The sequence below is a fragment of the Drosophila hydei genome, unplaced genomic scaffold, assembly GCF_003285905.1.
Source record: "Drosophila hydei strain 15085-1641.00,03,60 unplaced genomic scaffold, DhydRS2 tig00000361-arrow-arrow-pilon, whole genome shotgun sequence".
Classification (NCBI taxonomy): domain Eukaryota; kingdom Metazoa; phylum Arthropoda; class Insecta; order Diptera; family Drosophilidae; genus Drosophila; species Drosophila hydei.
In genome coordinates, this window is record NW_022045717.1 from 143,158 (window position 1) to 265,423 (window position 122,266).

General features: G+C 39.3%; 8 protein-coding genes across 12 annotated transcripts in view; 4 read left to right on the plus strand and 4 right to left on the minus strand.

The window, feature by feature from the left end:
- Positions 1–335, minus strand: part of LOC111593041 (transcription factor IIIA) — a 1,584-nt gene extending 1,249 nt beyond the window's left edge. Inside the window, exon 1 of the mRNA XM_023305608.2 lies at positions 1–335. This exon is cut by the window's left edge and continues 40 nt beyond it. Within this exon, the coding sequence (XP_023161376.1) occupies positions 1–143 (143 nt within the window). The 5' untranslated portion in view covers positions 144–335.
- Positions 336–967: 632 nt separating this feature from the next.
- Positions 968–2,932, plus strand: LOC111593048 (NECAP-like protein CG9132). Its single transcript, XM_023305620.2, has 4 exons — positions 968–1,163; positions 1,916–2,312; positions 2,441–2,652; positions 2,719–2,932. The coding sequence occupies exons 1-4, from the start codon at positions 1,081–1,083 to the stop codon at positions 2,768–2,770; spliced, it is 744 nt and encodes a 247-aa protein (XP_023161388.1). The 5' UTR covers positions 968–1,080; the 3' UTR covers positions 2,771–2,932.
- A 2,883-nt stretch (positions 2,933–5,815) lies between these two features.
- LOC111593072 lies at positions 5,816–9,824 on the minus strand. The gene is made up of 5 exons (XM_023305651.2): positions 9,376–9,824; positions 7,640–7,729; positions 7,317–7,503; positions 6,919–7,182; positions 5,816–6,029 (listed from the first exon to the last, which is right to left on the minus strand). The coding sequence occupies exons 1-5, from the start codon at positions 9,551–9,553 to the stop codon at positions 5,906–5,908; spliced, it is 843 nt and encodes a 280-aa protein (XP_023161419.1). The 5' UTR covers positions 9,554–9,824; the 3' UTR covers positions 5,816–5,905.
- A 1,304-nt stretch (positions 9,825–11,128) lies between these two features.
- LOC111593006 (histone deacetylase complex subunit SAP30 homolog) lies at positions 11,129–12,918 on the minus strand. 2 transcript variants are annotated; one of them, XM_023305534.2, is made up of 3 exons: positions 12,803–12,918; positions 12,166–12,707; positions 11,129–12,076 (listed from the first exon to the last, which is right to left on the minus strand). In XM_023305534.2, the coding sequence occupies exons 2-3, from the start codon at positions 12,559–12,561 to the stop codon at positions 11,945–11,947; spliced, it is 528 nt and encodes a 175-aa protein (XP_023161302.1). In that variant the 5' UTR covers positions 12,562–12,707; positions 12,803–12,918; the 3' UTR covers positions 11,129–11,944. The 2 variants fall into 2 exon arrangements, with proteins under 2 accessions (XP_023161302.1, XP_023161303.1); XM_023305535.2 differs by having other exon boundaries at positions 12,166–12,733.
- A 374-nt stretch (positions 12,919–13,292) lies between these two features.
- Positions 13,293–37,680, plus strand: LOC111593005 (serine/threonine-protein phosphatase 2B catalytic subunit 3). Its single transcript, XM_023305533.2, has 2 exons — positions 13,293–13,432; positions 35,150–37,680. The coding sequence occupies exon 2, from the start codon at positions 35,363–35,365 to the stop codon at positions 37,190–37,192; it is 1,830 nt and encodes a 609-aa protein (XP_023161301.1). The 5' UTR covers positions 13,293–13,432; positions 35,150–35,362; the 3' UTR covers positions 37,193–37,680.
- A 6,315-nt stretch (positions 37,681–43,995) lies between these two features.
- On the plus strand, positions 43,996–46,460 carry LOC111593079 (serine/threonine-protein phosphatase 2B catalytic subunit 2). The gene has a single exon (XM_023305666.2). It carries the CDS (start codon positions 44,219–44,221, stop codon positions 45,980–45,982), a length of 1,764 nt encoding a protein of 587 aa, XP_023161434.2. The 5' UTR covers positions 43,996–44,218; the 3' UTR covers positions 45,983–46,460.
- Positions 46,461–50,450: 3,990 nt separating this feature from the next.
- On the plus strand, positions 50,451–56,144 carry LOC111593080 (actin-related protein 2). 2 transcript variants are annotated; one of them, XM_023305667.2, is made up of 8 exons: positions 50,451–51,123; positions 52,375–52,485; positions 53,700–53,714; positions 54,726–54,941; positions 55,001–55,210; positions 55,282–55,431; positions 55,502–55,780; positions 55,849–56,144. In XM_023305667.2, the coding sequence occupies exons 1-8, from the start codon at positions 51,076–51,078 to the stop codon at positions 56,017–56,019; spliced, it is 1,200 nt and encodes a 399-aa protein (XP_023161435.1). In that variant the 5' UTR covers positions 50,451–51,075; the 3' UTR covers positions 56,020–56,144. The 2 variants fall into 2 exon arrangements, with proteins under 2 accessions (XP_023161435.1, XP_023161436.1); XM_023305668.2 differs by lacking the exon at positions 53,700–53,714.
- Positions 56,145–58,912: 2,768 nt separating this feature from the next.
- On the minus strand, positions 58,913–116,636 carry LOC111593022 (adenylate cyclase type 9). 3 transcript variants are annotated; one of them, XM_023305563.2, is made up of 6 exons: positions 116,110–116,636; positions 100,075–100,428; positions 67,689–67,966; positions 63,633–64,805; positions 63,426–63,526; positions 58,913–63,354 (listed from the first exon to the last, which is right to left on the minus strand). In XM_023305563.2, the coding sequence occupies exons 2-6, from the start codon at positions 100,081–100,083 to the stop codon at positions 59,795–59,797; spliced, it is 5,121 nt and encodes a 1,706-aa protein (XP_023161331.2). In that variant the 5' UTR covers positions 100,084–100,428; positions 116,110–116,636; the 3' UTR covers positions 58,913–59,794. The 3 variants fall into 3 exon arrangements, with proteins under 3 accessions (XP_023161331.2, XP_030079984.1, XP_023161332.2); XM_030224124.1 differs by lacking the exon at positions 116,110–116,636 and adding an exon at positions 115,492–115,503; XM_023305564.2 differs by lacking the exons at positions 100,075–100,428; positions 116,110–116,636 and adding an exon at positions 69,292–69,381.
- Positions 116,637–122,266: the final 5,630 nt, after the last annotated feature.

Here is a 122,266-nt window from a genome sequence, read left to right on the forward strand (position 1 = left end):
AGACGTTTGAAGCTTGCATCGCATCCGCTTATGCTGCAACTGTATTTTGGACCAGTGCTGTCGCGGCGCGCCTGTTTGATCCTAAAATCCTCCAATACCACATCCAAGTCGCTGTCGCTTGTGATTTGCAAACCCGGTGGCATTTCGCTTTATCATAAAACAAGATTTCAGTTAAGCAACGTGCTGTCTAGTGATGTCGATATTACTTATCGATAAAGTAAAACATTTGATTGTAACACTGATATTTGCAGAAAATTTAATTTACTTTCGATACTTGTGTGTAGTATTTTTGATAATTGTTTGTTTTCACTATTTTATTATATTTCAAAGTTTACTTGTGGCTAAATATAGATAAATGAGAACAGTTGAATTGAAATAAAATGCAAATGAATTTTCGTGATGAACTGTCTTAAAAAAATTTAAAAATACTGTAATTGAACTAATTTGTATCGACTCTGCACAGCTGTTATTATTATCTCAAAGGGTTGACGATGGGTTACACCATTTAAAGATTCATCGGTAGTTGACATCGATTCTGCACTGTTTCTTTTAATCGTACTGAGAGTGCATTATCGATATCTTTCAATAGCGTACATTTTATAAACGGTGCAATAATATTAGACTCAACTGAAAGAAAACTACATCAAAAGCATTAATTTGACTCATTATTTCTATCGTACCATATGATATTTAAATTCCCAAACATTCATTGTGAAGGGTAATCGATGTTCCACAAACCATCGATATCGTGCCGCGCGTGCGTTTTAGCATCATTAAATTGCGTGTATTTAAAAAAATGCTTCATGAGCTAATCTCTGCTGCCGGAAATGAAATACGCATACGAAAAGTAAACAAAAGAAGTCATCTTCGACATATTTGCACGTTTTTTACTTACGATAGCTAAGTAAAAATCGATTTCTTATCTCACAACACATTATTGTGGAGGTCCTCCGACTAACTACATTATCGATATTTGGCATCGATTGTCTTATTGCTCCGAAGTATATGTAGTTGTAAGCTTAAAGTTATAAACGGAACTCGTAGGCAGGATAATAAACAATAGTATTAATTCAAATAAACATGGAATATGAAAGTGTGTTAATTGTAAAGCCCGAGGTATTTATATACAAAATACCGCCTCGCGCCAGCAACAGAGGATACAGGTGAGATACCATCAACTATACAAGAAATTCTGCTGCACAAAAAAACACAAAAATTTTGCCTAGTTGTTGTTGCTATTTTGTGGTGCAATTGAAAGTTTCGTGATTTCATGCAGAGACGCCCCCACATACCACACACGCACAACACTGTGTATACATATTGTGTGTGTCTGTGTAGACTCGTAAGAAATGCATAAATTATGTTAAAAATGCGCAAGGCACGGAAATCAGATTGAAATATGTGGCAAAGAGCCACAGCAAAAGCAATAGCCAAGGTTAAGAAAAAACCATGAATGTTGTTGTTGACTGTTGCCTCCTTTGAAGTTCAATTCCAATTGATTTTTTTTTTTAGTTTTTATGGTTTTTATATGCAGTTTCATTATGTTTTTTTGCGCTCGCCTTGCAGTTTCTCCTAATAGCTGTACATTTCACTTGCAAGTGAAATGTTTGTATGTATATGCATTTGCGTGCGCGCTCGTCTATCTATATATATATATATATATGTACTTGTATATGTATGTGTGTGTGTTGGTGTATGTGGCCAAAGCTTTTGTACATGTGTAATTGTTTTTGTTGTTACTTTTGTTGACTTTCTTTGTTTTCGCTTAAAGCGTTCACACAGCAGAACATACAAAATACACACACACAGCGAGAGTTAAAGAGCTCGCACACATACGTACATATAGATGCACATGCCATCTAGTAAACAATGTTTATTAACTGAATGAAAAAAAAAACCGTTTTAAAACACGCAGAGCAGCGGACTGGAACCTCAAAGAGCCCACCTGGACTGGACGAATGCGCTTGGTGGCCAAGGGCACCGCCTGCATACTAAAGCTGGAGGATAAGACGAGCGGTGCTCTGTTTGCCAATTGCCCCATCGATACATATCCCGGCGTGGCCATCGAAGCGGTTTCCGACAGCTCACGCTACTTTGTCATACGCGTCCAGGACGATAATGGACGATCGGCGTTCTTAGGTCTGGGCTTTGGCGATCGCTCCGATTCGTTCGATTTGAATGTGGCGTTACAGGATCACTTCAAATGGGTTAAAAATCAGGAGCAAATCGAAAAGGAGAAAACCGAACCCAAACAGGAGCTCGATCTGGGCTTCAAGGAGGGCGAAACCATTAAGATCAACATGCGCATTACGGTAAGTTTCTGAAAGAACAATAACGATAACGGCCGACTAGAAGATACCACGTAGCTCCTTAGTTTTGTTCTAATCTCTGCGTCGTTAGAGAATCTTGAAGCATAGCTCATCTTGTGCTTTGCTTACAGAAAAAGGATGGCTCGGAGGGCACCTCGCGCACTGGAAAGGGCAAAAGTACTGGTGGCGTGCTACCACCGCCACCCGGTGGCTTAGCCAAGATCGCACCACCACCGGCCGCGCCGGCCGCAGCGACACTGCGCCAAAGTCCGGCCGCATCGCCAGCACATAGGACAAGCGGTGGCGGCGCTGGCACGGAATGGACCGATTACGCATCCGCAGGGTAAGCTGGAATCACAATGCATTCTAATTCGTTCAACTAATTTTCTTCTATTGCGTTCGTTTTTAGGGGCAATCAAGGTCAACAGAACTCAGCGAATGCCAATTGGGTTCAGTTTTAGGCTGGGACCAGCGCAATGCGTCACGCACCGGTTTTGTGTAAAGGCTATTAAATGCTTCTTCTTTTTTTTTGTACACCCATACACACGCACACCCACACACACACACACAAACACACAACTTAAACTCGCTATTGAAATGGACGTCACATACACACAAGCATTGATATATATATATATATATATGTATATATATATTTATATATATAATACATTTACATACAGTCCGTTAACGTTAAATTTATATATATATTTTCTTCCTTTTACATATTGAGCATTATATACATATATGTATATTTGCATATGTAAAACGAACTGTTCTCACGTACAATTTTCAAAGAGTTTAACTTAAGCGTTTCTTTTGAGAAATGTACCGCAAGAGCAGTGAACGGAAGGTGAGAGAGAGGGAAAAAAGAAAGAGAGTGAACAGTTTCTGTTCGAGTTGGAAATGTAGCACTAAAACATTCCGTTTAGGGCAAGGCATTGTAATTAGTTCAAAAAGTATCGTTATCGTTATCGTTAAACCGTCGATTATCAATTTCTTAACAAATTATATTTTTCACTTCACATTGTTTTACATACACACAAACACACACATTTACTACCACACAAACAAACAAACACACGTCTAAAATGAAATGAAAAATAGAATTAAAATGAAGAAAGAAAAAGAAAAATAACAACTATAACTACATTTATTTAATTGTGCTAGAAATTGCAACAAACAAAAAATGCAGAAAATCGTTTTAACAATTTTGTTGATATTTCTAGTTAAAAAAAAAACAAACAAACAAAAATAAAAATAAAATAAAATTGTGTTTTGCTGCGCAGCATTTCAAACTGTTGCTGCATTCATTTTGTTGCTGTTGATAAAATACTAGTTGCGATCTAACGAATTCTGTTCAAATAATATTTATACATAGCTGTAACTGGCACAGTTGTACTAATTCCGAAATGCATAGCTTTTATTCTGTTAACCGTAAACAAACAAAGCAAAAGCAAAAGCAAAACAAAAACAAATTTTATGCTTGCAGTTCTGTTACAGTTGGACAGTCACTGCTCATGGGGCCCAGCACAGTTTAACAGCCTCGCCACATTGCAATCGTCTTGTTTTGTATTAGTTAATTAATTCCCCCGCCCCGCCCCGAATTAATGTATATGTAATTAATTGCCAGCTGTGCAGTTATACAAAATAATAAAATATATGTACACATCTATTAATATAACTATACAAAATAAAAAAAAAAAAACAAAAACAAAAAAAAATATATATATAATATAAATGAATATGAAAATAAAAAATAGCAATGAATTTCAATGTACAACTCCTGAGTTTCCCTTTTAAGCTGAGTTGATTGGTTTCATAATTTCCCAGGGAAATGCAGAAAAGAACTTTCCAATTGGAAAATATGAGTCTATTCCAATTGGGTAATCTAGTGCTGCCTCTTTCTGTCCTATGCTACAGGGTTTGTGTTTCAAAATCAATTAAAATAAACTTAGCTATCGACTTAAATTTACAATGTCTTGCTTTGCAGCGCTGTTAATTATTAAAAAATACATATACGAAATTTCAGTAAGTTGTATTTGTTTTTTAAGTTTTAATCTTTTTATTTAACTTATAGTGTTCTTCTTCTTATTCATGTATAATAATTTTTTTCTTCTTTTAATTGCTTTTTTATTATTTTTTCTTTTCTTTTCATTTGCTTTGTTTTAAAGGTATATTTGTTAAGCATATTTGTTAAATTTATTACAACTCAAATATTTCATAGGACTTTGCTTTAATACATGTAATTTAGTACGTGTTTTTGTTGCTGTTTTTTGTTGTTTTTGTTTTTTTTTTTACATTCTCAAGTTGGATCATCGTTTACTATTCATATACATAGAGATGGGGGGCGGGTTCTATACGAATAAATAGATGTATTTTATCTGGCTAACTACAAAATGCGGAGAATTTACCGCCAAGATCAAATATCTTTTAGAATCGTATCATCATTTCTATATGTTAATAATTTTACTTGCAATTTTGTTAGTTCGATTTTAATTTAGCATATTTTCCAGTTTGCCTTTGAGTGGGTGTGTGAGAGTGTTAAGAATTTAGGAAGCGTTTCGATGATGTTGTGAACTCTATTATTTAGATGAACAAGTTATATATATGCATATATATATATTGTTTATATATAAATAGCGAAGGTTTTAGTACGTACATACATTAGGTTTGCTTTCAAAACGGTTTGCGTCTTCTACACTTTGCTCTTTGTTTATGTTTCTCTTCTTCTTATACACTTATATATTACAACTTTTGGCTTATAACAGTATCTGTAGATTTGTTAAATATACATATATATATATTTATTTATTTCATTATATATGTATATATATATCATATATATATATATATATATATTACAACATTTGCTACGTAACCGTTTCAAAATGTGCATACATAGTTCGATTGGTAACACGAGTGGACCTGGCTAGGGCCTGTTTTTTTCTTATGCGTTTCTCGTTTAAGTCTACGTATAACAGTTTTGAAAGTGTCTGTATGTGTGTATGTGTTATACTACGCTACATATAACTTGTGTGTGTGTTAACACAATATTTTCGCTATATTTATATTTTTTTAGACCACCTCTTGACTTGAAAACTTACAACAAAAGCTTTTTACGCTTAATAACTAACTAAAGTTAACTTATGCTGCTCGGTGTATGTGTATGTTTCTGTGTGTGTGTGCGTGTGTCTATGTGTGTGTGTGTGTCTGTCCGTGCTTGTGGCAGCAAACCGCAGTAACAAGAACTTTACGGCATAAATATAAACAAAATTTAACATTATTATAGTACTGAAACTATTTATCCTATCTCGAGGCTAACTGCCAGTCATGCACACACGTACACACACAGACACCCATACACACGCACACACACAGACACACACACACGCACGCACACACTGTGTGTAATGGTAACTGCTAGGCTTAGCAGTTATTTGTTCTCCCCTGCTCCCCTGAATTGTGTTCTTGCATTTTGTTTTGCCGCATTCTTCTGTCTATGTGTACGAGTGTATGTGTGTGAGTATGTGTGTGTGTGTGTGGTGTATGTGTGTGTGCATGTACACCCTCTACTGATTGCCGCTGGATGCTGATTACATAAAGCGCTGACGTTTACTGCTGTAATGGCAAATGTCCATTTTGTCGTCGATGGGACTGCCGGGACGCTTGCAATGGCGCGCGATTTCGTTGGCAACAAATGCAAATAGCTCCGGTCCGCTGTAGTGAACGAGAAGACAATCACCATTAGTATGTATATATATACATATATATATATTTGGATATGAGTTTTGAGTTAGATACACATCAATCAAGCTGAATCGAGCCGGCAAGCGCAATTGCAATTTACTGTTCACTCTAAGCCAGGTTCAAGCTGCTCAAAAGCCAACTAAAGCGGCGTGTGTGGCCTTATCTCCTTAAAGCCTTATCCTTCCATCTGTATGAAACGCTGATTAAGCACAACTATATGGCATCCTATATGTAGTCGCTGCATGTAACTGCCTAAGTCTCAAGAGGGAGTTTGCAGTGAATTTAACTGTTCAATTTGAAAGCTCTCCAAATATTTAAAAGCTATAGCTATACGAATTTTCTATGGGCGAGGATATATTAAGAGTTGCCTCGTCTCTAGTGGGCGTGCGCATTTCCTTTCGATCTATAGTTTTAGATAAAGCTCTTAAACTGTAGAAGATACAGTTTAAATCTGTTTACCTCGCCCCCCATATTTCAAATATATACTATATATTGTTGGCCTTGGATTCCAAATTTGAAAGATCTAGCATCTAAAGCAATGGAGTTTCTGCTATACCCGGTATAGTATACGAGACCAAACATTTATAATATCGGATATCATGGAAACTGAGCGATTTATCGATCATTTAAATCAATCGATCGATTAACAAGATCCCAGGATTCGGAATGGTTTATATATGATGAGCTTCAACTGAATCATGGATCTTAAGCCAATGCACGCCTGGCTTAGCGACTCGCCTGTCGATACTCACTTAGAATATCTAGAAGTATCCTTATGGAGTTTGGAGATCTATTCTAATACCAATTCTTTATTCGATTCAATACTCTAGGCAGGATCTGTATGTTCGAATATAATTACCGTGGACGCAGAACTAAGGCCTCCTTGAAAGTGTGCAGATCGTCACCGATGATGCCGCCCGTGCCGCCTGTGGCACCCACTGTCGCCGCCTGACCACCGGCGGCGTTAAGCAAATGCGTTGGCTGACCGCCGGCCGTTGTGGGTGGCATCATGTTCAGTCCGTTGCTGGCAAAGCCTATCGCCGAGCCAGTGACGCTATTGGGGCTACCGTTCACTTGATGATGATGCACTCCGCCGCATTGGTGATGCTCCGGCTTAGGCGACCTGTACAGTGGTACACACGCATACACGAAGCGAGCGAGAGAGAGAGAGAGAGAGAGAGAGCGCGATAAAGAGAGATGGAAAAAGTAGGCATTAGTTCAAAGGATATGCTCGACAGCCCAAGAAGGCGGACTCACCGACGATTGGCATGTGGATTCGTTGGTTGAGTTGGCAGCGGCTTTCCGGCTAAATACGCCAGCAAATCCTCGCGCCGTATCATGCGTCGTTTTTTGCTGCGTGCCCAATCGGCCAATTCGCGTGTGCGTCTTTGGTAGCCGCATTGTATGGCAGCGTCGCTGGTGCGTTTGAGACCATCACATGATTCTAAAATACATCAAATAACAATATAGTTACATATTCTGGCAAATAAATGAGATATCAAAGGTGATTTGCCAACTGCAACCAGACCGCGAGGGCAGCAACAGCCAAATCAGTTGCCAGTTGACAAGGTTTATCTCACCTTTGTAGAGTGTTGTCACAGTGCCAGCTGCGGTCTGAAAGGGCAGCCAGAGCGCCCCAGTCTCTGAAGAAAATGTGTTGGAAGAGCGCTCTGCAAATGAAAAGCCAAGAAACTGCATTATTAATGGGAATTATGTTAAGTGAAGTACGTAATATTCGTATCACTATTAAATTTATTTTTTTTTATTTATGTTTTAAATACTCTAAATAGTTTAATTGATTTCTACAGCAATTTCTTCGATGTAACTTAAAATAATATTTTAGTTTCAGTTATTACTAGGGGCTATTTAATTTTTAAGTATTTTTTTAAGGTATTCTTCTCGCAGAGTCGAACAAAAATACCAACAACAAAATGTCAGTATTAATTTCGTTGGAATCCATGATTAATTATCTCATTTATATACATGTATAATATATATAAATATTTATATATTCACAACTTAAAAATGTGCAAGTTATTACAATTTTCAATTGTTTGTTTTTAGATCATCATATTTCGTTTACTGCATATCGAATGACAAAGAAAATAACCAAATAGTCGAACTCAAAGATCGCCTTGGGAAATTGTTCTCTTCTTTTTGTTTTCGCTCTTTCTCTTTTTGCAATGGGCAGCACCTGCTGCTGCAGCACTAAAGACATGAGTGAAAAGGACCAAAAAGCAACTTGCCATTATTGATCCGCAGTGCATATGGGAAAAGCAAATGACGACAATGCGGACGACAAGTGAGCGAGTGCAAGCGGGATAGCAGCAGAAGCCAGAAAATAAATTGCAATCAAAAGAAACGGAAATAAGGAGCATTAGAAACGTTTGGGTTTAGCTAGCTTGCTTTTGTTTGCCAGCAGCAACAGCAACAACATTAGAAGTGAGAAAGAAGAGAAGAGACAGAATAGAAATACATATGCCGCTAGGGCGGCGACAGCGACTGCGACGTCAGCAGCAGCAGCTTCCACTCTCAGCACCGACTGTCGAAACAGCTGTTTGTCAAATGCTGTTTTTTTTTTTTCGTAAATGACGCACTATATTAAAACAAACACACCGACATACATAGAGACATTTTACACATTACATTTACATTAAACAAAAATAATAATAAGTCGAAAATCTGCAGAGCAGCATATTAATTCTAAGGACCATCAAATGCTGCTTTTGCTGCGTTGCGTTGCGCAGCGCAAATGTTATTGCGTTTTGCTTTCCCCTCGTTCGGTTTTTCCTCCATTCAAAGAGGAACACCAAAAACCGAACACACGACAGAGACACATCAACATGCATGGGCTCTATTCCATTACAGGCCCTTTTGCTGTGCTGCAGTTTGATAATGCGTAGATTGCAAACGAATATGTGGAGAATAGAAAATGTGGAGAATTTTAAGGCGTGTGAATGATGCCTGCGAGAGCAGCTAACTTTCACACATACACAAACAAACACAAGCATGGGGATAGAGCTTAAAAGCCGGGCCTGTTGTATACATGCACTTGTTGTTGTTGTCGCTGCTGCTGCTGCCGCTGCCTGGCAGGCAGCAGGCAAGCAGGCTGCATGGTCGCTATTAATATACTCATCCAAACTATTTTTATGCACATACACACACACACTAACGTTATGTTCATGCTTGTATAAATGTTTGCGATATAAAAAGTCAAATACAAATGTAGCACAGTACTATAAACAAAATTGGTTTGGATCAGCGTAAAGGGAAGAGTACGTTTCAACAAGAATGAACTGGATTTAGGGGCACTTACCGCGATAGAGCTGTGCAACTGCAGTGGCCGAGTCCTGGAATGCGCCCCAGACGGTGCTTAAATAGTTGTCGCGCTGACGCACAAACTCGCGCTCGTATTCATCGTTCTGGCCGTTGATTTCGCGATGGCATTGCTCCTCCAGCCAGCTCTCCTCGCCCCCGGATTCTTGTTGCTGCATTGTCTGTGTGTGTGGGATGGAGGGAACGGGATCACTGGCAACACCTTAGTTGTGTGCTTCTTATTATTGTTGTTGTTGCTGTTATTATTATTATTATTGAGCTGTATGTATTTGATGCTTTGCTGTTGCAGCGTTCCGGTAACGCTTTTGCCGTTCCCTACAACTTCTTGAGCTCTTGGACTCCTTTTTCGCGTCCGTCGTTCGCCTTTGGCTGCTGTTGCTGCTTCCTCTTTGCAACGACAACGACGACGACAGCAGCACGCACTGACACACACACACATACACACACACGTACGCACACACACCAGCACGCACGCTTCTTCGTGTGTGTGTGTGGGTCTTTGTATGTAGCGTTGGTTAATGTGTGCGCCGAGTCCGTCTTTCTTGGCGTTTCAACGCTCCGGCGAGACAATTAAGATACGATCCAGATGCTTTATAGCCTCAACTGTGTCGGAGCGATTTAGATGTTAAATGTAAATATGCTTGAAACTAGTTAAAAAGCAGCACGCAGCACATTTGTATGTTAACCACCACAAAAAATGAACTAAGCTAGAGATGTGGAAGCTTACCGATATATATAACAATATCGATAATCACTAAATTTACAAAATACCAATAGTGCCAAAGAAACGAGTGACTGCATTCCGTGAGGTTCCTTAATAACACGATATATATATCGATTACTCACATCTAGCAAAACTAAAGACAATATTAAAAAAAAGGTATTACTTAAAAAGCCCGCGCATTCAAATTCAAGTCATAGCTCAGAAACCCCCCCATTTGCCGTTTTTTGAGACTTGATTTTCTGTACATATCTATTCCAATAATAATAAAATACTTGTTTAATTTTTGAAAACAAAATTCTCATGTATATTTTCTACTAAGATGCATTATTATTAATTGCTACCCGATTAAAACGCGAAGTGCTTTCAATTTGTAAATGAAATGAAAAACATTTTTCTTTTATTGCCGCGCACATGTGTTCGACCCTTGCAGATGACAATTAACGTATAACCAATCTCGTTTATAATTATGTACCAAATAGTCAGGCAGTTTTAAGGCTCTTAGGGAACAACAGCCGAAGAGATCGAACTACTTCTATATCATCTATAACTATAGCTGCTTTTGGTAGAATATATGTATATAACAATTCTGCAAGGGCTTTGCGAACGAACGAGCATATTTGATCTGCCGAAGACGGCAGATTTTGATCAAATTTCAAAAATGTTTCTTTTTCTGTTTCCTTTTTTGTTTAGTTTTTACATTAGAAATAAGTTCTTAAAATTCAATATGTTAAAATTACATTTACAATTTAATTATAATTAATTTAATAATTGTATATTATTAAACAGGTTTTTCCTTCTTTTTTCTCGTTTTCTTTTCTTTTCATTTTTGTTGTTTTTTTTACGATTTGTAATTTTTACGTAGAATGTTATGAAGTTCTTGATTGTGGTTCTTATTATTCATTTTCATTTCCATTTGACGTTGGCAGATTTAGAATTTTATTTGATTGCTTTTGGCTAAATTGTTGACAAACAGCATTTAATGAAAGGCTTAGGTAAATGTGTTAGTTGCTTTTTTTTTTTTTTTTTTTTTTTTTTTTTTTTTTTTTTTTTTGGCCCCAAAACTGGGTCATCCTTGGTATACATAGCATTAATAACTATGTAAAATTTGTTTGTGTTTCTTTTTTTTGTTTGTTTTTTTCTTTTTTTTTTTTTTTTGTATAAAGAGCTATTAACAACGAACGCTACTATTACTATTCAAACTTTTTCTTATGTTTCTTTCATTGCAACATTTTTCCTTTTATACTATTTTGGGAGCACCAGTAGTGTTTTGTTGTTCCTGTGTGTGTGTCAGAGTCTAGGTAAGTGTGTGTGTGTATAGGGATATTTGGGGCATTCGGTTAATAGACAGCGCAACGAAGTACAGTGAAGCTAAATAGCCGCAGTTGAAGAACATTTTCGTATTTCTAATTTCATTTAAGTCTCAAAAATTGTAAAGTTGTAAAATTGTAAAATTCTTTATAAAAAATCCTAATTATTGCTTTACTCTAAAGCGCCATAAATGACGAACATTTTTACCACTCAATGAACAGGGCCGAACCTGCGGCACGAGCCTCATGCAACATTTGTGTGTATGGCAAATATACAATTTTGAAAATGAATCGACCGAAATGGTAAAAATAATAATCAGCGAAACGAAAGCAGAAAATATAGTTTTGTTTCAATTGCGGCTGATTCGATTTCACTGTACGCATAGTTTGTGTGACTGTGACTGAGTGTGAGTGTGAGAGGGACAGCTAGCGCTGTTATTCAGCAGCCGGCGTTAATAACGATAGCGATAACGATAACGAGCGCGATAGCGATACCGCGGCAGCTGACAGAGTTGCGTTCAAGTGGTATCATTGCCAATGCCGTTCTTCTGGTCCAATTTATTGGAGCCCATTTTGACCATATACACGAAGTACGTTATGATCTCGGATTCCTCCTTTATGGGTATTGTCTTAAAGTGCTTCATAATAGTCTGAAAGGCAATAAGCATTATTTCTCTATATATCTACAGTTTTGTTTTTTTTTTTTTTTATATTATTATTATTTGGATCGATCACTCACATCCGCTAACTGGGCACGCTTCATGCCCTGCCGTGTCTGCACCTTGAAATGGCGTTTGTAGCGACGCAGCGTGGACACATGCAGCTGGTACAGATCGGGGAAGTTTGGCAAATCGGTGTCCGTTTCGTTGCTGTCATCTTCACTGTCCTTGCGTCGCCGCTTCGTTCGCACCGACTGGATGCGCTCCTTGTGATAGTCGCAGATATAAATGTGCTGCGCACTTGGATCGCTGCTCAGCTTGAGTCGCTTCTGTGCGACCGTCTTCTGTATCCGCTTGCTGTAGCTGGCGTAGCCGGCCTGATTGCGGCATCTCTCCATATCGTCGATCAGGCAGCATGTTTGGTCCGTGTGGCCGCCTCGCGAGTCCTCCTCGCCGGTGCTGAATCCGTTGTTCATGGTCAATTTTTAGCTGTTGTTGTTGCCGTTGTTGCTATTACTGTTGTTGTTGTTGTTGTTGCTATTGCTGGTGTTGCTTTGTGTGAATTTGGGGAGGGGAATGCAGCGGGCGCATATACGATTTATAATATTTTCACTAATTTGAACTGTGCGTTGCGAAAGCGATAAAAGACTAAATTTTAACACAAATACGAAATATATTCCGTTTTATATATGAATTTCAACTTTTTAATTTTGTTACCTTCTCCCACTCTGCTTTCTGCTCTGACTTTGTACGTTTTTCTCACCCCCCATTCACCGCAAACATCGTCACTTTGCCACTGTGTCGCTCTGTTGTGAACGAGTTCGACTTAACATTTTCTATGCCGATAGCGCTTAACATTTGGTTTACATTGCGTTAGCTCGCAAGTACTCACTTTTGCACACATGATGCTCCCATTTGCGTTTACGTAGCAACTATACGCAGTTACGTTGACTATTTCGTTACCACTTAACCCCTTACCGTAACATTTCGACGTACTCCATATCAACGGTTCTTAATGTTAACATAAAATACTATTTTACCATTGCGCCGATAAATTCTTTTGTGCAGCTAAGTAATGGAATAATGAATTAGCTGACGCAGAATTTTAACTTGCATTAGAGTTGAGATTTTAGAAATCGATGAGCTATCGGTGCTATTTCTTATCGAATTAAAATCGACCACATCAACAATATCGATAGTGGCTTCGTCTGTTTCTGCAGCACTACTTTTGCGTTGAAACTTCAGCCGGACGTGTATGCGGGAGCGCGTTAGAAATTTGCTTCGAATCAATTTATCGTGCGTCTGCGTCGTTGTGTGAACAAAAAGTGTAGCAATAATATTGAAAAGGTAAATTGCAAGCAAAATGTTTTTTTGTTGTTTTTTTTTCTTCTGAAACTGTGCGTTATTAATAAAGTCCACACACAAAACATATATGTACATAGAGGGGGCGACGCCAAGCGCTGCTGCGACGGCTCAGCAAGCACCAAATTCTCAGCAGCCTCAAAGCTGAGCAACGGACTAGCAACAAACGCCAATTGGAAACACACACACACACATACACACACATATGCATACATACTGCGAAGTACATATGTATAATTCCAATATGACTGAACTAAGACGTGCTCTGCTGTGCGTGTGTGTATGAAAACGTATTTTTTTTTGTTTTTTTTTTGCTCCCACATAAGTACATGTATGTAAATGATGAACATACTCGTCGTATTTATTATATATCTAAAAGAAAAGCATAATAACAAAAATCAAAAAAGAAATCGGCTCAATGACCGCGGTGTTAGTTTTTTACATTCCTTTTTCATTTCGATTTTCCAATTGGCCAAATGGCAGAACATAAAAACGGAAAGATACACGCGCCCCCGCCCCAAACCACATACGCCAAAAAGTGCAACGAGTGAGAAATAACAGTGTGCCCATTTCATACATACATATATATTTATATATATAAGTATATATATAAATCTATATGCATATATGTATGCGTGCATATACACATAAATATGTATGCATGTATGTATGCATTTGAAGTTAGCATACCGTTACATATAAATATGTATGTATTTAATTATTCAACGTTTCTACAAATAAATCATGCGAAATTTTTTAAATTCTTACCTCTCTTTCGAGTGTGTGTGTGTGTGTTTTGAAATAAAAATAAATAACAAATGTAACCAAAAAAAAATTAACTGTAGATGCTGTATACATCAAAGGCGATAGGCAAGAGAGATTCCAGAATAACAGTAAAATTCATAAAGACGAAAAGCTTATGTATTTGTGCACGAGTATATGCTCGTTCATATGTGTGTGTGTGCAAACAAGCAAGAGATTTTCAGTGAAAGAGAGCAGAGCCGCACGTAAATTACGGTGCTTGCGACTGCGACGTTTTGTATGCGAGTGTGTGTATGTTTATGTGGTCGTGTGCGTGTGTGTGTGTGCGGGACAGGACACCAAGCAAAGCAACAACGAAAATTTTCATGCTATAGAAGTTGGGGAGGATAGCTGACTGGGTGGCCTGCTGGCAGGAGGCTGATGGAGCATAACTTTTTTTAGCTGACGTTGTTATCGCTGTTGCTGCGCAGTCGCTAACGCTGCCAGCGTCGCAGCGTGTGCACTAGTTTTGTTTTTTCGTTTTCTTTTTCTATTCGCTTTTTTTTTGTTGTTGTTGTCAAGCGCAACTCAAAACATTCAAAAAAAAAAAAAAATGGAAAAAATGAAAACAAAAAGAAAATTGATGCATGCTGCAAGGAGTTATCTCACTGGCTGTCCTTGAGCGGTACAGCCTCGACTTCAAACTCCACTCAGGGTCGCGCGCGCTCTTCTGTATGTGTGTGTGTGTTTTTGCATGGACATCTCTTCAAGGTTTTCTTCTTTTTTTTTTCTGTTTTTCTCGAGGAAATGGCATTCGATGTGTTGCATTTTTATAATTCCCGCTAGCTTTAATCGCTAATGCGACACACAATCGCTGGCCCCCATCAACGCAAGCTGATGACCCGGTTAGCTAAATGAATTTTTTTGTTTTTAATTGCGCGTAATTCAAACATGCAAACACACACATGTACACACACACATATATATATATATATATATATATAAATATATATATATATATATATATATAGACATGCATACACTTATGTATGTGCATAAATATGTACGTGGAATTAGTGGCTTGGAATCAACTTTCAAAAACTCAAAACTAACTCAAAAATCTAAAATTCGATTTGATGAAAGCTCTACAAAAAAAGAAAATTAAATTAGAATTGTCGTTAGCATTGAGTGCGTTCGTAGTATAAAATGTCTATGAAAAATCAATGCGAATTACATGGTATCTGAAAGCTAAATATAATGCCAATAGAGCCGGGTTAACTTTATTTCGAATACTTGACTTTTTACTGAAGTTGGTTTAGTCTGTGCCAAATTTTGAGCGTAAATCGATAATTATTGGTTGACAATGTTTCGATATTTCCGACATTTTTTTCGTAAGATTCGATTATTGAAATTCAAAATTTATATAATAATATGCTATATAATTGATAAATATCGATTGTCTGCATTTCGCGATTTTCGAGCTTCTTATTTGCTTCATATAATAAGTTAAAGTCTAATAAACAATTTAATATATAAAACGATAAATATCGATTGTCAACATTTTGCCATATTCAAGGTTATGAACCTAATAATCGAAAGTTAAACTTGGGTTTCTTAATTATACTATGGGCATATTCCCGCTCCCTCTCTCTCTCCATCTCCCTCTTCTAGCTATACCAATAGCATAGTACTATATAATTACGTTAACAAGCTTAAAATTTCTATAAATATAACTTTTAATTGTTCCCTGATTTCTGCTTAATATATCTCAATTTTATTAAAACTTGATTTCTAAAGGTTTGGTTAATTATAGAGTATTATCTGGAACTAAGTAATAAAAATTCGAATATTTTGAGAAAATTCTTAATGGTTTTCCATTAATTTACAATCAGTTCTACTAGATGTTTGCGCTGATTATCTGATAATTGACAAACTATTCAAATATAAATATAATATATATGCTATATAGAATGAATCTGCTGATATTGATTGTAATGTCATTAAACTGACTAGAGAATTGCTATATTATTTCTGTATCGAGTCTCTAGTTAAATAGGTTAATGTTAATAGTTTAAATAAATATTCATAAATAATGATGAAAAGGTCATTAAAGGACAAATCAAACATTATCCATCAAATGAATTAATTATTAGTCTTATTTCATTATGAGTTTGTCTTTCATAAACTGATTGACATTTTAGAAATTGCACATTTTAAAAAGTTCAAAGTGTAAAGTTCCAGCTTTCATTCTTCTTCTTTCAATTGTTCTTTGTTCTCTTAGTTTACGCACGCAAAGAATGGAGGTTAGTCAAGCTTATTTTACTGTACAGGTCATAACAGTTATACATTGCATTTCATACAAATCGCATTTAAAATAAAAAAAATGTGTTCTTTGCCAGCTTGTAGGTGAAAATTGCACATAAGTTAATTACATGTATATTACAACAATTAGCAATTTGCGCTCTTATGACAATTGGTGACACTAACGGCAAATGTAGAGTGCATGGTGCAGTAGCCGCTGCCGCTTAATGAATTCATGCGTGGGAGCTTAACAGAGAGCGAGAGAGAGCGAAATATTGTGAGAGTAAAATAATTGAAAGAAAAATGAAAATGAAAATAAAGCATAAATAGATTGAAAAGTAAAGCATGACACAGCGCACCACCACCACCACCACCACCAACAACAACAGCAGCAGCAGCATGAATAACGGCAGCGGCAACAATTGCGGAATATCAAATACAACAGAGAACAAAAAAATACGAAACGGCGACTGCTGTTGTTGTTGCTGTCTTTTGTTTTTGTACTCACATTGCGCTAATAATAGCGGGAGCAACTACTACAACAACAACGACCACCAACTAAAAGTACTGAATTCATTTAAGAAATACATTCCGTACACATACACACACATTTTTACACTTGTATGTTTAGGCAAAACAAAAAAGAAATACATTAGTAAAGGCAACACAGATTTTTATGTGTGATTTGTACGAATCTAAGGAATAAGCAAAAAAAGTACATATTCTATGATCGTACATACATAAATACATACAAATGTAAATATGTACTTGTCTATGTCCCTGTAAGTGAATTTAAAATACAAAAAAAAAAAGAAAATCTGCCAGCACTGGTGCATTCGTTGTTTACATATACATAGTGTATGTATGTATATGTGTACATATTTACATATACAACAGTTTCGGGTCAATTGACTTTTAGTGTTGCGTGCACCCATACAAAGGCAGATCAAGGAAAAAAAGCTCACAAAAAGCAGCAGTGGCAACAGCAGCAGCGACAGCAGGACTCTGTTCGCGTCGGCGTCGCACGCAACAATTCGCCTTAGCCAAGGCAAGCCTAAGCTCACCACAGGCGCACACAAATACAGGCATGTGCACGCAAACATACATACATACATTTATAGATACGGACACGAAAGGCAGCCGAGAGAATGCGGGCGATTGTGCTTTCGCGTCTTGCTTAACTCACCAAACCCACATCTCCCTCCATCACCACACATACATACACTCAGTGGTCGGTGCTTCGTCACCGCACAGTGGTTTTAAAGCTACTTTTCTTTTCTATTTTCTTTTCCTTTTTTTAACATATAAATTACGTGTGCCAAGCATTTAACGGCAAATGTTTAGGTGTGTTGCATTTGCATTTGTATTGCTGCTTGCATGCTTATGTACATATGTAGGTGCGTGGGCATGTGACTTCAGCAGCTGCTTTATAAGTGATTAGAAAGCTCTTTCTAAAGCAATCGAGAAGGATCCAAAGGCGGCATCAAGTAAATGCTTTAAATTATATGTATAGAAATCGGAGTATTTATTTGCTAAAATATTATACATATAATTTTTGTATAATAGCAGAAACCTTGCAATCCTTATAATTTAATAAATGTATATCGATACATATATTCATTATACATTTACATATTCCTGTTATGATGATTTATTAGTTTTCAACTTATGTATTCATTTATTTAAATTTCATTTACGTTAATTTTGATTTTTAATGGCTTGCTCTACTTATAGATATTTACATATACATACAGATGTTTGTATGTGTGTATTTAAACATGTACATAAATCATTTAATTTCTGTATGACATCAGCATCCTGTGTTCTATTGTTGCTGTTGCAGATGCAACCGGCCATTTCGTATGCACGCTACACACGCACACATACACACATACGCAGACATCCAAGCATACAAATCTACATTGTTACATACATACGCACTGTGTACACACCTACATACAAAACTAGAGCAATATTTTTTGCTCTTAGAAAAGGCCAAAAACGCGACGGGATCCAAAGAAGACGTCGCCGTGTTTTCATTTCCGTCATTTGCAAGAGTTGTTATTGTTGCTTTTGCGCCAGCAACAGGACACTCGGAACGCACTAACAGCACCATGAAAAGCAACAGCAACATCAGCTCCGTTATAATGACCGACTAACTGACTAAGTTTGTATGTACGCCAGCCTATATATGAATGTGTGTGTGCATGTATGTGTGTACGTATATATATAATATTTATTATATATATATATATATATATATATATATATATAATATATGTATATACGTACATATATATGTATATTTATATATACATTTATATGTATGTGTATGCGTGTTCGTGCATGCGCCTCACCAGGCTGCCAATCCAGCGGTCAGGGTTGACTTTCGCAGGAGCCCAAACCAGGAATATACTCGAAGCCCCTCTTTGTCTGCCTGCCTGGCAACTCTCTTCTTCTCCTTGCCTCTCATTTCTGCTTGTTCATGCTAAAAGCAACAACAAAATTAAGTGCGCCGAGGCAAGCTCAGTTGAGGCTTGGGCTTGAGCGGACCGCGTGCCGTTACTTCGTTTTTATCCTCCTTATTGAGTTTCTTTCTGTGAGAAGAAGTCTGTCATATGAATATGTATGTGTGTGTGTGCGTGTGCATGAACGTGTATATGGATATATGAATTTGTATGAATATTTATATGAATATGCTTAAGTATAAGTATGGACAGGCATATATGTATGTATGTATATGTATGCATGCGTTTATGTATGTACATGTATATTTTAAGTATATTTCTGTGTATGCGTGCGTGTGCTTGAAATCGATAAAGCATACTTATTTGCACTTTTGGTGCAACATGCTTTAAAATGTGTACTTATGAATGTATTTTGGTTTTCATAAAATGTATATACATACATATGTATATACATAAATACACGTATATAAACATCGCTGCCAGAACCCGCACACAGTCAAATCGCTTTTCTCTTTGTAAGTGTATTTGTATGTACAAAAGCTCTGGGTCTTCAGCTTTGTTGTGTGCCTGTGTGCGTGGGTTGGTGAGTGTGCCAGTTAGTTCAACTCGAGATTAGCTTCCGGTGGGGATACAAATCATCTCTCGGTTCGTTGCTCAAGTTATAAATATTAAAAATTCAAAAGCGAGTCCTTTGTACCATTCCTTTATATTCAAGCATAACCCCTTCCGATGGCCCGCAACAGGCATCCATCACCTATCCAACATTTGCTTTTGCTGCGCCCTTTCGCTTTCAGCTTGCGCTTCAAACAGCTGCTCAGCGGCTGCTACTCTTACCCTTCCCATCTACATATTGTCATTCGACCTCCCAGCTCGTTACACTTACGCATATACTACAGTGGTGGCCAAGCAAAAACGTAACAGTGGAATAGTTTTGGAAAATCCGATTTTTTTCGACTTTTTTAGATAAGAAGACTATGAATATCCTTGATGTTGTAGTGTTTAAAGTTTATTATATATATTATATTATGTACCATTTGATGCTCTAAACTTTTCGATCAAGGACCAATGATTTTTTGTGCTGTGGTTATCGACTGAAGTTTATTTTATTACCTCTTGCTCTTTCCTTGCTGTTGCTGTGAGTGCACTTATAAGAAACAAAAGTGGTTTAGCAAAATTTTTTGACAACAGCACAAAAATGTTTCCTGTTGCGTTTTTTTTTTCTGGTCGCCACTGTAACGAGTGCAAAGTTGCGCCACAAGCGATTTGCGTGCGTGCATGTGTGTGTATGTGTGTATGTGTTTGTGTGTGTGTGCTTGTATTTGCTGTTGGATGAGCGGCGAGTTTTATGCTTGTTACATTTTGTGCTCTCCAACGTTATTTGCCTTGGCACGGACAGCCTCGCTGCGTCTCCCTCACTCTGTCTCCCTTTCTCGCTCTATATATCTTTTCAGTCTCCCCATCTCTTTGTTACAGAGTTTTGTGAATATGTGCTGCGGTGTGTGTGTGGGAGATGCTGCAGTTTTGTTACGCACAACTGAGTAACAGCTTTGCATGTAACACGGTTGTGTGCGGGTGTCTGGCTGAATGCATGCATGCATGCACAAACGTAGAAATATGTTACAGTTAATCTGTTTAAATATGCCGTTGTTATAGTATATGCAGCAGTTTAAAGGATTTACTCTATATAAATATCTCAATACATACTTACTTATGTATGTGTGAGAGTGGATGATTGTGGTCGACTGTGTGGGCGCATTTGACTCACAAATCAGCTGTTTTTTTGCCCTTGTATTGGTGTTTGTATGTATGAACAAATATATGAATATATATATCGTTTTTGTTTTAAAGCTATTTCGCATATGCTTTGGCCTAAAGCTAAAGCAGCCCACGCCATTCCAACATACACAAAAATATACTTGTTTGTGTGTGTGTACTTGTGGCTTTGCCAGTACACAATCTGTATGCTAATTGCTGAAGCTGCAACAACAAAAAAAATAATGAAGCATACAAAACTGTGAAATAGAAACCGAAATTAGGTCGCAATCGCCTGCTACACACACTCATACAAGTACCGCCCAGCACCTGCGGCGGCAAGTAAAATACAATTGCCAAAAATAATTTCACTGCGCGACACAAAAAAAAAATAAAAGAAAAGAATAAATAAATAAAATGCCGCATACACATGATGCGAAATCGCGTAAAGTGAAAAACTATTTGACTTATTGGAGCAGACAGCAGCGCAGTAGCCAGCATCCAAACTGTCACTCACAACGACACCAAAGCACAAAAAAATCCAAGTGAAAAAAAAATTACGAAAGTAAAATGCGGGACAATACGCTGCAGCTAAATAAAATTTAAAAAAAAAAAAAAAAAAAAAAAATGCGGGAATTATATTTTGTCGCCTCTTCTGCGCGCATAAAATTTTTTTGAAAATTTAATTTAAATTTTCAAATGTATATTAAATGTAAAAAAATACATATTTATATATGGCTGGCACTCGCTGTAACTGTATACCAACTTCTGCGACTAACGGTAAAAGTTGTTCCTACGGCAAACGACTAATTTACGCTATAGCCAGTCGATGGGCTGTCTCGGCGGCAAGGCATGGCAGCTAGGGAGGGAGAGAGAGAGAGAGCAAAAGAGGGCGAACAGATAAGAAGTTGAATTCGCTTCAAATTTCGACTACATTTTGTGTGCGTGTACGTGTGGGTGTGTCCGTGGGCTTGTATGTGTGCGTGAGTGTGAGGGAGGGAGCCGCTTCCATGTTGCTTTTGTTGTTTAGGTTTGACATGTGGAGCAATTTTATTATTATTGGCAACGAAGATTTCATCACCATCCTCAACAAACACAGCATTAAATTTAATCATTACGAATGTAGGACACATACGTCGCCATTTTGTATTTTTTGTATATTTTTATTATTATTTTGCCATATTTAATGAATGTGCAAATGGTTACATTTTAATTATAGAAATGTTATTTTTTTATAGAGTGTGGTTAACAACACAAAAAATAATGCATCACACATGTGTATACAATTTTACCGTTACTGACTTAAAAAAAAAGAGATTAAAATTTATTTATTATATTTTTGTTATTTTCATTGTGTGCTCTGTAAATAATACAGTCAGCCGTTTTATTTAATTATATGGCACATATTGGATATTTTAATGAATACTAAAAGTTGTTCATATTCATGAATAAATTTGTGTATAATACGCAGTTACTATATAAAAAACCCGATTGGTTGACTTAATTTGAGATATAAAAAAAAAACATAATAAATGGATGACCGAAAGGCTACCGAAGTATCTATATTAGTTTTTGTTATTATATTATATTATTATAGTTATTTGTTTTCGCTCTCAGGTAATCGATATTAAAGTTATGCTGGTACTTTATGCAGCATAGATATATATATCTATATATATATATATATATATATATATATATATATATATATATATATACATATATATATTTATAAAGAGATATATATAATCTGTAACTCAGTTTCTGATATAATTGAGTTGTAACAGTTCATTGTTCATAAAAATAGTAGTGCCGCAAATATGTTTTTGATGATTTTAGAGAGATGCTTAAAAGTCCTCACTTCTGTTTATATAATAACGTGAAAATTTATGTAATAAAGTTAATAATAGAGTTCTGACTCGAAGGATGCAAACTAGAGTGAAAGTAGAAAATATAGGAAATTGCCTTGCTTGACTCAAGAGATTAGACAGGAGGCATATGTACATGTATGTATAATATATAGATATATATATATATATAGATATATGTTATCCTGTTGCGCAGTTACGTCATCAAATGATATTACAGAGAATTTTGGCCCTTGTGCTGATTACCAATCCGTTAGCGAGTACACTGTATATATATACATATTATATTATATATATTATATGTATAACTGTTTATACATACAAACGTGTTGTTCATATGTTGTTGCTTAAGGGTCTCCTTGTTAGACAGCGCAAAAAGGGTTGCCCAAAAAATGTGTTGCGTGTTGTTGTTTGTTTACTCATTGTTGTTGTTGTTGATGTCCGTGTTGCCCATGTTGTTGTTGTTGTTGCTTAGTCGCAGCGCATTTCAAACTCAATTATTATAATTGGCAAGAAGCGAAGCTGATGACAACAACAGCAACAAAAAGCTGCCAAAACTGAAACCAAAGCAAAAAAAATTAATATATATATATACTTTACACACATATATACTATATTATATATTCTATATATGTATATATATATGTATATACAACGAGCAAAAGGCAACGAATAAGCTTTGACACGCAACACGCGGCATGTTGCACAGTGGGTCCAAATCACAAGGCAATTCAACAGGCTGCGCACTTCATACAGAAAACCAAAAAGAAACAACAAAAAAAAAAACAGTTTTAATTAGTTTTGGCTTTTTCCTTTTTTTTTCAACAAGTTGCTAGCCAAGTTAGAGCCAACTTTTGCCCTGATTGACAACCGGATCTTAGCGCGAAAAGTAACATTTCTGATAACTAAGTGGAAAACAGCTGAAAACAAATATTGCTAATTGGATGAATGTAATCATATAATTTTGACCCTAAAATTTCAATGGGCAAACGAAATTTTGATTGGATTTGCTTTGCAAATAAGGGCGAAAAATGTGTTTGACCCAAAAAGAGATTTGCCAAGAAGTGAGTCGGAAGTGTCCGACTAGCAAGCACCCTGACCCCCTGACCCCCTGACCTCCGCACAGCTGCCATTTCACACACACACACACAGGCACACTCATACTAAAGCACGCTTTGGGCTTTACTATGGGAAATTAATTGTTGAATAACTTTTGTTCTAAATGAACTTTCCCACTAGCGTTTTCAGGGCGACATAATGACATCCGGATGTGTTTTTGACAAAGCCAAAGTGTCTAGTATTTGAAATACGTTTTCTTTTTCAAATTTCCGAAAATTGGGTAGTGCGATTGGGAACGGGGGAGTTAAGCAAAATCAGAAATATACAAAAAATATATTCGCTATACGAACTCGATCAATTTAAACTCCCTCGCTTTTACGTTTTTCAAGCTACTCTTAAGAAAAACCAAATAATCGATATTTATCGATATTGTAAACTCATGCTGCTTGTGTTATAGAGGTATATACATATGCCTAGATTAATTCAGTTCGATCTGCCACGTTCTCTTCAGCCTGTTAAATATATTCACTCTGAATTTCCCGTTTGTAAGGTCTGCTCACAGCTTTTTCAATGATGTGGCAATGCCTGCAATGTTGCCACTAGTTGCACGGAAAAAAATTCATTTTTTTGTTTTTGCTAAAGGTGTAGGTAAATACACCTGTTTAGACTGTGACGCAAAATGAAGACTTGACTATTTACACTATGCAACAGGGTAAAGCTGTGTGAGAATCAACTTCTTCTTGAAGTTAGTCAAGCGAACTAAAACTCAATTTGAATTTCAGCTGGCAGCTTACACTTTATTTAACCTTTTATACCTGTTTGATGGGGCTTTCACTTGATTTTCCTGACTGTCGTTTATCGATAATCGTAATCTAAACACAAAATAAAGTAGAACAAAGAGACGTGCCTGACTAGAAGATACCGTGAACTTCGTGCCATGTTGCTGCAATGCGGCAATATATATATATAATAATACAGAGTATATATAGAATATATTTGTATTCATATATATATATGTACACTTGCCTTGCACAAAAGCCTTCTGCCATAGTCACGTCATTTAGCATAATCGCACTTCACTCTTGTGACAGAACCGAAGCTGAGTTTTGTTAAGCAGTGTTGTTTGCACAATTGCGTGAGCATTAGACAAGTCGCTTACGTCGGCTGTGTCACAGACAGTGCCACATGCTGCGCTTTCTTTCCTGCCATCGATGCTGATGACGCAAACCTTGGACCAGAGCCTCTCGCTCACTGGAGCCGAAAAGGCCACTCGCTTGGCGTTAGCTGAGAATAATTTGCAATTTAAAACGCTTTTTCTTGTCGTTGTTGTTGTTGTTGTAGTTGTGTCTCAACTGCTGTTGCTGCTGCTCTTTTTTCTATCCTCATGTAATGCGGCCTCATGTAAGCCATAGCCAACAACAGGCAAGCAACAGTTACAACAACTATGAAACAAAGGCTAAAGCAGCATGGTGCTAAGCGAACAGACTAGAAGATATCCTGTATATATCCCTATATATGTATAAAGATATATATTTGTACATCACTTACGTTCCAGCCATAACTATCTGCAACTAATCTAGCAAATTTACAAAATTTTACTATATATATCTATCTAGTGAAATTTGATAAGATATACATTGGATGCCAATAGCTTTCTAGTATCGATAAATCGTTTCAATGCACAAATATCGATCAATATTGCTCAAAATAATATGCTACAGCTACGAATTTCGATATATATATATGCACTCTATTAGAACATATAACTCAAGACTTCTTAAGCCTCAAGTTTCTAGAATCTAGAGCTGCAGCTATTAAAACTTGTCAAACGCTTAACGTTAAAGTCGCACAAAGTATTCCTATGTATATAACTAAATATATATGCACACATATATTCGAGATATCTTTATAGGTCTTCTCTACATGTGTAGAACAGAAATATTTCATATATTTAGCTGCGAGTGGGAATGTTTAAGCGTGCATAAATAAGTTGGGAATACACAAGACGGAACACAATACAATACAATGCAATATATTGTCATGTCTCGCATTGTTCCGTATCAGAGAAAACACATGTATTACATATACACAGACATCTGTGTGTGTGCATATATCTCTTTTGCATTGTTTTATAATATCTTTGTAGAGGGCATAAAAATTTATATTCAAAATTTGTAACGTTCGCTCGAGCTAATGAACTGCTGAAATCGCTTTCGAGCAATGTTTTCTTTACGGTTAAGTCATGACTGAAACGGTTCATGAACTATAGGTTCCATTGAACTGCATAGAGAGGCTGTTGTAGGCTCATTCTTCTTGAATGATCACTGAACTAGTTCATTAAATATATATATCAGCTGAACTGGTTGAACGAAATTGAGCAACTTAATGAATCTTTCGGTACAAGCTGAATACTTTTCTATATAGTTAATGAACTAGTTCATAAATGAATCATTGCTATTGCAGTTATAGAAAATCTTTGATGATGCATGATCGAGCGCAGGCGAGGGTATTTAGAGTGCGGTGCTGCAAGCTCTTGTTGAATGCCAACAAGTGTGACTGCAGCTGCTTGTTGCCATTGCTGTTGTTGCCGTTGTTGCTTGCGTTTTTGTTAACCGACTTTACACACACCCACACACACACACACACTTAAACACACAGACAGCTAGACAGACTGAGCTGTTGTTGTTGGCGGCCGTCTTTTGTTCTTGCCATTGGCATTCGACTTCGACACTGTTTTAATTAGTTTGCCACATTTCGCAAATAGTTGAACAGCAGATAAATTTGTGCACTTTAATTAAGCGCGACTGCGGCGGCGGCGGCAACTGCTGCTCCATTTGCTCTATGATTAACTGTAAATATTTGCATTTTGCTTCTTTTTTTTATGCCTCAAACACAACTTTCAATGGGCTATACTGTCCCAGTAACAGGCAAGCGCAGCTGTGCTCGATTCCATTTAAGTTATATCAACAAATACGTATATCTTATAATGTTTATCGATAAATATCGATATTTGTTAATTATTGAATAACTTTTGTTGTGCCTTTTAAGTGAGTTCTTGATGGCATTTGCAGCGCCTGATATGATATCTATATGTGTCTTTTTGCCTAAGCACAAATCTCTGCTATTTGAAATATTTTGTCTTTTTTACTAATTTTGGGGAGAATGTATCCAAAATACGAAATATCCCAAAACTGTGTCTTCATCACAGCAATCTATGAAGTAAATTCAGCTTTATTGGCATACGTCTAAGATACGTAATCAAATTATCGATTATAATCGATATAAAAATGCAGTCATATCGACGATCAGGCTGACATGAACTAGAGCTGCACATGGGTTCTGCCACGCCGCTACATGCCTGTTGACTGACTTCCCATGCTCTATGGGTGCAAGGTATAAAAGGTTGAAGAAAGGTCTTGGGCTTTGCTACACGCATTTGGTTTTTAAGGCTCTCCAAGAGCTTTAATAATATCTGATGTGTAGAAGCTGAAGTTGTTCTCTTTGATGTGTCTTCAAGTCGAGCATGCCCGAGTGGAGCACTTTGAGTTGTTTTTCTTTTTGATGTGTCTTCATGTCCGAGTTGTTCCTTTTGGTGTATTTTTAAGTGGAGCATACCTGAGTAGAGCACTTTCAATTCAATTTTGGTGTATTTTAAGTCGAGCATGCCCGACTATAGCATCTCTCAGGGATTTACTCAAGTCGAGCAAACGAATTACACTTGAACAGGGTGGCAACGCCGCTGGCTAAATAGTTAACCTTTCTCTCCCCAAGCTATTAAATTTGTATAAATATATTTTTACAGTTAAATATATATTGTTATTTTTAATTTGTTGCTTAGCTGCGGCTATCGGTCGAACTTTAATGACTTAGAAATTTAACAAACGCCGTGAAATATTTGCAATATTTTTGTACTTGTCGGTTTCGGCATTCATCTAATTGAAACACACCAAATCTAGCACACACACACACACACACACACGCACTCGTTTGCTTTTATTGTTCACAAATTTAGGAATTCTTTGTCTTCGTCTGCCTCTGGCCTGTCGAAATTTCTGTGTAATGCCTCATTAATTGAATTTGTACTTATTTCATTGCCTATTTGCCTCGAGTTGACATTGCGAGAACAAGAATTACAATTACAATTTCGTCTGTGCGTTAAGTTGGCTGCGTCTGAGTATTTGCCGTTCATTAAAGCGTTGCCAGCTAGTTGTATTAGTGCCATTCAGGCCATTGTGATAGGTGCTGGGCAGTCTAATAGTTGATCAAAATGAATTCTTGAACATGAGTAGGATTGAAAAGAGTCCAAAATAAGGAAATTATCTCTGGCAATGCGAAAAGTCTTTGAAGTGCTATCTAATAATTAGTCATAAATAGGTGCCAGATCCCTTTGAAAAATATGTTTTGTATAGCCAAAAATTTGAAACTTGAGTCAGCACTCTTCTTCTCTTTAATTGCTTTCTCTGTACATTATTCTCTTATCCTTTCTTACTTTATCTCTTTCTCTATATCGCTCTTTCTATGCATTGCTCTTTCAGTCTTTCTCTCTCACTCTCTCGCTCTCTCTTTCTCTATCATTATCTCTCCATTATTTTTCTTTCTTTTTTTCTGTCTTTCTCTCTCTCTCTCTCCTTCTACTTTCTCTCTCTCTGTGTTGTTGTGCGTCACTAATAGTTTAGTTCAGCCTAGCGCTGATTACAGAACACTCTAACTAGTAGCTCAGTATTAGGTACTACACACACACACACACTAGCACACGTAGAGGTAAATTGAAGCACATATAAGTTGCCGTTTGGCCTTTACATTAATGTTCAAATTGCATTTAATTAGCTTCGACCGGTTGACGTTGAAGGTGGCGCCTCGCGGGTAGCGGTTCGTGGACCCATTTGGTGTTTCACACACGACCCACAGTCCAATCGCCCGGCTGCAAAGCTAATGTTTAATTTATACATACAATCTAACACATATATGTATATATATAATTATATATAGCTTTTCAATTTCATTCGTCGTTCCATTTGTGTAACGCTAAAATGCATTGAAATTGATCAATGTGGCACGAATTTATTGGTTTCGTATACCCTGTAAGCGACAGTAGATGTTCCACTTTAAATAAAGATTTATGTGAATTACTTATCATAACGAATAGCCCAAAATTGCCAAAGTATAGAGTCTAGATCAGAAAGAGAAAGACAGGAACAGAGAGAGAAGAACAGAAAGAGAGCGAGTAACAAAAAGAGAGAGAGGGTAACAGAGAAGGACAGAGAGAGATAGAAACAGAGAGTAGGGCAGAGACATAGAGAGGAACAGAGAATGAAGAACAGAGAAAGATAGTAGCAAAGAGAGAGAAAGAGAAAGAAAAACAAAGATTGATAGAGAGAGAGAGAGAGAGAGCTCTCAAGAAAGGGACAGAGAGAGAGAGATTAAGAGACAGAAAAAGAAAGAAATTGAAAGAGAAAAAGACACTGAGAGAGAGAGAGAGACAGAGACAGACAGACAGACAAAAAGAAAGGTAGAGAAATGCGCAGTGCGAAAGAGATTTGAGACGGCTTACGTCGATTGGCATCAGTTAATTTTAGACGTGTTGGCCGTGTCTAGGCCACGTTCGTGCTCTAGTTGGGCTTACGACACGTCGACCATTATACCGCATGAGATTTAATAACAAGTGCTGATGGAATTGCGTCGACATGAAAGCTCTACACAGGTGTGTTGATGTGTGTGTATGTGAGTGTGTGTGTGTGTGTGTGTGTAGTCGTCTGTGTGTTAACTGCCTTGTAAAAATTGCACGCTGGGGACAAAGCTAACATAAGCAAGCCTATCGTCGCCTCGCCTCGGCCCTACCGACCCGTCCACAGCCCCCCTCCCTTCCACCCCTCACACGCTGTCAGTCAAGTTCACTGCTTTATGGCATGGCAAAAAATAATGAAAAAGTAAAATAGAAAAGTGCACCACGCTTACGTATCGTATGCATAATTGCTTTTAAATTACCAAACGAACCTTAGCTAATGTTCAGGCACACACACACACACACGCATGGTCAGACACAATCACCCACACATCAGCACGCACACGCACACCTTTGCCACATACACATCGTTGCGAAAATAAACAAAACAAAATAACAAAAAAAAACGAACTACACGTTTTTCATTCTATGGACGCAACGCAACACCACAAAAGCAAACTCTGCCCCACCAACCACCAGACACCACCCACCAATCCACAGGCCAAAGGCGTAGTTGTTTTCTTGTTGCAAAATGTCTGTCTTTAATAGAAAGTACTTGATGACTACAATTAATTAAATAAATATATAAAAGCATATAAAATGATAAATAATAATTAAAATAATAATATATAATATATATAAAATAATGCAAATAATATTTAATAAACTAATATTATTACAATTATTATTATTATTTTTATTAATATTATTATAATTATAATATATAAACTAAAAAATATATTATATATATTATATATATATTATCTACTATATTAAATAAAAATAATTTGACAAATGACAAACATTCAAAAATACAAATTTTTTAACTAGATCTATAAATAAATATATATATTTCTTATTTAATTTTTTTTTTAATTTTTTTATGAAAAATATTTGTATTTATTTTTTTGAGTTTTTCAGTTTCTAGAGAATTTGTTGCAATGTCTAAAATTTAAATGTCGTATTAAAAATAAATATCATTAAAAAAATTAAAAAAAATTAATAGTAATAAATTTAAATTTTTTTAAAGCAAATTTAGCTTAATAAATGAGCTAATAATTATATAAAATATATAAGAAAATATATTTAATTTAGCTGCTGTAACTAGCGCGACGTTTGCTTGTAACTTGTGAAACATTTTGACAGTTCTTTTGTTTGTTTTTTTTTTTTGGAACTAGTTCAATTTGCAAGGGCAAAGCTAATACGCGCACAAGCGCAATTTGTGAACAGGGTATATAAATAATCAGAGTGAGTGCAGGTTACACACACATATATATATATATGTGTGTGTATATATATATGTGTATATATATGTATATAGCCTGCGCGATCGTGTAAACGCAAAAATATGCGCACGGCAATAAAAAAAAGTTAACAATGAACAAACAAATGGAATATATGCATGGAAATTAGCCCCGTGTAGGCCCTGATAAAATGTTGTTGTTGTTGTTTTCACTTTGGCGCTGAAACTTGTTTAATAATTCAAATATCAGCACACACACACGCTCGCACACCTGGTCAAAGTGTTGTTGCGAGGCATATTAATTTGCATGCGCCAATTTAATGTCTTGTCAAATTTATGTAGCAACTTAACCTATGCCGGCGATGGCACCTGTTCGAGTGCGTGTGTCTGGGTCACAGCAGAGCCAAAGCCTTAAAGTTGGCCAGAATATTGCAGAGAGCTATTGGCATATTGGTTCATCTAGCGTTGAGGAAATCGATATCTATATACACACACACACACATATATATATATATATATATATATATATATATATATATATATATATATATATATATATATATATATATATATATATATATATATATATATATATATATATGTATATTTGTGTATTTCATCGAAATTCCTTTGATATTTATCAACTGTAATGAAAGACAGAAAATTGAAATTATAGAAAATAATAGCATATGGAAAACATTCAAATATATATATTCCATATCTCTATAATTGCATATGTGTGTGTGTGTGTGTGCATTTAAATCGATATTTCGCTCAGTAATTGCGAGCACAAGCAACAAGATGAGAAGAAGCCGGTTCGAGCCTTGCGCTCGCTTTTAATAAATAATTCTTGTCAACTGTTTTTGGGCAGCAGCTGACACAAATCATTAACCAGTTTGGCTATGCGTTCTGCAGCCGGCTTGAACCAGTTTGCACCATTACAACTGGGCTTAATGTATACAAAAATATAGATATAGATATAATTATCTTGCATCGAAGCACAGAGAGAGCGAGAGACAGAGACAAAGAGAGAAAAGACATTAAAAGCAAACACTTTTGTGATTCATTTCATTTGGAAAAGGACAGAATGAGAGAGAATGAGAGACAGAGAAAAAAGAGAGGTTGCCAGAAAGAGAAAGAGAGAGAGAGCCGGAGATACAATAAAACGAAAAGCAGGTAAACTGAAAGAGATGAGGAGACAGAGACATAGAGAAAGAGGCAGAGAGAGAGAGAGAGGAACATAGGGAAAGAGGCAGAGAAGGAAGGAGGGCAAAAGCGAATTAACGAGATAGGGAATGATGTAAATAGACAGACAGCTAAAGAAAGAGAAAGTGAGAGACTAAGTGAAAAGACAAAGAGAAGTAGTTAAAGGGAACGAGATGAAGATAAAGACAGCAAAACTAAGATAAAGAGAGAAGCGAACAGACACCAAGATTAAGAGAGATAGAGAGAAAGAGAGAATGAGAGAAAGAGAGAAAGAGGGAGAGAGAGAGAGAGAAAGACGGCGACAGTGCGATGAAGAAAGAAGCAGATAGACGCTAAGATAGAGGGAGAAAGAAAGAGTCAGAGAGAGAGAGAGAGAGATATGACAGAGAGTTACAGAAAAAGAGATAAACTCGTACAATGAGACACAGATAAAGGCATAAAGAGAAAGACACAAGAGAGTAAGATAGAGAGAGAAGCAAAGAGATGAACACACAGAAAGTGCGAGAGGTAAAGAGCTGCTATGATTCTACACAGTTTTCTGTGCATATATGTATCTATATAAATATCTAGTAAAGTTGACAGTATCAGCTTCTTTTTTAAAGAAGTTCATTGTAAAGCTCGTGATGAATCACTAAGCTTCGCTGTAAGTGAACTCCTTTCAATTTGTCTAGGTGGCAAAAGTTTACTGTTTAGTGTCAGTTAATGACTCTAGTCTAGAGTTGCTCTGAGTGGCAGCAATATCGACCCGGCTAACTTTGAAGCTATCCACTTATAGCCGTGCGGATAAAGTGCCTGGCAGAGGCAACACTAATTGAATAATTACTCGCATGCAACTATCTAGTGCAGTATGCTCTAATCTATGTTTCGTTAGCCTGGCAACTATTTTGATGACTATCGCTGGGCAGAGCTGGCAAAGTTTGCAGCTGCAAGTTTTGTTAATTCTATCCATGTGGATAAAGTGCCTGGCAACTTTTTCAATTATACAGCTGAGTGCAAACTTTAATTAAGTTTCGCAACTTGCATAGCTCCCAGCCCCTAAAGGATTTACCTATTTGCATATTAACACTTGCGACCCGCTCGCTCGGCCCGTCGGCTTTGTCGCCGACTGGAAACAGTTTGTAAACAGTTTTAATAATTTTTACAGTCAAACAATTCTGCTCGCCCATCAATTTGGCATGGAGCGCATAACAGCTCCAACTGTAAACACATGCGGCTCCATATCCAACTAGACATTTTGCAATTGTTACGCGGCGCGACCGCAAAAACCCAAAGCGATTTATTTGTTTACATACCAATACACACGCACACGCACACACACACACAGAGACTTGATTATTTACAATGAGGTAGGCGAACTTTGTTTGCACCTAATTAATGTATGTAAATATACATGCATTTATTTAAATAAATACTCACATACGTTAACGCAAATACACTGCAAGAAATGGCAATTGAAATTAAACAAAAATTAAGAAAAAAAAGAATAAAATGCTTTAAGTGTTTATATTTGTAAAAGCGCTTGTTCATAGAAATAGTAGTGCTGAAGTGCAGTCAACAAAGCACAGTTTTTATTGTTTACCTGTAGAATAGATCAAGAGTAATGCCAGCTGTAAAACTTGGTAATCGTAGCTCTAAAACTGTGCAGTTACACATATTTTCCTTTTATTCCTAAACTCTTTTCTAAGACTTGCGCTTATGCAATATAATAATTATGGAATATAAATGCAAATGGCCTCAATGGCGTCGAAATGTGCATTAAAAATTTTACAGTTCTTGTGAATGAAAAACGCATACAAATGTTTTTTTTTTTTCAGTGTACTGCATATGTAAGCAAGCAGTAACGTTTACAGTTTTATAGAACGTTCATCTGTTGCCTGTTCGCCGTCAAGTGACTTGGCCTTTTCCAATCAGAATTGCTGTTGCACTGCTTGCCCATTCAGCGACAAAGAGAAAGAGAGAGAGAGAGACGGAGTGTGTGTGGGACGTATGTACGTCAGCTTCTAGCTTATCTTGTTACACTCGCGTTGTGTGTTGCCCTGTGTGACAGACTGCGCTGATTGCTGTTTGATGGCATATTAAGTATTTACCTCCACATTTCTTGCATATCTGCACCGTTACTACACACACACACGCACACGCATACGCACATTACTGTTTGTCTGGTAATTGTTTAAATATTTATTGCAAAATTGCTCCATAAATCAATTTTAAACGATTACAATGCTAAATTAGAGGTCTCAACTAATCGAATATCGGCAAACGGTAATTTGTATACTCTTAACACCATAGACAGTGTATAATGACTTTGAGACCCCATTAACTAGATATATTATTGATCACGATGTCGAGCTGAGTCATTGTCTGTAGGTCGGCCCTCTGCATGAATGAAATATTATATCTCTATTCCTGCATACCCTATGCAGAACGGGTTTATCATACATCCATAGCCCATTTCCCATGTATGTATCATCAAATAAGGGAATAGCAGCTCAATGCAAGGTTCAGAGTATCTTCTAGTCAGGCACTCCACAAGGCGCTGCTATTAGGAATGTATTTATTTTAATCAAATAAAAAAAAAAACTATAACCGATTATATATATATATATATATATATCATATATTGATTTTATCCAGAAATATAACTTTGTGCCATAACTACTCTAGCTCTAAGCTTTAACCCTTTGAGAATTATAAGCTTGCAGCTCTGGATAGCCAAAGCAGAGCCTGCAAATTTAAAAAACATTTGATATATAGAAAATTGTAATTTTTTTAGTAGCCACTACTATTTTTATGAACAATTAAATTTTTGTGAATCCTTTCTTCGCAAACCCTGAACAATATCAAAATTAATAATAATATATATGCTAATTTGAATATTCGTTTCAAGTTGCTTTCTTGTGCTTGTCACCAAATTTTGTAGTCCATTACTACTTATACATATATATATATTTGTATAAGCCATATATAATATTAAAAAAAAAATGATAGAAAATAGCAAAATAAAATTTTAGATTTCTGTTGGGTAAATTTAACAATTTCAATGAATGAATTCAAATCGAAATTGTTATTTGGGGGCTTAAAACTTATAGATACAAATTGGTATGTCAAAGGAAGCTAACATAATTGTTATTGGCCTATAAAATCGAATGTTTTTGCATCGAAAAATATTTTAATTGCATTTTGATGCGAGGCATTGCAAATGCAATTGCAAATTGATAAAGGGGATTTTGTGGGATATATTTAGCTATATGTATATATACGTTTATATATAAATATATGTGTGCACCTGTGTCAGCTATACACCTATAAATAATGAAACCTATTGCACAATTGTTATTGCAGGCCATTTGGTTAAGAACGAGGACAAGGACTTGGACGCAAACGATTGCCATTAGCTGTTAGCCGTCTCCCGTTAACTGTTTGCCGATAGCCGCTTAGCAATTTGACAGGCCGGACATTCCGCAGCTGAGGAGCGTCGTTAGAGCGTGACGCGTGGGGGGCGGAGCAGCGACGGCCTGGTCCAAGTTGTAGTCGTCGACGTCGGAGTCAAGGAAAATGTCTTCGCCATTAGCGCAGAGCAACAACAGCAACAGCAGCCAGTCGCAGTCGCAATCGCAGTCATCAGCAGCAGCAGCAGCAGCGGCGGCAGCGGCGGCGGCAGCGTCTGCTGCACAGCAGCAAAATCAAAAATCAAATTCGTCTGCTGCCAGCAGCGTCAACAATACACATGAAAAGAATGCGACCGGCGCGACGGGGACGACAGCGGGCGGTGCAGCTAGCGCTGGAGCTGGAGCAGGCGCTGGTGCTGGAGCTGGAGCTGGATCCGGATCGGGCGCATCGTCAGGCGGCACGCCACAGAGCCCCACAAAACGCAGCACAATATCCACAAAGGAGCGTGTGATCGATAGCGTACCGTTTCCACCCAGCCGTAAGCTAACCTGCGCCGATGTATTCGATGCGCGCACCGGCAAGCCGCACCACGACGTACTTAAGCAGCATTTCATACTGGAGGGCCGGATCGAGGAGAGCGCCGCGCTGCGCATCATCCAGGAGGGCGCCACGCTGCTGCGCCAGGAGAAGACAATGATCGACATTGAGGCGCCGGTCACTGTTTGCGGTGATATACATGGCCAGTTCTATGATCTTATGAAGCTATTCGAAATTGGCGGCTCGCCGGCAACAACAAAGTATCTGTTCCTGGGCGACTATGTGGACCGAGGCTACTTTAGCATTGAGTGCGTTCTCTATTTGTGGTCGCTGAAGATCACGTATCCGCAGACGCTGTTCCTGCTGCGCGGCAACCACGAGTGCCGGCATCTGACCGAGTACTTCACCTTCAAACAGGAGTGCAAGATCAAATACTCGGAGCGCGTGTACGACGCGTGCATGGATGCGTTCGACTGCCTGCCGTTGGCTGCGCTGATGAACCAGCAGTTCCTCTGCGTGCACGGCGGACTGTCGCCCGAAATACACGAACTGGAGGACATTAGGCGGCTCGATAGATTCAAGGAGCCGCCCGCCTTTGGCCCCATGTGCGACCTGCTGTGGTCCGATCCGCTCGAGGACTTTGGCAACGAGAAGAACTCGGACTTCTACACGCACAACTCGGTGCGCGGCTGTTCGTATTTCTACAGCTACGCCGCCTGCTGCGACTTCCTGCAGAACAACAATCTGCTGTCGATCATACGGGCGCACGAGGCGCAGGACGCCGGCTACCGCATGTACCGCAAGAGCCAGACCACCGGTTTCCCCTCGCTGATCACCATCTTCTCGGCGCCCAACTATCTCGACGTGTACAACAACAAGGCGGCGGTACTCAAGTACGAGAACAACGTGATGAACATCCGGCAGTTCAATTGCTCGCCGCATCCCTACTGGCTTCCCAACTTCATGGACGTGTTCACCTGGTCGCTGCCCTTTGTCGGCGAGAAGGTCACCGAGATGCTGGTGAATGTGCTGAACATCTGCTCCGACGATGAGCTCATGACCGAGGAGAGCGAGGAGCCGCTCTCGGACGACGAGGCGGCGCTGCGCAAGGAGGTCATACGCAACAAGATACGCGCCATTGGCAAAATGGCGCGCGTCTTCTCTGTGCTGCGCGAGGAGTCCGAGTCAGTGCTGCAGTTGAAGGGGCTGACGCCTACGGGCGCCCTGCCCCTCGGCGCTCTCTCTGGCGGCAAGCAGTCCCTCAAGAATGCCATGCAGGGCTTCTCGCCCAACCACAAGATTACCTCATTTGCGGAGGCCAAGGGACTCGATGCGGTCAACGAGCGGATGCCGCCGCGTCGCGACGCCACGCCCTCGCCGGCGGAGGAGGGCCAGAAGTCACTGTCAGCGGCGGCAGCAGCAGCGGCCAATGCGAATGCGAATTCAATCAATGGATAATTCTAAGTCAGCAACAGAGCAGCAAAGTAGAAGAGTAGAGGAGCGCTGTACAGCAGCGCTGCAGCAATGCAGTGCAGCAGCAGCGCAGCTGCAGCGCTGCCAAGTCAGTTTTAGAAGTCAAAAGTTAAGTGAAAAGTAAACCAAACGGTGGGAGTTCGTGCGAGTGGGAGGGAGTAAGCAAATCAAATAGATATATGTAGTTTCAAGCTGCGGCAGTGCAAACACACACACACACACTCATACATACAAGCAGGCGCCGCTGCGCAGCCGCAGTTGAAATGCATTTGAAAACAGAATTAAAAAGAAATACAAAAGCAAAATGCAAAACACATAAAAATAAAAAACACGCAACAGAACGAGTGGAAAGCATGAAAGCAAATGAAATGCAAGCGTTTAACTTATTGGTATTACAAAAACAAACACAAAAGCAAAAGCAAATACAATTTTAAATCTCAGAAAACGCAGAAGCTAATCATAAAATACAGTAAAACAATATAGAATTGTATAAATAGTTATATATATATATATATATATATATATATATATATATATATATATATATATATATATATATATATATCCATACATATATATATGTAATTCGATGCATATATCATCAAAATTTTGTGCAACATTATATCAAAAGAGTAAAACAATATGCAAAGTGAAGCGAAGTTAACGGGCGTCACGCTGCTGACGTTGACGTCGCAGCGGCAGCAGCTGTAAAGCAAATTAGGAAAATTTAATTATTTGCAATGCTACAAAATGCAAAAGCAAAACATAAAAATCAACTTTATATAAAAACTAACTCGTTTCTGAATAAAAACCAAAACAAAACATATAAATCAATATATAACCTTTCCAAAAAAATGCAAAGAAAGCAAATTGAAAGAATCAACCTTTTAACAAAAAGAAGAATACGAATAATTAAACAAAAAAAAAAAAAAAAACAAAACAAAAACGCTAAACGCTAAGAAATTATACTACTTTCGTTGTGTGGCGCCAAGGGCGACTTTAAAGCTAAACACCAAGAAGAAGCTTACGCTTAAATACTTCCTACAACAAAAACAAATACAAATACAAATACAAAAACAAACAACAGCAATATTTTACTACAATCTTTTATTACAGAAACATTAAGAAACGACAGGAACAACACAAAACGACTGAATCTCTCTAAACCTAACACTTTCTCTCTCTCTCTCTCACACTCTTTACTGTTGAAACACTTAAAACAAACACACACGCACACGAACACTTAAAACACACACAAACACATAAAACACACACACACACACACACACACACATACACATACATGCACACTCAATAAATAAACTCAAAGTTTATGAGTGCATTTGTTGTCGCCATTGTCGCCTCACACTCTCTCATCTGGTGATTGTGTATGTGGTCTTTATATACGTGCCATCTTTATCGTAGTCATTAGCTGAATATATATACATATATATGTGTACATATATATATATAAATATATATATATTTAACGCATATATATATATATATGCATATACAAAAATATGATTGTAACGAATGGGATGCAGTGCAGCAGATGTCAAATGTGCAGCAGCAGCAGCAGTCTCCAAAAAGCAACGCAAAAGCAAATTGCCGATATTTAACGGTATTAAACACACACACACATATACATATACACATACACATATGCGTATAAACTAAGCTTGACTAACTTATGCTCTGTTTGCTGTCTTTACTCTCACGCTCCTCTAACTCACTCTTACTCTCTCTCTCTCTATCTCTCTGTCTCTTTACATATATATATGTGTATGCATATATTTTTTCTGTTATTTACACTTTAACAATCATGCGGCAAAGCAGTCAGCAAAAGAAGCACGAAAAGCAGACGAAACTCAATGCTAGCGCCTTGCGCCTGTTAACTATGCAATACTAAAACAAATGCGCAGAAAACAAAAACAAAAACAACTCAATGCGTTTGCAATGGCGCGTCTCCTTGCGCGGCAGCATTACATTTGCGTCTGCGTCGACGCCGCGGCGTATGTCGATTCTTTTTTATACTTAATCGAATTTTAGTTATTTGTTAATTACATTACAAGCAAAACAAAATATAAAAAATATAAAAAATAAAATTAATTAAAATGAATACAAAAATCAAGAATGAAACTAAGCAAACTGAATAATGTGAAGAAGATGAAGTAAAATAAGTGGGCATAGTTTAATTGGGTTTTGTTATTAGCTGTTACTAGGATTTTTTTTATCGTTTATCTATTGCCTATTTATATATATATATTTATTATAATCAAATGTAATATTTATGCATACGAATTATAAATTAAATTGTTGTTTATACCTTTTGTTTTTACCTATTGTATATTTACATACATTTATTGTTTACTACACCTTAAGTAATTAAGTGAAATGAATTTATAAAAATAAAATGCAAAAAAAATAAATAAACAAATAAAATATATATAAACGAGTGCAACTTCTCTTTAACAAATACATTATTATTATGAATATTAACAAAACATTATAACAAATCGAAAAACCAAAATAAGAAAACAAACATTTATTAAAAAAGAAACCAGAAGAAGAAGAAAAGTACCTATGTACATTAATTTTTAAGTTATATAATGTTAAACGATAAAAGATGAAACAAAAACAAACGAAACAAAACAAATCTAAAATAATATTACAAATTTATTGTTGAGAGCAGAGCAAAGAGAAGACAAAGAAGAAGAGAAGGAGAAGATCGATGTGCAGTTAGTAAAAGAATAGAAATTTGATGAAAATGAGGAAACATTTGATAGTCGACAAGAATCTAATACAAAATGCAAACTTATAGCAATTTGAAGTACTTTATAAACAATTATACATACATACATACATACATACATACATATATAATGCATAAGAAAATTATATACAAACAAATGTTAATTGATGAAAACCAAAAAACAAAAAAAAAACAGTTGTAGTTGAGAGGCAGAGATAGAAAGGGGAAGAGAGAGATGAAGAGAGAGCAACAACAAATATATATATATATATATGAATAACAAAATCGTTGCTTCAAGGCATACAAATTTTAATTAAATTTATAGGCAACAACAACAAAATATCCAATAATTATATGAAAAAGCGAAAGAGCAAACGAAACACAAATTACAAATTCAGTAGCCTGGGAACATTAGTTAGAGAGAAATAGCGCTATGTACGGCAGCGCCTAAAAGTGGGCAACAGTTTCAAGTGCAGCCAAGCAGCAGCAGCAGTATAACAGTATAACAACTTGAGTACATGCATGTGTGTGTATGTATGCACCACATATGCAATGACACACACAAACACACACATTTCCCAAATAGTTAAAGATATATTAATAAATTAAATAATATTTATAAAGCTAAGCAGAACCACAGAATCTATATATATATTTATATATATATATATATTTATATATATATATATATATATATATATATATATATATATATATATATATATATATAAACAATTTACAAAAGTTTATTGCATTTCAATTCCCAGAAGAAAACAAAAACTAAATTATATATATATAAATTTAAAATAAATACAAAAAGAGAAGAGAGAAGAAAACAATTACAAATGCAGTACGATTAATAAATATTATTGGTTTTAAAGAAACTTATATATATATATATATGTGCATATGCATACATATGTGTATATATGTGCGCGTGTGTATATGTATGTGTATGCAACACAAAAGTAAATTTATTAAGCTCCCAAAGCCCTTGCATGCAGGCCCATGTATGTCACCCGCATACACACACGCACACATGCATACTTTCTTCCGCCCCTACGCCTCCCACACACACACGCACGCACGAACTCACACATGCAACTTAGCGCGCTCTTCTAAAACAAATATTTAAATTCTTAAAACAAAAAAAAAAACAAATTTTAATAAGAAGCTAACATAAGCTAAGCTAACAAAATATCCATATATATATATATATATATATATATATATATATATATATATATATATATATATATATATATATATATATATATATGCAACTAATACTTTTATACTATATACACAAAGAAACAAATAAGAAAAAAAAAAGAAAACTTTTCGTATCTTTTTTCTAAGGCTTTCACACTCAAACGCTCTTCTCGTATCTTCCTCTTCCTATTCCTCTACCTCCATCTCCCACTTCACTTCTGCCTTTTCCTTCAAGCGCAGCAGTTAGAACACTTTTTAACGGTACATTTTCTACTACAGCCACAATAAATATTCAATTTATCCCACACAAAAAGCAAACATTTTAAATAAATGCAAATTGTTAAATATTAAAAAGTTATGAAAAACTAAAACAGTTATAATAAATATAGACTTTAAATATATTATTTGGATTTTTGCTTTTTTATCTAGAGACAGAGAGAGAGAGAAATGTGTTGTAACTTGTTTTATTTTGAATTTTTTAGGTTGATTTTCTTTCATTGCAATAGATATGCTTAAAAAAAAAGAAGAAGAAGCAGGTGTTAAGCAATTTGTTGTAAATTAGCGTAACATATACAAACATATATATGTACAATCACATTGTTTCAAAAACAAATTTAGTTTAATTTTTTTTTTGTTTTTTTTTTTTTTAAGCTGAAAATAAAATTTTCATTTTCGTTTTTGTTTACGCGAAACAAATGAAAATAAACAAATGATTTTAACTTAGGGAGAGATAGTTTGTCTGTGTGTGTGTGTGAGTCTGTGTGTGAGTGTGTGTGTGTCTCTGTAGTTTACTGTACCTATTTATTTATTTCTTAGCCACTTTTGTTTATCTAGTGAAAGTTGATTTCCAATTAACAAAAGTCTTCAGTGCAAAAAGAACAACAAGAATAAGCAACAACAACAACAACTAAGAAAGGATAAATTCCCTTTTATATATTTAATATTTTTACTGTTTATATATTTTAACTCTAATTTTTTGATACATGTATTTTTCAACATCTACTTCCTGCCCTCGAATGCTTTAAATAAAAAACAAAAAAAAAACCAAAAAAACTTAAATACATATATATAAATATAAATATACATATATATATATATATATATATATATATATATATATATATATATATATAAATTATGAAAGAATTAAAACTTTACCTTTTGGATAAATCAATTTAAATGCATATTTTATATATATTTAAACATTTATTTATATGCATATATATATATATATATATATATATATATATATATATATATATATATATATATATATATATAAATATATATTAAATACGTATATATATATATATAGATATATATATATATGCATATATATACATAACAAATAATATTAATAATAAGTTGAAGCAACTTTGTCAGAGTCAAAGCAAAAAGTTTATATACTTATATTTAAACAATTACAAAAAAAAAACAACAACAACAAATAATATTAACGCAAGATTAAAACAAATTAATATTTAAAACAATTATATAAAAGAAAATAAGAAAAACAAAACAAAAAAAAAACAAACATCACATCTAGATAATTCTCTTAAAAATTTTCAATTTTATTATAAAACCGAAAATAAGTAAATTAACAAATTTAACAGTGAAAGCATTATTATATTATAAATTTATAAATGTATTTCAAACAAACAAAACCAAAAACAAAAAATGGGGGCAGCTGGCTGGCAAATGCAAATAAATTGCCAAATTGCCAAAATGCGAATTGCGCCGTTGTGAAAAATGAAAAATTGTATGCAATCCAGAGAAGACGAAGAAATTAATTTACAAATGGCATAATGAACAAATGCAGACAACAAGTTTTAACCTTAAGTGAATGCAAAATAAAAAAAAACAAAGATTATCAATGTTATTAACAAAATTAATATTAACAAAACAAACAAAAAAACAAAATAAAACAATACAAAACCATTTAAAAAAAATATACAAGTACCTATCCTGAGAATAAAATGCGCGCACGTTTATTATTTCCTCTAAATGTTCGTTTTAAATACATATATCTGATCATCTTGTCTTTCAGTCTGACTTTTCGAATTTGACGCCAAAATGCAGAGAAGTTACCGTTAACTTTGCGTTAATCGTGCTCAAAAGTGTATATCGATAGTAGACAAGGTGAAACTGCTATTGCTTATTGGAATTCTATTTGATTATACCTATCGATAACATGGAATACAAGTTGCGTAGTATATGGAGATTTCAAATAATGTAATAAGCACACAGACTTTTTAATTTTTTTCTGAGCAAATAAAGATGATGTGCACAATAACGGTTGCTTACACAATTGTTAACATTGTATGTAATGACACTTCAACGCATACAACATAATCAACTTTTAAAAATACTGCGGTTTGTTTCAAAAAAATACTGCATTACATCCGCTTACGTCATCTTGCTGCTGCTTTACGTCAGCGCTTATCGACCTAACGTAAAACATGGTATTTTTGGTATTCTTGTCAGTTGAAAAATGGAGCATTTGGCATCTGCCGTTTGTGGTCACACTGGAAGAATATCAATAAAAATAAAGGAGAGGGAGGGGGAGCTGAAAATTCCATTGAGAAGCGAAAAAAAAACGTAGCGAGAGAAATTACGACGTCTGCAGGGCACAGCAGCAGCCAAGACGAAACGAAAATATAAATACAAATTGTGAATACATTGCTGTTGTGTTATAGAAGCAACAGTAACAGAGATATAGCAAATTAACTACCAAAAATAGAAAAATCCTGCAACGCGACAAAGCGGCTAACTAGCTTCAAAAAAAAAAAAAAAAAAAAAAAAAACAGCAGCAGCAGGAGTAGAAATAAAAGTAGAAAAGTGCGTTTGTTGTTGGCCAACGTGCCTGTGCGTGCGTGTGCGTGTGTGCAGCTAGTGCAATCAAGTGCAGTAGACGGCGCACACAATAGATTACGCTCACTCAGTGTGGGCGCCATCTGTAGCAACAGAGACAGCAACAGCAACAGGAACAGGAAAAGCCACAACAGCAATTGCAATTGCAATCCAATTCACAGCGTTCTGCAAATATGTCTTCGAATAATCAATCGAGCGGCGTCGCTGCCCAAGTGGCAACAAGTGCCAACCAGCGAGGTGGCAACGCCACCAACTCCACGGATGCCACAGACACGCAGCATGGCAGCAGCAATAGCAGCAGCAGCAACAATAATGCCAGTGCCAATGCCAACGCCTCCGCCACGGGCAATGCCACAGCGAGCAGTAACAGCAACTCGAATGCCGCCAGCGTTGGCCACGATAGTCCCACGCATAAGGCGCATGGCGGCCATGCAGCGGTCAACACCAAAGAACGAGTTGTCGACAGCGTTCCATTTCCACCAAGTCACAAGCTGACGCTAGCTGAGGTATTCGATACGCGCACCGGCAAACCGAATCACGAGCTGCTGAAACAGCATTTCATCTTGGAGGGGCGTATCGAGGAGGCGCCAGCATTGCGCATCATTCAGGAGGGCGCCGCTCTGTTGCGGCACGAAAAGACAATGATCGATATTGAGGCGCCGGTCACTGTTTGCGGCGATATACATGGCCAGTTCTATGATCTCATGAAGCTCTTCGAGGTGGGCGGATCGCCGGCAACAACAAAGTATCTGTTCCTGGGCGACTATGTGGACCGAGGCTACTTTAGCATTGAGTGCGTTCTCTATTTGTGGTCGCTGAAGATCACGTATCCGCAGACGCTGTTCCTGCTGCGCGGCAACCACGAGTGCCGGCATCTGACCGAGTACTTCACCTTCAAACAGGAGTGCAAGATCAAATACTCGGAGCGCGTGTACGACGCGTGCATGGATGCGTTCGACTGCCTGCCGTTGGCTGCGCTGATGAACCAGCAGTTCCTCTGCGTGCACGGCGGACTGTCGCCCGAAATACACGAACTGGAGGACATTAGGCGGCTCGATAGATTCAAGGAGCCGCCCGCCTTTGGCCCCATGTGCGACCTGCTGTGGTCCGATCCGCTCGAGGACTTTGGCAACGAGAAGAACTCGGACTTCTACACGCACAACTCGGTGCGCGGCTGTTCGTATTTCTACAGCTACGCCGCCTGCTGCGACTTCCTGCAGAACAACAATCTGCTGTCGATCATACGGGCGCACGAGGCGCAGGACGCCGGCTACCGCATGTACCGCAAGAGCCAGACCACCGGTTTCCCCTCGCTGATCACCATCTTCTCGGCGCCCAACTATCTCGACGTGTACAACAACAAGGCGGCGGTACTCAAGTACGAGAACAACGTGATGAACATCCGGCAGTTCAATTGCTCGCCGCATCCCTACTGGCTTCCCAACTTCATGGACGTGTTCACCTGGTCGCTGCCCTTTGTCGGCGAGAAGGTCACCGAGATGCTGGTGAATGTGCTGAACATCTGCTCCGACGATGAGCTCATGACCGAGGAGAGCGAGGAGCCGCTCTCGGACGACGAGGCGGCGCTGCGCAAGGAGGTCATACGCAACAAGATACGCGCCATTGGCAAAATGGCGCGCGTCTTCTCTGTGCTGCGCGAGGAGTCCGAGTCAGTGCTGCAGTTGAAGGGGCTGACGCCTACGGGCGCCCTGCCCCTCGGCGCTCTCTCTGGCGGCAAGCAGTCCCTCAAGAATGCCATGCAGGGCTTCTCGCCCAACCACAAGATTACCTCATTTGCGGAGGCCAAGGGACTCGATGCGGTCAACGAGCGGATGCCGCCGCGCCGAGATCAGCCGCCCACGCCCAGCGACGATCATCAGCATCCGCATCCGCATCAGCATCATAGTCAGGGCAACAATGGAGCGGCGCATGGGTAAATAAACAGCGCGAATGGCAACGGCAACGGCGCGGGAGGGACAACAGGAGTCGGTGGCTTCAGTGCGGGCGCCGATTACGGTCGGTAGTACTAATACCTGTTGTCGGATCAGATGTGTTGTGGTGTGTATGTGTGACTGGGTGTGTTGGCTGTGCGCACAGAGCATGTTCTGAGCACGTGCACGTGGGCGGACACAGTATGTTCCCTCACCCACACACAGACTCGCCCACCCACACACACGTACACACCCTGAAACACACACACATGCGAGAGCATGCATATAATATTTACATACAATATCTACATATAAACATAATAATGTTACAAAGATTTGTCGTTTTAGCTAAAACATCATTCGTAATAATTGTAATACACAAATACATACTTACTTTAATGATAAGCAAAAAGGTCAAAGGCGAGGTAACAAAGGAATAGTTGAACAATTGGAGCAGAGCTGATCAGAATACATATATATATATATATATATAAATTTATATATATATATAAATAAATTCTATATAAATATTTCGAGCAACAACAATACAACAACAGCAAAAAGGAGCAAAGGACTTATGCCCCCTGAGGTATGCAGGATATTACAATTGATGCATTGATTGATTACTTTTACGCTCTAGCCACAGATTCCTTTTCCGTAAAACAAACAAAAACAAAAACTTAAAAAAAAGCAGAATCCGAAACTAATCTTAAGCCTGTATATGTATAAAGAAGAAGAATGGGAAAAGAAAACAAAAAATGTTAAGCAAAAAAAAAAAAATGAAAGAAAAATGAAAAAACAACCAAAAACCTAGCGCTAATTTGTTGAAAACAATTAGCAGCGCCAAAAAGAAGCGTACATATTATATTTAATTGAGCAGAGGTCAGAGATCAGAGGTCAGAGGTCAGAGGATAGCGAAGAGGAAGAAAACATTAACATTAATGCAAATACAAACTTATGTAAAAGCAGAGAACTGTGCAATCTTGATGAGAAACCAACAAACAAACAACAAAATGTTAATTATAAAACTGCAGAGTGGAAAACAAAAAGAGTTTTTGAAACCATTTGCAACATGTGCCGCAATAGTCCATTAATTAATGTTCCTTGTACATTTTTACAGAATGCATATATATGAAATGTGTATATGTATTTGTTTGTTGTTTATATTGTTGCCTAATGTAACTTAACTTAACTTAACTTACATATGTTTCTATGTGTGAATTCGTGTATAATTTATTGTGTTTATTGTTTGCTTAGCCCAAAAACATGTTGAATTCTTTTTACGTTGGGAAGGAAACAAATACGATTTGGACAACAACTTAAATGATTATTTAGCAATCTAAATATTTCAATGAGAAGAACAAAACAAAACAAAGCAAAACAAAAAATGGCATTACATTTAAGAACCACACAAAATTAAACAAATCGAAAAAGAAAATGAAAATGAATATGAAAAAAAAAACAAAAAGAAAATCAATTTAACATTTAAATAGCTAATCAAATATATTTAACTAATTAAATAAAATACTTAAAAATATCTAAACACACACATGTGTGCGTGTGCGTGCGTGTGTGTGCGTATCTGCAAATGAATTTCACATGTTTTCATATTTTGTTTTATTTTTTTTTTTTGTTAATCACATTATGAAATATATAAAAATCAATTTATATATATTTATAATAACAAATCCAATAAACACCAACTAAAACATTTGCACCATATTTCGCATAGTTTTTTTTTATTTCACTTTAATTTAATTTTTATTCGTTTTTTTGTTTGTTATTAAATTTTGAAAATAGAAAATAATGGAAAAAATAAAGAAAGAGTTTCACTTGGTAGAAAATAAGAAAAACGCACGCACAGCATTTCCCTTTTGCCCACAAATTATGCACAAGACATCAAAGCAAATCAATATATAAAATATTATAAAACAAACTATATATATATACATGCATATAAATTAATATAAATATGAATGTTTTTTGGCAAATAGTATCTATATATATATATATACATATAGCGAACTCGTACTGTATAAAGTCTAAATGAAACAATAAGCTTTTTACTTAACTCTGTCACACACGTCAGGCAGGCAGCACTTGGAACACTTTCCCACTACTTCTAGAACTGAAATCAAAAGATTTACTTGTGCCATGCTAGAAACAACAGATACAAAAACCAAAAAGAAAAGAGAACAACTCTCTAAATTATAATATAACTCAAGTTAGCTAATGTTTCAATTAACAACAACTCGCATCGGGGACATTGAAGAATTTCAATTTCAATTTCAATTTCAATTTTTGGTTTCGATTTCACTGTGAAAAGGGTTAGTAATCAAAATATTTGAAATTATGATTTATCTTTAATTTCTAAGTAGAAAATCAAATCGTTTTTGATATATGGAAATATATCAAAGCCGACTTTCATAAGATAAAACCAAAACAAAGTCAACAACTTCTATGATTCACGACAAGATGAATTGTAAAGAAATCCATAAATAAATGTGGTCTAAGTGGTAACAAGTCTCCGATAAACTGTCCCTGATCGTAACTAAGTCATATATTTATATATATTTATATAAAAATATATTTATATAGATACGGAAATGCCTTCATAATCAATGTTTCGTTAAGGACTCCAGTCGAGTTGAATTAACCTTTGCTGTTTTTCCACCAATTTTTCTAAAACGCTGTACTTTGCTTATCAAATTTGCGAACTCTATTTGAAATTCTAAAATACACTTATATACATAATTATACGTCAACTGATCCTTAATATGTAAAGTCATAAAAATTAGTAATTAACTTAAAATTAATGGATTATGCACGTGTCGAAATAATACTAACGCAATTATCTATTAATATATATATAAATACATATATATATATATGTGTACATATATATATATATATATATATATATGTATAAATATATATATAAATATATATTTTCAAACTGAAAACTAAGATAAAGTGAAAACCAAATTTAGCTTTTATAAAAATCCACAGAATTATTCAACTTAAAAAAATTGCAGTTAGCAGTTAATATTACACTTTGGCACTACTACTACGGTCAGTCTAAAATATAGTGAATAAGTTTTTAAGCCCTAACTGCATAGATTCCGTTACAGTGATTTATGTTAATGCCGCTTATAAACGAGAATGTTGAAACCAATTTAGTTAGTAACAATTATTAAAAACGATGAAAACACCCAAGGAAAGGAAGGCAATTAGTTGCTAAATGAGCAGCGGGTGAATGAAATTCTAAAATCAATTTAATGAAAAGAAAATTATTTAAAATTATAAATGAAAAATGAAAAAAAATAATGGAAAAATCAAAGGAAAATCCAACACCAAACTGCGAGATGTAATTAAAGATTTACACACAAGACACACACACACACACGGATGTGTTATACTTTGTTGAGAGCGTGTTCAAGTGTTATATTAAATGGCGCCAACTGTCATATGTATACCTGCGAGCGTATGTATAACAGTTATGGATAGCCTGGTTAATCAATGCTAACTAGAAATGAAACCAAACAGCGTGCTTCTCAATTAACTGTTCCATTTACAACAACAATTTATAAATTGTATAACAAAATGTCATTTGTTGTCCACCGCTTAGAACCAACATACAAACAAACAAACAAACATACAGGCATACATAAGTATGCTATTTATGTATGTAGCCTGACCTCACACTCACACACAGGATACGCATATATATAGATTTTGATAAATATCAAGAACATAGGAATAAATACGATACACACACAGAGACAGACATAAAGATATATCTCGACCACAATGAACTCTAAGCAGAATCAAAAAGAAATTTACTCAATAACTAACAAAAATTAATTCAAAAATAAAAAAATTATGAAAGAAGCATACAAATGTATATGAGAACAGCATTATGTATATCTAAGACATTTAACATTTCGCCTCTTAAAGCAATTCTAAAGATAACAAATTACATATATATATATATATATATATATATATATATATATATATATATATATATATATATACATACAGTATACATACATATTATATAAACCAATAAAATAAAAATTGTCGCGACTCTCCGCCTGCTTCTTCTGTTAATAATATCTCTTCTGTTGCATATAGCCCCGATATTGTCCTTCAAGTAGATCAAATTCAATGTAGTTTCATTTGTTAATTATTTATTTGCTAACAAGAGATATGTTTCTGGATTCTGGATAATCTTTCTGAAGTTCGATGCAATTACTATACCCTATCTGAAGTATAACTATCCATTTTTATAAATATTTTCCATATTTTTCTGTGTATATATTACTTTTTATCCGATTCGCGCTCAACTTGGATTACAAATTTCGTGACGATCTCTAAATGCCGATAATTGTTACGCAGCCCTCAAATCTGGTCAATAGTTGGTTTCGATAGTTGATGAGATAAGCGAATCGGTATATCGATACTTACAACGCAACTCTAGTTTTGTATGTGTGTGTTATTTCTTGTGTTTTGTGCCGCCTAGAAATTGAAATTTGCAACCGTTTGCAAGTCTTTTGCAATCAATAAATAGAAAAGATATTATTTGTGACACACTTTGATTGCATAAAGCGTGTGCACAAATTTAAAAATTGAAGCAAAACAATCGAAAATACGGCAAGAGAGTGAGAGAGCGACGCATTCAGAGCAGAGTCCGCCCGCGTGCCAGTACATATGTGTGTGTGTTGTGTGTGAGTTTCGCCTGTGTGTATGAATGAAGCTGGCATGTGTATGCGTGTCTGTGAATGTGTGTGTGTTTTTGTACGGTTGGAAATTGTGTGATTAACTGCAGTCAGCTTCGTCTGGTCATTCAACAGTAGTATTAAAACGGCTGTGGCAGCAACAATTCGAGTCATCCAACTGCTACGGCGACGCGCCCAAACATTAAGCCGTTATAGCAGTTGTTTCAGCTCCAGCAGCAGCAGCAGCAAAGAGGCAATAAACACCCACGACGACATCAACAACCGCCGACAACAACAACAACAGCAGGAGCAGCAGCACCCCCAGCACCAGCCGTGGACAGTTTCAGTTGAAGTTCAATTTTCTAGTTGGTGCACAAAATGGATAGCAAAGGACGCAAAGTTATTGTTTGTGATAACGGCACTGGGGTATGTATGCGTAGTGGCCACATGCAAAAGCTGCCCAAATCAAACCCAAATTCCATCTAGCCCTGGTTGGATGACACACATACTTACAGCTCTTTGCTTGCTTTGCGATCTAGGTTAAACAGCGATTTGCTTCGCATATCGGGGCGTTGACGTTGCGGGGGGCGCTCCCCCTAATGTTGCCGGTCCAAACTATGCTTAAGTCGGAATGTATGTATGTTTATATAAATATGTATGTGTGTATATGGCCATATATTTATTTATTTATATGCACATACATGTATGTATAAACGGCGCTTTAGTCATGGCAACACAAGCGTTGTACAAGCTGCGTCGGCATAGTATTACTCACCGCAGCAAATCAAAAGTTACGCATACTCTGCCTCTCTCTGTTTCTCTCCCTCTCTTTGTATATCTTTCTCCCACACACACACACACTCACGCCTAGTGCCAACAACAAAAAGAGCGCCAGAATGAAGACAAACAAGAATCGGAGCACCCATTTCCAATCTTATTTCTTATCAGGACTAAAAAGAATTTGTTTGTGATTACGTTTCGTGGGGCGCATGAGCTATCGATTATTGCAAGTCTTTCGATACCAAAATTTATTGTCAAATCCAGAAACTCTAAATGCTAAATTTACGTATATTCAATTTCCAAATAGAATAATACGACTTTGACTTTTTCAATCTCCAAATAAGGTTTATCTTAACTTTGCTGATAACTTTATACAAACATTAAGTTTATAAACTCAAATCTAAACTGTTAAGGGCGTTTTCCAGCATGACTTGCTCGTTCCCCATAGAGCTTCATCTATAACATAACTCTAGAATTTCTTTTATATAACTTTCCTTACAGAAATTGTTCTTTAATATTCTGTTCTGTATTTGGAGTGGTTTCTTTATAGATCTTAAACTACAATCGAACTCTAGAACTTCCTTTACTTTTAAACAACTCTAGTAGTTGATTTAGAAAACTTCCTTAATAGAGCTAGGAAGTTCCTTTAGATAATTTCTATAATAGCAATCATGAATTTCAGAATACTTAGATTAGATCACTGCCTACATAGAGTTTGCTCCATATAATCAAAATCAAATGCTGTTTCTCAAAACCCCTAAACGTCAACTGTCTTGCAAGCTGTCCAGGTGTGAATCAATCGGAGTTGTGACTATGTGTATGGGCAATGGGGGTCTTGCGTGGTATATACGCATATGTATATATATATTCATATAATTTCCATTTTCTTATTTACAGTTCGTAAAATGCGGATATGCCGGCAGCAATTTTCCCGCGTACATTTTCCCATCGATGGTTGGTCGACCAATAATACGAGCGGTCAACAAAATTGGCGACATCGAAGTCAAGGTATGAGAAGCGTATTTACCAGTCGGCACACCTATTAATTGTCTAATAGTTCATACTACACACACACACACGCATTCACATGCATACTTAATATATATATACATATAAACATACATATATTTGCACAGGTCGATTATCTACTCATAATAACTAAGTACTTTATATAATAGATACATATATAAATATATATATTACATACATATATATACTTACATGTATATATATGTGTGTATGTGTATATATATATATATATGTATATATGATTAGCATTGGTCAAGAACTTAGCGCATAGCCTCACCATACTTATCATAGTGTATGTCCATTATTATTAGAATACTTTCACTTTCACTTCCACATTTCCATATCCATTTCCATTGGCATTTTCATTCTTATGTTTCTTGAATACCAAACACAAAAAGTGCTTAACTTACGATATTTCTGCCATTTCGTATTGTTTCTTATCACAAATCCTATAATTTCATTTATTTTCTCTAACTCTCTCCCATTCTCTCTCTTTGTTCTTGCAACGTTTTCTACATTCATTGCATTTTGTATTGAGTTGCTGAAACACCAATAATGATCATCATCATCATCATCATCATCGTCATCATCATCGTTCTTATTATTATAATTATTATATAATGGGTGTCTGTTTTGGTCTTGGTACGCAATTGTCACGACTGTCGCGTGGTGTAGGTGCATTTAAAATCTTGTCATGCCAACTATAACGGTACTTCTATAAATAAGGCGTCTCGCCAACAAGCTGCTCATATGATATGATGTAGATGATGGATGGATGGATGACTACTACCAGATCTTTAATTCAATTTTAGCAGTGTAGCTGCCAGTAGGTGGGCTGGGTCCTAGTCTCGTCCCCATTGCAGATCAAAGTTATTAAAGAGCATGACTTTTTGCTTTCAGGCTTCTTTTATACATACATACAAATATCTCTTTCTGTTTCCTTTACCTTTCTTTTTTCCCTTCTTTTTTTTTGGAGCGCTTCTCATACCAGATACACACATACAAAGTAGATCTATTTATTGGGCAAGTTTGATACAGTTGCTCATATTATATATAAGTTTAGCTTATTTACAAAAACATTCAACATTCCAATACAATCTATAAGGAGAAAATCTTTCTGTTTTTAATATTCTTCTTATACATTTTTTTCTGTTCTTTTTTTTACATATTTTTTTGAAACAAATATTTTACAGGATTTACATGTCGATGTAAGTCAAGTTTTATAGCTTAAAAAAAAAACACAAACACAAAAAAAGAGAAAAAACAACAAATATTTAATTCCAGCTGTTGTATTGCATAATTAAATTAATTAATTAATTCAACTCAATTTCTCAAACTTAGCAAATTGCAATTTCTATTCACACACACTAAACGCACAAGCTAAAAGCAAAAACCAACGAGTAAAACCATAAATACTATAGTTTTATAGTAAATTTTATATTGTTGTTGCACTTGCTAAATAATTATACAATGATTATTATTATATCATATATATATATATATATATATATATATATATATATATATATATATATATATATATATATATATATATATATATATATATATATATATATATATATATATATATATATATATTGTATTTGCATTGCAAGTGAAAGAAATTTGTTTTCAGTCTTAAGGGAGCAGAAGAAAACATTGCGAATAAAAGTTTACATTTTATCATAAAAAATATATTTGTTGTTCTTTTTTTTTTTTAAATAAATGCAGTTAATTTAATTTGTTATGTTTTGTATTTACCTATTTTGTATACATGCAATGTTTGGACCCTATGCTAGATGTAGTCGAGTTAATTTTTATATAAATATATATTTTACCCCTCTGTTCTTATGCATGACGAAAGCTCTATAGAAATATATTTTTATTTTTTATATATATGTAATATATTAACCAAATTGCATTGCACGATAAATAATCGCAAGCTAATGGAGATATGTCTCTAATGCGTATAAAGCTTTCTGTGTTGATTCGTTATTCGTTATTGGTTACTCGTTACTTGTGATTCGTTATTCGTTATTCGTTATCCGCCAAGTATTTGTACTCGTTGTCCTTTGTGCCTGTCCTATAAATAAGTGAATTGAACCATAGTAATCCCTAATCGAACAATGTACTAAACAAATGCAAAGTTAATTATAATAATAATAACGAAATGCTCTCGCTGCATTGATATTAAACAATCTGTGATGGCCATTTTACAGGATCTTATGGTTGGCGATGAAGCCTCAAAGCTGCGCTCGTTGCTGGAGGTCTCCTATCCCATGGAGAACGGCGTTGTCCGCAACTGGGACGATATGTGTCATGTGTGGGACTATACGTTCGGTCCCAAGAAAATGGACATTGATCCGACAAACACAAAGATCTTGCTGACTGAACCCCCCATGAACCCCACAAAGAATCGCGAAAAGATGATCGAGGTGCGTCAATCCACAGTCAATGAACTGTTCTTATTAATTGCTTTTGTTCCCTGCCGCAGGTGATGTTTGAGAAATACGGTTTCGATTCCACGTATATTGCCATACAGGCAGTATTAACGCTGTACGCCCAGGGACTGATCTCCGGTGTGGTGATCGACTCTGGCGATGGCGTCACACATATATGTCCAGTCTATGAGGAGTTTTCGCTGCCACATTTAACGAGGCGTCTGGATATTGCCGGTCGTGATATAACGCGCTATTTGATTAAGGTACTTTCCATAGACAGACTGCAAGTATTACTGACTAACTTATTGTAATTGGTCGACGGTCTATCTTTCAGTTACTTTTACTACGTGGCTATGCTTTTAATCATTCCGCTGACTTTGAAACGGTGCGCATTATGAAGGAGAAACTGTGCTACATTGGCTACGATATTGAAATGGAGCAACGTTTGGCACTCGAGACCACGGTGCTGGTGGAGTCCTATACGGTACGATCTGCTTGCTTATCGTGTACGGTGGGGACTCATGTGTTATATATTTGCTTGGATTTGATTTTAGTTACCCGATGGCCGTGTGATTAAAGTGGGTGGTGAGCGATTTGAAGCGCCTGAGGCGCTATTCCAACCGCATTTAATAAACGTTGAGGGTCCCGGCATTGCGGAGCTGGCCTTCAACACGATACAGGCTGCAGACATTGATATACGACCCGAGCTCTATAAGCACATAGTGCTGTCTGGTGGCTCAACCATGTATCCGGGTCTGCCTAGTCGCCTGGAGCGTGAAATAAAGCAGTTGTATTTGGAGCGAGTACTCAAAAACGATACGGAAAAATTGGCGGTAGGTCGATTGATCTTTTATTGTATTTCATTATCATCATAATCAATTTCTCTTGCTAATTTATTAAGAAATTCAAAATACGCATTGAGGATCCGCCGCGTCGCAAAGATATGGTTTTCATTGGTGGCGCTGTATTGGCTGAGGTGACGAAAGATCGCGATGGCTTCTGGATGTCCAAACAGGAGTACCAAGAACAGGGACTGAAAGTATTGCAGAAGCTGCAGAAGATCAGCAAATAAAAACAAGAACAACAATATCAATAACAACAACAAAAACAACAGCAACAACAATAGCAAGAGCTAACGACGATCAATAAAGAGCAGCATTTGCATGTGCATTTGCTTAGCTTAAGAGTAAAAAAAAACAAAAACAAATAATTGTAGTGCACATTGCTAGCTAAACATTGTGTCCGGCTATAGTTTGCAATGGGGTGTGCACTATCTGTTCATTCAGTTCTTACTATTCGTAAATGCCCCTCCTTGTTTCATACATACTACATTCGTATATGCACAAAAGTAAGAGCGTACTTTTCACACACACCAAACACCTTTAACTGCTATGTTATAAACTATTGCCAAATTTTGTATAATTTGTCTGTTCGGCTCTAAATAATTTAAGCAATGTCATAGTTTTGTAATAGTTTACTTTATTATCATTAAGCCCTTGTTTCTTTTGTTTTCCATTCTATATTATTATCTTTTTTCTTACTAAATATATATGTGCATAGATTGTATGGATATTTTTGTAAACACAAGTATCTTTTCATTTGCGCCTTAGCCTAAAATCTAAAACAAAGTATTTTCGCGTCTCCTTGTCAACTAAAGCCACAAAAGATAAAGAACGAAAGAATGAAAGAGTATTAACCAAGTCTGGGCATGTTGCTTATAGTTATAGCAGCGATTATAAATCGCCTGGGCATTTGTCTGTGTGTGAATGTGTGTGTGTGCGTGTGTGTGCGAAAGAGACAATGAGTGAGCTGCATAGTTAAAAGTGAAATAAATACATACATACTTATATAGAAAATGATTTGTGCTAACTAAGTTAGTTGTCTGCAGCTGCGTTTGCTAGTTCATATTGCAATTCATGACTGCCCATAATCTTAAGCCTACTCCATTAAAACATAAATCAATACAACAAACACAACAACAACAACAATGAAAACTCTTGTTACGTTGTGCAAACTGATGAATTCAATAAACATATATTGTATGTATCTATGAGAAATGTCCATTATTATTCATTGTTTTTAATGATGCTGCGAACTGATTCTTTGACAATGCTGCGGAAGAGCCTGGAACGTTAATTGATCTATAGATACTATTTGGGAGCTAATAACTTGAGATCTCAATGGTATTCTAGTCATTTCTATATGTGGGATGAGGTAGAATAAGTTAAAGTTTACTTATGTGTATATATATTTATTTTTATATAATTTACATTTGATTTTGAAAAGATTTTTGAACTTTTGCAAGTCTATAGAAAATGTTTTAGTATATAGAGGTACACATTGCTGCCAATTTCACATCAATCCCAATTTGTCATATAGAAATTCGAATTAAGCGAGGACAATTTTATAGAAGGCGCCGCTGTGCCATGGTTAGACCTTATCTGACCAAAACTCGGCTAAAACAGACTTTATTTCGTTACATCAAGTGCCACATAAAATATATACTTACATACTTACTTTTGGCTTTGTCCCTTGAGAGACTTGAGTGAAGGTGAAAGAAAAAGTCAATGGAGATGTTTGATTTAGAGTACACACTCATACATAGACACTGCAGCGGTTTATTAAGAGTTTTCGAAACGCATTTTATACATTCATTGTTACAACGATTCTATAAATACTTTTAGTACAATAATATATGCTGTATAACAGATTTGCTGGGGGCGACATCGATAGATGGATCAACACTTAAACAATTAGATAAACTCAACGATTCAACGTTTATTTCGTTCTGCGGTCGGCCCCAAATATCTATTTGTTTAAAGAAATTTCGTTGGTTGTGTATCTTAAGTAGAAAATATCAGTTTATATTATATACACTCAGATGTTTCAAAACGAAGACAAAAAACGAAGTTAAACTCGTTAACTAGGTTAATACATGCATAAGTAGGTGTGTGTCTTTGTGTGTGTGATTGTTATGTAAACAAGTAATGGCAAGCATGTGTGTCTGTGTGTATATTAAGTTTAGTCAGTATATAGTAGTTAATAAATTAGTAGAAAATACTTTTGTTTCACTTGATACACAATACATATAAAAATACAAGAGGGTCCATGGGTTACAGCGTTTTGTCTGCTTCTTGATTTGTTTCTTTTATAATTTTCTATATTTTTATTGTTATTTTTTTTTGGTTTTCTTTTTGTAAATATCTTAGTTTAGAGAAAAGTAGACAAAATCGAGGAGTTGTTTCAGTTTCACTTTGGCTTGGTTTCGCTTCCATTGCACAAGAATAAAACCAATGCAATAATAGTTCATGTATGTGGGTGTGTGTGAGAGAGTAACGGTAAGTGCTTGGCGTTTTATGGATGTGTTAGTGTGCATGCGTTTAGCCGTTTTCAGCAAGCAGTTGACAAGGAATTGACAAGCAGTTGGCAAGCAGTTTTAATTTTTCAAATGTTCGTAGCATACTTTTGTGCTGCTGCCTTTTTAAATAGAATATTTAATTATGTAGACTTAGTTTTTGTACTTCGTATGTTGTATGTATATATATGCTTGCTGCTGAGCTTGCCCTACTAAAAGTTAACTATACACCGAAACAGAACAACATCTACAATAACATGAACAACACCAACACATGCAATATATTCAAACATCAATTTGTTGTTACCAGCTCGCTTCAATAAGAACGAAAACAAATATAACAAGAAAGAATAAATAAATATATATATATATATATATATATATATATATGTATATATATATAAATAGAAGTTTCAACTGTTTATAACATTTATTAGCTAGTCTGCTTTATCGGTTAGTTCTATGCACTTTCTTAGTTTAAATATTACTGCAATAAAATTATTACATATATAAAAAAAAATATATATATTAATAATAAAACTATGCGCGCACACGCAGATACACACACGCACACACACACATGCGCATGCACATTAACAAACATATGCATATTTCCTATTGCTTAAGTCTAGGGAAACACATCAAATACATCTAAAGCCACAAAATTATATTAGTTTAAAGTTATGTGTGTATGTGTGTGTGTGGGAGGTGTGGGTGTGGGAGTGGGTGTGGGTCTGAGTGTGAGTGTGCGTGTGTGTAATTTGCTTACTTATTGGCATTACGTTTATACAGTTATAAATTAAGCTAACACTAAAATACATACTTAGGTTACCAAAAAAAAAAAATACAAACAAACAATTTGCTACACCACTTACATACATACACATATGCATACAAACATACATACATATACACTGGCACACATATATAATATGTCTGTCGGTGTACATCTCTGTCTGTTGTTAGTCAACGTTTCGATATATGAGTGGCTAATACAAGTGAAACACGTACACATTGCCACGCCCCCTGTTGTGGCATATACGACGAGTTAGTTTTAGCTTCAGATCTGCGTATCCATAGCTTCAACAAGGCCAGAAGCATTCTGCTTCTGCTTCTTATTCTTCCTCTTCTTCACATAACAATATCGCGTAACACCCATGCCCAAGTGCCCAACAGTTTTATCGTACATATTCAACATTAGTTACATATCACAAATTGTGCGGTTTGATCCGCTCCCCCACGCCCCCTTCCCACCTCACTCGCAGCCTTCCCAGACGTTCCATTTCCATTTCCATTTCCATTTCCAGCTGTGGCAACTGCAACACATAATAAATGCAATTTTGAAACCATTTCTCAAAAAGCTTCAAGCCAGCAGTTGAGTTGGGCCGAGTTGATCAAAAGTCGAGTGCATTTACATAGAGTTGAGTCTGAGTCTGAGTCTGAGTCTGAGTTTGAGTTTGATTTGAGTTGAATTCAGATGAGTTTTCTTTGCTCAAGTTTCGGTTGTGTTAGCTGGATTGAAGTGGCTGCCACCTCCGTTCGGATGCGTGGCATGCAATGATTCCTGTGACTTGAACAGCGTTGTTGTTTCGCTCGAATGCATGTCGCCATCGTCGTCGTCGTCATCCTCCTCCTCCTCCTCCGCTTGCTCCTTGTCAGGCAACTCCTGTTTCTCCGCATCAGTCGGCTCTTGCAGCTCGTCATTTATAACAATCTGAACATCGTTAGTTTGCAGCTGCTGCTTCTCATTGGCTTCGGTTGCCAACTCGTCGGGCTCATTGAGCTCGTTCAGCTGCACGTTTGGAGGCTGCTCGCTCAGGTGAGGCCGGCGATTGGTATAAAGAAACACCTCCATGTGATCCTTGCCCTTGACGTAAACGCTGCCACGCGGCTCAAACTCGTAGCCGGCGGTCAGAAACGGTAGACAGTCCTTGCCCACTTGTATGCGATTGGGCAGACCGGTCGAGTCCATGCGAGACGCCACATTGACCGCATCGCCCCAAATGTCATAGTACAACTTGCTGGTGCCAATGACACCGGCGGTCACATCGCCAATATTCATGCCAATGCGCAGGATCAGATTGAACTCCAGCAGATCCTTGTTGAACTCATTGACCACGCGCTGCATCTCGATGGCGAACTCCATTAGGGTATGGATGTGCTCGTCGCCGGTGCCACGATGCGATGGATCCAAGCCGCTGGCCGCCATAAATGTGGAGCCAATCGTCTTAATCTTCTCCACGGCACGAAATTTCGGATGCGAAAGCAGCTCATCGAAGTCGCCAATCAGCTCGTTGAGCACGCGCAGGAACTCCTTGCCGCCCAGATAGCTCTCGTCGTACATCTCATTGAAGTTGACGATGGAGGCAAAGATGATGGCGATGTTGTGATGGTTCTCCGAGTACTTGGCCGTGTTCTTCAGATGCTCCGCCACGTGCTTGGGTATTATGTTGTGAAGCAGCATGTCCGCCTGGTTCTTCATGTTCTGGACACGCACCTTGTCCTGGTTGGCCACCGCATTGCCGTAGAAGGTCAGCCGATAGCCGACCTCGAATTCGCGATTGAGAAACCAGACCAATATCAATATCAAAAGCAAATCCAAGTAGATCTCGACGTGATAGTCGTGGAACCATTTGATCTCCTCGAAGATAAACGATGCGGCCGCACTGCTATTCAGCTCCGACTCCAGCTCGGGATCCGATTCATTCTCAGACCTGTTGTTGTAGACGGTCAGTTGGGAGACAGCGATGCCGATGAAGCAGAGCGCGGCCAGAAATGCCAGCACGTTGCGCATCCAGCAATTGAGCTGGGTGAAATTGCAGAAGTGCACAATGCAGACGAAGATCAGGAAGCCATAATGATACTCGAATGCCTCCAGCTGTGTGAGATCGAGCAGCAGGAAGTTGGCGATGATCAGGACGACGGGCATGGCCATGAGGATGGCCAAGCAGATGTGCCAAGGATACCAGCTGGATATGGCCTCAAAGATGCGATCCGCACACGACTCAAATTGTTCAACCTGCGGCTGCGGTGCAGCGGCCTCGCTGTTCGCCTCGCTGGCGCTGGACTTGGAGCGCATGCGAGTGCCGTGTCGTCGGCACATTTGGCGCGTGAACAAGAACAGCGCAAACACCTGGATCGCCGTGAAGCAGGAGAAGAGCGTGACCCACAGCCGGAAGCTGGGCGTCACCGTGTTCTGGGTCATCAGGAAGAGCGAGATGGATATGCACAGATAGACGGCGATGCCCACGAAGATGTCGATGTATGTGTTGTAGCGGGGCGTGGCCAGCGTGGGCGGCCCCTCTGTTTCGTTCTCGGTGCCAAAGCGATGCGCCTTCGATCGGAAATCGCGCTCCAACTGGCGCGACTTAAAGTACAAGCTGATGCGACGCAGCGGCGCCTTCACCAAGTAGCTGCGCTGCGAGCGCGCATTGTCCCGCACGCAGCGGATGAGTTGCAAATCGGATTGCTTGCGCAGCTGCTGCAGGCAAGCGGCCAGCGGATCGATCAGCTGGGCGGACTGCTGTGCCGCTAGAGCCGCCGCCGGCGGCGGCGGTGGCAACGGGAACGGCAATGCGCCACCTTCGCCCAAATTCGAGATGCTCGACGTCGAGCTGGTGAAGTAGCCAGAGACACGATGCTGACTAATGGCCGACTGGTTGAGCGCATAGATCTGCTGCTGAATGGAGCTGCGCCGCGAGTTGCTCTTGATGCCCGAGTCCTTGCGTGATGTGGCCGACGGACAAATGCTCAGTCCATCTGGCCAAATGCTTGAGTTGCGCGAATGCGAATAGGCGGTGGGTCCAGGCGCTGGCAGGCAGCAGCCGCTGGAGCTAGCATTTGGATTAGCATTTGGATTAGCATTGGTATTAGCATTGCCATTGGCATTGGCATTGGCATTGGCACTGGTGCTGGGCTCCGTGGCTAAGGCTCGCCCGCCCGCTGTCAAGGTGGAGGCGCGTGGCCGGGGCAACGGCGATTGCTCCAACGTTTGCCCCGCGGATTGCCCAGCTGACTGACGGCCGCACTGGGAACGATAGCTGCCGGTGCGGCCAAATGGCGAGATATCGCTGCGCGATTGGCTTATGTAGGAGCGCACATCGATGATGTCGTCGTACATCGAATACTGACCCGGTGAGCAGCAGCTGCCGCCGCTGGCTGCCATCGCAGTGCCATCCGGCGAGCGCATCACACTGCTGGAGAGAGCCGTCGAGGTGGCAGCATGATGCAGCACTGGCCGAGCCATCGGTATGTCCAGCATTTGATTGCTATTGAGTCGTGTGCTGCAGGCCGTCTCCACGAGCACCGGCAGCTGTTGATAGCCGCAGCCGTTGCTCAGCTGATTTTGGCCATTCGCTGCGCCCGCTGGCTCGATGAAGGCCACCGTCTCGTCGCCAGGAGCTGGCAAGGAATTGGAATGCGGACGTGTTGGCTCCTTGTCTGTGCCATTGCCTTTCTCCTTGCCTTTCTCTTTGTCCTTATCCTTATCCTTGCGACTGGTCAGCTTCAGTAGCCGCGTCATTTTCCATACCTTGAGCTTCAGCTTGGAGCGCGTGTCCGGCTGGTTGGTCGTCGCCTGCTGCGGCTGCTGCTCCTCCGATGGCGGCTGCTCATCGGAGTCCAGGCTGCCCGGCAGCGACTTGGTTGTGATAATAATTTTCGGCCTCTCGCGCACCACTATCACCGGCGGTATGCCGGCGGCAGCTGGATGTATAATGCCCCGCTCCAGATCCCGTTCGCGGCTATGGGCATGCCCCTGCGACTGCGACTTCTTGCGCAGCTTCATGCTCAGCGAGGTGAGGCGTGGCCGCATGGACAACACGGGCGACGACTTCAGCGAATTGGATAGCTGACCCACTGGCGAGGCCGGCGGCACATGTGGCTGCACCGCCGATATATTTGTGGCGCTCTGCGACAGCGATGCGAGCGCGCCCTGCGACCCAGGCATCAACAGCGAGCTGCTGCCCGCAGCTGTTGCCGCCATGCTCGGGCTCAGGCTATTGGCACGCGACACATCACGGCGACGGCCCACCACGAAATAGGTGCGATGACCTGACATTTGAGCAGAGACAGAAAGATAAGCAATGCAAGGAATTGAATGGAATCTGATGTGGGCTACGTACCGAACACCTCCTCGCCCTCTTCCAGGTAGTAGGCGTCGCCCAAGAAGCTCGATGTCTCCTGCGAGATGTGCACCTGTTCCGGCTTGCCCGAGGACTCCATTCTGGCGAAAGGTCAATGAAAGAGGAATGAGTTTCAAGCTGATGCAGAGAGTAAAGCTCTTTCCACTGGCATTGGTGGATGAGCTGATTCATATGGTTATTACTCACTTGTTGGCCAGGCTAACATCGTTGCTCCACACGTCGAACTTGACGCGTCGCGTGCCGACAATGCCGCAGAGCACGGTGCCAGTGTGAACGCCGACGCGCATCTTGACGCCTTCGTGGCGCTGGGCATCGAAGCAGCGCATCGCATCGATCATGCCGAGGCCCATTTCGACGCAGCAGATGGCGTGATCGGCGCGAGGCTCCGGGCAGCCGGAGACGCAATAGTAGCAGTCGCCCAGCGTCGAGATCTTCTCACAGCCGCTGAGCGTGCACAGATCGTCGAAGCGCTCGAAGAGATCGTTCAGTATCTCGACAAGCTGCTCGGCCGTCTTGGTGGAGGACATGCGTGTGAAGCCAACAATGTCGGCAAACAGAATGCTGACGTTCTCCATGCTGTGCATGTGAAAGGGCCGGAACAGCGACTTCACGTCGTGCGATGCCCGCGGCCGCATATAATGCGATTCGGGCGGCTGATTTGGGTCGAGACCGCCGCTGCCGCCCTCGTTGAGCAGCATGTCGGCCACCTTGGGCGGCATCACCGAGTGAATCATCTTCTCCTTGAGCTGTTTTTCCATCTCCAGCTGGCGTCGCACCAGCAAGTTCTGCCCCACCTTCATGAAGGTGCCGCGCATGCGCACCAGATTCATGATCAGCACATGCACGCCGACTAGATGGACACTCAGATGCGCCATGATTCTGAGCATGAGTATTTTGTGGCTGGGATCGCTGCTGCTGGCCGCCTCCGTTGGCGTTGCACCAACGGTGGCGCCATGGACGGCACTCACCACAATGACCACGTGGGAGACCAGCTCAAAGGCTATCGAATAGCAGATGGCAATGCTGGCGCCCAGCCACAGTGGCATGGGCAGTGCCGTATAGATGAGCAGCACGATCTCCAAGCAAATGGCAAAGTGGCCCAGCGGACTGAACGCCCTGCCCGTGTACGTGAGAAATGCCAGCGAGGCGCTGCACAGGATCAGCGCAGTGACTGCCGATGTCAGGATTCGGTGCTCCTTGTAAAGGGTCCAGTGTGTAAAGCACATGGCCATTATCGTGACCAGCGACATCATCGAGAACGAGGTGGAGATGGGTCGCCAAAAGTCCTCCGAGCCACCATCGATCACGAAGTACAAACACCAAACGACAGAGCAAAGTAAAATGTACGACAATGTGAATCTGCAAGACAGAGAGAGAGGGAGGGAGGGAGAGAAAGAGAGAGAGAGAGAGAGTTAGCAGGAACTTGAAGAATATATAGCAAGTCCGGGAAAGCATTCATCTTAGAGCTTAGTGTAAAGCTAGCTAGAGTTACGTGGGAAAATTCTAACCCAGGATTATTCAAGGCTCCTACACTGAAGTGAGTCTTGAGTCTCAACAAAAATGCGCCTTTCGCAGGCATAACCGACTGAATAATACTTGTCAGCTACAATATGTTCTACTGAATTGCTACTTCTTTGATCTTGTTTTGTGATCCGAACCAATCCGAACTCGTTTCTCAATCTCAATCTCAATTATTTGAGATGCAAATTTTACTATGCAAAATGCAGGTGGCTAGTCAGCTGGAATGAAATGGAATGGAACACACGCACAACTGATTCGTAGAACTTTTTAAAACTTCTTCAGCACTCAAACTTCTTGTATTTTCTCTCTAGCTTGCCTTGGGCTTTTTTCATTTTGTTTGGGTTTGTAATAAACACAATAACTGAAGCTGGCGTTAAGAGTGATTGGAGAGTGTTAACTGAGAGAAGCACTGTCACCAGGTAACAAACTTGTCACCTGGCTAAGGCCAGCCAAAGAGTGTTGTAATTACAAAGCTCGTTAATTTGATGGCCACAAACTGCAGCAGCGGAAAACGCTGACAGCGGCAAAGTTTTTAATTACGCAAAGTGCTCAACTACGAAATACCCTGACTACGTATGCTGCGGCCTGCTAGCTAGGCTTGCTTAGCAGTTTCAGTTTTGACACGATATTTACCGATTCTTTAAAGCTATTCAGGCAGTTTCTATTCACCTCAGCAGGTCTAACTGCAGCCCATATACCCTAAAGGCTTAGTGCTTATCTGCCCATCAGCAGCAATCGATTGCCTGGATAAAGTGTTAACTGGCTGTCAGTTCATTTTAACTGGCCATCAGCAAAGTTTCGATCTAAGACGTTTAACTATCAGAGTTTCTAAAGACTTTTTAAGCGTGTTCAGCAAACTTTGTTGCTACTCAGAGGGATTAACGCTTTGTATATAAACTAAAAGTATATACTAAAGAAGATGCTTTTAAAGCATGTTATAATTCCCGTTAATTCGTTTGTTAAATGTTAAGAATATTTAAATGTTTCAACTTTATCGCTAGCTACTTTATGACTACAAATTGTATATAGTGAGAGAGAGAGAGATAATATTGTATAGACTGACAGATATATATATATATATATATTCTAGTTCTTTGCTATATATCACTCTATATGTGTCGCAGCTGACATTATTTAAGGAACTAATTTGGATGCCCTTGTCGGCCTTGAGGCATGCAATTAGTAAACAATTGGTAATAAACACGCTGAACTAGTGTAATTAGCACATAGTCAATAAATTATGAACATTGATATTACGATAATACGGCGTTCTATTCGAGTTGTAGCACGCCTGATCAGTTGCTCCAAGGGAACTCGAGGCGTGGCATGTTCGTTGTGGCCGCAGTGGTTTGCCTTTGCACAATGACGGTCTCTTCCTGGTTCTGGCACTCGATGCGACGCAGCTGCTGCTCTGTGCTTAGCCAGGCCGTTGAGGCGGCTGGGGCATAGCTGCTCTGGCTGCTGCCACCAAAGACGAGCGCCAGCAGCACGCTGAGCACGACTAGGGCGAAGCGCCGCTGGCGCTTTTTGCTGAGACAGCGCCACAGGTAGCGCCGCAGCCAGGCGACGAAGTGCAGGTGGTTGAGCAGGCGGAAGAACAGAAAGAGCCAAAGGTTCTCAAGGAGCAGGCGATCCAGTTTGCTGGCGCCCTCGCTGCAGATGCGCAGTATCACAATGGCCGTGAATGTGGCTAGAAGGATCAGCGACATGCTCAAACGACAAACAGAGAATTTATTTCGTTTCGATTTTTCTTAATCGTGCAAACGACACTGGCGACGGCTCCGAGTCGAACATCTGTCAGAGCTGTGCGCCTGCTACAATCGATTCGTTTGCACATGGCATTGACCTGCTATGCAAGTCATGCCCAGCCAGCCAGTCAGTTCCAGGCCAAGGCGTACCCCAAGCAACCATTTGTGGCCACCATTTTCATATCCTGCGCAGTTTTCAGCTAATTTGCCGCCCTACACAACTTCTCACCCTGCCCTCGCACTGCCCGCGGCTCTGCTGCCTGCCCTTTTTGGGCGTCGCCTTGAGTGCGTTCACGTGCGAGAGTTCAACTTATGCAGAGTGAAGCAAAGCGTTTGGGGTATTCCCGTTTTGCTAAGCTTAGTTTCAGCTCTTGATGGGGCCTTCTGGGTAATGGTAACTATAGCTGAGATGGCTTTCATTTTTATTTGGCTGGCATTGTCTTTCAAGATTTATCGATAACTATGTTATCGGCATTCGGTATTATGTAGATATGTTATTATATTATAATATAATATAATCTTATCGGCATATCAAACACATTTATCACAGAACTTTTAGTTTTTATCAATTTCAAGGCCTCCCAACTAGCAGATACCCTGCCTATAAAAGCAATAAAATAATTCCTAGCAGGTCAGCACTTACAGGGCATCTTCTAGTCAAGCACAGCATAGAATTGAAACTTATATACTTTTAAATTGCTTTCAATATATTGTTAGCAACAATCAGGGCAAATTCGAATTCAATTAGAGCAAGTTAATGAGATGGTTCAGTCGGGTGTGACTGACTGTCCTAATTACCCGTTGAACTAATTTCTAATCTCTAATTTCTTTATAGTTTTCAGGTCTATTTCAGTACATTTAGGAATCGTATACCAAATATACCCATATTCATGTGTTTATATATTTGAAATTTGATATACTCTATACAGTCGTTGAGCGAGTATGGGAACTATAGCTACGCATCTCCACTCACCTGTATCGCATGCGTATGTGCGGAAAGACGCTGGCCTGGAACTGCTCCTCGAGGACGGGCGAATCGAATTTGGGATCCAGCCACGATTTGGCGGCGGCCCGCTCGAAGGCCACCGGCAGCATGACGCTGCAGCAGGAATGCCGGCGTCCCGTTTGACTTAGATAGGTTTGAATGTGAGGCGCCAGGGCGATTTGTATGTCATCGGTGGAATTGGCCCGGCTATCGTTGACTAGAACGCCCGGCGGCATTGCTGTAAAGCTGACCGACTGGCGACGCGACTGCCAAAAAAAAGAGAAGAAAAGAAATGGAAATGAAAATGGAATCAGAGAAGAAATGAATACAGATTAATTAGCGGAATGCTCTTGGCTTGGCTAAAATGTCATCTATATGTAAGCCTTCATCTTCACTCTGTGTGTGCTTGTGTGTGTGGCGCCACAAAGTATGCAGTGTTATGCGAGATGAGAAAACAAGGACGCGTTCGAGGACGTGCCTTTGACATTTGCCATTTGCCATTTGTTGTCAACTAGGTCAGTGTTCAGTCACTGTTTAACCAATTGTCGCTTCGTCTGTCTGTCTGTCTGTTTGTCAGCTTAATCTCTGTCCTGATGCGACGCCAACAGCAGCATACGCAACAAGTGTTCTGACATTGCGCATACGCCATGTGAACGCAGCAAAGTGCAAAGCATACTTCAAAGACTTGTTGCCAATTGGCACATAGATAAAAAAAAAAAACAAAAAAAAAAAAACAAAAAAAAAAACAAAAACAAATACCAAAAGAAAATTGCTCAGCGAATCACGCGACAAGGGCGGATTTTCATTTTGATTTTGATTCTGATACTGCGAATGCAACAACGTTGCTCTAGACGAACTTAATCAAATTACGTATACGACTCGTTGAAGCAGTCAACAGAATATGCACACGCACACACAGCGAGACGCAGAGACAGCTTTGCAGATAGAGATAGCCTCTCTCACGCACACACACACACACACACACACACACACACACACACACACTCAGTCTCTCGAGCACACGTTGAAAAATTCGTCGGGAAGTTGCTAACTGAATCATAAAAAAGTTTATTCAAGTTTTCGAAGCGCGCTTCATTGGGGGCTGCTAATAAGCTCAGCTAAAAATAGCAACTTTAGCAAATAATAATATTTACATTAAAACTTTGACCGCGAATAATTACACACAGACAGACCGACAGACGGACAGGCAGACGCAGCACCCGCACTAAAATATGAATATATATCTTTATATATCCACATACATATAGATATATATTTTTCACTCATTTAAGACACATTTTATCATGTTGCTTTCGTCTTACTTAATTTAAGTTTTCTTCTGCTACTTTTTGATTTGAATTTGCAAACTTTGTTGCCGTTGCGTCTAGACTTGTTCGCTTAGCTTTTGTTCGATTTCTAATTTTTCATATGCCAAAAACGTTGTTAAAAATTAAAGCGCGTTTGACGAATGCCAGTGCCGATGCGGGTGGCGCCTGTGGGCGGCTGCTGTGCAACAGCAGCGACAACAACAACAACAACAGCAATAGAAACACAAACTCTTTTGTTGTTCCTTTAATACGGGAGTACATACCCAGAAAATGCCATAAATATGAGGCCAGCATTTTTTGGATTTTTGGTTTTTTTTCGTATTCAGTTGAATTTGCCAAACCACAAACAGCAACAACTGCCCTCAGTGTTTTTGCATTGTAAATTGAAAGTTGGAATAGGAATTGTATCGAAATACACTGCGCAAAATTTCGTGTGTATTTGATTTGGTTTCGATTTGATTAATTGTTAATTTAAGCTGTGTCAATAAAGCACGCACACACACACAAACGCACGCGCGCGCTACAACAACAACAAGAACAACACTAAGCAGCGGAATAAGAAGCAGCAGCAGCAAAAAAGGTTCAACGGGCGCTCGACGTTCAAAACTCTCGACGTTGCCGTTGACGCGACGGGAACTGATTTGAATTTTTTTCTATGCCGAACTGACAAAGCGTCGCAGACGACGACGACGACGACGACGTCGACGACGACGACGACGACGCTGCTGACGACGCTGACAACGACGACGACGACGGCGACAATGGAACGTCGATGTCGATGCTGATGGGCGTTGTTGCTGCTGTTGTTGTTGGCTGCACAAAACAGCTGACAGCAACAACAAAATGCAAGCTCAGGCAGCTTATCGGTTGCCCTGATAAGGCCAGGCAGGTGAGACAGATAGATAGATAGAATAGATAGGCACAAAGATTCAAAGACAACGAGCGGAATTGTGATCATGTGCAGCTTTGCTTGGCAGCCCATAACAAAGACAACAACAACAACAACAACTTGGGCAGGATTACTCCTGCCAAGTGTGGCGCTCTCTCTCTCTCTCTCTGCTCTCTCTTCCTCTCTCTCGGGTCTTGCTCTCCGCATAAATTGTGCTGTATAAATAGAATTTGGCGCTCGCTTCATTTATTTTTTTCAACTGATATTTTGATAAGATAAGAGGCGGCACGGCGCTGACTTCTTAGCCACTAAGAAATTTCTTACGCTATATTTTTTTTTGATTTCATTTTTTTGTTTTTTTGGGCGCACTTGAAATGCCTTGAACTTGTGCGCGCCCCACCCACGCAGCCAGACTCGGTCTGACCTGCTGGCTTGCAAATGAATGCACTCGACGAACTAACTAAATAAATATAAATGTCTGTGCAGCTCTGAATGTATTTGAATTGATTTGAATATTGATAAAGGCACGAAATCTAACTCAATGAACCCAAAGCCTCGCGCTCCTGCCACTAGATGAACTGGGATACATACGCACATACACACACACATACATTTATTTGTTATATACTATAAAATAAGGTTGTTGTTTTTTTTATTGTTTTCGTTTATTTGTTTTTAGCTTGCTTTCAAAGAATTATTTGCATTTTGTTTTATTGACTTTTTAACTTTCGTTTGACAAATTCATTTTTGTTTATTCTTTGCATATACTTTGTTGATACCTTTAACAAAAAGTGGCATAATTAATCAGTAATTAATATAATATAATACATAATTAATATTCGGTTTTTGTGCCAAGGGCAAACGGGCTGACAAAGGCAATTCGAATGCCAAAAGGCGTCTCGTTTTTTTTTTTATTTATTATTTTTTTGTTTGTCGTCTCTCGCGCAATTGGTAAACAATATAAAATTTCATATTGCGAAATTAATAAATATGAAAATGTAATAAAATAGATTTCATACAGTAAACAAACATGTATATTAATTTTATGCATATAATATATATTGTATGTGTGCAAACAAGTTCTTCTTTTATGTTGCTGAATTTATTTTTGCTTTCAATGATATTGGTTTCAATGCCACAAATGGCTGCAAAAGTTGTTTAATCCAGAGGCAAATACTTTTAGCATTTGTATCACAGCATAAATATTGTTAGCGCATGCAGAAAGCAGGCAGGAGTGCCCGACTAGCACATACTTTAAGTGCAGCCATAGCTGCCTTATCCATGTACACACACACAGTCACAGTCACATTCATATTCTCACACACACACACACACACACTGACTGCTGCTTACTGCTTATGCAGCGTCTGCTCTTGTTCTTCGCACAGTCCCCTAGTTCGCTATGGTAAACAAGTTATGGAATAACTTGAGTTCTAGCTGTAAGTTTTTAATGACTTTTCAGGGCATGAATACGACATTCAAATGTGGCCCAAGGATTTGCAATTTAAAATCATTTTTTTGGGTTTAATGAAATAGGGCATCAGAAATGGGTTCTTTTATGCATTAATTACGAGAAGTTTTCTAAATATACAAGAAGATGCGATGTAATAAACTGGGACACGAATGTATAGTTAAAATTGCAGATATTTAGCGATTACAGGACTAGACTCTGTGTCCCAATCAGAAAGCGTAATATATATATATATATCATAATGAATTATTCCTGCTGATTATATACACTAAGTCAGATGTGCACTTCAGTCTGTTACAAGCATTTGCAGCCAGTCAAGCTACCCCTTTTCATAGCCATAACCATTCTCATGTGGGATTGCCGGAGAAAAGGTTTATTGAAATTCCTGCAAATTTAACGATGCATATTTATGCAGTCGCATGTCAGCAATATGCATTTAATTAAGATTTAATGTTCAAAGCGAGATTTTGATGACGAATTGCGATGCTGGACGCAGGGAAAGCGACATGTGAGCTACCTTTACACAGGTAGCATTCACCTCTGAGCATTTGAACTGGCTCTAGGTCTGGAGCTGGGGCTCATTAGGCTGCAAGCTCAGTGATAATTATCGCATATAGACACTTATCCAGCTATTAATTATAATCATGAATTCAGTACAGGAGAAGTAAACAATGGGCAGTCATGTTTTTAGTCAATCGAACCTTGACCAACAACCTCTACGTAATTATGTTAGTATTTAACAACTCTAACATACTTTTGCTGTACTTGTAGTTGCTGTATCATGGCTTTAAGTTGTTTGTATTTCAACACTCGATCAATAGTGTATAATGCCATCTGATTGTAGTTGAAACATCTCCATAGGCCATAAGAGTACTTGCCCAAGAGATACCCTGAATCCTGGCTACTTCCTTATGACGGGGAGTGCTTGGCTAAGTGATACCCAGAACTCTGGCTACTTCTCGTTTATGACTGCATATACTATATATATAACAAGCAAGAGTGTTCTAGTCGGAACTAGTTATCGTCACCTTGGGCTACTTCTGCTACTTCTGACTGCATACAGTTGGGAGTGTTCGTCTAGGAGATGCGCTGAGCTCTGGCTACTTGCGTCTTCTGACTGCATCTATTACTCAGACAATAAGTAAAGACGCTCTAGTGCTTGACTAAAGGATACACAGAACCACGGTTCCTGCTCGCTTATGATTGCATTACTTGAACAAAATCTCACGCAAAAAGAAGATGCATTTCCTCAACTAGATTTAAGTGCGCCTTTGCACAATCAATAAAATAGTAATAATAATAAAATTTAGTCGCTTGCAAGAGCAAATGCAGTTTGCTCTGAGGATACGAGCTCGTGTCGCCCACAATCAGATAGCAATCGAGTCAGACTCTCGCACCACAGAAACACTCCGAATTGAAGTGAGAAATGCAAAGCTAAAATAGTCGCTGACACAAGTACAATAAGATTCTATTAATAGAGCTCCATAGAGCTCCACATATATGCGTGTGTGTGTGTGTGTGTGTGGGTTTATAGAGAAATACCTTCGCTTGGTGCTAATTGCCGCCACGTAACTAGTGCTGCCAATATGATCAAACGAGTTCTTTAATAACTTTAACGTTATTTAGCGTATGTCAATGAAATTTTATACAAAATATCTTGAAGTCTTTGCTAATCGACTTCAATGTAATTCATTTTATGGCAATTCAATTGAAATTTCACTAATCTGAAAAGCAATAGAAATCCAGATACAATTGAAATTGAAAACGCAACGTGAGCAGGTTAGTCAAGAAGGAGTCGGCCACGCCTACTGCTGCCTAATGCGTAATTATTATCAAACATTACCTTACAACGTGCCTTGGGCTATTTGTGGTCAATTTAAAAGCATTTAGCAATTTCACTTGCTTAAACAATTCAATTAATACATACACACTCACACATATATGTACAAGTATATGGCTATTATTATTATGAATTCTTACATTTAAAACATGTATTCACTTAATTAAAGTGCCCGTGGCCTAATTGACCATCTGAGGGGCTATTGCCCAGACAAGCAGTCGCCAGCAGTTCGGCGAAACGTAAGAAGTCTTATATATTATATTAATTAGCAGCCACCAAAATAAAGCCAAATAACAAAATCAACGAACTTATCAGCGGAAAATGTTTAAATTTCAATTCACAGAGAGAGTGAGAGAGAGCGAGAGAGTGAGGGGTAGTGCGAGTGGGAGATGAAGAGAGCGGAACGAATACGTAATAAAATTTATTAATAAATCTGATTGATTATGAAGACTTGAGGGCTTTAGCTGACGACGCACTGAGAAAGTCGGAAATTCTAACAATTGACGATCTCGAAGGAGCATTGAAGAGTGACGTGAAATTCATAAAATAAGAAATTTTCTAATTCATGATAAATTTAACGAGACTTACAACTGCAATTATTAATGAGAATCTAATTAGAGGCGAAGAGTAAACTAGAAATTGCAGCTTAGAAAAATGATTTGATTGATTTAAGAAAACAGACCAATCGAGTAACCAGTTGAGGTCTAAGAAATCAACAGCATCCGCAAATGTGGGCAAATAATGAATAAACAGAAAATTGACTCGAACTGCGTCTTGAAAAATAGTCCTAATCTAAGCCTTTTCATCGAAAATGGAAATTCAAGGTATTCCAAATAGTACAGATTTGTGATCCATTGTAAGTCCCTTACAGAGCTCATAAAGGTATCGTAGAATGCTTAGCATCTCTGCTCAGGGTATCTCTTAGTCGAGCATATCCTACTTGAGCACTTTTACTTGTTTGTGTTGCTTTGATTACCTGAATCCTTATTAAAGGTCTGTACCTATTTGTTTAAGGCTTGAAATCAACGCAGAGCAAACAAAAATTGAGATTCGAGTTTCATTTGAAAAAAATATATTTAATTGAGTTTTGGATACACAATGAAAAGGGCTGTATCAATTACACTGTTCGAAAAGAGGAGGTTGCATTACAACCTTAGGACAAGTCGCTACTCGAAAGTTTGCGAGTCGAGGATTCCCTAAAGTCCATACACACACTCTGGCTGACGAGCATACACACATTGAAGCATATTGTTGATAAAACTTAAGAAAAGGTAAATTCCTCCTTCATGAGTCGAACTCAGCGCTCCAAGCAGCGACAAAACGAATGTCATCTTGCTATTTGATATAAAAAACTTGCTTCCTTCTCCTTTAGGACTTGAACTCAATCCCCTCAATAACAAAATGGGAGATAAGCCGACAATTTAACATATGTTCCGGCAATACTTATTTACGCAGCAGCTGACATGGATATAATAAAATTCCATATGCGTGTATCCCCATGGCTGGAGCAAATGCGTTCGCTTGGCGCTAATTGCCTCGCGGCTTTGCCAACATGAGCAAAGCCTTTCTTAACAAGCTTCGACGTTACTTAAGCGAACTCGGATGGATCTTCTCAGTATAAAAGTCGTAACTGTGGCATCTTAATAAAAATACAGCCTGTCCATGAATAACTTCTAATTGCTCGTAATTATTAAATTGAATTATTTTGTTTTAGTCCGTGTTTCCTCAGATTCCAACACGTACGAAGTTCAGGTGGGCGGCTGACAAAGTGAATTAAAATTGAGTTTCATTTTTGTTTTTTTTTTGCCCAAATTCTGTTTGCTTAATTTCAATTCAGACTGAATCAATGAGTAGCAGGGCGAAAGGGCAAGAAGATACAAGCAAAAGCAACGAGCGGCCTTTTAGTCTGATTGACTTAACAAAATACAAAGAGACCGCCGCGCCAATAAGACGACTAGAGCCCAGAGACCAGAGTCTCCCAGCCCAAAGTCTCGGACGGAAATATGATTAGTTGACCGGATGTCCGCCTGGCCGCTCGCCCAATGAAAGTGGCCAGCGGTCGGGACCTTGTGGTCACTCAGTGCTGCGACGACCCTCAAATAATAAAGGACAATAAAGTGTTGCTGCTGCTGCTGCTGCTGCCACTGTTGCTTCTGTCCTCAGTGGGGGCCACACAAAGTTGTTCGGCCCCAGAGGTCAAAGGCAACCGCCGTGGCTGCTGCTGCTCTTGCAGCTGTTGGTGATTAAGTTAGTGCACCAGAATGACGCCTAAGTGTAAATAAGCACTCACATTTGCATACGCTTACTACACACACACACACACACATTTACAGCCATGCACACTCACTATTTCGCCAGGAAGCTGCTCGCAACTAAAGCCTCGGGTCGTGTCCCTACAACTGGACAAGCGACAATAAATTTTTGTAACGCATGCAACTAAGTTAAGTCCACACACACACGCTGCCAGCATTGACTGACTGCCTAATACTCGTTTACTGGACAAACAGCTTGCAGCATGAATATAAAGTAGTTCCAATGTGTCGAACGTCTAGATACCCGCACCACAGCTATTCAATCGAAAGGCTGTAGATAAGATAGCCGTATATAGCTCGTACCATCTGAGCCAAGCCAATATACCCGTTTACGTGCTGTGAGCGAAGACCTAAGGACGAGGCATCATTGCTTGAGTCCCACAATGGAATTGACTTAACTTAAAGGCCATCAATTGAAACAAACCCAATGACCTACTGAAATAAACATGAGCTTCGTTCCTATGGGGGCGTGGCCCAAAGAAAGTGCACCGAAAAATGGGGACAGCAAAGGAAAATCCAAAAAATATAGTGGCAGACGCCAAACGAAATGAGAAATGTACAGCAACAAAGATATGGAAAATTATAAAGAAGAAATATGACAGGGGCACATTATGAACTGTTTGACTAGAGCGGGGGAGAAGGTGAGGTGAGGTAAGGTGAGGTGAGGTGAGGTGAGGTGAGGCGAGAGCGATAGAGACTGAAAGAAAAAGCAGAGGGAAAGAAGCGAGCAATAATGCATTATAAAATGAAATGTAATCAAGTCAAAAGACAAGTAATTCACACACACACATACACACATACACACGTTTATATATATATAAATGAAATTTAAAAATCCGACAATTGTCGCTCGGCAACATTGGCGAGGACGTTTAGCACGTTTGCCGTTGCTGTTTTTGCCAACGCTTGCATGCCAAGCGAAAGGACATCAGCTAACAACAGTTAACACAGCCCTAACCAGTGCAACCCCAACAAAGCCGCCCACCCAACCCTCGGCCATGTGCCGTTAGCAAGTACAACACAGGCCACAGTCAAGTCAATAAACAGTCAGGCAGGCGGGTGGTTAGGCGAGCGGCGAGAAGCACAAACAAAACAAAGGCATGGCACAGACGTTGACACACAAAGCACACACAAATTATAACACACACACACACACACATACATATATGCATGCACACTTATAAAAATAAGTATAATAAGCCAAAAGAATATAAAGCGGAAAATCAATTTTAAAGCATTGCTGCACAGTGCCAAGGATAATGAGCAGTCAGCTACCGACAAATTATGTATGTATGTAGGTATGTATGTCTCTGTGTGTGTGTGTGTGTGTGTGTGTGTGTATATATGTCGCTGAGCGCTTGTGTGTGTGCAATGTCATGGACCTAGACACAATGCCAGGACAATGACAGGCACAACAACAATCAGAAGACCGCAATTTGCTGCCAAACAACGAACCTTGACAAATGGCACACGCATAGATATAAAGGCTTAGATAATTGGATGTTTTGATAGTTTTAGCTACATTCGAACGGTATTTATATAATAATGAAGGTTATCTATGTAGAATAATGATCGAAAATCAAATTGATGTCAGAACTTTCAGGCCAGACGACAGTCAGCCAGACGCAGATTGACTTTGCTCACTCTTCTGATTCTCTTTGGAATCAAGTCATTATTGAACATTTCCATATCGATTATATATTTATCTTGAAACATACATTTAATGCTTGCTTTAAGAGAGATAGAGTAACCAAATTTTAGACAGTTCTCAAGCACACAATTTGTTATAAATACATGGGAAGTAGAGCAATGGGTTTAAAAAACTCCATCTTAAAGATGGAAATTCTGACTTGGCCTAAGTGCGACAGGGTATGTAAACGTTGTAAGTGTGTGTGTATGTGGATATAGGCTAAAGTGTTAGCTGCAACAGCAGATCGACAAGCAGTTCACGGTATCTGTTAGTCGGAGACTCCCTCTTCGAGCACTCTTGCTATAGCTGCATTAACAGACTACTCAAGCTGATTATTTTTTAGCTTTATTGACTTGATATTTGAAAGTATTTAATATATAATATTTATATGAATATTTAATATGAATAATATTCATAGATAATACGTGAAATTACGAGTTGAATATAAATTTTTGTTTTGGCTATTTTCATGGAAGTCTGAGCTCAACATTAGCTGAAAGCAATTATCCTGCTGATTAGACTATTCATGGTCGGCATTCGTGGACTATTTTGATTTGAAACTTTGCTCCGCAAATGAAAGTGAAAGTTGTGTGGCCACAGAAGTAAGCTATGCTGATTGGTAGTTGCCTGGAGAGATGCAGCTGAGCTTCGCTTTTGCTAACTTCTTATAAATGAGATTATAAATTCTGCTTATTATTCATCTCGGGGCTGCGCTCAAAAGTATGCAGCACGAAATGTGTAATGCCCCAGAGCTGCTAATGAGTGCGGCGGAAAGGAATGGGCTTTGCGAGGTTGACGTACTGACGTACGACTGCTGCGTTGCCCGACTGCCACATACCCGTAGGGGCGCACAGGCCGTGAACAGTTAACAGGTAACAGGTAACAGCATTTCCGCTCACGTCAAGCGCACTTCCGCAATTTACGCTCCACTAGACTAAGTCCACAGGCAAGCGCCATGTCGAGATGGCAAAAAATTACAAACACACGCACAATACACACACATGCACACATGAATACATGGGAACATAGGCTGTTCACACGATGGCATTGTTGTAGAATTTGTATACCCTGTAAAATATGTAAAATAATAAGGTATTTTAAACATGAAAACTTGTTAAAAGAATGAAGTTTTTGAACTTGTGAAAGGTGAATGAAATAAATCATAAATAAACAACAATCATAATAATCATAAATTTAACATAAATAAAATAAACATAAATGAAACAATCAACATTAAGGATAGAAAACAGTCGCAGAGATGGCAAGTTTGAATGCAGACTTAAAAATTCCATAAATATGCGAAATTCAAACAATAAAAATGAAGAAAAATATTCGATAGACTCCATATTAAGTTTCTTATTGAAAAAAGTAAATCTGCCCAGCTGATGTCAAATAAAAATTCGTGTGGCTTCTGTCAAATATTGCTAGGCAATTTAGTTTTTGGTTCTGAAATATATGAATATGCAATGAAAATATTTTGCATAAAAAGATATGCGATATATTTGTATTTGCATTCGTATTAGAGAGTATGTCAACGTCGCATACCCAACACGAGTTAAGTGCTTTTGCATGTTCCTTTTCGCATGCTGACAGCCGACGAGCGACGGGCTCCATTTTTGATTTTTAACGTGTTATGCATCTTCCTCTCCCTCTCTCTCTCTCTCTCTCTCTCTCGCTCGCTCGCTCGCTGTCTGTTTTTCGCTTCTTGTATTTTGCGAATTTTTCGTATGTTTTTAGCTGTCACGCCCCGCCTGATAGGGCTAAAGCATTGTTTCTGTTCTTTTGCGTTTGATTACAGTTTGATGCTCGCTTGCTATAGCGAAACGAGCATATTGGCTGGACGCGGCTTAGCCTAGCAACTTGCAGTTTTTATACTCTCTTTTTAATGAATGGGAATTTGTACCTCAATCAGTTCGGCGCGAATTTTTTTGCACTGCGAACGAGTGTTACGCAGTCGGCTGCCAACCGCCGCCCGCCGCCCGCCGCCCGCCGCTCGCTTGGCTCTTTTTTCTGTTGGCTAGCAAGTTGTCTAGTCGCGTTAACACTGTAGCTTCATGGTTAACGCATTTTGGTACCTTTTGATAGATATTCATGCTGGATCGCCGACTCATCAAAGTGCTGCCATTGTTTTAAGTGCATTTCAGAGCCGTGGCCAGGCACTGCCCAAATGCAGACAACGAATATTGCATTTATTATGTGTCTAATGGCTTTCGCGGGGTCATGGGCAAATGGCAACGGGCAACGCACAACTGCCAAGTGGCAAGTGGCAAGTGGCAAATGGGAAATCGGAAATGGCAAATGGTTTTAATAGCTCCCAAACGCAAATTCCTGACAGTGTATCAAAGCAATTGACGGCAAAATTGAAGCTGCACTTAGCATTGATTTCAAACTGGACAGGGGAGAAGGGAGCACATCGCATGGATGCTTAGCTGATGAGCATTTGGACTTGTAACTCATGTAAGTATACGCCACATCAGTCCGTTAGCTAGCTGGAAGCTGAAGCAGATTTCTGACTGTCGCCTGACGTCTGCTTATGTCTCGCGTGTGACTTTATGGCGACCTTATCAGCGCCCATGACCAAAAAAAAATCACAAAAACAAAATACAAAATCAACATACACACACACACACACACACACAAACCTAGTTGACAGGTGACGGACGTAAAGCGTTTGTTGACTGCTTAAAGATAAGCGATAAGATCGGCGGCATCGGCTGCTGTGTTTGCCAAGTCAGCTCGCTGTGAGGCTGTGAGAATTGTGTGGGCCGAGAGCTGACAATCAAATTGCAACTCTCTCTCTCTCACTCTCTCCTTTAAATAGCCGCTGACTCTTTCCCGCATTGTGACACATAGTTAAAGAGCGCTAATCCGCCCATGCTGCAATGACACTGGCTTAAGTCTTTGCTCTATGAATATTTTGTATGTACTTGGCTTAATGTGTTTACTTAAGCCACTTGTGAGGCTTATTGAACCGAAAGATGTAAATATCGTAGCATTCATTCATCATACGAGCTGATGGTCAAGAGTTATATGAAAAGCTATGCACCTATAAAGATCCTGTTTCGAAATGCACTGCCTCCAAATGGCTCAATGTGGCTCAATGGGTTTAATTACTGTAGACTCTGGTCTTGATAATCTACATTGATCCACAAAAGACATTGTGATGCTCGACAATGACAACAGCTATGTACATAGCACATATATATATATATATATATCTACATATATATATACATATATATGCATGCTCATATCTGCTCTTGACGAATTACTTTTACACCTGCCCTAAACTCTTGCGGTGTATTCTTATCTCATTGAGATCATTATCTGCAACAGAATTCTATGGAAGGTAAACAACCCACATATGTCTCTATATACCCCATATACATATATATATATATATATACACATATATATATATGTATATATATTACTTGTTTCTGCATTGATTGATGTACTTTTGGGTGATGTTTCAAACATCTTTGCATGCGTTTAGCATAAAGCTTTTCTGTGTTATTTATTCAGCTTGACATTGCCTGACTAATGCATGTGATTGACACCTGCCCACAGCCTACCTGCTCATTAATTTGTCATAATTTTGCTTATAACTGTCGAAATGTTGCCGATCTAATGCAGTTAACTAAACAATTACCGAGCTCGTCAAACTCGTGTTTGTCATGTTTGCAATTTGTCAGCCTTGTCCCCTGGAAGATGGAGGCACATCAGTGCAACACCTGTCCCGTTGTCAACCTATTCACCTTTCGCAATCACTTCTCGTTGTTCTACCCTGTAAACACTTAAGGTAAATGGGTACGCATCGAGACTGATGCTGGGTACTTGTCGCTTAGCAGCAGCTGGGCTAACCCAATTATAAAATTATAAAATTATATATTATATATATCTCAATATATTTTTAATATCACTTATATATATCTATAGACTGTCGCCTTACATATATAAATATTTTTATAGGGCATCTTCTAATCGGGCTTTGCACGCTTTTAGGCACATATTGTTTGTGTAGCTTGGGCCAACATACATGTGAAATAATTTGGTGGCAAGTCAAGTCAGCGAACCCGTCAACTGTCTTTGAGAACTCGGTCTGCTTTACTCCATACAAGCTAGCTCTCTCTCTCTCACTCTGCCTCCCTCTCTCTCTCTCTCTCTCTCTCTCTTTTTAGCTGGTGCAAATCGTTTAAACCACTTTGACTTTATCTCATTTTGTTGTTGCTGTTGTTGTATATATTTTATCGCAACAGCATTTACCTGCTGGCTCCCGTTGCTGTTGCTGTTGCTGCTGCTGCTGCTGCTGCTGCTGATGTTGCTGTTGTTGTCATTATTATTTTATAAGCATTGCTCTCTGCTTGGCAGATTTATGTCGTCAGCCTTGCGTGCGACTCCGCGCGTAGACGCTCCATGCATTCCGCTTAAAAGCTGTTGAAATTCTATTAAATTCTGTTGCCTCGCTTGGCCCCAAATGGCTTTAAGACGGTTTCTTAAATGTTGCCCGCTGCTTTGCTCATTGCTCTCATTGTTGTTGCTGCCGTTGGCTGGCAAAGTTTGTCACGTTGGCTGGCGTTACGTGTTGGTCCCCATGTCTCGAGAACATTCTGGACGGTCTACGGCTCTAATGAGGCAGCCGCATTGCCGGCGACCCACTTGCCACTTGCCACTTGCCAGTTGCCAGTTGCCAGTTGCCAGCAAGGCTCTAGCGCGACAACATAAAGGAGGAAATTGCGTGCCGCACATTTAATTGATTGCCCAACAGCCGGACACTGCAGCAGCGGCGGGCCAAGGCGAAGACTCCCCACCCAGCTGGGTGAAGGATTGCCAGTAGGAGTGCAAGTCCACAACGGCAGCCCACAGTCACCAAGCATGCACGTTTAAATTGTCAACAATTGTTGTATTTATACAGATTAGGGGCCAAGACAAACTGCACAGCTTGGGCCTTAAACAACTGTGGTCCGAATAAGCCCCGAGTGAATATATTGCTTGGCTAATTTTATATTTTGCTCTTCTATTTGCAATAGCAGATAAAGCGGAACACGAAGCATCAGCGATGCCTTCTTCTGCCTGTAACTAGCAATTTTGTTTATCCATTTGGATCTCGCTAAGCACTGGAGCTCTTCAAATATAGGTAAATTACGCACTATACTTAACTGATATATATATATATATATATATATATATATATATATATATATCGTTCCTCTTCTATCTCAGCTCAGCTGTTACTAACTCTCTCAAGATTGGCTAAGATTGACTGGCCGATTCTCAGCTAATTTGGGACCGCAGCAAGCCTATTTTGTTAGCCTGGCTTTATTTGACTTATGCGTGTGAAGCGTTTCTCAAATTGCGGTCACATCGCAAATAAATCCAATTAAATTAGCAACAATCTTGAGTTGAAGCCGAATGCTGATTATGATACTGAAATTGCTCCCAAGCGTGGAGCTGGAGTGGGAGCAGGAGCTGCCGTAGAGCTTTAGTTACTTTCAGCAAATATTATTTTCAATTTGGCCTTGCTGTCAGATATACATATATAAATTATATGTTTTCCAGTCCTGTGGTGACTGAAAGTTAGGTTGAGAGGCGACTGTGCCTCTTATTGCTGGCCTCGGGCTCAGACAATGAAATATGCCATTTAACGAGCAAATGACGGAGTGAATATTTATTTAAGCGGTTTACTGGAAGAACGCTTTTTAACCCTGCTTTTAATTGTTCTTTTTTGAATAATCGAAACAGTTAATTTTATTGGTTTTTCTTATTATATTCACTATTTTTAGTTTTACTTATGTGACACCAATTTTTAGCATGTCCTATCAGTACGAGTTAAAACACGAGACTGATCTATATTTTTACAAATCATAGCCTCACCGGCGTAAGTAGAGTTGCTCTTGCCAGGGCTGTTCCTTAACTTGTCTAGCACCCGATAATAAGTGTTGAATAATACCTTATATTAAGTGTTATAAGCTAACTAAGTGTTATAAGTTAACTACCCCCCCCTCAAGTGTAAGGTCGTCCTCGACCGACCCAATTCCAGCGACGACTCCTCGCAAGTGCTTCGCGGACTTCTTTGCGTCGATGATCCACCAAAGAGTGAGGCCAATGCAGATTAAAGTACAGCATATGGCTCCTCTTTCGGAGTGCCGTACAACGACACATCATCAAAGTGCACCATTTCGGTTCCTTGGTCGCATATTAGCAGCGGTGACCAGCGAGTCGGTGCAGGTGTTCTCGAATGAAATCCGCAAGTCGTTCTCATTCACATTCAATACGGAGCAGTATGAGCAGCGTACTGATTCTTCGCTATCGCCGTTCAGCAGGCGCTTACTAAGCTTGCTCTTGCGCCTACGTATGTGGCGTCTGTTGAAGCTGTTGGTGCCCGACGTGGACGTGAGCCTTGGCATCGGATGATGCACACCAAAGTTGTGCAGCTGCAGCGACTTGAGTGTGGCTGGCGCCGTCGATGACTGGCCGTGCACGTGCCCGTGATGGCCGTGATGACTGTGTCCCACCACTCCAGCGATGCTATGAGCCGTTACTGGACGAGTGATGTGTGTAGTCTGTTGGCGCGCTCAGCTGGCGATTGAATTCGGCCTTGCGGCGCGTCAAGTCCGTCAGGCAGTATTTGTTCAGATGGCCGTTGCTGGAGACAGGGCTCTTGGGCGATGATGCCAGATGCTGCGTATAGGCCGAAGGAGTTGCTGCTCACGCTTAGCTTATTGCCGGCGTTGTGCAGCAGATTGTTACAGTTCTTGCCGCTGATCTTGGCCGACTTTTGCCCGTCGTCGGTATCGTGTTGCTGCTGCTGCTAGCCGCCCTGTACTCCTTGTCGTCGCTCTCGCTGCGCACCGATGCTCGATACGCAGGAAATGTCTTCGTCTTGCTCTTCAGAGAGCCGTTCAGCAGTAGCTGCTGTTGCCGTGCGGCAACTGCCGACAATGCCGGCAGCTGCAGTTGACGTGATGCCGCTGCCGATGAGGATGAGGATGAGCCGGCAGCCGTGGCAGGTGTCGACAGAGATGGGCAGCGGTTGGAGCAACCTGTGGCTGTGAAACTTCTTGAATTAATGCAGTTGGCGGTGTTTTGGGGATTTCTTGACTTGGTTCTAGTATGGATGAAGAGTCGCTTGGCTCTGCCGCCGCGAAGAGTTCGTTAGTTGTTGCTGGCTGATGAGCTTCTACTGTTGGTGGTGGTGCCGTGAACAAGGGGGTTTCCTCAACGATTCCGCTTGTAGATTTGCATGCTGTGGTTCTGGCTTAGCATCCAACTATGGGGCGAATAGAGCTGTTGCTGGTTCTTGTGGACGACAGGATAAATCGTAATTTTTCTGCAGGCTTTTTTAATTTTTGGGAATTTGGTTATAAAATGTATAGTGTTGATGGATTCCTCTAGCCAAATTGATTTTAAATCTGAGGAGTCCAAAATGTTTGGGCTAACAATGAGCCTTCGCGAGAGTAATAGCAAGCATTAAACTTTGCAACTCCATCGTCCGCATTCTGTTTCTGGACAGTGTTTCAGTGTTTCAAATAAATAAATCAATAAAATCAATTTGTGAGTTTTGGCTATCCCGAGAACTCCACTGACAGCAAATGTTAACTGGTTAAGTTGGTCTTGAACCTCAGTGTTTACTTCTATCCGTCTACTGTTGGCATTCATTAGTCGCATTTCAGTGGACCTAGTCTGCTCTAAATCACCAGCATCGGGTGTACCCGCCACCAAAATGTTTTATAAAAACTATGCCAAGTGGCTAAAGGTAAATAGAAAACTATATCTAACTTATTCGAAATTGCCTAGCGGCTTAAAAAAAAGGTGTAATAAAAAAAACAAGGGAGTCATCTTAGGTTGTCCTTGTGGACCACCCTTCCTTTAATGAGGACCTCGGTCCCCAGGTCTGCTTCCACGGCCTTCTCGACACATAAAGGTGTGAGTTTGTTTCCGAGCCGTCGGTTGGACTTGACCAAAACCTTGTCACCAACATCGAAGACTCTATTCTGCCGCTTTGCGTTCTCCCTAGCTCTGAGCGTCGTCTGAGCGTTTCTGATCTTTTCTTCTATCTTCTCTTGTGGCTCATCAGAGTGCGCCTGAACCACATCAACTGGTCTCTGGTCGATGACCGAATGGATCGACTTATTGTATTCGGTTGTGGCCAGTAAAATGACTTCTACGGTGTCATTTATGCCTTTGTCGATCTTTAGGCATCTGGCTAGCTCTAACAGAGTGCTGTGAAAGCGCTCAACCTGTCCATTCGATATGCTATGCAATGGTGGTGCATTTGAAATGCTGACCCCATAGTTGTTTGTGAGCATAGTCATGATGGTCTCTGAATTCAATGACGGTTCATTGTCACAGTAAATGGATCTGGCTTTTGGAAAAAAATTCATAAGTTGCATTACGGCTGGCTTCAGATCCACAATGGTTCTTGAAGCGACCGGTTGGACGATAGCAAACTTAGAGAACTTGTCGATGCAAGTGAGAAAGTATTTCTTGTCAGTGGAGAAAATGTCTATGTGTAACATCTCTCCTACATGTGAGGGGATCGGTGTCTCTCCAAGCTCTTGTTTTTTGGGGTGTCTATCATACTTAGCCCTAGCACATGTTTTGCAGTTTTGTACTATTTCCTTGGCAATTTTTGCCATCCGTGGAAAGTAGTACTCGGAGAGTACCTGCTTAACATTTTCCTGTGCAGACCTATGGGCCCTATTATGCTCGACTGTGAGGATTTCCCTTCCTTCTCCAACCGCAAATATGTCCACTACGCGATTTTTGCAATGCCAGAACTTTGTGGCTGGGTATCTTCGCACCAATGCATCTTGTATCATTGCAAGCGTGTGTAAATTACAGTGGAGAGCATTTACGCATTTGGGTGAGACTACATCTTCGAGCTCGTCTAGCAGCGATTCGACGCATGTATAGCTGATCAAGTAGCGTTTCTTATTTCCAAAAAGAATAAAACTTCGTTTTAAGGGGAAACGCGCCTCTTCTAGCACTATCTGGTTTTGAAAACAGTTCAAGGGTTTGTCTGTCGTCTCAATGGTGTTGGTGAGAGATACCTCACTGTGGATCGTTGCTGCGCAGGACTCAATTTCTTGCTCATTTATAGCGTTGAGCTGCTGTCTTGACAAGGCATCCGCAACCAGATTGTCCTTGCCAGGTTTATAGAAGATACGTGCATTAGACTCGTCAATGCGCGCTTTCCACCTTTTGATTTTCGCATTTGGATTAGATTCCGAAACTGCGAAGGTCAAGGGTTGATGGTCAGTGAAGATATTAATGTCTTTCACCCCATACAAATAGTGCCTTAATTTGGCAAGTGACCATACAATGGCCAATAACTCTCTCTCATTGGTTGCATAGTTAACCTCACTGTCCTTCAATGTTCTTGAAATCATTGTTATGGGACGACCCTCTTGAGACAAAACTGCACCTATGCCGTGAGCCGAAGCATCGGTCGTTAGATCGAATGGCTTCTTAAAATCGGGGTACCTGAGCATTACATTCTCGGATGACAAAATATCGCGCAACTTCTGAAATGCCCTCTGCTGCACTTCAGAGAATTGAACCTTTATATTTCTGGACCTATGCTTACTGACTGTTCCATTTTCACCCTTCAGGATATTCGAGATGGGTCTTGCTATTGCGGCGAAGTCCCTAATGAAACATCTGTAATAACTTGCGAGGCCTAGAAATGATCTTACCTCGAACAGCGTTTTTGGTTCTGGATACTCCTGTATTGCCCTAACCTTTTCAGGATCCGTCGTGGTGCCAGTGCTGGTGACTACGAAACCAAGAAAGTTCACGCTTTTCTTAAAAAAACGTGACTTTTCGACGGAGACCCTCATGTTTGCTTCGTGTAAGCTTTTTAGGACCCAATCCACGTGTTTAATGTGGGATTCCTCATCTTCTGAAAAGATGATTACGTCATCGACATAAACATAGCAAAATTTGCCAATCTGCTCTCGCAGTATGTCGTCGATGGTTCTTTGAAAGATGCTTGCTGCATTCTTTAATCCAAAGGGGAGTCTTTTGAACTCGTATTTCCCCCCGTTCACAGAGAAAGAGGTTTTTTCACGGTCGCGTTCAGCGAGTATGATCTGGTGATAACCAGACTTGAGGTCTAATGTTGAAAAGAATTTGGCTCTCCCCAAATTCCCCAATATCATTGATATATTTGGCATAGGGTATTTGTCCGGCACGGTTTTTTCGTTAAGTTTACGAAAGTCCATTACCAACCTCATTTTCCTATTGCCCGCTTCATCAGTGCCCTTCTTGTCTACTACCCATATTGGGTTATTGTAGGGAGAGACGGACTTTTGAATTATATCATTCTTTAGTAGATCTTTGATTTCTTTATTAACGAAATCAGCCGCTCCCATTGGATATGGGTAAAGCTTGGCATAGATCGGTTGCTCGTCTGTAGTCCTAATGGTAGCCACGACTGATGTGTTATACGGCAACGCCTCGTCTGGGTCTGCAAAGGCCTTTTGTCTGGTCTTCAGCATTTTCAAAAAAGAACTTCTAACTAATGGGGATGCGTCTGCACAGTCTACATTTGTGAAATTTACATTTTTGCATTTGTGGAAGGTGATTGGTTCGACCTCCGTGCCCCACTTAAGTTGTCCTGAAGCTAAACAAAGCGAAGCAGATGCCTGCTTTAGCAGGTCAAGGCCTATAATCCCATCAAAGGTTGATAAGTCCGGCAGAATAAAAAAAGTTGCTTTTAACCCAAACATTGAAACAAAGCATTTGTGTGTAATTTGTGTCTCGCCGTGAATGGAGTGAATTTTGAAGGGGGACTCTACCGAGCGGACGCCTTTCAACCCTTTATGTGGCCGAATGAAATTCTTGGCCGCGCCCGTGTCTATGAGGAATTGCATGTGAGTCCCTCCTACTCTTCGTCTGATGACGGGTAGAAGGGATTTACTCCTAAAAAATTAAGGGCATCAGAGTTATAACTAGTAACGTCATTGATTTGTGCCGCTGCGCTGGAGGCAGCATCAGCACACACCTCTGCCCCCTGTCCCGCGCCTTGCGTGACGTGATTCAACCTTTGCTGCTTTCTCAGACCGCCTGTGCGGTCAGATGCGGGGTGCTTCTTGTTCGCGTAAGCAAGGGCCTGAGTGGGCTGCATTACCCTTGAAAAGGAAGGATCGACCTCCATGGGCACTGGTGCGCCATTATTGTTGTGCTGCCTGGTGCTTCGTGGGTCAGTCCGAAATGGGGCCCTGTTTTGCTTGCTAAAGTGCGGATTCTTTGTACCGCTAGCTTGTCTTTCGGCTTGATGCGAATACCTCTCATATTGGTGACCCTGCGCTTTTGCATGCGGCTTGCGCTCTTTGTCTTCAAGACTTTTTGCAAAATTAGCCGCGAATGAGTACCTTTCGTGATTCGACTCGACCTCTTGCGCGAGAGCTAGCGCTGAAGGCAGATCTCTGGGCTTTGCTGCAAAGAGCACATCTGTTAGACTGCGCTTGAGACCCGATATGAACACACGCAACGCATCGTCGCGGAATTTTTCACATAGGCCCTTTGCTAAAGCCGGCTCATATGACATATTAACTTTGTTTGTGAGAAGAGCGAGTTTCTTCTCTACTTCATCATAATATTGAAGCAGGGACAGGCCACCTTGCCTCAAGGTACTTAATTCTTGTTCAATGACATGAATTGGTCTCTTATCACTGTATGTGAAATCTAGGCGATTTATTATCGCATCAAAATTCAGCACAGTACCAAATGAGGCTAGCACCGCGTCTGCGGGGCCCCTAATCTTGCTTCTTATGATGATGACGGCCTGATAATGACGAGAACTGCCATTATACGGTCTGAAGATCTCGTAAGTGGCTAATGCTGCCTGCCTCCAAGATACATACGATTCCTGTACCCCTGCAAACTCAGGTAAGCATTTGACGGCATCTAGTGGCTCGTCACAGTGAATATCGTTCCTAATTCCTATAGCAGCATACGCTACTACTTGTGGGGCGGCAACGTTTGCTACCGCTATTTGTTCAGCTAACTCATTAATTCGTTGAGTTAATACATGTTCCCTCTGCTGGTTTACAGCGGCCTGTTCGGCTAAAGCTTTGCTAGTAGCCGTCCTTATTATTTCCGTAAGCTGATCTGCATCCATTCTACCTGATGGTGGGGGAACTACACAGTCGGAATCTGAGTCGCTAGACTGCCTGCGAGGGTTTCTATATTGGTTGAACCGAGACATGCGCAGGTCAGTGGTCGCGAAAAATAAAACGGGCCGTCAGAAGATGGGTCGAATTACGTCACAGCTCTGAACTACGAGAACTGCATGCACAACTTCAGACACACAGAAAGTAACACAATGTAATTTTATTGACGATCTGAATGATCAATTGCTGCCACTAAAATTCCCAAAGTAGTCACTCTCACTTGGTTCTGATCATTAATTTTTTTTTTTTTTTTTACATGCAATTGCAATATAAAATACTCGCTAGTCCTAGGTATTTTTTTATAAAATAAATTTTAACACTTTTTGTGTTTGAAGAAAAATTTTGGCTAGAGTATCCACTTACAAGATTCAACTAACACAAAACAAAAAAAAAATCCCTTTATAAGATCTGTCAATTGCAGCTCCCGCGCTGCTGTCTTAATTGTTGTTGGTTGTGGAGTCCGACCACTAGTTGGGCGCCAATTATATGTTTTCCAGTCCTGTGGTGACTGAAAGTTAGGTTGAGAGGCGACTGTGCCTCTTATTGCTGGCCTCGGGCTCAGACAATGAAATATGCCATTTAACGAGCAAATGACGGAGTGAATATTTATTTAAGCGGTTTACTGGAAGAACGCTTTTTAACCCTGCTTTTAATTGTTCTTTTTTGAATAATCGAAACAGTTAATTTTATTGGTTTTTCTTATTATATTCACTATTTTTAGTTTTACTTATGTGACACCAATTTTTAGCATGTCCTATCAGTACGAGTTAAAACACGAGACTGATCTATATTTTTACAAATCATAGCCTCACCGGCGTAAGTAGAGTTGCTCTTGCCAGGGCTGTTCCTTAACTTGTCTAGCACCCGATAATAAGTGTTGAATAATACCTTATATTAAGTGTTATAAGCTAACTAAGTGTTATAAGTTAACTTATATATATATATATATTTATATGTACACAACTCTCCGCCTGCCGTCCTTAGTGCCTGCTCCATTCCCGTTGGTCATAAGTTTTTATTCGCTGTTTTCCTTATGTTCCTTTTTTTGGTCTGAGCTGTGTTGTGTTATTCAATAGAAAATTAGTTAGTTTGTTTGTTTGTCTGTCTGTTTGGCTGTTCATTCTCCAGCACACACACACATACATACACACTGTACACACAGCCACTGGTTACACAACAGGTACTTTCGTATTCTCACTCATTCAGTATCATTGGCCATAGCATTACGCATTACGCATTACGCATTACGCATTACGCATTATGCATTACGTATTACGCATTCAGTTTCAATACCAAATCCACTTTCAATACCAATGTCAATCCCCCGCTTTAAGTTCCCTACGCTCCCGTTTTCCCATCAACAAATGGAAATTAGCCGTAAATGCGTTTGTGCGGCAGTAACGACAGCTGCGCCCAAAGGTAGGCTACACAAATCGGGCCAACTGTTGCAGCTCTGATTAGCTGGCCATGCGAGCCCTCAGTGGCATTATGTCACAAATATATCACAAATATAATGCCATTCAATTATAACTATTTATAGATTTCTTTTCACACAACAAAAGAAGAGAAATATAACAAAAAATAAGTCTATTTCGTGCACATCTAAATTGCATAACATAAACTTCATAAAAGATTAGATATATGAGAACATATATAGAGGGAAGAAATATATGTATCGTAGAGTTGTTAAATAGTTAGTTGTAGTTGTATCAGCAGCTTCTTATCAAACTGGACATGGCTACTCTTAACTGGAGCATGACAAAGCGATCTGCGCTGCTTATCAGCTTCAAATGTGTAGGGCAACAGAAAACTGAAATCTCTGAGAGTCAGAGTCTGTGAAGGGACTCAAGACGGCATCTCACTTGACCTCTGCAGACTTAGATCTCAACAATTGAAGGACTATCGCTATAGCTACAATGAAAGTGCTAGCCTTGATGTTGAGAATGAAAATAAATTCATGTAGAGGCACTCTTCACTTGGAAATCTGAGAAGTTACATTAAGGCTACGGAGACAGGGTAAGGAACATCAAATTTAGAGTGCCTGACAGGGTATCAACAAATGGGTATTATTCATGGCCAGCAGACGATGCACAGATGGCACTTAACACATTCAGCTTGCATCAAGTATAAGCCGTGCCGAGTCTGTGCTCTGATTATTTATATGTAAAGGGGAATTCAATGTTAATGGCAGTGGAGATGAATTGTCGGCTTCACATTTTTTATGCACGCATCTGGCATTGGGTAAATGACAAGCAGATAAATGATCCTTATCACGCCTGGTGCTGGCGCTGGTGCTGGTGCTGCCAGCTGCTGCTGCCATTGGCAGTTGGCTATGGGCTATGACGCCAAGGTGACAATGCAAGCGGGCGAACAAAGTGGGCGTTGGCATCGCAATGTTGCACCTGCTGCTGACGCACTGAAAGGAATTGAGTGTCCGCCGGACAAGCTGAGAGCCAGACACACTGACAGACTAGTGAACTTTGTAATAGTAAGAAATTCGCACACGATTTCTGCTTCATTTGCATTGAAACATTGAAAGCCGCAAAGCTTACAAAGTGCAAATGCAACAGAAATAGCAGACGAAGATGTCGCCAATGGCACTTGAAGGTAGGGCAAGATCTCTCGGACGACGTATGGCTAATGCAGTCGACTCCACTCCACTCCTTCCTCTCCTGCTCCAGCTCTAAGATTCAGAGAGTCCCTAAATGGAAGAGGTCATTTGGAAGCGATACATACACATCAAATGGGTTAAGTTCTCGGGACATTCGATGCATGGTCAAAAATAAGAGCAGGGAATCGATAATTATCGACTTTCTGTCTGCTAAATAAATAAATGTCTCGTCTTGCTGGCCATCCGACTGTAGGGTATTGTCCAGCCCGCCACTCGTAACTCGAGCTCTTTCACATGTCTTCTCCCGCCTGCCCCAGCTGGCAAATGAAACGTGTCCGGCACATGCCAAAGGCCCACAGCTATAATAATAGTATATAGTTATAAAAAACAGACAAGTACAACATAATGCGAACAGCAACAAATGGCTACAATAAACAACAATCTGTCAAACCTGTCAAAGCAGCGATTATGCCAATTGTTTGTTCACAGCTCCGATACCCCATTACCTTTGCCTACATACGAGTTCACAAACACACACAGAGAGACATGGAGCCAACCATCCAAGCTTAACGCCCCATTTGCCAAGAGCGCAACAACAGCCATGGCAGAAGTTGTAGACAAACATCGGAGTAGATGCGTTCTACCTGGCGTATGCGTGTTTTCTCTTTGCACACTTGAGCGGCTACAAGAACAACAGCGAGTAGACACAGCTGGCATGTGTGCTCATCACTTAAGCCGCCATTTGCAGCTAGGCGTGTGCCACACCCCCAAGCCCCAACCCCACCCCAGCAACCGGCAGCCCTCACCTGTAGCAGGACAAGTTTATAGCTCATTATGCAACATAATTGTCGGCAACAGCAACGCTGATTGCCGCCAGAATTTACCCTTTGGCCTGCTCACTCATTCACACACTGACACATTTGCCCACACTGCCTGGCTGAGGCGCAGGCAGGATCAGGACAACACGGCTCAACGCAATCGGTGGCGACGCTGCGAAACTTTTAATTGGAAAACTTTTGCATACGCACAGATAAACTCGCTGAGCGCTTGACATCGCGATACACACACACACATACGCAGGCACACTCCAAAACATATGCAAATCGTATGTAAATCTATAAAACTACACACAAGCACACACACACAAGCACACGCACACACATGCTCAGTCAGACGCGCACTTAGCGCCATAGCTTAGGCATTTCCATAAATGCTTTATGTTAATTTGCAGCTGAAGCTGGGCAAAAAAAATATAAAAAAAATTTGCTAAGTGTTGCTGAACTGCGCAGCATGTCAGATATGGTCGACCTGCAAATACCCTGTAAGCAGTTGCCGCTGTGCGCATTGATTACAAAATATTTGGCAGCTAGTGAACTGCCAAAATGCCTGCAACTAGAAGAGCTATCATTGCAATATACCTAAAGACAAAAGACGACAAAGTCTTGTCCCTAAACTTACTGAACTTTTAGCTCTTCAAGTAGGACCTTTATAGAGCAGAAGCTGTGCGCCTTTGCCTGCTGCCTGCCATTTTCGAGAAACTCCCTTTACGCAATTTCTGGGCATATAAAAACTAACTGTTATTGCTCAGTTTTTTAATCTTAATTACTCCGTGCACTGGGTTGCCATAGTGCAACCTGAACAGGTAAATTTGTAATAAAGTGGAATTGGTTTCTGCATAGATACGGGGCCAGTGCAACTAACGTTGGACACAACTAACAAGAACCCTCAGACATCATAACTGATGAACAAAAATCTATTGAATTTATGTGCAGTTAAAAAATTGCAAAACTGTTGCATTGCAACTTTGAGGACAGCTTTGCAACTACACGAACTGCGCCACTTTTTGCGAGAGCACGCCCTAATGGCATTCGAGAACTGGTGCTAGAGTATTTGCGCTGCTCCTATTACGGCCTGTGAGAGGCTGCCGATGTTTGCCAGTTAATTGCACCACCCATTATCGCCCCCATCTAAGCTCATGAATTTCTGATGAGTAGCTGCAGCAGAAGAGAAAGTAGCAGCAGCAGCAGTGGCAGTGGCAGTAGCAGTAGCAGTTCACATAGCAAATGCAAACTCGACTCAACTGGAATATTATTTAACATCGTGCAACACGACAAAGTGACAGCTATTGCTTAACATTCAAGCTTAAGCCTCAGCCCCAGCCCATTCTAAGCAATATTTCAGCTACTTGACATTTGCTTTATCGAGCTTCGGCATTGCTTTTTCAATTTTATGCCCTATCATCAATGAATGTGGAAGGCAGGATTAGTTTGCTATGCTTAACAGCTGAGCATAATCCAGACTACGACTAACTGGCTAAAGAGCTGCCTGTGATTATTTGTAATGCAAATTTATGTAGTTAAATAATTAAATCAATCGCAATTTCCTGTCTAACATAGAAGCTGTAAAGATGACAATTACAATTTGACAATTTCATCAAAGAGATCTGGGGCAAAAAGGGGCACAAAGCATGGGAAATCTCTGCCTCACAATGCATTCGATGCCAACTATTGTGGTCATTCAATACGATTGTTGTGGCTTCTTCAGTTTAGTTGTTGCCAAAGCTGCAATCATATAAAAGAACTTCAATTATCTGTGTGTCATGTAGTGTATGGATTTATGTTATACTGTTTGCTCCGGCTTGATGGGGGCAGTGGTTGCGTCTGTACCATTGGCAATTCAAAAGCGACAGCTCCATTGGGCCCGGCTTGACCGCAAGGACATGCCGAAAACCCAATTCAGGCGATTCACAAAACCCTTCCCCGCTCCCCGCTCCCCACTCCCCCTCAACCGCTTCTTCATGCAGCCAATTGCTGTGCTCCGCTCAGACAGCCAGTTGCTGCTTTTTGTTGCGTGGCATAGTTTATGATTACAATATTTTTCATAGCATACTTGCAGGCGACACGTAAACACCAACTGCCAAGCGGCATTCCCATGTTCTACACAATTCTGATGCTGTTGTTGTTGCTGCTGTTGCTGTTGCTGTTGCTGTTGCCGTCATTCGTTTGTTTGGCTGTTGCCCTTTTGTTTGCTTGTCGCAACTTTAGTGCTGTGCCAGTTAACAGGCATTGACTGTAGCAATGGCAGCTAGCCGAGCGAATCGCCAGCTACCGCTAGAGAATATATCCCATTCAGGCTTCCTAGGCCAAACGGCTGCTACATTTACTCTCTTAGCGGGTATTATGTAATTGTGACAGAACAACAGAGATAGCTCTGTATACACTAGGTCAGTTCAAAGAGAATCGTGTTTGATTTTTAAGCTTCAGTGTTTTCATGAGCCTTTGTCTCCTCCTTGATTATTCTAAAAAGAGAAGCAAAGATCTGTATCTAGCGCATAAACCTGACCTGCCCCTAACACTGTTTCTTCTAAAGATGGTATCGTGTGCGGCTTAGTCGGATCCTTCTATGAATGAAACAATTTGAGCTGACCTCTTATATTCTCCTTATCATGATACTTAGATCATCATGGAGCGATAGCTATATAGCCTGATACTATATAGCCGATACTATATAGCCTGAAGAGAGTGTCAAGTGCGGCATGCGTAAGATTTCACTTGGTTATAGTTTTATTTCTTATTCAAGCAGTTACTGCTGGGTATTTATTTTTCATTTAGTTCAGTGCAATCGAGACGCGACGAGTTGCCAATTTGTTTACCTTTTACGACAGCTCAACAAAGACGGAGACAGAGAGGGATAGTGACAGGTGGATAGAGCCAGAGGTTGTTAGTGGAGTCTCGCTAATGATTGAAGTGGCTGCTTTACCAGGTTTTAAGCACCTGCCGCCTGTCGCCATCATTAAAAACGCATCAATCAATGAAATCAATGCACAGGAAACAGAAACAATCAAACAAATTGACGCGCTGGCAGCGCAGAGACGCCCAAATGGCTAAGGCTAGGGCGTTAGTCTGCAGGATAAATTAGTGCTCTAATGAACAACAGCAACAACAACAACATCGTCAACATCTTTGCCTTAATCATAATAATCATTAACATAATCGTTCGCTTTAGCCTGCGGCGCCAAAGCAAACGCCTTCAATTTGCGCACCGTTAGATACGAAATATCAATAACATTTCATGCCTTCGATGCAGGAAATTTGATGCGCATTGAGCGTATCTATTCACAAGTGTTTAATACAATATCTCAATTAAGATTTGACTGTTTCAATTGTTAACAAATTGCCACAAAGTCATCTTATGGCCAGTGCTGAGCTGCCATTACGAGAGCGAGACAGCGACGTCGCTATAGCTCCCTTTCTCCTAGCATCCTTATACCTGAACCTGCAAAAGTTCTAATACATAACGATAGCTGTTCTGAGATATATACAGACACAGTATACAGTAACTAAAGATAAGTATTCAAATCTTCAGATCTTCAGCCTAGGGTCTCAAGCTATTTTGATTGTCTGTCCCGACAAGGATCGATAGCTGATCATATATAACTGTATTTCCATATGCTGCATGCTGTCAGCAACAGCTGCCGTCAATGTCTGTCAAAATTCGTACTTTTCAGTAAACAATAGAGACCAGTATGCTCTAGGCGAGAGTGCCCGACTAGCATATACCCAGTACACTGCAGTGAGCTGCTGCATGTCTGATCTTTATGGCTTTTATATGGGAGCATATATATGTTATCTAATATATATTTATAAGCAGCATTATTAAAGGGGCTTTACGGTATACAAGAATAAATATTTCGAATTTCTGTTAACTAATTTTAGCAGTTTACTTTCGTAGGCAGACAAACGGACGTCAGCCGGGCATGGCTATCGATCAAATTAGCTCGTCTTTATTGTGTCTGCCGTCCGTTCACTTCACGTGCCGCAGCACAAGCTACCCTTTTGGGCATTTGCAATGGATTCAGGGTATAGCCATCCATTGTCGATTTGATTGTGCGCTGCATTTTGGCAATTCGTGCGGACTCCAGAGATTGAAGTGGAAAATCAGTTAACTTCATATGGTTATCCCTTTGGCTCGCTTATCAACCATTTGACGTTCCAATGCCAATTTGCAATTTATCTGCACATTTCATTCGGTTTCCCATTTCTTTTCTTCGCTCGACTTGAATGTGTACACATCTGTTTCCATATGTACAAATTGCTGAATGGCTGAATAGCTGAATAGTTGAAGCCAGCAGCTACGGCCATTGCTGTTCAGCTCTTGCGTAAGCAATCCGCGATTAAAGTTTTCGTTTTCATTTTCACATTTCAGAAAAGTGCCTCTACTTTAGATGGTTGGCTAATGCCAAATATGCATTACAAATTCAACTAAAATAAATATAAATATATATATATATAAACTAAAATATGTGATACTCATCGATACTCGTTCAGCAAGTGGAAAGAGCATATTGGGCTGACTGTCATGAGACCTTAAGTGTGGCACATATGAAACTCCTTTATTTAGTGTGTCAGAGACTTGAAATTTTGAATTTATATAGCATAAATAGTTAGGCCAATATTAAAAATATAAAGTAGATATATCTTAGGGCTGGCAAGGAAACCCTATGATAGTTGAAACACTTTCTGGATCTGCTAAAATTATATATATAACGAGCGTCGTGCAGTCGTTGGCGCCCGACTGACTTGATTTTCTCTGCTGCTTTAGCGGCACATAATCGCTCTACAAAAAACATTTATTTTTGGCGAGCTCTATTTAGTAAATCCTTTAGTTTCAGGCATCATAGAAAGAAGCATTTAACCCAGATTTAACTTGTGCTGCTACAAACTAATTGACTTTCAAACTAAGTCACGTGGCTGCGGCCTTTGCAAATTTTAATTGCTCAAAAAAATTACATACTGTTGGCCAAAAACCGGAAGCCTATATATGTGTATATATCAGATATATTTTTAAAACAAAATCAAGTCACAGAGTGAAGTGCTGCAAAGCTGCCCCAAAGACTTATTCTGTGATTTCTATTTGTGTGCCGTAGTTTTCGACTCTGACTGTATTTTTTGTGGAAAAGTTATCTCTGGCTTGGTGTCATTGTTGGTGCAAAGGATTTTCACATATATTTTATAACAGCCACTGCTGACGCTTGACAAATTCCAGTTGTTGGGCTTTAGAGTACGTAAATATGAGAGTAGTATGATAAAGCTGGATGTGTCCAACTTGCTGTGTAATGCTTTGGCAAACCATAATTGAAAGCATTTTGATTGTTGTAAAGAACTTTCACTACACTCTGGCTGAAGCTGGAGCTGGAGTCTGATTGCTCTGCTGGTGCATGAGAATGTAAATTTGTTTAACAAGGGAATGCCAACAATGTGTGCATAACTGACCCGCCCCGTCGCAGCGCCAGGCAATAGGCAAGCATGCCAAGCCCGCTAGCTCGGAGCCACCGCAAACATCCTGTGGACTGCCGCTGGTTGAGTCGGTCACACTGGCTGGGACATGAGCATGGACATGGTTTGACCCACTTAAAACTAGCGCTCGCACTGGGCGGTGGACGGTGGGCGTTGGGTAGTGGATGGCGCGCAGGGCTCGCAATACGTTCGCGTTTTGCTGCATAAATCATGCGCCAAAAACGCAAAGTCCTGCCCCACAGGATGCGAGGATATGCGATGTGGGCCACACGGCGAGCCAAATGAATTTGTAAACAGGTGCAAATTAGGTCAATATTTGTAGCACGAGTTTGCCAACAGCTGTTGGCTGCCAAAGCAAAAGGTGCCTTTGGCCGCCGCTTTCCTTCTACTTCACATCCCACTTCGCCTCTCCCCCTACTCCGCCCTCTCCCTAAAAGGGAATGCGTAAGTGTGTGTCCCATACATAAACATGAGATATGAGACGACGGCGACGACGACGTCACTGACCCAAAATTCAAATGTTTATGCGGGGCCAAAGAAAGACGCATTCAACATATTGTTCTTGCTCCCGTTGTTGTTGTTGTTTTTGTTAGCTGTGGATTTTATTTGAGAAATGTTTTGCTGAAACTAGACTAGCTTTAAATATTTCTTTCCGCATATATTTCGAACTTTTCTTAGTTGGCTAAAGTTGAAGCCAGTTCCCTACTCTCAAACATCATCTATCAAAATAATATTAAATGATTCGTTGATCAACATTGTGAACTTAGAGCTCATATTTCAAATTGTTTAAGCAAGTTCATGCTTTCGTATGTTCCACAGTCTTTGAGTCATAAGAAAACTTTATTTAAGCTAGGAAATTTTTCAATAAGAAATCAAAAGCTAGAATTACAAAGTTCTTAAGGAAAGTACATTAAGCTCTATGAATATATATAATATATATTTATTTATGTATATATACATTTATTTATGCTTCCTTCTTGTGCTTCAGTTGACAGCTAATAGCTAATAAAATGACATATCATTATGATTAAACTGAATAATTGTTGAAATTTTTCTGTGCTTTAAAACATATTTAACCATTAATGTCATAAGATTTTGTATCCCATGAAGCCCATTTTATTGATATTAAAAATATATTTCTTTATTTTATTATGATTTCAGCTTGTGTAACTCTAAAGAAAACACGCGATACTCAGACTTGATTGACAAATTGCTGAAAATTTCAGTTTGAATAATGAGATTAAAATTTTAAGTATAAGAGTTTTTAATATTTATTTATTAACTTTAAAATTGTGCAAGTTCAAAACTAATTTTTGGCTACATTTTTATTTTCCTCGAAAGTCAGATAAATTTCCAATTGAAATAATGAATGAAATGTTTTTGCTCATATAAAACTTGATAGCTGATAGATCGACAGTTGATGGAATCAGGATCAACAAAGGATCAACAAGCTGTCTAAGCCAAACAACCGATAGACGCTGGTTCGAGCTCGAGATCGATTCCTGAATATATCAAATTAAGAGCTTTTTTCTTATATTTGTGTAAATTTGAGATTTTTTCTTTAATTTTGATAAACTCTTTTGCCTACATAGTGTTACTTAAGTCTCAGGCTTAACTCTTTAGCATTACAATTTTGCTATATATTTTGTTCGGGTTTGTTCCACAGTGTGTTAAAATCAAGCTTGCACTGAATCGCGCCTGTTGGTGTATGCCAAAGATTTTGTTTGCAACTGACATAAAATTTATTGGCAAACTTACCTCAGACATTTTGGGCTGTGTTGCGGGCAACTTTGTTCTGTTGATTGTTGTTGTTGTTCTTGTTGCTGTTGTTGTTGATGCTGCTTAAATTAATTGTTGTAGTTGCGGTTGCTGTTGCTGCTGCTATTGTAATATAGATCGTTCAATTAGTCAGCACGTCGTGGCCGCAAGCGGTGGCAGCTGCTGTTGCAACATGCTACGATGGCATCCTGGCGACACATGGCGTATGAGTAATATGCAGGATATTTGATGCGAGTTCGTTGCTGTTGCCGTTGCGCTGGCTGCATGGAAACGACATGCAACAAGTGGCACGGCATGCTCCCAGCTGCTGTCTGCCTCATCGCCGCCACATGGCTGTAAAACACACACGAAACAGACAAAAAAGTTCACATCGAGAGATTAGTGAATGCACATGGCCTGGCTCGACACATTAATCAAACAATGCGACAGCGAGGGCTAGCGGGTAAAGGAGGATGGAGATGGCTACGGGACAGGTGACGCGAAAGGGGAAATGCAGGGTGACAGGTAGCAGCTAGCAGGTAGCCGTTAGCCACGCCGAGTTGTCGACCTTACGGGCCGTCGAGTTCAAGAATCTTTTGGGTGATAAATTTCGCACGACGTCGCCGTCGACGTCGACAGCGACAGCGCTGTCGCGTCAATGGCGGCGGCAGCTGGTCTGGTCGGTGCGGTTTGTGTATGCCGCCGTTCCACTTGACCGTTGCCCCCTCTTGGCCTACAGCTATTGTTGTTTCTTTTGCTCTGAATCTGTGCTTTGCTCACGGCTGCAGCATTTGGTACAAGTGTACCAAAGACGTAGGTACGCTCGCATCATATACCATCTGGATTTATATGTCTACTACGACTTGGATCTGTATGGGGAATACGATAAATAACTTGTTTCTAGCTCTCATGACTAAGAGAACACGACTAATGACTGAAATCAATCATTTCAAATTTTATTTGGCTTCATAAGAAATGTCATAAAAATCAAATTGTAAAAATCAGTTTGCTGGAATTATTCAAAAATAGATTTCCTGAAATGTCTCAAATGCATGTTCAAACGACAATTTGAATAACAGATCTGAGTGGCTATAATATCGTGTACTTAGGAATTGCGCTCAATTTGTAAAATTTCAGTTTAAATGACAAAATTATTTTCTCTGTTTTTTATTTATTTTTTTTTTCATTTTCAGTTTTGCAAACTGTAAATTCCGCTGAGAAATGATATAGTAAACAGTGCGTGCCACAAATAGGGGAGCGGTTGAGTGTGCGTGCGTGTGCATGGGGCGGGCACTCGGCGAGGGGGACGGCGAAGCGAAGAGTATAACAGTGTAACATAATCAGCATAATAAGCATAGCAATGATAATCAGGGGCTATAATGTACATTAATAACATCATTGCCGTTGTGCTTCCGCCCGAAGTGAGACGCACAGCCACAGACCACAGGCGCGCACACACACGATTTACCAGGCAGAGCGAGAGGGGGAGAGGGAGAGGGAGAGAGTGGGGAGCTAAAGTAAAATTGGAGGAATAGTTTTGCTTAGCAGTGAGCAGCAAGCAGCGTGCAGCGATTGCGGCTGAGCCAGCTTCAATTATATAGAAACATATTCAAAAATATTCAAATCGAAATGATTATCAAATATAAAGACGGTAATAATAATAATGATATTGATAATCAGCAATAGTTACTATGTATTTGGCACCATTATTGGGCCTGTTGATCAAATATGCATTCCATCGAAGTGCAGCCCACACTGACAGCAGCAGCAGCAGCAGCAGCTAATTGCCACCAATTATGCCTATTATAATTGAAAGCTTAACATTTCTGTAGTCGTGGTCCTTTAATGAGCTGTCAGAGTCAAGCTATGAGCTGTATATGAGCCTGCTAGACAATCTGATACGATATTCGCTGTTGGCAGGGAGTGCAGGAAGAAGATCTTCAATAAGCTGCCAGAGCTTAGGTTAATCTGTCTGTCAATATATTCTAATAGAAGACTAACAATTTAATATGCTGCCAGAGCTTAAAATGATGTCACTTTAAATTAAGCATGCCTCAATTCTGCTTTCTATATACTTGAAGTGATTTACGATATTCGGTTTTCCGCATCCAAAATGCAGACTCGCAGAAAATTGAATATCGGAAATGCAGTTAGAGATCAGATGTTCTATTATTGTTTCTTATATTGCCAAAAGCAAACATGCCCAAGCATAGTTAATAAGCTACTTGAAGTTTACGATATTCGTTTCGTTTTTCAAATCACATGGAAACGCTGTCAATACTAAGAGACGTGTCAAAACGATTAAAAAAGCTGTTTGTTATGTTTTTCTAATTTCCCTGATTGAAGCTAATTTTGTTTGTCATTTGCGGAGTCTGAGAATGTCAAGATTGTGTTGAAACGAAGCCCCAAAGTCTACGATATACGTGCACACACAAACAACTGTCGTTGGCGGTGGGTTAATGACGATTTTTACCAACTGTTTAGCATTCCAGAGTCGGCTTAGCGTCTTTCATCTCGCCGGTACCAGATGGGACGGTGCCAGCTCGTGCTCTGGTAATGAGCGTTTTTGTGTTAATCGACTTAATCAAGTTGATGGTTCGGTTCGGTTCGGTGCTGTATTGTGGATGCTCGATTGTTAGTTGACTTTAGCCACGGGGATGACAACTTGCTTTAGCCTGTCCGCTTGCTCGGTACCTGCTGTTGTCGTTGTCGTTGTCGCTGTGGGCAGAATTAATTCATTTGGCCGATTCGTGGGCAAGCGCAATGCATTATGAGAATGCATTATGCATGGGCGCATGTGGCGAATGCGTGATATTGCCAATATACGCTTTGTCAATAGCAAACGATTATTTGGAATTATAGTTGGCGAACGCAGTTTCACAGCTCGGGCTCGTAATCAGCATATATTCGAGAAGTGCTGCAATTGTTTCCAGGAATTCTGAATTTTCGGCTTTCAGCTGGGAAATGATTTCGCATCGAAGCACTGAGCAAAGCTTGAAATTTGATTGTCGCCACATGCCAAAGAATTTGTGTCGATGTCACTTAACACTAAAGCCGACGAAATCTGAGCAACAAGCCAACGCAATCAACCGAGCTCGGAGAGAAACAAACAGCAACGACTCCGAAGGCAAATGCCAAACAAATTCACATTCCCAACACAATTTTTAGCTGCGTTTTTTAATGTTTGTTTTTTTTTCTGTTTGGATATTTAGCTGGCAGCAAACTGAATGCAATTCCAGATCTCTAGAACCACAAACCCCACTTACACAGCGAGAAATCAATAAATATGCTAATCTAGCGAGAATAAAATATTATGCAATGTGCACACATCGCAACGAAAGCTAATGAAAACAGCACGACGATGAAATACCTCTACTTTTTATATAAATTATAGTTCTACGATCAATTCTCACTATCTAAACTATTATATAAAACAGTAGACAAGTAGATGTAAATAGCTAAGAAGATATAGATGTAGTTATATATATAGATATATATATGAATTGATATATTTGAATATATTTCTTCAGATTTAACTGGCTTAGAAGGAGAGTTACTTAAACAATAATATAGTATATCCCAATATTTAGTTCATATTTGTATTTGAATTGATTTCACTATGCTCAATTTAGCTCCTATTCGAATCACTTGACTCTAATTTATTAAAATGAGTTTAAGCTTTTGCTGGTGCCATTAGCTGGGGTTTCTTTTAAGATGCTCTGCGATTATCAATATTATAGTTAATATATAAGAATATCATATATCCATTGATAGGAGAACTGACTTTATTAGAGAGCCGCAATCGCTGCTTTAATAAATGCACTCGGGCGAGCGATGCAGCTGCAGCTTAAGCGGGAGAATCGCGGTATTCGCAAGTCGTGCATGCCCGCAAATAGTACTCTTGCTAATATGCATTTTGATGAGTGTAATTTGGTTATTAATGTAATTCATGTAATTGCCTGTTGCGATACAAAGACTCTGACCATTATCAACATATAGTGGCAGAAGTAATAGGATTTTTCATTGCATTCAGGTGACTCGCAGATTGCAAAGGCAAAAGTGTGACAGGTAACGGAATCTGCTGTAGGTGTTCGCTGCCAACGCTTGCAAATTCCAATCGCAGCAACTGGCAACGGTTGCATAGCATTAACAGCAAACACTTCCTTCCTGTCGATGTCATTTTTTATTTTTCCTCTTTCTGCATTGTCATTGCAGACCCAGACGAAGCGCCGTCTGTCTGTGAGTCTCAGTTTAATGCATGTGCCATATATATATATATATTTATACAGATATATATATACATATATGTATATATGATGCAGTCCCATTTACCATTGCCGCAATTTTTATCTCGCTGCTGACGTCACAAAACTACAATATTATCATTATTATTTATTGCAACTTGTTTGAGCCCAGCCAGAGGTTTAAGAAAATGAAAATGAAACACAAAATGCTTTACTTCCTGTATAAAATGTGCATTGTTTTTGTAGTTGTAGTTGCTGCTGCTGATGCTGCTGCTGCAAGGCAGCTGCGCTCTCAAGATCTCAGACTCTATAAGCAGCATCTCGAATTACATTGAGCACTTGAAGAGCTTCGTTGTCTGCTGCTGCTGCTGCTGCTGTTGCAGTAGCCAATGTCAAGCGTAGCTACTGCTGCTTGCTGCTGCTGCTCCCCACGCGGCATTCAACGTCGTCAACGTCAACGTCGACGTCGACGTCATTGTCTGCGCTGCGTCTGCGCCGCAATTAATTTGTATCAGTTGCGCGCTTGTCACGCCTACAGAGCGCACTCAATACTCAATGCTTCGACTCTGACACGCTTTTGTATACCCTGTACGCATTGCAAGCGCTCAGAACGGGCAGTTTAGTTTATAGATACGCTCACTTTTGGTGCAGATTAGTACTCTCATTAGAGACAAAAACAAAGCTCTGAATAACAAACTTGCCTTGGCTCCAATGGCAGCCCAGCTTTGTGTGCAGAGTACTTGCAAGTCAATCAGTCCCGCTTAAAGTTAACTCACTCGTTTTTCCTATTTTATTTTAACGCTCTTGTCACACTTTACAAACACCAGCAGCAACAGCAGCAATAGTACTCGAACCCATATTGTTTGTTCAATATTTATAGGGATTATGTCATTTGACAGAATGCATTTCTTGGGTGTTTCGCATGGCGTCTTTCGACTCGTATCGCTGCCCAGTGGAATGCCGACACATATCAGGAAATGCAGCTGCAGGGGAATCCCCTTGAGTGCCCTGTGAAAGCCTAAGAATAACACAATTCCAATTGGATTATCGCACAATCTCAGAAAGCTACAATGATGAAGCACTCAACAGCCAGGTGAGAAACTTGACCTTGACCCAATTTAACTTGAGCAGCATTATCGAAAATTGATTATATAGTTTCATGCCGTACACACGATACTTAAGAATTAATAGAGTTTACTTTTCAATTTATACACACATATATATGTATATGCTTATGAATTTAATCAGAATGTGACTCTGTGTAAAAAAGCTTAGGATGCAGCAAAATTTCAATTATCTCCGTTGGAAATCCAATGTGTCTTTTTGTGTGTGTCCATGATTGGATTGCTTTGAACACGTATAGAATGATTGGAATACCAGCTCTGCTTAGGGTTCAGGGTATCTCTCAGTCGTGGACTCCCCACTGGAGCACTCTCACTTGTTGTACTATTGAAATCATAAATTCTTGTTAAATTGCACATCTTCACTATGTTTGTTGCTTTAGTCCGATCAGATGTTTCTTTATTTCCAGCCTGACTCAGATTTTTCAATGTTCTATTAGCTATAGGCTATAGCTGCGCTAGCCTTTGGAATCATATATTTTACTGTTAATAAATTATATGAATTGCCCAAGCAAAGCCTGAAATGCATCCTTCACCTAAGCCAGCAGGAAATCATATTGGAAGAAGGTTTTATAGACTAGATTTTCGATTTCGGTTTCTCAGCCGCCAATCATAACAATGTAGTTCACACATATGCCTGTATGTATGTATGTCTCTGTGTATGTATGTCTGTATCTATGTGCATATTTATGAGCAGCACATGCACAGCATCTCTTTAGTTAATTGCTTTCGATTGCTGTTGTTGGCAGACATTTTACAATGTCCATTGCGGTTTGTTGGATGATTATGCATAAATTGGTTATTAATATTTAATATGCGGCATTAGGCGGGGTCATTATTGTGGTACAATGACAGAAACAGAAACAGAAACAGAAACAGAAACGCAAATGCATAAACAAAAATATCTGTATCTATGCAGACAGCCATGCTGTGCGTGTGTCCACATTGTTGACTTTGCCACTGAACTGATTTTATTAGTATTATCGCATTGCAAACACCCAAAGCTAGCGCAGGCAGCAGCTGCAGCAATAACAATACAATATAATTTATAAATAATTCAAATAATTTTCAGTTGACGGCGACGCAAGCGCAGCATCAATTTCTTTCATTGTCTTTCACTTGACAATTGACTGAGTGTGTGTGTGTGTGTGTGTGTGTGTGTGTGTGTGTGTGTGTGTGTGTGTGTGTGTGTGTGTGTGTGTGTGTGTGTGTGTGTGTGTGTGTGTGTGTGTGTGCTAATCACCAGCTTAGCTAGGCAAAGTCGAGTAAGCAAGCTAAGAACAAAAGTCAACGCAGCAGCTGCTGCTGCTTCTGCTGCTGCTGCCACAGACAAATACGACAACAATTGCTTTAAACAAAGCGTTAATTAGACGTTGCTTTGACCATCATCAACTTCACCTTCAACTCCAGCTCATAGTTATGCTTAATGCTGGGGGCTTAGCTGTAGACCGACTGAGTGCAAAATTAGCTAAAACAATGAAAGCTGCATTAGGCGAGTCGACCACAGCTAATCCATGCACAATAGTCCAGACAACAACAACAATAGACAAATGCAGCTGCCTCTATATTTAATTGAACTGAATTATTTATGTATAGATATTTATGAAAAGCACAATGCATAGAGCAAACATGTCCAATAACCTTTACCTGCCCTATACAAATAGTAAATGAATAGATGAACATGACAAGAGAACAAGAGCATAATTAGGGGTGTCCGACTAGCAGATACCTGCACCCTGCGCACAGCTGCAATTGCATGCCTATGCCTTGTGGAATAACTTTTACTCTAGTTGGACTTTCGTAATCAAATGTTCAAAGCTATTACTCTCGATAAGGAAACGGAAAGTACTATGTAGTATATAATAGAGATATTCTCTTCTCACTTTTACTAGCAGAGCATGCTTTGTAGCCTTTGCTTCAAGCCAAATACCAGTGCTGCACAACAATAATAATCAATATAGATGATTAACAGGGATTACAAATTTACTCTAAGCCAAAGAGAACTTATTCAATTTCACATAGCCAAAGATACGAACACGATGTTTAAGCGTGCGTTATTCATGCTGACTCAAAGCTAGAGCTCTATATGCATTATGATTCAATACGTTGGGCATGATTCAGTAAATGGGATCAGCAGAAAAAGTGTAGATAGAAGCATTCCAAATTACTGTTCTTAAGTTTGCCATAGTAAAAAGAAAGAGATAGGGGGAGAGAGAGCGAGAGAAAAGTATAATAAAATGAAATCGCAATGGCAGACAGATGTTTCAGTTATTGGCATAAACAATTGTCAGGTATTTTGATGAGCTCCATGTAGTTCAGCGAGTAAATGTTTTTTAATAATATCTTCAATGTTTATTAGCCCAAAAGCGAAGCCAATGGTTCTATGATCATGCCAGATGCTCAGCCCAATCTCTGACCAATAATGAGCTCTGCACAGCGGAAAACTATTTCAACGCCTTCAATAAAGAACAACAGGAAACTACACTAAATATACACTATATATATTTATTATGATAAGTGAAGCCATAAAAAGCGCTATTGATGATTATTTTATTAGACTGTAAAGAGCCCAACGCTTAACTGTTATATATATATATATATCTTGTTTCCATACTTTATTTAACTTGTTGAACTGATTTCGAGTTCCTGCTGTAAGTGAATCTATTTGGCAAACCTAACCTAAGCTTTTAAAACTATTTGGGATGTCATCAAATATTGCAAATTTTATTGATTTAATGGAAAAGTTATCGATTATTTCAAAACTAAACATGATGTGTGGAAGACTGAAGATCTGAATACTTTTGCTAGCTTTCTGAAGGGTTACGATTAAGCTGTTCGGATCTCACTTGACCAAGAGTATATATATATATATAAATATATATACATATATACACATATGTATATATAGAATCAGCTGGTCTCCCTAGGTCGCCAGTGACATAGCTTTCGAAGTAGAGACTGTTTCGCGGGCAGAGAGAAGAGGGACGCCTGAGTCCTTGACCTTGACCGGCTCCCGTTTACGTATCTTACTGTTGGCCATTCGAACTTGGTTTGCCTGGAGGCACTGGCACGGCGCCTTTGCGTTTACGTTTGCCTTTGGTCTTTGCTGTTTATGTTGTATCGTTGAATGAAAATTGAAAAATTCATTTTTAAGCATTTGTTTACATCGCACCAGGTAAAGCACACAGTGTAGCGGGCGGCGGCGGCACGCGTGCTCATGAACTTTAAGCACAAAGTCGAAAAGTTGAAAGATAAATAAGCGTTAACGTGTAAATAGACAACAACAACAACAAGAACAACGACAGCAACAGCAACAGCAACAGCAACAACAGCAACCGAAGCAACACCAGCAGACGCCAAAAGACCAAAAATAAACACAAACAATGGCAAATGCAATTAGCAACAGTCGGAAACTGGAAGAATACTCAAATACCCTTACGGAAAACACAACAAATGGCTCGAAATTAACACAGACCAACAAAACTGTGATTCAATGGAGTAAGCGGTTTTTCTGAAGAGTTGCTTAGTCAAAACACAATTATTCGTCGAGAGTGAATACCAGACTAAAGTCATGACTAGCTTGTATTGTTCTCAAAAATACAGTTACGATGCCTGAAACTAATTCTGCTGGACTGCAAAAGCAAGCAATTAAGATATCGTCTGGAGAACTCATTTAGTAGCTGAACTACTCTTGACCTTTCTCACTTTAACTTATGTTGTTCTCTCTCTTGCTCTACCTCTCATTGACATTATAAATTTTGCCTTGCTCTACCTCTACCTCTCTTTCTCTCTGTCTCTCCCTCACCCTCTTTCTCTGAATCTATCCCTTTCTCTCCTTTTCTTTCTCTGCCTCTTTCTTTCTTTCACTTTCGTTCTAACTTATGACACGCTCTGCCTCTCTCTGTATCGATCTTTCTCTCTCTCTCTCTCTCTCTCTTTTACAGTAACTCATGCACCTCATTCTGTTTTTCTATCAGTGCCTTTCTCTGTATCTGTTCTTCTAATAATTGTCCCTCTCATTCTAACTTAAGATACTCTCTATTCTGTTTTTTACCATCTCTCTCTCATTCTCCCTGTCTCTCTCTCTTTTTCTCTTGCAAGTTTCTCGTATTTCGGTACATAAACTAGTTCCTTCTTGTGATGTCTCTTGTAAAGAAACATAATCTTTATAGATCTAATTTGCAGGAAATTTAAAAAAATATATTTTTTTTTATATTTCACTGACTTTCAGCTGCATCGCAAATCCCATCATTGATCTCAAGTTAAAACAGTTTACATTTTCCTCAAATAAAAAAGCAATTCGCAAATTTATATTTCGTATAACTTTCATATATTATCGCTGCTTAGCTAAACGCTTGTGTAACGAGACTTAGTTCTAAGCGCCATAAATCTTTTATGGCTCGGCGCAGTTTATAACTCTATAAAATATGAAGTTATCTAAGACGAAGCATTGCAGCTCTAACCTAGCTAACCTGCTTATCAATTACATTTCGCTTTCGAACCAGTTTGGATTCAGAGTGCTTCGATTGGTTCAAGTCGTATGAAAATTATTGCTAATTTCTGGGAAATTCGTTCACAGGCATGGCATATGTATATGCTTAAGCTGTGAAACCTAAACACAGGGAATATCATCTAAGATTTATAAATATATATATATATATGTATGTCCACATTCATTCTATATATATGCAAGATATCCATCAAAATCATATGCCATTAAAAGGCGTTAGAAAACAACGGCAAAGTTAGACAAATTGATTTCATGTATAAATTTTTTATATACTCGCTCAGGCAGGGCAAAGAGTATATGGGTTCTGCGCAAAGCACTGGAGAATGCTGTTCCGAAATTACTAAATGTTTACTATGTCTTGACTCGGAATATAATCTATATAAATATATATTTAAATCAAAAGTTTTGACAGCTTTAGTGTTGAGTTTTGTTGATCGTATCTGTAAGATTGGCTTTTTTATGCAACGTGAACGAGTATTGTGCAGTCCGCTGCGTTTTTCGTTGCTGTTGCCGTTGCCGTTGCGCAATGGCCGTGACGAGAACATTGTTAGTAATTGTTGTTGCTGTTAACAAAACATTTTCATTGTTGTTTATTTATATTCAGAATGCCAATCGGTAAATGCTACAGTTTTGGAGCTAATCTGCGAGCTGTCCGGTGTAAGTCTACGCACTGAGATGCTGACAGCTGATGGCAAATGGCATAAAAAAGAAAATAAGGTGTCTGTGTGTGTGCGTGCGTGTGTGTGTGTGTGTGAAACAGAAGCGACATGAAACAGAAGACGCTTCGGTAACCCGATATTATCATTAATACGAAAGCAGCTGACAACGAGGCAAGAGCAGCGACCACAACAATTTGATAAAGTATCTTTGAGAGCGCCGAGAAGTGGTTGCCAAGTGGCCCCATGGATGCCGAATGGGTGCCCATTGGGGCGCTCTCGAAACGTTCGTTTTCAGCTATTTTTAGCTAATTATAATTTATTTTCAAACAAATCTGAAATGGTCGAGAATAACGTTTGCAGTTACATGGAACAGAATACAGGTATTTATATGCTCTATAGTATAGCTATATATATATGTATATGTGTGTGTGTGTGCATGTGTATATTTACTTTCAATTAGAGCCAATCATGCGCTGACAATGTCGAAATGGCCAACAGCCAGCCAGCTCCTCACGCAGGATAAACTGCCCACTCAAAGTCAAAGTCAAAGTCAAGTCAAATGGATGACCCACAAAGCGAAATTGTTTTTGCCAGGGGCTCTTTGTGAATGATTTGTAATTGATACTTGATCTGTTGAAGCGTATAAAAGCCACTTTAGGCGTTGGCATTACGTCACCTTGGCTCAAAGCCGCAGTCGCAGTCGCAGTCGCAGTGACAGTCACAGATTTCAGTCAGTTCAGATTCAGATACAATTCGAGAGGCGGTCCGGACTTCAGCTCCGGGCAATTGGGTTAGAACAACAACAACCAGATAGAGCAAGAAACATACAGCAACAACCACAACAACAATAACCATATATGCCCAGAGCTAATGCAGAATCTCAGTTAATATAACCAATTTTGTATGCTCTACCTACATATATATATATATATATATATATATATATATATGTATATATTGAGTGAAAAAGCCCCTTTCACCCTACTGGAGTGCAATTCGTATACTTAACAACTCTTATAGAGTTCAATGATCTTTTTTCTATATAAATTTGATATTTGCTTTATTGGATTTCAATTATTCATGTTCGGAACATAAACTTCGCGTTACATGCCTTAGTTTTGGACCAACGTAACGTCAGCTTACTTAGAATCCCATTAATCACTGAACTTGCATATAATGAACAACTTTAATGATCTCAACTTTAATGATCTCAGCTGAATTCGCAGTCTGGAGCTTAACATTTGAAAGTTGCATTAAATATTTCATTTGCTTTGCCTTGCTTGAGGCGTGTCCCTTTAAGAGATCTATCTGTATATAACTTATTAGAGAGAGATCAATCTACACACGCACATGGAGCGTAGCGTAGTTAAAGGACTTTGCTTAGAGTATGCTAAAAACAACTAAGTCGCTAACTGAATCATACCAAAAAGCGACATCCAACGATCTGAACGGCTGGACAACTCGATGCTGATCGAGAACGAGCAGCAGCAGCAACAACAACAACAACAACAACGCTTGACTTTGCCTCAAGTTCGTAGCGGAACAGCTGTTTTTGCAGCGGCTCTGGCAGTCGCTGTCGATGTTGACGTCGCTGCCGCTGCTGCTGCGACTGTTGTTGGTGTCGCTTCACGCTTCGGAAATTTTCGAGAGATTTTCAGCGTCAAGCTCGGAATCTGAAACTGGTCTTAAACGCGTGCGTCTCTCAGCCTCTGTGTGTGCGTGTGTGTGTGTGTATAATGCGTATATAAATCATAAATTTTTATACGAGTAATTTAAAAGTTCAGCGGCAGCTACAACAACACAAACAACAACAACAACACCAACACCAGATTAAATCAAAACGTAATATACATTAGGTAAATGAATTCTGTCGTTGACTTTAACTAATAAGTTGTTGTTTCAAATTGCGATCTTATGAATAAAAGGTCGGGCAGGGCAGACGAAAGGAGCAGGAGCAATTTTCCATGGCACGAACTTCGAAACTCAGCATAAGCAGCGCACAAAAAAACCCAAAAATGCAGGAAACCCCGAAAGGAAAAACAATAATAAAATGCTGCTTGGTAAGTCCCATGCGTTGTTTTCCTTTTCTCCATCTCTCTCTCTATCTCTGTTGCTTTTCCATCTGCTGTCTTAGTTTCTCACTTGCATTGCTGCATTAATATTGTCACTTTAAATGGCTTACATGCTGACCGGCCTTAGCCTGAAGGTATTTCCCCAAAGACTTCAGCCCTTCACTCGAGCACGGGGAACTCCCACACACAATTAACAGCGACAGCAACAAGCAATAAAGATAAACTTAAAAAAAAAAAAAAACAAAACAATAAAAACTCCCCTGAACAGGTCAATGCGTTTTTATCAAATCGTTAAAAATTGAAAAAATTTATCACTTTTCCAATATATTTTTTCAGATATCTAGCTAAAAGGAATGAACAGCTGTTAACTATATTTCACTTAACATACCTATGTTATCTCTAGTTAACACTGAGCTGCAAATACTATGTTAAGTGCGGATCGCTAATGCTTATCAACTTCCTGATTTACAGTACATTACATTTATTTAATTTTTTTTAATAAAAACTAATCCAGAAGCCAAATTATATATAGTTTTTAATACCGGCTCGCTTCTGTTTGGCTTGACTTGTATATTTTTAGTCGCTTCCACGTTCGATTTATGATCTTTTTAGTATATATTATCTAATTTATTATACAAAATCGTTTACACTCCAAAAATAGCCGCATTTATCGATGCCTGTCGATATTTTTGTACTTTCCATACCATTTACGTGGCTATCTTTGACGGAATAACCATAAATTATATTGAAAAGAATTTATAGGTTTTCCTCTTCAGATAGACCTGTAAATGATATGGAGAAAAAGCTATAAACTTTTGCACTTTGTGAACGGGTATAAAATTAGTTGACAAAGTGCTAAAACAAAGGCGAATGGCAAACACAATAGAAATATTCAAAGTTAGTTTGAAACGTGAGCAGCGGACAGTGTCAGAGAATAGAATTTGAACACTTTCCATTGTAGTGCTGATACCATAATTGTTGTCGTACGACTTACAGATGGAGAAGATCCACTCGCATTTGCAACGCTACCCTCATAAATAGCTGAAGCGACATTGTTTGATATTGAGATATGCTTACGTAAGAGAACAGCTGTGTGCTCCACCATAAAGTGGATCCACAGCGACGCCCGCCCAGAAGTCCACCCACCTCGTACGCCTCAACGCTTGGTTTGTCAAACGTCAAGCGTATTCGTGGTATTGAAATTCTATACGATATTGCACATAACTGCAAATGCACTCACCAGTTCACTGCAAACCTACGTCAGCTAGTACACTGAGCGAAAACAAGTACGGCAAACCTACGTGAATTATCTAATGTCTCCTATGCACGTGCACGCTCCGAAGACGTCATAAATATCGAAAGCTAGAGCGTTTCTATAGAAATGATTATAAAAAACTAACAAGTTCATGCCAATGGAATTGCAATGCCCGAATCGTAGCGAGAAATGGGTACGAGAGTCGGGAGCGGGAGTGAACGACTCAATAGTCAGCTCGGGTCAGATCAGGCCAGATCTGAACTGCTTTCGCCAAAGTGTTATACTCGTCATATGCGTATATCAACTTTAGAAGAATCGATCGATCTAAGTTGATATCGATTTTAATCGAAAGAATCCACAAATGCTGAAACTTGGAAAACTCTATATTGACAAGTGTTTACATAGGTAAGCCCAAACAATCTTGGACTTTTTCCCAAAAACTAACTTAGGAAATCTTCTTAATTTTTATATTTTAGCTGGAGCTCAAAGACAAAGAGCTGATCATATTATACAAAGCACTAAAAGAATTTGGAGTAAAGTCGTCCGATACGCTAGCTTCATGGCTCGCACTACAGTGCAGCAAATTTGATTTAAGCCGCAATCGAATTTGATTTTAGGGCTTTGTACTGTGCGTAGTTGTAAGAGCGAATTACAGTTATTGGATTCATATTTTTATGTTTACCATATTGAGCAAAGACGTTACGGATATTACAAGTATGCAACGCAAGGCAGCAGGGCATCAAGCAGCAAGCAGCAGGCGGCAAGCTGCCAGGCAGACGCAATGTCGCATCCGACACACACAATTTCGATATTGGCATCGATGTTGTTGCCAACTTGCTGCAGGCGGTAAATTGGCTTGTGGCTTGTTGGTTTTCTGCTCTGTTGGCTTGCGCAGCTAGTTTCCATGTTTTAATGGTCAAGTGTCTATAGCGCCACTAAAAATTGGGGCGGCAAAGGCGTGGCCAGGCATTGTTAACGACTTGCAACGCACGAGGCGACCATAAAATGCATTTAATGCATTTGGAAAAAAGGAAATGTTTATGGCTAAGTGTCTGCACAGTGCACTAGCGAGAGACTAACTGTCCCAGGTGCAGGCTTAAACAGTTCCCACAAACCGAGCGAAGGAGAGATCACAAATGAGACACTTCAAGTTCTCAGAGCTTTAAAATGTAAAAAGAAAACAAGCCAAAAATTCCAAAGGAGAAGCAACAGAAGAGCGGAGAATAGCGAATATATCGTTGAGAGTTTGGAGTTGCCACATATTTCAGAAAAAGAAAATGTACCAAAAGTGGCACATCATCTTTTGGGCACAAAAACTATACAAGCATTTGAAAAAATGACTTCAACTCAAATATGGAATCTATTTAAATTTGATTGAATGGAATTGAGTTTAAGTCGAATTAGTAAAATTCACGAAAATTATTTAAAAAAAACTAAAAGTTATATATTTTTTAATTGCGAGTACATTTCTTATAGTAACTATTTTATTATGTATAAATGATATAAAAATAAATTCAAAGCTGAAAAGAATCCTGCTCGAAACTTATTTGTTTTACTTGAGTGGAGATTGGGTACATTTTCAACGTATTTGGTACATGTGCTGTCCTCGTTGGTACAAAACATTTCGCTCAAGTGGCAACCGTGGCTGAGAGCTGAGAGCTAAGAGCTGGCAGGCAGGCAGCAAGCGATCGTCGCTTCGGCTGGCAGTTTATGTTTTCTGCTGTCGTTCATGCTGCTGCTGCTGCTGCTGCAGTCGGCGTCGGGAAGTGTAGAATGCAACAAAACAAAAACACAAGGCACGAATGCAAAATGAGCAACATTTTAAAATGTGTTGTTGTTGATGTTGTATGCTTGTCTTTTGATCCGCTTAACTGTGAAGAGAAGCAAACACGAATACAACGACAAACATAAAAACAGAAACAAAAGCAAAAAGGTAAACATATCAACTCACCAATAACACACACAAACATAAACACACGCAAACACAGAAAACAACAACAAAGCGTGTCGCAGGTAAACTAATTAAGAGGTAAACACACAACACAACACAACACACACAGCACAAGCACAGTAAAAAAAATGAACAAACAACACGAACAAATGCAATTATTATTACAATATTTGTTTATTACTATTATTATGCATATGCTAAAATATATAAATAGATTAATTACTTTGAAACCACGTTTTGGATGTTTCTGGGACTCCAAACTTTCAACGACGAAGTCGCGGTTGCGGTCGTCGTCGTCGCCGCCGTCGCTGTCGCCGTTAACGCAGTTGCAGCGACGCTGGCAAGAATGCAGCTAAAATAAAAACACACACACTTCTCTTGTTATAGTTGTTGTTGCTGTTTTTGTTGCAGTGAGAGAAGTCGGCGAATTGCAATTGTTGTTGTTGCCGTTCTTATCGCACGTCCCTCAGCAGCCACGTTCAGTTTTTAGTTTTGATTGTTATTGTTATTGTTGCCGTTGCAGTTTTGTCTAGTTTGTAGTTTGACTAAATAATATTACTATTTAATATAGTTGCTTTAAGTATTTATTTGAGTACAATTGCATTTAAAGGAAACAACGGACAAACATTGTAAACACATTCACTTGGCCATCAGCAACAAATGACAGCACGAACTGAAACTGAAACACGCGCGCATTTTGCGGCACTGATGCAAAATGATGCGCGCGCGAGCGTCACACGTCCGCCTCATTCGGCTTCGTTTTTGTTTCTGAATTATCGATGGCATACATTTGCTTCAAATGGCGCGTCTTATCGATAACTTTGCTGGCAGTTAAACAGCAAAAAATACGAATTCTTCATAATTCTGTACATTGGCAGTGCCATTTGGAGCATAACAGTACACTTTTATGTTAACCACACGAATTCAGTTAACATGCTGTTAGGCATTATGGCGTTTAAACATATTCTATTTGTTGCACTCAATAAAAATAATGTTTACATATTTGGTTAAAAAATTTGAGCATTAAATATATTTTTTATATTTTTTGTTGGAATTTTTAAGCATTTTAAATATATTTCCATACAAATATATTTAAATCATTTTATAATTTTTTATTTTTTCTTAAGAAAATATAAAATGATTGTTTTCAGTAATCGAGAATTCAAAAAATTAAGTTAATTATTTGCGGAACTACCCAAAAAAAAAAAATTACAAAATGAATTTCATAGGCGGACGTGACCGCTGCAGAGGATGCTATTAATTGGAATATGATTATGCTGATGATGATGATGATGCTGGTTGATGATGATGGTAACCAAAAATTATAAACATAATTGCAAATAGAATTTGGTAGCCTTGATTAGTTGGGGCGAACCGCTAATTAAAATGCGCTTCTGCTAATTAACTGTTGGTTCGAAATCAAATCATATTAATTTTAATTAAAAAGGACACAAAGTCAAACTCACGGAAACTAACTTCCCAGCCAGCCAGCCAGCCAACCAGCCAAGCATCTATCCATCCACCCACACAGCATTGTCGCATTGGGCAATTCATCAGCGTTTGTCAGGCCGACAACGTTTATAAATCTTTGAAGCTGTCGAATTAAGTGCTGCCATTCATGGACACGACCCGAGCTCACTGTACCGCCTATCGCCAGCAGGATGAGTTCTAGGGCAATAATTCTTGGTGTGTACCGCTGTCAATTAGAAGTTGCTACGGAACCCAACTCGCCGCGCAACTCGGCGTACACAGATCCAAGAACGTTTCCCAATTGCTTGACACAGCAAATTAAAAAGTTCTCTTTAAGCATTTGTATGCCCTCTCAACTGCTGAAGGCATTTTAGGGTACTGTACACCGGATATACATATATGTATATATATACAAATATATAATCGAGTAGATCTACTCATGTCAATTTTTCTATTTGTTACATCATCTGCATGAAAAAGTAGAAATTGTAATTCCGATATCTCATTCCGATTTTCAAAAATAGATAATACTTCTGCTTGGATTTCTTAGGTAGAATGAAGCCCCTCAATACTTAGCAATATCAAATTTGACACATATTTAACGCTGGAAATTCACAAGCATGTTTCAAAATCTGATCCAGGGTAGCTTTTAGTCATGTACTGCACACAAGAGCAATCTTATTAGTTAACGCCAGCGCTTGGCTTGAGCAGAGTATTGGAATTGGGTCAAGCCGAGGAGCGCTGCTTGCAGCTTGTAAATTTATTTGCAAGAAAAGGACATTCAGAGTATATACTTAAAAAATATGTTGGTTTCAAATTAACTCACTCAAACTATATGGATCTGCATGAAATTATATGTAGGTGGCCAACTAACCTTCTTTCACGAAAAACCTTAATTACATGCAAGCTTGACAAATTTAAAAGTCGGAGAATTTGCTGCATCGTTTCATCAGAATGAGACTTTTCTGATGCCTGCAACAGGTGTTGCCTCCGATTACATTTGGTCATAAGAGATGGTAAAGGAGAGTGAGAGAGTGAGGAGGAAGGTTCAAGTGGATTTATGCACATGTTGCATGCTCGTATTGCATTGCATCGTTGATTGGGCTGACTAATTGGCGTTGCCAGGCGCCGCTGCACGTTGACTCCCTTTTGCCAGCAAAATGATGCGAATCGTAACTGAAGAATGTAAATGAAAGTGCAGCTACAGCTCCTTAAAACGTCTCCTGCAATTAGCACAAATCGCATTAGGCTTTGCGGATTACAGCTTCGAGTATGCAAAGCTTGCAATCGCCTTAATTTTGTGTGCTGAAGTAATCACAGTTCACCTCAGCTGTATTTGCTTAAATTCTATTGATACGAAATATAATTTCCAATAAAATGTACAAATTATATGATTAAATGAAATAGCTTAGGGGAATTGTGAATAATTCTTGTTGTTTCTCAAATTGTTGTTCACCACATTTGAGTGTTGCTGTCTTTTGTCGTAAGTGGGCGCTGACTCCCTCGACAAGTTGTTCAGTGGAAAGCTCACTTAGATTTCAATTAAGGGTCGGCTTGTCACACACAAAGACTTCTGCATATCAACTGTCATCATCATCATCATCGACATCATCATCTTAGCTTAGTCATGCTACTGCTGCTGCTTCCCAGGTGACGATGAAATGCGTCAATGGCAGCAGCAGCCGCAGAAGCAGCTCAACATGTGGCCTGGTTGCAGCTACAGAAATAGACAAAAAGATTAGCGCATCGAGGGTATAATGTTGTGATGCTTGATGCTGGGACAAGGACAACAGTGTGTGGCACCCGCTTGCTTTTAGTCTCCCCCGCTCCCTCTCTAACTCTGTTTCCCTTTCTCTCTAGAAATATATTTATATCTCTGTTGATTGGTTTGTCATCATCAAGACGCTTGTGCACTTTGAGCGCATTGAAATATTAAAGTCGTACATAAATTTAGCTATAAAGATTCAAGCTGTTGCACCCACAAACACACACACACACGCACACGCACACACGCACACACGTGCTCCCTGCAGGCTGCAATTACATTTATGACCGGCGGGGCTTTGCGGCGTATACGTATTTTATTTGCCGCGCGCATAAAAGTATGCTATAAAAATTTGGTAAAATTTCAAGTGTCACACCAGCATGTACCGGAATTTGTTGCTCAATACGAACATGAGCAAAGCACACATTTGTTGGGAATTTGCAAGATTCTGTAAAGTTTATGAACATATTGAGCCGCCCATTGTATTGTGAAGTGAAAGGTTTATGATGGAGTCATGAAAAACTGCGTAAGAATTTAAGCAACAGCGAATTTGCTGTTATTTTGCGTGGACTCTGCCGTAGCAATGAATGATGATGAATCAACATATTAAAAACTGAACGCCCCAAAAACCCCACACAACGTTCGCAATTTATATGCGATGAGGCGGCGTCTTGCGATATGCGTGAATTCCATTTCATTTCATTCGTATGCAAATATTTCCCTTACTCAAGCTCTGTTTGCCTGCGTGTGACATGTGACGCCATTTTGTGCTGCATATCTTGCATGCGTGTGTGTATTATTGATATTTGCCATTTCCAGCCGTAAAATAATAAGTGAAAATCAACGGCCAAGTCTTAGGGTCGAGGTTCTTCTTGTCTTTGACCCTTTTGTCAACGTCCACGCTTTAATTGGCTCATGCAAATTGATAATTGAGTCAAACGATATCATTGTGACTCTTCTGACTAGCCACGCCCCATCCAATTGTGCGGGCGTTCGTGCGGCACACGATTAACAAGAGCCATTGATAAACATGAAATACGAGTTGTGGACGAGGCAAAGCAGCCCCATTCAAAGGCCCCAAACAAAAGTTCCTTTTCTCTCCCTACACACAAGGACAAACATGCACTCAATGCCATCGGCGACGCTTCCATGCAGTCACGCGGCCCGTGGGTGGCGGGATTGTGGGCAGCGGCCTGTTGACTATGGACGCTCTGCTGTGCCGTGAAATGAGTGTGTGGCCGTGTGAAACTGGTTGGCCTGCAGCTTAACAATTAATACACAGCCAGCACATAGCACGTGGTACCACAACTCTTCCATTTCCATTTCCATTTCCATATCCGTTTCCGTATCCATATTTTCAATCCTATCACTCAGCAGGATTCTTTAGCTGGCTGAATCGTGGAATGTATGCTTCAATCTCGCTCTGCCGTTGGGCTAAGAGAGAAAAGCAATTTTGTTAAGCTGAGCTGCAGTTTAAGCACAATTTTTTATTATTTGTGCACAATTAGTAGACAAAACTTAACTTACCACAATAATGGCAAAAGGTAATAAATATTTTGCCATCTAAATGTGGGCGATAACTCTAACAACTGCGGAGATATAGTTGTTGAAAATTGTTTTAGTCTTGCTTGGTCGCCCAACATAATCTTTTCAGTCTAGCAGCTGATCTTCACATAAAAAAAAACACACAGTTCGAAGTTAGTTGTTGTTTTTAGATATTATTTATAAGTTATACAACGCAATTAAAATTTCGAAAATATCTGAAACCTACCTACGAGTCGCATAGCACGCCAGTCTACCAGTTCCAACTAAGTTGTTCATATAAACACTTATTCCACTGGGGAAATTAGAGAACGCGAATAACGAAACAGCATGGATCAGCAATAATGAATCAATTAGTCAATGCTGATTTCTTGATTGAAGTTAACATTTAATAAACTAACCAAATCAGTAAGAAAATCATTTAATCAATCAATGAGTATTAGTTCGATTTTAATTAAAGAAAGGCTCCTTTTAAATTATAGATATTGGACTTTTTCACGATTACATGAACTGTGGAATACAGCTTTATAGCAACTCTCTGTCTTTCGCTCCATCTCTCTCTGTCTCTCTCTTTTTTCTCTATCTCTATCTCTTTCTTTCTCTCTCTCTCTCTATACATCTTTCTCTCTCTTCCTTTCCCACTGTCTCCTGTCTCTCTCTCTCTCTCTCACTCTCTCACTCGCTCTCTCTACATGCATTCACTTCGCCTCACTGCAAAAACCATTTCACGCATGTAAAGAGCTTCAGCAACATCAAATAAAATTAATTTGACCACACAATCAGAAAGCAGCAAAAAAAATGTTGCCAACGCCTGGCCTGGGCCACTTTCCGTTCACATGATGCTGCAATCGCAAGGTCAGTGCCAAGGGAGACGACTGCAACAGGAGGATAAACAAGAAGCTCAGCAGAGGCCACAGCGGAGGAGCGCTAAGAACGAAAAAATGATAAAATAAAAGAAATGTGGACGTTGTAAATATGCCTGCGTATCCAAGTACAGTAAAGCTCTCAAAATAATGACCCAGAACGGTAATCCATGTATTCAATAATCGATTCTTATCGAAATAATAGACTTGCAGCTAAGTTTTCCTTAGTTACGTGATCGAACGGACGGAAATGACTAGATCGGCTTGACTGCCAACCCCGATTAAGAATATGGAATAAGCCACGCCTACTTCTGAGACTTACATTCATTTTCCTTAAAAGAAGCTTGGGCTATGGTTAGCAGTGAGTTAGAACTAACAGACATATACATATATCCACATCTATAGCTATCGCTACATATATTTAGCCGTAAGATTCAGGAGTTCATTTATTATTATGGTTTATATTAGTAATGCATACATAATAAGTGCATATAAATTAAGGATTTTATTTCTTAGTCTGCAGAGTAGAAATAACCCTCATTAATATTTACAATTGAGCAGGGCAGCGAAATAAAACGAGCTGCCTGAATGGGGTGAGCCACAGACAACAAAGGGGGTCCAACCAGCAGAGTCTGACCACGACTGCCCACGCTTGACCAGGACTGACCAGGGGCAGCCAATCGAAAAAATAACAAAAACAAAAACCAAACACAAAAAAAATACAAAAAGAAGAAGCACAT

What these genes read in the sequence shown, in the direction of transcription:
- LOC111593048 (XM_023305620.2), top strand. Translation starts at nt 1,081, where the DNA reads ATGGAATATGAAAGTGTGTTAATTGTAAAGCCCGAGGTATTTATATAC. An exon ending in AGATCAACATGCGCATTACG is followed by an intron (nt 2,313 to 2,440) that starts GTAAGTTTCTGA and finishes CTTTGCTTACAG; the next exon opens with AAAAAGGATGGCTCGGAGGG. An exon ending in ACCGATTACGCATCCGCAGG is followed by an intron (nt 2,653 to 2,718) that starts GTAAGCTGGAAT and finishes GTTCGTTTTTAG; the next exon opens with GGGCAATCAAGGTCAACAGA.
- LOC111593072 (XM_023305651.2), bottom strand. Translation starts at nt 9,553, where the DNA reads ATGCAGCAACAAGAATCCGGGGGCGAGGAGAGCTGGCTGGAGGAGCAA. An exon ending in AGTTGCACAGCTCTATCGCG is followed by an intron (nt 7,730 to 9,375) that starts GTAAGTGCCCCT and finishes TTTCATTTGCAG; the next exon opens with AGCGCTCTTCCAACACATTT. An exon ending in GCCTTAGTTCTGCGTCCACG is followed by an intron (nt 6,030 to 6,918) that starts GTAATTATATTC and finishes CGTTCACTACAG; the next exon opens with CGGACCGGAGCTATTTGCAT.
- LOC111593006 (XM_023305534.2), bottom strand. Translation starts at nt 12,561, where the DNA reads ATGAACAACGGATTCAGCACCGGCGAGGAGGACTCGCGAGGCGGCCAC. An exon ending in AGCGTGCCCAGTTAGCGGAT is followed by an intron (nt 12,077 to 12,165) that starts GTGAGTGATCGA and finishes ATTGCCTTTCAG; the next exon opens with ACTATTATGAAGCACTTTAA.
- LOC111593005 (XM_023305533.2), top strand. Translation starts at nt 35,363, where the DNA reads ATGTCTTCGCCATTAGCGCAGAGCAACAACAGCAACAGCAGCCAGTCG.
- LOC111593079 (XM_023305666.2), top strand. Translation starts at nt 44,219, where the DNA reads ATGTCTTCGAATAATCAATCGAGCGGCGTCGCTGCCCAAGTGGCAACA.
- LOC111593080 (XM_023305667.2), top strand. Translation starts at nt 51,076, where the DNA reads ATGGATAGCAAAGGACGCAAAGTTATTGTTTGTGATAACGGCACTGGG. An exon ending in TTTGTGATAACGGCACTGGG is followed by an intron (nt 51,124 to 52,374) that starts GTATGTATGCGT and finishes TCTTATTTACAG; the next exon opens with TTCGTAAAATGCGGATATGC. An exon ending in ACGATACGGAAAAATTGGCG is followed by an intron (nt 55,781 to 55,848) that starts GTAGGTCGATTG and finishes TAATTTATTAAG; the next exon opens with AAATTCAAAATACGCATTGA.
- LOC111593022 (XM_023305563.2), bottom strand. An exon ending in GATGTTAGCCTGGCCAACAA is followed by an intron (nt 63,527 to 63,632) that starts GTGAGTAATAAC and finishes ACCTTTCGCCAG; the next exon opens with AATGGAGTCCTCGGGCAAGC. An exon ending in AGAGGGCGAGGAGGTGTTCG is followed by an intron (nt 63,355 to 63,425) that starts GTACGTAGCCCA and finishes CTCAAATGTCAG; the next exon opens with GTCATCGCACCTATTTCGTG.